We start from the raw sequence: 144,179 nt of genomic DNA, 5'->3' as shown, positions 1-144,179 counted from the left end.
AAGGCGGTTTACAATGGTGGATTTTGCAATCCAACAACATACAATTTACAATAAAAACATTGTCAGAAATTTACAATTACATTATATAAAACATTATATAAAACAACAACAACAATAACAATTCCAAGCTAGCAGCAATTGTAACAACGGTGAGGGGGAGAGGGATCACAACAGGGCTATTGGGGCTATGCCTGTTTGAAAAGATACGTTTTCAGCCCTTTTTTTAAATTTGTGGTGATTCCTCAGATTTCCTTAAGTTGTCTCAGTTGTTTTAAAAATCAGGCAACATTTCCAGTTCAAACTAACTGAAAAATGACAAGAACATCAGCTTACTTTTTGATACCTCTAAACTCTCCAGCACCCCCAAATCCTTCTTTATCCCAATAACTACCTGAAATAAGAAGCGTAAAGTGGAATTCACAGTGGGGTGATGCAGCCTATTGCAATGTGTTTTTTTTTTAATGTTTTCCATTGCTGCAGTTTCCATGGCTGCTGTAAAGCTACGTAGAGTTTTTTCCATTGCTTGTTATGATTCCTCTAATCCACGGTTACTTTGGGGCCATTTATGCTGACACAGGGATTGAGCCTGTTGATCTATGGTGACATGCCTTGGTTACTCTCTTCTGGATTACTGTAATGCACCCTGTCTGAAGCTGCCTTTGAAAGAGGCTCAGAAACATCAATTGGCCCAAAGAGCTGCAGCCAGATTGCTAACCAGGGCTGGCTACAAGGAAGTGCTGGTTATATCCTACAAAGATCAGTGCATCTTGGATCTATGCTATCTCAACGATAGTATCTTCTTATATGATCCTACCTAGGTTCTAAGGCAGTGGTTCCCAACCTTCCTAATGCCGCAACCCTTTAATACAGTTTCTCATATTGTGGTGACCCCCAACCAGACAATTGTTTTTCATCGCTGCATGCAAACATGTGTTTTCCAATGGTCTAAGGAGACCCCTGTGAAAGGGTCATTCGACCCCCAAAGGGGTCCCGACCAACAGGTTGGGAACCACTGTTCTAAGGTCTTTGTGAGAGACCCTTTAAATCCCACCCCCTTGACAGACACATTTGGTGGGGAAGAGGGAGAGGGCCTTCTTGGTGTCTGTTCTCAGACTTTGAGACTTGCTCCCTAGTAGGGAACTATGAAGATTCCTTGCTATCACCAGCAAGTGAAAATATTTTTGTTCCAACCAACTTTTCGAAATTGAATGCAATAGGCTTTTTAATTGCATGGTGTCTTATTTTTTACCCTCTGTCTTTTACTGGATTTTTAAACGGTTGCCTTTTAAAAATAATTCATTTTTTACTGATGTTTTTTATTTATATCAATGTGTACTTTTTAAATTTGTAAGCTGCTTTGAGTCCAACGTTGGAGAAAAGATGGGATATAAATGAACAATGAGATCCATGATGGTGTAGTGGTTTGAGCATTGGATTTTGAATCTAGAGACCAGGATTTGAATCCCTGCTTGGCCATGGAAACCCACTGTTTCTTAGCCTCAGAGGAAGGCTAAGGCAAATTCCCTCTGAAAAGATCTTGCATCATGATTAGTTTGCCTTAAGGTCACCATAAGCCAGAATGACTTGAAGGCACACAACAGCAAATGAATAATAATTGTTCCAGAAGTGTTCTGACACTCTTTTTGTTTTGTTTTTCCCTCTCTCAGAAGTATAGCACAGAACTCCAGCTTGGTACGACTGAATCTCTGTGGATGCTCTGGATTTTCTGTAGAAACCTTGGTGGCAATGTTGAACAGCTGTTCCAGGTAGTTAAAGTGCATTGAATTAAGGGAGAAACAACACAGGACTTAGCATTGCTCCAGTGCGCTTCTATAGATTTGTTGATATAAACTCTCTTATTCAGGAACTTCAGTTAGAAAGATACAGATGCAACTTTGTGTTTATTTCCATTTTCATTTCTATGTCCTCCTGCATTTTAAACAGAAGAAGGCTTTACGGTTAGCTATTTGCTGGCCTTGAAAACAGGTGCCCCTTGAGGTGAAAAAGAAAACAAAAATAGCCCACTATTCAACCCACTATTGTGTGGGAGAAGTGGTGGTTAGATACATATTATTTCTGCAGGCATACATCAGTTTTCACTCAACCTGTTCATTCTTAATATACTTTTAAAGTGGACATTCAGTTCTGATTTAGACCATTTGACCACTTTAAAGGTTAGGAGCACTTCTTGCTAGGTATAAATTAGTTCAGATCTCTTTCCTATTTCCTCATATACAAAGTGTGATTGGAACATTGACATCTGGTACTGCTAAATCAGTAGTGCTTCTAATTTGAATTTATGACTTAAAGAAATGTCCCGCTGAACATACCAGGCCTGTACTGTGTTTTCCTCATTCGGGGTAGACAGTGCCAGAGTTTGATAAGTTATCTTGCTTTCTATTTTTAAAACCATAAATGAACAGATAGAATAAAGGCTATTTGAAGCCTAAAATAGGCTTTACTAGATTAAATTAGCTTTCAAATAGCCAGCCATTTTCCCTAGGTGCTTTTGGGGGTGTGCTTGGCTATTTGTAAAGCAAATAGACATACATAGGGCATAGGAATGTCTGGGGACAAGTGGCCCATAGACAGGGCACAGTAGCAGTATTTTCTTCTCAGCAACTGTATTCCATGACAAACAGCTATCTGGAATCTGTTTGTGAAGAGGGTGTTTGGCTGGTAGCAGTTGATCTTACCCCTTTAAATGCCTTGTACACTAGTAGCCATAAGCACAACTTGTGGCAACAAATCCCATAAATATACTGTGCTCTGGGCAACAATTTGGTTTGATAAATACTCTTATCTACTGCTCCTCATTTTCATCAGATGGATTTGTTTTTTGTTTTGTTTTGTTTTTAAATCCATATGCATCTTATCTTCAGTTTTCACTTGTAAGCCTGTGGACAGAGTTGTCTTTTCTTAGTATTGTGTAGCACATACTGGAGGGGTAAAGAACCTTTGGCCTTCCAGGTGGTTTAGACTGAACTCCTACAGTTCTTTAATGTTAGCCGCAGTTGCTGGGACTTCTAGGGGTTGGAAGTCCAACACATTCACAGGTTCTTCATGCCTGCCTGAACATTTTAGGTGCTTTCTAAATAATTAATTAATACATGGCTTTACATTATTCCCCCCCCTCCCCCGAACTGTGCACAGTCTAGACGAACTGAATTTGTCCTGGTGTGACTTCACAGCAGATCATGTGACAGCAGCAGTTAATCATATTCCTTCAAAAGTAACACAGCTGAATATCAGTGGATACAGACACAATCTGCTGATGTCAGGTAAGTTTCCAACTTGAACATTCAATTGAAGTGGCATATCATTCACCCTGGAAGTCATCTAGAATAATTCAAAACTAATTAAAACTTAGCATTCTAAGTATTATTATTATTATTATTATTATTATTATTATTATTATTATTATTTTTATTAACCTTTATTTATGAAGCACTGTAAATTTACACAGCGCTGTACATGCAATCTTTTTAGTTAGACAGATCCCTGCCCTCGGGCTTACCATCTAAAAAAACATGACACAGAAGCAGAAGGGAGTGGTGGTGGGAAAGGGTAAGAGGTCCAGCAGTTCCTCTATACCTCCGAGGCCTGGACCAAGGCAGATGGACTGGAGGGAGGGCTTGGCTTCAAAATGGAAGGTTAATCATTTTCCAGGGAAAATACATACTCTCAAGTAGGATAATGCATATACAGTACATAGCAATACAGGAAATGGTTTGATAAACAGGCACCAAAAGAACATCAAATAGTAAGTGACAATTATGCAATGCCTTAATCCAACTTCTAGTTCATCTATCTAAAGTAGTGAACACTGTGGGCAGAGGAAATAAGATATGCACATAGATCCTGTCCCTTCCTGTATTGACTTCTCCATTAAGATCAAAAGACTTTCCAAGTACAGTTGGCCCTCCTTATCCACAGATTTTTTATACATGGATTCAAGCATCCACGGTTTGAAAATATCCCCCAAAAGTATAAATTCCAAATATCAAATCTTGATTTTCCCATTTTATATAAGGGACATCATTTTGATATGCCATTGTATTTAATGGGACTTGAGCATCCACGGATTTTGTTATTCACGAGGGGTCCTGGAACCAAATCCCAGTGGATAACAAGGGCCCACTGTATACAAATATACAGTTCACATGTTTATATTTTAGTCCCTTAAAAACATGGGAAAGAAGTCAGCAGAAAATATTCAGTGTTTTTCCCCCCAACAAATAATTTAAATTGATACAAACATTAAAAATAAAACAGTAGTAGAAATCATGGATGGATAACTAACTGCAGGTGTGGTACTTCTAGATGAAAAATGTTCTACTTATTAATATCTGATCAGCTGATTGTATTTGACTTGTCATTTCAGATATTAAAACATTATTAGAGCGGTGTTCCAACTTGGTCCATTTAGACATAAGGTAAGAATTTGAACTTGTTCGTATCTTGGTGAAGTACTGCTCTAAAGAATAAATTAAGGAATTTATTGGTTTGGCAGCAGGTGCCTTTGTTCTAAAACAACTGGTGGGGGCTGCATTTTTGCTTTTTAGAGACAACTGAATATTGGCAGCAGCAGAGATGGGAATATGGATGGAAAGAAGTTTGCATTAGTTTATTTTAATTTATCTTGTGTATGGTCTGCAAGAATACAGCTGAAAGCACACGTGTATCTCACAAGAATGTCAGTGGTATGCTGAGATACATTACAAAAATGGCTAGATTTTCACAGCCCAAGGAGGACGTTTGTTTTCAATTCTGTTTCCCAACCGTGGGCCTGGGTTGGAAGAAAAGTCACTCAAATAAATACCATAATGATCCCTGGTCACTTCTACAGCTTCAGAAATTTATTTATTTATTTTGGTGGGGGAGCATTTTACTCAACATGCTTGCTAGGAGGATAGTTATTTATTTATTTATTTAAAGTATTTATACCGTGCCCTTTGACTTGGTGAAAATATTTGTCAAAGCCTGCTTATACCATTCAGCTAAAGCAGTAGTATTGTTTCAGGCCAGACTATTCAGTTGCCACTTTTGTGACCTGGAAGAATACCTTTAAAGTACAATATTTGCTTTAGTATATCCTATAGAGTAGAGCATATACGGTAAAAGATATAATACAGGAAGTTAGATCTGTGAGAGTCTGTGTAAGTGTCAGTGAAAAACTGACTTCAGCCTAAAGCTGGGGGAAAATGCTGAGATGTAAATAAGAATAGGTGAGAATGCCAGTGCTTCTAGCCTCACTCTGTCCTTAGACATCCAATAGATAAAATAACCCTAAAAAGACTATAAAAGCTGCTAAGAGAGCTCCTTAGGTTAGATTACCTTTGGATAGGTCTCCACTGAGGAAGATTGCTACCTTAGATAGCCATACTGTTCTTCATAGGCTGATAAACTCCCCCAGTATGCTGGTGATAATAAGGTTATGCTATATGTCCCATTAGACTTGTAGTAGGTGCCCATTAATATACTTAAATGCCCAATATTAACATTTGAATGCCTCTTTGTTGTTGTTATGTAGCTAAGTCTTTTCTGACTTATGGTAACCCTATCACTTAGTTTTCTTCGCAAGATTTCTTCAGAGGAGATTTGTCATTGCCTTCCACTGAGGCTGAGAAAATGTGACTTGCCCTAGCGGGTTTCCATGGCTGAACCCTGGTCTCCAGAGTCCTAGTCCAATACCCAAACCACTATGGTACACTGTCTCAACAGATGAAAGAATATTCTTAAATGGATACATGGCTCAGTATAAGGGGCAGAGCCTTTATGAAATGACTGCATAATGTATTAACAGACAGACACTGTGGAAAGTATGAAAGAATCTGATAAGGATGCTGATGGATAGAAGGTTACTGTGTATACTTGATGATAAGTTGACCTCATGTATAAGTCGAGGGCAGATTTGGGGGCCAAAATAATGGATTTTGATATGGCCTGTGGGTAAGTCGAGGGTAAACTTTAGGGTCGGATCTAAAGGATGAAGCAAAGGAAAACAATGTCAAAGAAACTAGAAAATGTCAGCAGTTATAACTATTTATGTTCACACGAAAGTCTGGATGGATGAGTGAGTAGAGGGGGATCAGTGCTTCCAGGACAGATTATACTCTTGCCTTTAACCAGGGGATGGTCCTTTTTTATAAGAGTTAAAGTGCAGAACTTACATTGACCCATGGATAAGTCAGCTCTGTTGTTTGGGAGGTCAGTATTTTGACTAAAATTTCTAGACTCACACATGAATATATACACGTAGTTCTTCAATTATCAAGGTCTGAAGCTGTTTAAGGCTTGAATGTCATCACAAGTATCTTGCATTCATTCCAGAATAAGAATAAAAATATGTCATTGTTGACAGTAAGTGTAGATGACCTTCAGTGCTTTCTTTTGCTTTGTGATTAGGAGTAACAGAACCAGAAGGTGTTATTTTAGCAAATATGCACTAGAGAATGTCTGTTGCAGGAATGTGTGGAGAAGCATTGTAAATTACAGAGACCATTGCTAAGCTTTCAAAACCGCTTGCCTTGGTGATCTCAGTGTTTCAAGGGAGAAGTGAGCTCCCACCTTACCTAATGTTTAGCTTTATTCTTGATTGGAGCCAGCTAACATGGTCCCATAGCAAGGCTGAGGAATCTTTTTGCTCTGCTCCCCAGTTGTTTTACACTCAAGCTCTCATAGTCCCTTACCATCAGCTATGCTGGCTGCATTTTCTTGCAGCTGGAGTCCAAAACATCTATAGGACTAAAGATTCCTTGTCCTTGTACTACAAGATTCAAGGAAATCTTCTGAGAACCAGGATTCCACACCCTCTATCTGTGTGTATGTGACTTCATCACTTGTTGACTTATGGCCACCTCATAAATTTAATTAGGGTTTTCATAGACAATGCATATTCAGAGGTTGTTTGTCATTGCCTTCCTCTGAAATAGAGCATGCAGAACCTGGTATTCCTTGGTGGTCCACCACCCAGGTACTAACTAGGCTGAAGCCTGCATAGCTTCCAAATCAGGATGAGGGCTTATATAGCCTGACACACTTTACATTAATGGAAGAGAGTATTTAGTATTTCAAATAGGATCCCCGCCCCCCAAGAAATGCATTACATGCAGCATACTTGATTTCCAAACTACTTTGAAATAAATAAGAGTGGCCTTTCACGATTTGGGCTCTCTGCATAAACCCAGTCTCTACATTGTTGAGTTTGACAACATAAATATCCTTTGATAATAAAATTAACTTGAATATAGAGGGCCTTGGGATCCGCTGGGGTTTGGTTCCAGGACCCACCATGGATACCAAAATCCATGGATGCTCAAGTCCTATTAAATACAATGGGATAGTAAATTGGTGTTCCTTATACAAAATGACAACATCGAGGTTTGCTTTGGGGAATTTATTATGTTTTTTTAAAATATATTTTCAAGTCATGGATGCTTGAATCTATGGATAAAAAAATTCATGGATAAGGAGTACATTTGTGCTACATGTTTATTTTTATGTTGTTACATTTTAAATGTGTGTAAAATATACTTAAATCAAATACTTTAATTGCAGTGACAGTGTTATGTTGAAGCCTGATTGCTTTCAGTACTTCTACCAGCTCACACATCTTGAGCACTTGGGTCTCAGTCGATGCTATCAGATACCACCAGCAGCCTTACTGTGAGTAATTTCCAATTCTAAACCTATTTTGTTGTAGAACAAATATATAAATCATGTGGCCCTTGAAAAGTTGTTGGACTTCTCCCAGCCCTAGCTAGGGCTGTTGGAATAAGCAGTCCAACAAGATCTGAAGTCCATAATATTCCCTTCCCAGAGTCAATGTATTTAGAATTGGACTGCTGAGTATATTTCAGAGGAAATGCAGCAGTGTGTGGCTCTTGATAATATAGGGTGGTGTTAAAATATAATTTTAATGTGGAAACAGACTCCTTGCCACCCACATCCTCCCTGCCATCGAAGAAGCATATCCACGGAGAAATTCTACTGCAGCCTTCAAGCAAGGGGAGAAAGGATTATTAGTGTATCAGAGATCCTTCTGGATCGTCCTAGAGTTGTCAAGATCAACTGTGCCTCCTATCTTGAATGGTCCAAGTTATTATCCTTTTAAGAGTTGACCCTCAGTTATTTTCTCATACCCACCCACATCGCTTTTGTCATGTTATCCAGGATGCCCCATTTAGAGGGATTTTTCATTACTCCTGCTTGTCAGGATTACAGTGGATCAGATCTTCCTCCAGTGCATCTGCTAACAAACCACAGTGCTAACACTTTCCACAGTGTTAAGAAATATTGCTCCTACTAAATCATTTAAATTCTCTTTATGCAGTCTTAGAGCTACTTGTCTTCGAGTAAGCCTTAACTGGACCAATTACTTACTTACCTTTTAGTAAGAGATACAGTTAAGCAAGGTACCTTATATCAAGTGAATAATAGAGTGCCTTTTTGAATCTTGCCTTATGTAACACTTGTGAGAATAATGAAGGTAAGCATTAGTCCTGGCCTTTCCATTGTGGCAAGACAGTTTTGGCTGACATAGAGTCCCAGCTGTTTTCCCCTCAAGCTCTGCTCACTGCCTTATCAAATCCATGTCATGAATCCTAAGGCAGACTATAAATCAAGTAATCCCTTTCCATGAGAACCATAGGAACCAGTCTGCATGCCTTGTAATGTTGCTTCATCAGTATATGTTTTCCTTGGATTGTTCTGGTCCTCTTCTGCCACCTCAGCCCGTTGCTCTGTTGAATGTGACCATGTTATTGAGCAAATATACTCTTTAACCATTTCCTAAAGATGACTAAATTGTGGAGTCTAGGGGCCAATTTTTCATCCCTAGGAGCCACTGGAGGCTGCACAAGCCACCCCTTCCCATGCAAAAATACCAACAAATCAAATTTTGAAGTCTACTTCTGTTGTGAGTGGGAGGGCAGTGGATCCCATTTTATTCCCAAACTGCTGCTCCGAGGCTTTCAAAAGTAGAAAATGTGTAGAACGTGGAATACTAGCTTCACTGGCTAGAGCATCAGGCCTTTTGCTTGTTAAGCAGAATTATGTTCAGTTGAGCAGTCTTATAAGTCTCCCATGTAATGGACAACTGAGGTTGCATTAAGTTCTTGAGCATGCACAGCAGATGCAGACAAAATGAGCCCACCCAAGACTATTTTTGCAGTGCCATGGTCTTCATCAAACAGCAAAAGGAGCCTTCTAAACAACATGGAACAGATGAGCGAACAGAGCCATAAACATTGGTATATTCAGCTGTACTATTGTGTTAGCTGCCTTGAACAGTGTTCTTAGTTGAAATGAAATGTTAGAAGCAGTATATGAACCTAGTAAGAGCTGTCCTTGAGCACCTTTCACTACTGCATAATTGCATGCCCCACTATCTCCAGACACACTTAAGGTAACTAAAGTCTTTCTGGATACCTTTTTGGATAAGGCCCTTTCTGGATAAGGGAATATTGTATTCATACTGTATTTCAAATATGAAGAATTGTTCTATTCATTTTCTAAAAGTTCTCTTCATTTAAGTATCTTTTTTTATTATTCTAGAGAACTTGGTGAAATAGCTACACTCAAAACGCTCCAGGTTTTTGGAATAGTGACTGCCAGTTCCCTACAACTTCTAAAAGCAACACTTCCTCATTTAAAGATCAACTCTTCCTATTTTACACCAATTGCAAGGCCTACAGTTGGTTGCAAGAAGAACGAGATTTGGGGGATTCCGTGTAGACTGAGCATGAAAAGTCCAGTTGCCTTTTAATGTGACTTCAAAAACATTTTCAGTTAATAGCAACAGCTGTGCTACTAAAACCTGGAGTTCTTCCAAAATGGGGTTTTAACCTCATAATTTGCAGTGCAGTCCACAACTGCTTAAACTGACTTATTTGCAGACAAGTACCAGCAGGTGGATTCTACTATTTCTAATGTATTTTTGGGGGGCTATTTTAACTGAAGTCTATTCAAGACTGACTAATCATGTACAAAGTGTTGACATTTAAGCAACATGTGCATCACCTGCTTCTGGAAATACTATTTTAGAAGATATTCTCAGCAGTTTTTAGGTAAACGTTTCCATGTTTTTATATATTTTATATACCTAGTTGAACAATTCCTCTGGGACTATCATTGGTCACACAAATAAAGCCACCTTATGAGGATTTTATTTTATTTTGGTTGGTGTAGAAAATCATTACTTTTCCTTATGACAGCAGCTTGTTACTATGGAAAGAGCAACCTGTGGTGTCCTTTTTGTATACTTATCTCATGGAATAATTTTCCCTTATTTTTGAAGTGGCAGGGAGATACAGCCTAAAACCCTTGATAGGGGACAAAACTCCTAAGGAGATTATCACATGCAGCAAACTGCCATTTAACTTGGAAGGAAGTGGCTTTGGTGATGATGCTGATTGCATGACACTGCCTCCCACCCATAGCTATCCTGTCCTCCACCTGTCCCTTTTCAATCATTGGGGAAACCCATGAATCAGCTGGCAATCGTGCAATGCCCCACATGTGAAGTCACTCCCATAGTAGTTTCACAATGGTCAGTTGTGTGGTTTCAGGGTCCCCTCCTTCTCCCTTCTTTATTAGTCTTTCATTTTCCAGTTTTTCACACAATTCCAGAGCTCTGTAGCCTCAATTTAAGTTTGAAGTTTAAATCGCAGCTCCAGAGCTCCAGAATTGTAAAAAAAGTTGAATTTTTTAAAAGAAAATCCTAAAGGCATGCTGGCAGGGGCCAGAAAGGGAGTGTGATGGTCAGAGCCCCAGTTGCACAAATGAGAAGAGACATAGTGGTGGCTGTCTGCAAAGCGGTATGTTCCCATTTTAGTGTAATTGTGTGACTGCACTGAGAAAGGGGCTGGTGTGATAAGAGAGGGAAAGAGATGTGTGAAATGGGAACCAATGCTTATTGCTACACCCCAGTGTCTTTTTCCTCAACATAGGAAAATAATTGTCTTGTGAGGGACAGCTGTTTTAGAAGTCCTATAGTCTCAAGGACGAATACAGTAGCAGGCTCAGTGTTGGATTATTAAATGGGTATCTCTAGAAGGTGTTCCTGGGTTATAAAGTTCAGGGGATGAGGAAAATAAAGCCTGACCGATTAAATCATTTGCTCACAGAAATATATAAATTTACCTACCTAGACCCCCAACCTCTGAATTGTAACAGCTGGGCTGAGGTGTCTAGCAAACAATTTTCTCAACTGTTAGTGCTCCCTATGTCATGCTTGAAGGAGGTAACACACTGAAATAAAGCCAATTGAAATTAACATTATCCCAAGATGAGAACTAACATTCCTGTCCCTAATATTATTTTGACCTTCATTCAGTCATCTTGGAAAATGGGTTCAGTTTTGACAATGAGAAATATCCATTTGTAACTTTTAGATATGGTGCAAGATGGCACAGAGGTTGTCTGTTTCCAATCAGTTACCAAACTCCTGGTAATTAGAGCCTAGGCAAGGTTAACTTATTTCACCTTTTTACTTTTACCTAAGAGAGGAAATCTCTCCAGTTACCATAGCTACTATGAAGTTGCATATAAAAGGCTGTCACATTAAACTAGGTGGCTAAGTGGGAAGGAATATAATGGAAGTGAGCAATAGTAACTGGTACACAAAAGAACAAAAGGGTTATTTAAGTTCTTTTGCAAAAAGTATTTTAAGAATCTTATCCTGTATTTTAATTTGTAATAAAACAAGTGATCATATATGTGGCTTTCCCCCTATTTTTGTCATGGCATTGAAGTAAATACATTAAGTAGAAAAAGCAGTTCTTTATGGGGAATACTAACCTAAATTCAAGTGGCATTTCCAACTTGAAGATCCGCTGACTTAATGAGATTTACCTAAGTGTTGACTTAATAAATAATTCAGTGAGTCTACTCTTTTTGAGACTAGCATTTGGTCTTTCATCATTGTTACCTTAAGGGGCTGTGAAGAACTTCATATGGGCAAGTTTGTTTCGATTTAAAACATGAATTTCAAAAGATACAAGATGTGTATTACATTCTAAATAGCATCTGCTGTTTTGGCTAAATACTAGAGGTTTACATATGAAGTACAGTAGTCTTCAGAACAACAAAAAAACAAAAGTAATTCCAAAACTAACTCATGTTTATTACATTTAATTATTGACCACATATTTACATTATTTCTTAGTAAAACCAAATCTCAATGCTGTTTTTCAATAAAATGGATTAAAAATTCATGACACACTGGAATTAGACAATTTTGGGAGGAGGACAGCATCATTACATTTTGGTATTTGCACAAACTCCATATGTTCTAGCCTATCACATATTGCCTTGTTAACTTCACCACCAAACAATTTAGGTAATTCTTCATAAAAATAATGCTCCCCCCCCCCCCCCCCCAGTGATTGTCTGGTTTTAGCAAACAATTTGATTAAGGCCAAAACCAAAGTTGGGCTGGAAAATTTGCAGCTGGTTTCCCAATTTTTTGTTTTGGTGCATGTCCTTTTAAATATACTAAATATACTCCAGTCCAACTGGAGAATATCTAACTCCCCTCGGATACTATTTTCCTAAACTAAAGTCACTGTGCATAAACAGTGCATAAACATAAACATAAATTAGGATTGGGAGGGAACAAATAAGACTGGGAAACAAATAAGACATTAAGCAATTAAATCATACTAGAATGTATCCATCCTCCCATTTTGTTTTAGTATCACCAAACCTAAATTCAAATATGGCCGGTGCCAATTTAAATCTGGCACAGCCCTATTAAACAGAAAGCCATAAAAAGATACGCAGACATAGGAGAGGCATAAATTAAGTAATCGGCTCCTTAACTTCCCAGCAGCAAATGTTCAAAATATTCCAATGAGTGGCCCTGTGTCTATTGGAGCTATCCAGTGTGTACTGCATTCCTCCTCTAATCAAAGGTTTTCACTTTGAAAGGGGTGCATGTGTATGAGAAAGTAATACAAAAATCCACTCATTTTAAAAACTTTTTGATTTGAACACAAGGAGCCCACTGATGCTCACTGGTGCCAAATTGAAACTAGTCATGAGAAATAATACTTATTGTTTTATCTCTGCAAATCTTTATTCCCAATCACTTCAAAGGATATTTATTATTTGGACCTTGTTAAGGCTTGCATTGCTCCAAAGCCATCACTTTCTCCCCAGCGATTTTATGACACTTTTTGTTCATGACTTAAAGTAGGCAACTGTAGATCTTTACATACAATTTTAAATCCATTATTTTGGCACAGTGAAATATAGAGTTATTCTCCCTCCCCCCCCCCCCCCCAATTCCTTTTTTCTTTCAGGCATGATTCTCTTTCATTGTGGGTATAGTCCAATTGGGGTATTTCATCCTTACCCCTGCGTGCACAGGGGCATTACAAAAATAAGACCTCTCTGTACAGGTGATTAATGTATATGCAGGGGAGGAAAGCAGGGTCTAATGAAATTCTCTGAAGTTTCTCAAACATGTGCAAGCTGAACACACTATTTAGCATTCTAAACTTTATATTAAACTCAAAAAACAAGTTGCAATCATATCAGACTGCTTTCACAGCTTTCATCATTAGAAAGTAATGATTACAGGACACTTTCCTGCTCTGCATTTTTGTTTGCTTTTAACATTACTTGCAAGTAAGGCCCGGTACAGTCTGGTGCAAAGCAGAGCGTCCACACATCCCCGAGCTCTACTGCGTATTGCGGGCACCATCATGGCTCACCCCGTCCATACGAGAGGTGCCATGATGACGTCCATGCAGCGCAGCGTCCAAATGGCACCGCACAGACATCACCAGTGCGCAATGGTGCCCTGCACATGCCCTAAAAAGAACATGCTGGGAGCAGGTTCTTTTCAGGGCTCCTGGAGGCCTCGCCGTTTGGTTGCTGTGGCCTCCGCTGGGGGCAGAAAGGGGCAGCATCTTGGCATCCCTTTCTCCCCGTCTGTTGAGCCTCTAAGTCTCACATATGTATACTCATCATATACTGAAATACCTCTAGTTAGGAATACGTGGTAGATGTACCATTTTTCTGCGCACAAAATTTAATGGGTGTATTCCAAGATGAGTCAGATTCTTCACAGTATAGTTTAAGAACTAGAGATCAATGTACATTTCAGTGTTAACTTTTTCACTATTGCTCAGCCCACCAAAAATCTTTTCCTCAAACTTGTTAAGCAGTGTTACACCACCTTTCCATAAATTTCTGTTTAGTCCTCAAGATACATGTCTATTTAATGTTTTCACTGAGTAATTAAGTGAAAAAGCATACATTTTCTTGACTCACACTGATTCGTACCCCAATTTTAAATGCGAACAGTGAATCCATTTGGCAATATTCTCACAACCAGTTTGCACTGTGTCTGTGATTAGTGTCAACTAATGCTTTAGTGAGTACCATTTTTGCTAACAGTCATATAGTTAATTTAAATAAACAACGGAGCATTGTTGCCATGGTTATAGTGCTGTGGTTTGTTGTATTCAATTTTGAATTCTGTCTCCCCCCCCCCCCCGCATTACCAGTCATGTTTGTTCATCCCTACATATTTTTTTAAAAAAAACATTCTAAACAGATTTCATTGACAAATGAGTGCATTTCAAGATAACTGAATATATCTCCCTTTGAAAGTGTAGATTAAACTCCTTTTAGACCTCTTTAATACAGCACACATTGTCCTCCACATTTGAAACTTCAAAAGGAATGGTTTTGCGCACTTTCACTAGTTATGATCTGTCTCAGCTTGGCAGAAACCTTGCTTCTGCCTGTTTAGGCTGGAGATGGAATTTCCACACTTATGTGGCAATGTAATCTGGCCCAACACTCAACTGCATCTTTTCAGCACCAGTTGGTATCCTGATGGCAGGCCTTCAGCAAAGTACTGAGAACGACCTTTTTTTTCTGGGTCAAGACTTAATTAAACAAAAGAAATTCCTGATGTCTAAGTATGCAACATTTTGCCAAAGATAATTGCTGTACACATTTTCTGCAGAAAAAAATAGAGGGAATTTACTAAAAAATATTTTTCAGAAGCCAGTTTAGTCTAATATTTAAAAAAAAAAAACAGCCAAAAGGTAATGAAGAACAAGTGATAATCTTAAGTGAGTTGCCAGAGAAGATAGGCACTGTCTTACTCAAATTGAAGGAGAAAGGGTTTAGAAACTAAATACTCCTGGCAGTCAATGATTATTAGATTAGAAAAACTAGGGTAATGAAGTGCATTTCAAATATGGCAAATCAGAGAGTAAAAATCCTCATGTATACAAAAAAAACCTTCAAATTCTTGGGCTGTAAATTGAACACATACCTAGCTTCTTAAAGTTAATTATCCTTTAACATTTGCTTTTTGGAACTGTTATCATATACTGAAAACAATTATTTTGCTTAACTGGTGTTAGACAGGCGCCATAGAAATGCTCAGTTTAATATCAGTATCAGCTTGTTTGACCCTTTATCTTAGTTTTACTTTACTTAGTTTTACCTGCACTTTAAGATTTTAGATAGTCATGACATTGTTGGCTTGAGATGGAAATGTTCAACCTATCTTTGCTATTATAAAATAAATGACAAACATTGATTTCCCAAAAATTTCTCAGCCAAAAGGAATGAAAAACCATTTCAATCTTGTTTCCCAAACACTTGTCAATACAGAAGAGCGATGTTCATCTGAAATGGTGTAGTATATCCCTTCTTTGTGATTTGAAAATTGAGTGCTTCCAGCTGTTTCTTCATTCTTCTAGCAAAATAGTACGCAGTGCATCTTCTGTATTGATCAATATTGATGCTATTGCTCCATCATTAAATTCAAATGAAGTTCCTCCATCTACCACCATACAGGCATCCCAACAACGAGACCGGATGCAAATTCTGAAAATATATTAAAAGAAAATAACAGCAGAAAAACTAATCAAATAAGCAGATTTATTTCATATATAACAATACTTTATGAAAGTGAAGCTAAATTTTACCATGAAACTGACTATGGAAATCAAGGAGGGATAAAGATACTCATGGTTAATTTTTGTCCTACTTGCAAGCAAGACAACATTCAGCTCAGAGAAGTTTCTTCCTTAGCTGTTCAAGCACATCTTCAAGAGCTGAGACCTTTCCTCAACTACCGTATATACTCGACTATAAGTCAATCTCATGTACAAGTCGAGGGGAAGTTTTGGGGCCCAAATATGGACTTTGCTATGGCCCGTGGATAAGTCGAGGGTAAAACTTAGGGGCATATATAAAGGATCTAAAGCAGGGGTAGGCAACCCTTTTGAGCCGGGGGCCGGGTTGCTGTCCCTCAGACAATTGGGGGGGGGGGGGGCGAAGCAAAATAATAATAATAATAATAATTAAATAATTTTTTAAAAAATTAAATAAATAAATAAATAAACCGGGACAAATGTAGGACAAAAATTTCAAATGGAGGGCACTTTTTACATGAAAAAATGGAAGACATGTGAAAAAAATTGCTGATTTAAAAAAAAATGTTAAGATAAATGCATGTTTCTGAGGCTTCTATAGACAATTGCCCCACCATGCCCCTGGCGCGAGATGCCAAAGGCCCCAGTGGCAATCAGCAGCAGGACCAGGCTGGGGCCGGTCCCAAGGCCTCACCGGGCCGTATCCGGCCCACGGGCCACAGGTTGCCTACCCCTGATCTAAAGGATGAAGCAAAGCGAAACAATGTCAAATAACTTATAAAATGAACTCTATGTGTTTACTCTTAAGCAGGGGTAGGCAACCTTTTTGAGCCGGGGGCCGGGTTGCTGTCCCTCAGACAACTGGGGGGCCGAAGCCAAAAAATAAATAATTAAATAATTTTTAAAAATTAAATAAATAAATAAACGGGGGCAAATGTAGGACAACATTTTCAAATGGTGGACACTTTTTTAAAAAAAGTGAAGGACACGCAAAAAAATTTGCTGATTTTTTAAAAAATGTTAATATAAATGCATGTTTCTGAGGCGTCTATAGACAATTGCCCCCGCGTGCCAGAGGCCAAAGGCCCCGGCGACAATTGGCGGCAGGACTGGGCTGGGGCCGGTCTCAAGGCCTCGCCGGGCCGCATCCGGCCCGCAGGCCGCAGGTTGACTACCCCTGCTCTTAAGACTGGATGGATGAGAGAGTAGAGGTTGTCAGTGCTTCACATATTATACTCTTGCTTTTCATCAGGAGATGGTTCCTTCTTTTAAATAAGAGTTAAGATACAGTATTTACATTGACCCGTGGATAAGTCGAGTCAGTTTGTTTGGGTCAATTTTTGACCTAAATTTCTAGACTTATACGTGAGTATATACAGTAAGGTCTACACTTGGAGATTACAAAAATAGAAGCAGAGTGGCAAAAAAAAGTAATTCACTTGAAAACTTTCCTGCAGGTGCACAGTAACCCAATTTATAAGTCACAGAGACCACAAAGAACAAATGGTGTTCCTTGTCACTTCTGACAGACTCGACTGCAGGGAAAGAAGCCTTTTTTCCAGTGAGGTGAAGCCTAGTGTTTGTTCTTTCACCAATCTCACAGGCCCATTGTTTGTCCTTTGAATAGCTCAGAGAAAGCACTGCCTTCCATAATCATGGCTGGGGTATAACTATAGATTTTGGGAAGTGCATGTTAAACCTACTTTTTTGGTTCACAAGAGCAGAACCTTCTTTGAGCTCAATTATCTCCTTCCTACAAGGGCAAAACAACAGGTACAAAGCATGTCAACAGGGGGCATTAAACTGGATCAGCTTTCAATGTCAGTCTGCATGACTGACATACACAGAGTACCTGAGGAAACAGATACAGAACTGTATTCTCAGTTTTATGACCACCACTACAGTACATACTTATAGAGGTTCTATTTTAATAAATTGCTTGTGCCACATAAACGAGTAAGTTGACTCAAGATAACTTTAGCAGACAAAAAGCTAGCACCCATTGAAATTTGAATAATGAAGTCAGCATTCTCTAATCCAGCGCACTCTAGATTGGACTATTAGTCTCATCAGTCCTAGCCAGCACAAACAGTGGCCAGATGATGAGAGTTACAGTCCAAAACATCAGAACAGCATCAGGTTGGATGCTATGAAAATGTTTCATTTCTCAAGATTTCAAAGATGCATTATCCCTTTTGTCTACTGGATGTTTATTGGATCATATTGGGGTTTTTTAAACTCTGTAATACTATATAATGGAATACAATATTTATTTCAGCCACAAATACAGAATTCCTGCTTCAAAACAAAATTTAGTCAGTGTGTCAACTAAATTAAAAATGAAATAAAGGATTAAATTAGGTGTTGCAGTCTATACTTACTTTGAAGCAAAGCCCCGCTGCCGGCTACTTGAAAAAACACGGTTTGCAATAGGTTCTCGTACACTAAAAAGCATCTTTGGTTCCTCTGGACTATACTGCAGTGATTCATTATATCCATTTGTTACTGAAAATATGGAAGGCAGACTATCAGGTTCTACAAATTAACATCAGACTAACAATATCTTCTCAATTCCATTGTCCTGTTAATTACCAGAGTTGTTATTTTGACTAACAATATTTATGTTCCTATGCTAAAAAAACTTATGAAATAAATTTGCTTGCATCAGTTATTTTCACTCCACTTATGAGAAGTTTTAAAACTGATGTTAGTTAATAATATTCAAAATTCTGGAAACAACATGGCAAATAGTGAATCAAAATTCAAATTAAAATGACCTGTGAATAGTAGTAAATCAAACCTTTAAATGCCATATGTACAAGCTAGGAATAGAAACAACGAAGTACATTATTTCTGTGACTGCCTTCAGATATAACAATAAGCCAAGGAATCACATTTGTTTATGCAAAGAGGCTGCATTCCCTGGGCTTATTGTTAGATCCAGAAGCGGCCTACCACTCTTGAAAACTAAGTAACGAACAAATCTTTTCAAAAGAGCAAGCCTTTCCTGTAAATTCATGAATGTTAAATCAAACATGCTAAAAAGATGTCTTACCTTTTTGTACTAATTCCTTGCTCAATGGAAGATTTAAACTGTCATAACTTTTAGCTATTGAACAAAAAAGATAACAACTTGGTTATATACCATTATGCTCTGCATTTGTTAGTCAACAAATGTCAATGGGAGGAGTGACATTTTGCAACACAAAACTCAAAGGTTTTATTTTTTATTTCAGCTTGAATATTTAAAGATTTTATTCTTCACAGGATGATCGACACACAAAAACATAAGCATCTTTACCCATAAGGAAAGAGGTCAGGGTTGGAGGTGGCTTACTTTATTTCAACTACAATATTTACAGCATTCAGCATTTCCTCAAATATAGTACTGTGTGTGGGATTTAATGCCAAGTATCCAAACAATAGATTTTACACAAAGAAACATCTTAACAACATAAAATAAGAAAACTGAGTTCCTTTAATACAAAGATAGGGATATTAGGGCCACATACAGCCTCAATACTGTTTTTGAGGGCATCCAACAGTCCTTCCCAAATCTAGGGTCATTTTTTAAAAATTGTCTCTCAAAGGGCTAACTGTACTCCCCAAATCCCCTCGGGCGTTACTGTTCATTCCTTGTATTTGGAGGCCTCTGTCCCTTCACCACATGTTTCAGTCCAAATGGGTCTTATTTCCAAACTAGAAGTAATGTCTGCATCTGGAACAAGTGAAAGGGAGGGCGAGCGGGTGGGCAAAGGTACAACGAGTATACCACCTGGGCCACAGCAGCACCTCTCACCTCCTCTTACTGCCCTCAAGAGGGTCCTGCTGAGGAAGGGGATGCCATGGATATTCATGGTTTTTCCACTTTAACAGTGGTCTTGTGCCCCTAACCCCGCACATGTGGAGGGCCAACTGTATAGGCCCTCCATGGTAAGGTTGCCTTAGGGCCACAATAAGTTGGACATAACTTGAAGGCACACAAATCAAAAGTCAACAATTTCAAATAAGTTGCTACAGGATTGCAATGGGTTTGATCCTTTCATATGCTTGTTCTTACAATAGGCCACAGTTTCAAAGATAACAAGCATTTTTTTAAAAAAAAATCTACAGAAATCTCACTGTTCCTTCTGGGAAAGTATCTGGGGAGAGTTGGGAAAGTTATTAAAGTTGACTTTCTCAATCTTCTGCTAGAAGACACCTTTGCTCAGCAGAAGGACTACAACCCACAAAACACAGAGAACAATAAATAGTGGAAGAGAAAGAGAGATTTTCCATTCTCCTACCAGTAACTTCCATCAAGTTTAAATTTGGCTTGGATTACCAATCCATTAAATTCGGAATAAATATTTGCATCCTAGGGTGGACTTCAGTGTTACATATTTGCAAGTTTATCCACATCTTTTGAATAGCAAAAAACAGTGCCCACTGGTATATACTACCACAGCCACACCATACTATCCTGGTTATCCAGGTGAAGCTTTAAAAAAACATGTTTTTTAAATGCTTTACTTAAATGTTTTCAAATGTTAAAAGGTTTTTATTGCAACATCTCCCTTCATACCTTGTGAAACAATTGGTTTTTTTAAATGTATGAGGTTGTCTAATAAGAGATGTATAAATGCACATTAGCCATTTCAAAACCTTATCAATGTGATAAACACTGTTTATATTCTTGTTTGTAGCTCTGAGCCTGACAAAATGAATACATCTTTATTAAAGACATAGGCTAAAATAAAATTAGACACACTTTGAGAATGTGATCCTGTTTTTGTACTAGGATTCTACAGCAACTCACCAATCTTAAGGATTTCTTCCACAGCCTGATTTGCTACTTTGTTGATATTAAAAGACCTAAAATCAGAAACAGTAATAGCTACTTAGACCAACACCAGCTGCAAAACTCTCCTCCCCCTCCACCAGAGTTCTGTGCTACAATATAAATGCTCATACCAAATTATAATTTCTAAGCATCATTTTGTGAATTGTTTTTCTTCTGTGAATCAGTAAAAATATCACCACCTATGAACACTGACTGAATTATAGTTTTACAAGACAGAATATAAGTGAAAATGGCTGTAAATCTACATTCAACCCCTTATTGCAACTGCTTACTTAATTATATCTGAAGAATAAAAGAGATCAATTCTAACTGGAAATTTCCTCTCATTTAGTTATTTCATTAAATATTCTTAAAACTCGAACTGGCCATGTGCCGTAATAAATATTTGTATTTAATATTCTTAAAACTGTATTTATATACTTTCTGAGGCAGGTCTGTTTTCAACAAGGTTATGCAAAATACTAAGAAACACAAAACAGTAAGAACTTTAGGCAGTTTTTCTTTACAAATTAAGCTGTATATGAAGAGATTCTGTGGCGCTTTACAGAGCGCCCAAAAAGGGCACTGTGCTGGTGCCCGTGTTTGCTGTGCGAGGGAGCCGCAGTGGACAAGCTGCACGGCTTCCCCACGCAGCAAAAAGAACCCGCAAAAAGCGCACTTGCAGCGTCACATCCGCGCCGCGACATGCTGACACTAAGTGTCCGTCACGTCAAAATGGCGGCGCCCATGTTTATAGGTGCCACCATTTTGACGTCCCCAGTACGTACTGGGGTGAGGCCTGATTGGACGCTGTGTCCTCGGCCAACCCCTAGTACGTACTGGGGGCAGAGCCAAGGCCCGTCTGGAATGGGCCTGTGTTATATGAGGAGCATTCAAGCATCTCCCATCTGAACTCTGAAGTGACTCATTTCCAGAAAATCTGTATCACTTGCCTGTATTCAGAATTTGAAGTGGATCTTGTTCCACAGGAGTACACAAGTGTCCACTGAAACTAAAAACTAAAACCTAGGTATTAACAACTGTTTCTGTACATTCCCCCTTCCTCAGTTCTCCAACTGTGTATTTCTCCAATACAGCAAGCATCCTGTGCTATATTCCAGCCTGCTTTTTAAAACGGAGACCAGGGTTCAAATCCTGGCTCAGCCATGTACACCCATTAGGTATCTTTGGGCAAATCACACTCTCTCAAGCCTCATAGGATGACAATGACAAACTCCCTCTAAAGAAACTTGTCACTAAACCCCCACGATAGGGTCACCATAAGTTGGAAATAATTTGAAGGCTGACAACAACAAAAACTCAACAATTTCAAAGTAGGTTGCTATAGGATTGCAGCCCCAGAAAACTCAATGGATTTGATCACTTTATGAGCTTGTTCTTATAAAAGGCCACCGGTTCAAAAATAAGAGAAGCATTTTTCCCCCTACAGAAATCTCAACATTCCTTCTGGAAAATCTGACAACTAGCATTTTAGAAGCATAACAAACTTACCATGCCTTTGATCCAGTTCCAGTACATATATTGAGACCTGAGCTCTTTTGTTTCTCCCAAGGACCATCATCAACTGATATTTCATAGTAAGAGGCCCTACGAAGGGAGAATTTAAAACTGGGTTTGCAGGACTTATAGTTCACCCTGAATGAGACAGAACACAGCCCTACATCAGGATATACCAATCTAAAAGGGCCAATTTCAAACATGGCTTAAAATTTCACTGTTGAATTTAATATACCAGTTAAATGGGAAAGGTCAATATCAATTTTAACTGGTTGTTTTTGAAATCAGATTTCAAAAATACAGCAAATTGTTAGTAAGAAGCAAGCCATTTTGAAAGCCTTTTAGAATTTTCTAGTGTAATATTATTGGTGGTTCGTTAACAGCATTTCATAGTGCATCATGAACGCATGCATAATGTTTAATAATTTCTTCCTAAGTGTAAGCCTCATTGTCAATAAAACAAAACAAAACAAAACAAAAAAGGAATTCCCGAGATTAAGCTGCAAACAACAGAAGTTCAATCTGTTATCTGTGCAAGAGTTCAATCTATTGATTCATATTGCTATTCATATTAGATGAGTTTAGTTTCTCCAAACTATTTTCTTTACGTAAACATTAAACTTATAAAGTATAGCTACATTTCTTTATAGTGGACAATTTTAAAAATATTTACTGCTTTTACATAAAAATGCTCCAAGTTTATGTTCTAACATAAATGTCTAGCACATCTAACCATCATAACTTCATCCTTTGAGCCACCATGTGATCTGTAGTTGAATGGACTCCCTGAGATAATCATTTCGATACACTTCCACTTCCTTTGTCACCAGCTCTGGGCTCACTCCTAATTCAAATATCTTCAGCAGTATGCTTATTTGATGTAATTGGTAGCACTGCTTCTGTTAAGATGGGATCCATTCAAAGTCTCACTAGCAAGGGAAACACCCCTCTGCTTATAAGCTGGGGGAAAAATAATTAGCTCAGTTTGTAACCTAAATTTTCCTTTGCTGCACATAAAAGATGCATGGGTCTTATATACTGAATAATATATACACACTGTCCCTCCACATTCGCTGGGGTTAGGGGCACAGGACCCCCATGAATGTGGAAAAAATGCAAATAACAAAAACACTATGTTTTTACCTATGAGAACACCCATCTAGGAATCTCTAGATCCTCCAGTGTAACTCTGTGGACAACATCTGCCAGACATTGACCACAGAACTGCACTAGAGGAACTAAAAATGCCCAGTGGAGTGTTCTCTCTAGGAATCTCTAGTGTGACCTTCAGGGTGACCTTTGGTTAAAGTTGACCACACAGTTGCAGTGGAGGACCTAGAGATTCCTCGAGAGTACATATTAATAAAATCCATGAATAATCAAATCTGCAAAAGTCAAAGCCACAAATGTGGAGGGATAAGTGTGCACCTAATACATCTCCATACTTCACACAACAAAATGCCACACAGATTTGACTAATATGCAAAGGTACTGTCAAACACCGTAAAATGTAGAAATATTGTCCTACTGTCCCACTAGATAATTGTGCCATGAAGTGTGAACAAGGGTGGTTAGAACATCAATAACTGTCCTAGGCATGAAGATGATACATTAGAAGCAAGAAAATAATTAAAAAGAACAGTTAATCTTTTCTTCCTTTCAGTGGAGTCAAAAATAAAAGTTGTGTGCAGAAGTAAGTCCAGCTGAATCGCGAATGTATTAGGAAGGTGGGAAAGACGACATAGCTGCTTCTCACAGATTTGAAGACAGAAAAAAAATGTATGATTTGGATTGAGTAATTAAGTGTGGTAATATTTTTGCACATATTAGTAAGGAAAGATAAGCTTATTATGCCTGATTGTACAGTAGGAGCACATATTACATGAGTTTGTATAATACAGGTTCACTTACATGCATCGGAAAAAATACATTCTCTCTAGCATTTTCTAATGGGATTCTATAGTATGTTTCTGCTGTAAGCTTACCATAAATTCACACTGAAGGACTGACAAATGCCTAGAGAAGTGTTCTCTTTAGAGATCTGTAGGTCCTCCAGTACAATTCTATGGTCAACTTCCAGCAGAAGCATACCATAGAATTGTGATGCAGGGCCTAGAAAATACCTAGAGAACACTTCAGCATTCATTTCAGGAAAGAGAAATAGAGTTCCAGATTGTATGAAAAAACTGTATTACACAGAGTCCTGGAATGGATCCCTTGTGTAATATGCAGGCTGATTGTATATTTGTATACAAATAGATAGTAAAGTTTCATGCTTTGCCAAACAGTAATGCTTCTAAGTCGATATTTAAAGTGGGGTATAGACTAAACAAATAAATAAATATTTAGCATACCTAGATGAGAGAGATTCCCCAATAAAGACTTCGTTTAAAGATCTCACAGGCAAGAGGTGTGGTTCAGAAATGTGAGCCCCTGCAAACATAGGCAAATTACATTGATGAAATATAACCCTAAGAAGACTATCTTGAGAAAAAGAGAAGGCATAATTATTATATAAATGTGTGTCTCCATGCATACACATGCATTTTTATGCAAATTAGGGCTAAAATTAAAGAGGTTCCCTATCTATAGACCAGATGCAAAGATACACTGTGAGAACACATAGCTGGTTATTCTTGTACCTAAGATGTATATCTGGCTTACTTTCTATGACTGCGGTTCTTAATTTTTCCTTTCCACAGATCAGTTTTAAATATCTTAACATGCTGTGGACCACCAAGACTTAACTCAAGATTGAAAACCTTAAGGTGCATCAAAAAGAGCCTTCAAATTTGGAGAGAAGGGAGAAATAGGTAAATGCACACATTCCTAATCTACTTTTACTGGAATGATTCTAAACATAATAAACTTTTCTCCTTGTTTTTTGTGGGGTTTTCGGGCTATGTGGCCATGTTCTAGAAGAGTTTCTTCCTGACGTTTCACCAGCATCTGTGGCTGGCATCTTCCAAGAATGCTTGCCTGGAAAGGAGTTGGGTATATATATTGTGACCTGGGAAGTAAGGAGTGATTTGCATGTGTATTGTTTGGTGCTGATGGCAGGCCTCAGGCTAGGAGGCTAATGCAAAAGAGGATTAGTGTCTGCTAATTGGTGATCGTTATGTGCTGGGGAAGCCCCTGACTCTCAGTGGTTTCCCATTGCATTTGCTGAGTCCTTATTTTGCTATTCCTCAGGACGGGTAGCCAAATTTTGTTTACTTTAAGGGTTTCTTCTTTCCGGTTGAAATTATCCTCATGTCTGTGGATTTCAATGGCTTCCCTGTGCATCCTGTCATGGTAGTGGTTGGCATGGTCCAGAATTTCAGTGTTTTCAAACAGTATTTTATGCCCAGGATGGTTTGTGGCATGTTCTGCTACTGCTGATTTTTCTGGCTGGCCCAGTCTACAGTGTATCTTGTGTTCCTTGATTCTTGTTTGCACACTGCGTTTGGTGGTCCCTATGTAGACTTGTCCGTAGCTGCATGGTATGTGGTAAACTCCTGCGGCTGTGAGAGGATCTCTCTGGTCCTTGGCTGAGCGAAGCATTTGCTGGATTTTCTTCGTCGGTTTGTAAACCATTTGAAGGTTGTGCTTCCTCACCACTTTACCTATTCTGTCTGTGACTCCTTTGATGTATGGTAAAAATACCTTCCCTTTGGGTGGCTGCTTGCCTTCACTTCTCTGGGTTTTCCTGGGCCTGGCAGCCCCTCTGATGTCTGAGCTGGAATAACCATTGGTCTGTAGAGCCCAGTCCAGGTGCTTCAGTTCATCTTCCAAGTGGGGTTCACAGATGCGTTTTCCCTGGTCTACCAGTGATTTGACTGTGCTTCTTTTTTGTCCTGGGTGATGGCTGGAGTTCTTGTGCAGGTATCTGTCTGTATGTGTGGGTTTTCAGTATACTGTGTGACTCAAACGTTGGTTCGGTTTACGGATGACTAGGACATCCAAAAATGGCAGTGTTCCTTCCTTCTCTTCTCTTTTCCCTCACCAAAAAAGGTGCGTGGATATCTTTGGACAGAGTGGGTTTGTGAAATGTATAGTGAAGGACATTAAAAACAAAATCCCGCAAGCTAAGCTAACTAGATTCTGTTTCCTTGCTCACACCCTCGTGCTTTTTGGCCAAAGATCAAAGACACCTCTGCCATATCTCCACTGCTTTGTATGTGTCAATAGTAGCATCAAAAGGCACAAGGAGTTGGGACTTTGCTTGCTGTGTGTGTCTATGTGTGTGCATGAAATGCAGAGTGATCAAGTTTGCTTCTCAATCCTTCACCCCGGGAGCTGCTTTGATCCATGAATTCCTGAACACAGAGCCACACATATGTGAGCCTACACACATATAACAGACATGTAAAACATTCCTTCCCTCACAGGCATCCAGCCAGCTAGATAGTCTCTTTCCAACTCTCTTTGCCTCTGATTCTATGCACAACAGCAGTTCCAAAGCCTGCCATTCTGCACAATATAGGTGATTTGCTCTGGTGAAAGGAGGTAGGGGGAGGAAGCCAGAGAGCCAGTGAGTGAGGAGGGATGCTCAACCAGGGCTGTGGGGACTTCATTGGCCAAGGAAGCTTTACCATGGAAGCATCTTCTTGCCTTTTTTCTTTCAGAGTTCCTGGAGGAACCAGAGAAGAAACAGCTAAGGCAGGGAAGGCTTTTCAATACAGGTGGCCAAAAAGAAAGGAAACGGTCTTCATGATCTCCTGTGAGGACATCACACCCCTACAGGGGTCCGTGTATGACAGGTTAAGAACCGCAGTCCTATGACATCTGATATGGTTACTAAGAATGGAAGACAATGGTGTGAAACTTGTATGGGAGATATGTATGCATAAGCACCATGGATTTGGTGCTACTGAGCGAACCCTGGCCCAACCTACCCAATTCCCACTTACTAGGAAGCAACCACTGCACTAAACAGGGGTCTGTTCCCTTGTTGCTCAGGAAGCAGCTGACTGTAGTTTGCACTCCTTCCCCAAGCGATCTCTGGTTCAACCAGCAGAAGCAGAGCCCCTTGTGCCATAAGATTGCTCATGGGTATGTGTGGGCGGGGTGGGGCGAGAATGTCAGCAGCCCACTTCCTGATCAGGGAAACAGATTCCCATCAATCGCAGGAGCTGTTTCCCAGTAAGTGGGAATTGGGGAATTTCATGGTCCCTATGTAGCCCCTATTGAATAGGTAGCCATCACAAGTGTGTAACTCTATGTTAGTGGTCCCCACTGCTCTTTAAGGGATTTTGGACTTCAGCACTCAGAATCCCAAACTACTGGCCCACATGAATGAGGCTTCTGCAACCTGAAGTCCAAAATCTTTTAAAGGGCACAGTCTAGAGACTACTGCTCTAAGGGTATGCACTTTTAATTGTAAAGGATCAGAGACTCTTATATATCAAAAATTAAGAAATATAAATTATACTTTGTCAGTTGTTACAACTTCATTTATTTGTTTATTTATTTTTATACTGCCTTTCTCCCAGAGAGGTAATCAAAGTGGCTCACAAAATAAAAACATTTTAAAAACTTTAAAATAAAAATTTTAAAAACAATTAAAATAATCTAGTTAAAACCTTCTAAATATTTTTTCAGTAACAGTAAACTATAACAGGTTTCTTATTGCATACAGTTAAGTTTCTGTAACTGTAAGCATATACCTTGGATTTCTCTGCACTTTTAAAGTGCATCTTTTATTTTGTAATGTCAGGGGCCTCTCTAAGACCATAAGAAAGCTATGTATGGATGCATTCTTACTTTGATCCTGAAATCGTTCATTAACATGGGCTCTGCTATGCTGTTCTTGACTGAACTGTTGTTCATGCAAGTCAACAGGGATAGGGTTAATACCAGTTCCTTCAAGGTATAGCCGGATTCGCTGCCGCCACTGCCATCTTTAGAAGAAAATGATTGCACAAAGTTCAGAACTATTACAATAGATGACATTTTTAAAGAATGGAAAATATATACAAGTCAACCTATCAGCTCCATTCAGAGGGTCATTAATAAAATAGATATTGCTTCACTTTAAATCATCTGTAAGTTCAGCTGATGCTATGGGGAACGGTTAATAATCTTAACAAATCTTACCAATTCAAGGAAGTGTCATTTTAGGCATCTAAATAACAGAGTGGGTTATTCCCAGATTCTTTGATGCTGAAATGTTTTCAAATTAGTTGTGTATACTGGTTTACTGCCTTGCTAAGCCAAAGATCCTCCCAGGTCCTCTACTCCTCTTTACAGGCTTCACAACAGTCTTCTTGCAAGAAATTTTATGCTCATACTTTCATCTTTTTGGCTTGTCAACGTCTTCATTACATTCATTACATTTCTCAGCATCATAGGTACTAAAATGGTATCATATCTGCAACTCCTTTATTATTTAGATGATATTCTATAGATTTGTTCCCTTTATACAATACTAGGAATATTCAGCTTTTCATTATTCATATCTGAAAAACTGAATTTGGTCCTCAATCCAGTGTTATGCTATCACTACACTATTTGTGGAACAACATTTCTCCTTGTTCTCCTCCTCCCTGAAACCTCAGATCTGCCTGAAAATTGACTCCAGTAAATTTACCAGCCTTTCAGAGATAGGTTTAGGGGAGCAAGGGGGCAACTAACAGAAAGGGGAGACTACCCCTCTTCCTATGGATTCAACTGTACTACCAATGGAACTCCAACACTTATCATACCCTTAATCAAACATGTCCTGGATACACAATTTGCCCAACTTTGCTGTGATACTATAATAACCATCAGTAACCATCTGTGGTATATTATTCAAGTGATCTCCTATAATATATCTATGCAGCACCTTTCAATTACAGAGATTTAAACTGATTAGAATTAATTTTTATTTTTTACTTCCTGACCTAGCCTGGCCTTTACAGAAACACACCACTCAAATATTAATGTATTTATTTTCTAGTTTTGGAGAAAAAAATAGAATCATAGAGTTGGAAGAGACCGCACGGGCCATCCAGTCCAACCCCACTGCCATGCAGGAAATCCAAATCAAAGCATCCCCAGCAGATGGCAATCTAGCCTCTGCTTAAAGACCCCCAAGGAAGGAGACTCCACTACACTCCGAGGGAGTTTGTTCCACTGTCGAACAGCCCTTACTGTCAGGAAGTTCTTCCTAATGTTGAGGTGGAATCTCTTTTCCTGTAGCTTGCATCCATTGTTCCGGGTCCTGTTCTCTGGAGCAGCAGAAAACAAGCTTGCTCCCTCCTCAATATGCCATCCTTTCAAATATTTAAACAGGGCTATCATATCACCTCTTAACCTTCTCTTCTCCAGGCTAAACATCCCCAGCTCCCTGAGTCGTTCCTCATAGAGCAAGGTTTCCAGACCTTTCACCATTTTAGTCGCCCTCCTCTGGACACGCTCGTTTCTCAATGTCCTTTTTGAACTGTGGTGCCCAGAACTGGACACAATATTCCAGGTGGAATATTGGAATAGTAACAGTAATTTTTATATTTGTCTAACTAACAAGCCACTACATCCTTTGCAAGCAGAACCTGCCATAATACATTGCAACAAGGAATACTTCTCTTCTAGCCAGCCATATTTTCCACCATGATACTCTATTCTATTCTCCCCACTGAGATATTTAGCATTTTGTGCCCACTGTCCAGGTCCTACTGAATTATAGTACGGAGCCGGAAGTTGCCCCTCCCAGATTTATTCCCCCCAGTTTTTAAATTTTCTGTAGATAACAAGATTCCCAATTCTACTGAAATCACCAACTTGTTTCTCACTGGGCCTGTTTTGGCTACATTGCTTTCAGCACTTACCAGATGAGTTCATGATCAGAAGGAGTGTTTTCCACCATTCTGTGCGTGGAACAGCATAAGTAAGCTTGGTTTACATAGGAGATATTAACATTTTCCTATAGCTTCTCTCTTGCAAGCACATTACTATGGTTTCATCACAAATTCATTGTCATTATTTGTAACTCTTGATCATTTACTGACATTAAATTTCCATACATTTTCATTTTAATAAGGTTTCATAAGGGATGAATGTGCACAAGACTGAAGACTAAGCACTGATTGGATATACTGATTCTTAGACTAGTGCAGGGTTGGAACAGATAGTTGTCAGATCAGAATTGTTCCTTGACAGTTATGTGATTTCCCATACAAGAAATTAATTTCTTTAAGGACAGCTGCCTTTAGATATATAAAATCTGACCTACCTGAATTCACCACGACAAAGTTTCTGTAGAGCATCTGGAAATGAGTGTGTATATCGTACAGGTAAACACAAATGGCCTTCAGATCTAGATATAATATAACAATGTGAAAATAAAGCAAGACAGAATACTCTCTTACCTCTTTCATAAAAATATCTGTTCCCTTATTTTCTTTTAAAATAAGGAAGAAGTAGCATTGTACAATATTGGGCTCTAGAAGTGGGGCGGAGGGAGCAGAGATACTTTGTATTATTTCATGCCTGTATAATTTAGTAAACTTTTTTTTAGTTTTCTTTAATTTTTTTTAGTCTCTACATGTAATCTGCAATTTTCTACAGTACACCACAAAACTTGGGGGGGGGGTGTCTCCCTTTAATTGATAGCACATGTGCAAATATTTATAGCAAATTTGCAAATAATCAAATCTGCAAATGTTAAACTTGCAAAAGTAGAGGCTCAACTGTAGAATTAATTTTAAAAACACCTTGGTTTAATGGTGCAGAGGACTAGAAAACAGAAACAGCAGGTGCTTCACACATTTGAATCAACTACTGTAGATTATATTTACTAATGAGCATATATTTAATACATGTGATTGTAAGGTTAGTGAACATATGAACCTATAGTGACATTCAGCATACTGTATATAGACATTAATTCCAGATTTGTAAGAAAGTTGAATTTAAATGTATATTTAAGGCTAAACTGATTTATATTCCTGAATACATTTGTAAAAGTTACAAAAAGACAGTCAGTTTGTAAAAATATACTCACAACAATGTGCATAATAAACTGACCAAGAACCCCATTTTGTGTGTCATCATCAACAGAAAATATTCTGTAAATATTTACAGTACTGAAACAACCCCCAGATTTGTAATACTGCAGCCTAGAACTCCACAAAATATCAACTTTTTTTTTTAACTCACCTATCCGGGTCTGTGTTTATTCCAATAACAGGTTTTAATTGGTCAAAAACTTTACTGGCTGCCAGGAGCATTGTACCATCACCTAGGTAAAATATATGATATGCAATCACAGTCTGCTTTTATATAGGAACATATAAAAATTATGTAGTATCACTTTTATGACCATAAACCCAAAGATATTTCTATATAAATCTCTCCTAGAAATAAATTTCTTGTTGTGTGCCTTCAAGTGATGCAGAAAACAAATTGTCATCAGGAAATGATATTTATATAAAAAAAGAATAATGGATATGCATAGACAAGTTAACAGTTTCTAGTGCAGGCATTTGAATTCACATATCTATACCTTAATGTCTTTCCAATAGTACAACTTTTATGAATTAATGAATAATGAATAAATAATGAATGAGGGAGTGAAGAACTTAAAACACCCCAGCAGAGAGAGAAGGAAGTCCAGGAGGAGGAGGAAGCTGCTGGTTCTACTCGTACTTGGACTTCTGCCTTCGAAATAGATTCTTCTCTCTTCAGGACTGAGGCCCTGACTCAGTAGGCACTGTATCGTCACTTACAGCTGCTTTGCCTGCTAGGGCTGTAAAACCAGGACCTGATAGGGCTCTGCTGCAAAACACCCTAGCTGAGAGAATGGGAGGATCACAGTGACTATCTGGGGTCAGGGGGGAGAAGCAGCTGCTGGTTGTACTTCTACTTGTACCTCTGCCTTCCAAGTGCCTTCTAAGAAGCAGAACCCTCCCTCCGGTCCATCTGGCCATGGAAGGAGAGATGCAGGCCCATCTCCATTGGGCCTGGCCTAGATTAAGAAGCAGAGCCCTCCCTCCAGTCCATCTGCCTTGGTCCAGGCCTCAGAGGGAGAGAAGAACTGCTGGACCTGATCTCCTTCCCTACCACCATTCCCTTCTCCTTTTGTGTCATGTCTTTTTAGACTGCAAGCCTGAGGGCAGGGAATCGTCTATTTAAAAACAATAATAATTGTAAGCCGTTTTGAGAACTTTTAGGGCTGAAGGGTGGGGTATAAATACCGTAAATAATAATAATAATAATAATAATAATGAAATTATAAGTAGCAGAACAAACTTATTCAGATATGAATACAATTCAATGACAATCTTCAAGAAGAACAGGTTGCTTACCTGTAACTGTGATTCTTTGAATGGTCATCTGTGAACTCCTAGAAATGGGTCATTTGTGCCTGTGTGGAGCATCTCTCAGAGCCTTCCAGAGTAAACTAATATGTGTTTTGGCATTAGCCCCTCCCATCTTCTGTGCAAACCCCCAGTTGCCTGAATGCTGAAGAAGGAACAAAGGATCCAACTCTACAATTTTATGATTCAACACAGGCAAGGATTGGGTAATATGAAAGATCCCTATGGTGATGGGTGGGATCTTCAAAAACTCTATCACATATCCCTCCTGATGATGGCAAGGACCCATGAGTACAAGATGAGGGAGGCCCAGGCATTATTGTATCATGGGAGCCTGTCATAGAATGTAGGAATGGTGGTATGAGTGATGCCAGTAACAAGGCAGTCATTCTGGTGACCATAAGCCATATGTCGTTCTGAGGCCATATGCTGCAACCTACTCTCTGCAGCTTGATCAGCTGTCTTAAGAGTGTTCTATCAAAGGAGTTTTTAGACAGGAGGCACGATTATGGTGTGCCTGAAGGGTAAAAGTCTGACAGTGACAGCAAGACCTCACATTATTCCCCTCAAAGAGACAAAGGAGGCACTTAAAATGCCCATCCTTTTCAAGTATTTTTCCTCCACATGAGGTGTATCTTTTGAAGTATCCAAAGGAGGCCATAAGCCCTTGAGAGCATGTGTGGCCTGAGACAAAGGCCGGTTACAAACCAGCACTTGGGACGTCCGCAGGACGTCCCATTTTAAAAAAGGGGCGTCTCTTCTAGATGCCCCTGGGTCTAATACAGACTCTGTCCATACAATATGGCGCCAGCCGTTCCACACGGCCGGCGCCATCTTTACGTATCGGACACTGTGTGTCCGAACGTGTCGCGGTGCCTGTGACGTCACGAATGCGCCCCTGGCGCCTCGCGACGTCACAGAGGCGCCGCAGAAAGAAGCTCCATTTTGGAGCTTCTTTTTTGCTCTGTAAGGGAGCCGCGCGGTGTGGCTGCGACGGCTCCCTTACGGAGCAAACGGCGGCGGCGGCGGCAGATCGCCTCAAAGCGGCAGTCTATAACCCGCCAAAGTAACCAAACCAGAGCCACAAAAAGAAAGAGACAGTGAGAGATAAAATGAGGTAAGTCCAAAGCCAAGTTGTACACAAAAGACAATCCAAGCCACAAATAATCCAAAACAAAAAAAAAGGAGAAAACCAGTCCATAACTATACAAATGCTAAGTCAGTCAGAACAGATACTCATATAGAGCATGGGAGGGGCTACTACTGAAACATTGCTCCAAAAGGTTCCAAGTTGCACTGTACAAGCCCAAAGACTCATTTGTGAGAGTCACTGAAACCACAGAGAAAAATAATGGAATTAAGGACAGTTGCCCCAGGACATGCTGTCCAATTCAGTGCAGGAATCCCTGCCTACAGCATCCTCAACAGATTGATGTTGATCTGCTTTTCCAAGGGAGAGCATGCATCACCACCAATGGTTTCGCTGTTGATTTCTCATAATATTCAACCAAGATATACTCCACCACAGGAATGGTCAAAGCTGAGATACACGCAATACTTTAAACAGCTGATAACACTTGCTGCACCCTGACAAGGACAAGCTGTAGATTGTTGTGACAATCAAATGTGCATGTTTACTCAAGATTACTGTAACTCAAAATGCATTTCCCCACTCACAAGTTAATACCTCCTGCTGCTACAATAGCATCTGCCCATCGAACAGTTTCTTCGTCGTATTCTCTGCGCTTCACAAGTCGAACCTCAATCTTTTCATTCCTGGAGATTTTGAAAAAAATGCAGGTAGTTATTCAGAATTGCAAGGCCTAAAGAATGTAACTTTCTAGTTAAAGAGCTAGTTTACCCAAATTAGCTAGTCCCCCAAGAAAAAAAGAAGCATAAAACATGTTTCAACTAATTCTAGTATTATCTACCAAAAATTATTTTATGGAAGATGTCTATAACTTTTATTTCTTTGAAAGTCCTCCAATTATGCACAAAAGAATTTAGCAAAATGTTTTCCAATCACTTATTCTACTATATCTGAAATAGTAGTGCAGGATCAGGTTTTTAAATTATTATTCAGGAAATAAGCCTAAACCAAGTCATTACAATTTATAAAGATGCACACTAAAACTTGCTGCATGAATTGCTATGTATAACTGGTCCTACATTATTCAACTGAGAGCTGACTCATGCTAAGAGAAAAAGTTAAATACAATTGCTATTAAATTACATTCGGCTATACACTATTTTCGATTAAACACTATGAAGTGTTTACACACTGACCACAATTCAGAGAACTGCATACAGACAATCCTTCGGCTTTCAAACTGTCCAGCTTGAACCGTAAAACAGTTTTGAACTCAAAATTTCAATACTTGTGGTACCATTAATAAACAGAAAATTAAAAGAAGAGGTAGGTTATGTATATGTAATTCCCCTTTGTCTATGTATAATAGGATGACTGAATCACAATCAGTTGATTTATTATTTATTTATTGGATTTATATCCCACCCATCCCCCAAAACAGCATTCAGCTTAGTAATTTTAGGACAGCAGACATAAGAATAATGATGAGTTCTGCAACCCCTTCTCACTGAAATTATTTCAAATTGATTATAATCAAAAATTCTGATACATACCCTTACCTTAAACTATCTACAACATGGTCTACGTTTTTTGTATGAATCCGATGTCGTTCTAGTAGTCCACTGTAATTAGAGCCCTTTAATGCAAGCTGTAAAAGGCAAAACCACAATTCAGCAAAGCTGGCAATTACTGCCAAAACATATTGCAACAACATGTAAACAGCGAAGCTTGGACAAATTTTATTTTTTAAAAAAAATTATTTTTATTTTTACAAGCTAGAATAATTTAATTATCAGGAACATAAGAATGTTTATTCACTAAACCAAGCACAATATTTTCACCTGGTATGTATAAAGTGACTTAAATTAAGAGTCAGTGTAGTGGTTTGACCATTAGTCTATGACTCTGAAGAACAGGGTTTGAATACCCACTTGGCCATGGAAACTCACAGTGCAACCTTGGCCAAGTCATACTCTCTCAGACTCAAAGGAAAACAAAGGGAAACCCCCTCTAAACAAATTTTAACCGAGAAATCTTGCCAAATCTGGCCTTAGGATCAATTGTAAGTCAGAAATAATTTGAAGACACACAAAAACAACATATGAAACATTCCTCTTGTAAGTAAAAATTCCAGTTTACAAATACTCTTGTTCAGTACCAACTAAATGAATTCTGACATGCCAATCAAATAACCAACGCTGGAGTTTATGGTGCACAGACTCTGACCAACTTAACATCAGCAGTGGACATTTTTTACTAAATCTTAGGTCAAAAACTGATATATGAAAAATTTGAGCTACAACACAGCCATTTCAGTCCAGTTGTAATGTGTTATAATTTAACGTGTAACTGGCTACTTGACACAGCCAAATGAAATTGCTTTTTGATTAAATCAACAAAAGACCAAGATGTTCCTTCTCTCCAAAATGGAAATAGAAGTTTCCATATTACTTGCTGTAGGCCACACACTTTTCCTGCTTAAACTGACCTATGCCTCCTTCCTCTTTCTTAAAATTAAATTAAATTAAAAATCTGTTTCGGGGAAAAAGGATATCTTATTTTAAGAAAGAGGAAGGAGGCACAGTACAGTTTTTAGCAGGAGAAGTCTGTGGCCTACGACAAGTAATACAGAAATCCCTATGCCACCTCTGAAAGCTCCCTAGAAAGTGTTTTGGGATCTTAACAACATAATTTCTCAAAGTCAGAGTGAGTTAAATGCAGCCTGTGGGCTGGATCTGTGAGTCCACAAGACTCCCACAAGGCCTTCAAATCCCCCAGATTCCCCCCCCCCCCAAATTTTAAAACAATTTTTCAGGCTGATTCAGGGAAATGTTTGTCCCCCAAACCATTTCAAATATCCTCAAACCACGTAAAATGAGAATCGGGGTTATTCCCCTTACCCCCCAAACTTCTTCCAAACAATTTTTTGTCCCCAAACCACTAGTTTTGGGGTGGAAAATAACCAGCCAAAAAGACAGAAGTGACAACACTTAGGTGTCCTGAAATGTCCTGCTGCACCCCTCCAGACAGGCACAGAAGAGAAAATGCCTCTTGTCTTGTTTGAAGTTGCCCACCCTTGCTCTAAAGTATACAGAGTTACAAGAATCAATCAATATTCTTGATTCCAGAGCTACAGGTCTATGAAAATTACATCCTTAGCAACTGTGAATGGCTTCCTGGCATGCAAAAGTCAATGAACTTAAAGAAGAAAGAAGAAAAACAAAACTGTCTTCACAATTGCTTCATAGGTCTCATCTTTAGTAACCATACTTCAGTGTAATTCTCTGTAGCTTTCAAAACTGACTGGGCAGTTTGTTCATCGACTGTAAGCATTTTGAAGGCTGCAGCAAATTACAAAAACTTGCGAGATTAGCCTGAGTGAATATTGTCAAACTAGTGCCAATTCTGCATGCTTAAGATATGGTACTGTATATTCTTAACACAAACTATGTATGTTATGAACTTACAAAGGCTTCCACATAATCTATGGAAAGCTTAATAAATAGATCCATAGTAGTATGGATACAAATTATTATTATTATTATTATTATTATTATTATTATTATTAGGCAGAAACACAAAGTGCAACCAAGGGAAATGAAGCACAAAACCATCTGCTACGTTTAAAATGGGTCTATGAAAATCCATCAGATTTACCAGATTACATTTAGTAGATAATGCCACACAGCAGTGAATTATATAAAACTGCATAGAATGAAGTGGGCACCATGTGACAAACTATCTCAAAATTAATCCTTCCATTATAATATTCCAACAAAACTATTTTACAGATTATATTATGAACAGTGCTCAGAAGTATTTTACGGAGGTTATGAATTCTGGAATGCTTTTTTAAAAAACTGAACATCAAAATAGATAAAAATTACACTGGTACAGAACACAAATCTTGAATTTTAAAATAAATAAATATACCTTCAAACTTACTAAAAAGAAACATATAATAAACAAATTTGGGTCAAATCTTAGTCAATTCTAGTAACCTCCTTTGTATATAACTTGCTATGACAACTTAAACCTTTATCCAATTTTAATGGTGTTTTCAAATCAATAACCTTCTATACGAACACCACGTTAAATTTAGCCTTCTAAAACAAATGTAAAATTTTCATTTATCGGGAAAACGATTTCTTCCACTGAATTGGTTTCTTCTAATTCATACTTTGCAATTTAAAGTGTTAAATTCCACCTTAATCTGATCTATCAGTTCCCCCAGATTCTTCTTCCTCAAGCTCAGAACCCACTGTAAGACCTCCTCCTTGAAGTATGCAGGAAAACATTGTAACAGCAGAGAAGAAATTCTGAAAGACAGTCAGCTCATTTCCTTGTGTTTGCCACACTATGAAGAACACTAGCACAGTACCGCAAGCTAGCCTTAAGGCTACAGTTTTCCAACTGCATTATCAGGCTGCCTCCCTCCAGACAGACAGGACATCTGAAGGGAGGAGTGGGATCTCAGTATTCCAAAGAGACAGAATCCTCAGGAAAACAACCATGCTCATCATAACCCCAGCATGGTCCCTGCAGCTGAGTTCTGGGTGGGTTCAATGCTTTCACACAGACAGCCTCCATTGATTCATTTTAGAGAACTGTATCTCATCCACATCCTCCTTGTCTGATTTGAAAAGAAGAATGCTGTAGCTTCACTCTTACAAATGTGTCCTCTGTGTGTGATGTTTTTAAAGTCAGATTTCTATTCTGTTCCTTTTCTATGGTGGATTTCTACTTCAGCCTTCAGATCATTCCATGCGGTAGCACGAGACTATGGCAACCGTCTATGAGAACCTCCTTATACATTCTGATGATATAAGATAGCTGGCATTTAGCTAGACAAGTTCTGATGCTGAGCCCAAGTTGAAATACTGCCTTATGTATTTGAGGTAATTTAAATGACAAGTTAGGTGAGCTCAGTATTTGAACTGCTTGCAAATATACTAGCCTACCAGTGACGGGACACTACCAGAAATGACAGAATTATGCCAAGTGAAGTATAAATAACAGCCTGTTGGAATAGTCCCAAGAGCCTCTTGCCTTGTGGGCAATACCCTTGTTTTAAACAAACTGCTACAGAAATAAACCGATGATTATCTGAATTCACCCAAGTCACAAATACTGGGACATAGCCATTTCTAGTATGCAATTTCAGAAATTAGGTCTCCAGCTTGTCAGCAAAACGAAGTGGATTTGGTTTAGTGAAAGATGTTTCTTCACTTGAAAATGATGTGTCCAAAAAGTCTGAACTTTGGATTGTCCTGTCAGGACATATGTAAACACTCACTATCAGTACCCATTTCAGGAACTAAGGTATGTACAAACAAAGGCAATCTCATGAATCTGGCAAAGAAATGTTTCAGAAAAAGGCCCTGAAAAAGAAACTTTATGGGATTCTCAAAATTTCTGTATGCTTCCCTGTTTAAGATGGTTTCAAGATGCTAAAGTGGAGTACTACTGGAAGAATTACAAAAAACTGAATCAGACAGATCATTGTAGGTTTAAAAAAAAGCCTGCATAGATACATTAAGCAACTTAAATGTGGACTTTCTGGACTTCAACAGGAAGCACCCTACCTGATATTTATGCAAGTTCAGAAGAATTTCAAAAGTAATACATTAACAACAACAACAACAACAACCCCCCCCCCACACACACACACATACAAATCAATACAGGTTGAATCTTCCTTACCTGGAATTCCAAAATTGAAAATTATCTATATTGGTGGCTGAGATGGTGATACCTTTGCTTTCTAATGGTTCAATGTACATAACCTTTGTTTCATGTCTGTTTCATAAAATATTGTGTATAAAATGACCTTCAGGATGTATGTGTAAGGTGTATACATGAATGAATTTTATGTTTAGACATGGGTCCCATCTCCAAGAAATCTTATTATGCATATGCAATTATTCCAAAATCCAAAAAACTCAGAAATCCAAAATGCTTCTAGTGACAAGCTTTTGGATAAGGGAGACTCAACCTATACCAGTCATTCAAATAACCTAGTATCAAGCCATTTGAATCTCCTTGGCACCTGATGCTACCTTGGCCTTCAGAAAGAGCACATTAGGACGGGATCTGCATTCAGATTTACAGTCTTCATTGGCCAAAGTTAGTTTTTAAAAAAAATCAACCTGTCCTCATTTTAAATGATTTAATATTGTGGTGAGAGAGGAAGCATATACTTTTTTAAAAACAAAGTAGTAAATGAATGTGTGATAAAAATTAACCACACTCCTTCTTGCATTCCTCTCCTCACCCCTGCAAAAAACATAGTTAACAGCCCACATAAGAACTGGGTAACAGTTTCAAATCTAGAGTTAAAGTTTCTTACAAGCAACTATACAACAAATAGTTAATGGAAGCATTTATAATATAGAAGTCTATGTTCTGCTGATATAATTCAGGTTAAGTCAAAAATGAGGAAGCAGTTCTTGAGGTTGCTGACTGTGACAATTTCAGATTTAAAGACGACATTGTTCAGAAAAGTTACTTTTGTATCTATGTTGCTTGTACTAAACAGAAAGTTTTTCATATCTGCACCAAGAACGTCAAAAGCTGTGGGAAAAGAAAGCCTGAGACATGTTGCCAGCTGGCAAAATCAGAGCAGATTGACTATAACTGATTAAGAACCCCTGCTTTGTCACCAAGGCAGCCTGTGCAAAGAACATCACCAGGAGAGTCAGACCACTTTCAAGAACTCCCACCACAATTTATTTAGCTACAATTTGAAAAAACAGGACAAGACTAAAATATTAAGTAAGAGCTTAACAGCACTCCATTCCCTACACAGAACATTGGCCCTGCTCCACAGAAACCAACTATGGACTACTGCTGAATAGTAAGATAGTTGTAAAGTCGAAGGCTTTCATGGCCAACATCCATAGTTTTTTGTGGGTGTTTCGGGCTCTTCTAGAACATGGCCACATAACCCGAAAAACCCACAAAAAACTATAGTAAGATAGTTATTTGAAACCTGGACAAAAACAGTAGTCTAGCAACTGTAAAGTAATAAACCCATCTGGCTTTTGGGAACAGCAGCTCCTTCCCATAAAATAGAAGGGAATATTTACTCTGTGGGTGTGTGTTGCCTGAAATTCAAGTCGTTTCCAATTTATGGCAATCCTAAGGCAACCCTATCATGTGGTTTTCTTGGCAAGATTTGTTCAGAGGAGGTTTGCCTTTGCCTTCCCTGAGGCTGAGAGCATGTGACTTGCCCAACGTCACCCAGTGGGTTTCATGGCCAAGCTGGGAATTGAACCTTGTTCCTAGAGTTGTAGTCCAACACTCAAACCACTACGCCATGCTGGGTATGGACCAAGGAAAATAAGCAGTGTATGTAAGCCATATGCCCCAACTGGAATTATGACAAGACAAAAGAGGGGCCAGGAGGTTACTTTCATTTTTGCATTATCAATATCCAATCAGGAGCATAAGCATACCTGAAGTAAATCTCAGAGCTAACTAAGTCAGAGGGTGGTGGTGGAGAACTAATTCAAATATAGTTTCCTACTGCCACATAACTATTCTGGCAACAAATGCTTCCAGTAAGCAAAATGGATAACCTAGCTAAAGAAACAGTTATACTCTACTTATTACTTAGATGTGCTAAACTGAATGTCTGTACTATCAAGGACAGCCAGTAGTGATTTAAGCATTGGGCTACAACTCTGGAGATCAGAGTTAGACTCCCCTCTCAGCTATGGAAACCCACCTGGTAACCTTGGGTGAGTCACACAATCTCAGCCCCAGAAGACCTTGTGATAGGGTTTGCCTTATGGTCACCTGTAAGTCAGAAACAACTTGAGAGCACACCATAATAAAGGACAACATAATTCTCTCCAATGGTGATACTTTGTTTCATGTCTATTCCCCTAAACTGCATAGTTCTCTACCAATTCTTCCCTTCCCAACAGAAATATTGTGCATAAGAAGAATACATGCACAAGAAATAATATTTAGCTTTTTCCTTGCCAGCCATTTCTCTGCTCAGAATCTATCTCATTCAGTCATTTACATCCCTGTAGTAAAAAGGACACAGACTATCATATTTGCATAAAATGCAGCTTGGTCTTTGATACATTGGCCCCAGCATAGATAAGGCTCAGTGCTATTTTGGGAAAGGTACATAGGTGGGACCTTAACAACTCAAAGCTAAATAAAACATTTTGGACTGCTGGGGGTTTACAGTGTGTTCCCCTCCAACCTAGAAGTGAGCATTGCTAACTGCTTCTGATATCACAAACAATCTAAAAAGCGCATGTAGATGTTTAAATCTCATTTCAACTCTGTCTTTTGCTGCTAGAAAGCTACATTTTATGACTACCTATGACAACTGCTCTTCAAAATGACGTTGGAGGACTTCAGCAGGACAGCAACTTGAAGTATTACTAGATTACTATCATACTGAGGGTATAGTTTTGTAGGATCATAAGACTGTCTAGCCTATGAAGCAAGCTGTCCAATGTCACTTCTCTGTGCTGCTGGAACATGTCTAAGTATCAGTGCCTAATTTACAGATGCTGCAAAATTAGATGCTGAACTGTGGGCCCAAACAGGCAGGCCAAAATAAAACTGCTTCGGGTCACTTTGGAGGTATGCTGTTTAAATGACGCACGCATCTTAAGACGCCAGAAGCTGCACCAAAGCTGCGCTTTAGTCCTTAGGACTGGAGTGTGGCTTTGGCATGGCTTCCGGCCTCTTAAGTTGCATCAATCATTTAAACAGCATGACTTCAAAGTGACCCGAAGCAGCTTTATTTTGGCCTGTCTGTTTGGGCCCTGTGCTACCATAACTAGGGTAAGTAGCTGTGGTATAAGCTTTTCTGTAGGACCCTAAATACCTCCAAAGGCACCAGATCCCATCTGATTTTGGAAGCTAAGCAAGGCCAGACCCAGTTAGTACTTGGATGAGAGATTACCAGATTTGCAGTCTATATTGTAGGCCAGTGGTTCCCAACCTTTTCTGTTCCCCACACTCCTAGGAAATGTTTGACTAATGTTTGCACCCCCTACAAAAGTAATATCACATCTGAAAATGAAGAAGTCCAATTTCTAACTTTTGAACCACAAATTGAACCACATACAATAAATACTGCAGATGAAGAAACTGAACTTTTTAAAAAAGAGCTTTTTACTCATTGCTTAAAATGCACATTTAAATTGTGCAATTAGATTCCAATTTATTCAGAAAAAAATTGAGAGATGACTCCTACAAGCCACTCTTCATCACACCTCCTGAAACTCCATCTAGAGCCCAGGCTCAGAACTATGGTGCTGTACAGACCGCCATAAAGCGGTGCATTCATGTCGATACTAGGGTTAGGGAGCACGCACCAACTGCATGCTCCCTAACCCTAGTATGTGTGGATGACGTCATGCACAGCCCACATCCAAATGGAGCGGCACATTTGTGACGTCTCCATGCTGCCCCTGGCCGCTTACGGCTGCCTGGCTGCAGCATGGAAAGGAGCTCCGAAACAGAGCTCCTTATCGTTGTGCGCATCGTTCCCACGGCAATCAAACGGCCACGGGAACAATGCCAAGGAGAAAGGGGCCGGGTGGCCCCTTTCTCCCATGGCTGTGGCTCCTGGGTATCTGGGGGCATGAAGCCCCAAGGACACCCCTTTTCCGCCTGCCAGTGAGGCTGCCCTGGCCCCAATCAGGAGCAAAAAGGGGCTGGTGCAGGCTGCCCTTTCGGGGCAGTCTGTACCACGCCTATTCCTTGCCTAAGAAAACCCTATGAAATTCATGGGGTTGCCATAAGTCCACAGGAAACTTGAAGGCACATATGCACAAAAGCTCTTGTATGCTAAACAGTATTTGAGCAGATGCACCTAATGGGCTTAGTCCACAATGCTTAAAAAGTATCTTTAGGTTGCTTTTGACTGCATAACTTAGTATGGCTATACCTATGAATTACAAAATGAATTGGCACATTTACAGTATATCAAACTTTTCCTCTGTTAGGGAATGTACATGAGATTTCCAGGTGCTCTCTCTCGTAAGCATTAAAACCAAGACCCCTTCGGCATCAACAAAATGCCTGCACCAGGTGCCCTCCTCCCAGGTGCCAGTGTGGGATGTCACCTTTTCCAGTGTTATCATTCAACATCATGAGGTTTTCTACAAACAGAAAACTAGCACATCAGTAAGGCAAACCACCAGAAGCAATGTATCATTGCTGTTAAAGCCTCATGACTTTTATTTGGTACAGCATATAAAACAAACTGGAGTAGTCCAAAAGCACAACAGTTTGTTTCTGCAAAGGTGTCCCTGGACTCCCTTTGAAAGGATGCCATACTGAGGAAGCTTATTCTATGGTACTCCAAAGAACAGGACACAGAGTAATGGATGCAAATTAGAGGAAAAGAAATCCCACCTCAATATTAGGAGGAACTTCCAGACAGTAAAAGGTTTCTGTCAACAGAAGAGATTCCCTTGGAGAATAGTGGAGTCTCTGTCTTTGGAGGTCTTTAAGCAGAGGCTGGATGGCCATCTGTTGGGGATGCCTTGGTTGTGACTTCTTGCATGGCAGAAAGGGTTTGGACTGGATGGCCCCTGTGGTTTCTTCCAACCCTAGGATACTATGATTACCATCATTTATTTATTTATTTATTTATATCTGGCTTTCCCCCAAAAACTGGGACTCAGAGCCACTGACAAATTCAAAAGAATGGTACTGTGGTCCAAAACACACTGAAGGACCAATCCAGCCTGATAGTTTGTTTGTTTTTTGTGGGTTTTGGGGCTATGTGGATGTGTTCTAGAAGTGTTCATTTCTGATGTTTCCCCAGCATCTGTGGCTGGCATCATTTCTCTGAGGATGCCACCCACAGATGCTGGGGAAACGTTGGGAATGAACTCTTCCAGAACACGGCCAATAGCCTGGAAAACCCACAAAAAACTATGGATGGCGGCTGTGAGAATTGGAGAGTTGGAAGAGACTGGAAGGGCCTCCAGTCCAAGCCCCTTCTGCCATGCAGGAACTCTCAGTCAAAGCATCCCCATCGACAGAGGGCCATCCATCCAGCCTCTGTTTAAGGACCTCCACTACCCTCCGAGGAAGGAGAGTGTTCCACTGCCGAACAGCCCTTACTCTCAGGAAGTCCTCCTCATGTTGAGACATGACCTCTTTTCCTGGAGCTGGCATCCATTGCTCTGGGTCCTGTTCTCTGCAGCAGCAGAAAACAAGCTTCATGGCCATTTCTTGGGGATGCTTTGCTTGAGAGTCCCTGCCTGGCAGACTGGGGCTGGGCGTCCCTTGAGGCCTCGCTACAATCCACCTGCTCTGTAGCTGCTCATAGACTTCTATGGCAGTTCCGGGGGCAGTTCAGCCCGGAGAGAGCCAGGGCCCCGTCTGGGCGCCCCCTTCTGGGGGCCCTGGGGGCGGTGGCTCCCTTCCCGGCGCCGGAGCCCGCAGCCTTTGACTCACCAGCTGCTTGAGGTCCTCCTCGGAGAGCCCCGCGCACCGGTACCGCTGCTGCTCGAACTCGTAGCGGGTCGTCTTGGCCACCACCACCACCCGCGAGGGGCGGAAGCCCCCGGCCACGCCGCCCTCGCCCCGCGGACACGAGGCGGAGGAGCTCAGAGGCGCCGCGGGAGGGAGAGCGGGCGGCGGCGAAGGCGAAGGAGGAGGAGACCCTCGGCCCGACGCCAAGCGCAACCTGCGGGGGCTCAGGATGAGGGGCCGCGGAGGGCGAGGAGGCGGCGGAGGCGACGGCTGGTGGTGCCGCCGCGAGGATTTGAGCAGGGCGCGGAGGGCGGCGCAGGCGTTCCCGCCGCCCCCGCCGCCGCTCAAGTAGGACGGCAGGCAGGTCATGGCCTCCCGAGGTGAAGGCGACCAAGGGACTGAGGAGCGGACGCCGTCGCACTCAGGTCTGGATCCCTAACGGTCGCGCTCCCCCGCCACGCCCCCTTCTCGCACGCGCACGCGCACTTTGACACACACACAAGCGCGCGCGCATCCACCTCAACCAGGGCTCAAGTACGTCCCCTCAGGCGCGAGGCAGGAGGCATTCTGCGCACGCGCCGAAATCGGAAGGCACTCCCCCTCCCTCACTTAGCCCACCCTTTCTATTCCCTTTCCCACCCGCGCGTCGAGCATTCTGCGCACGCGCCAAAATGAGAAGACACGCCCCTTCCTCCTCCCTGGTGGTCCCTCGCTTAGTTCTCTCAGCCCGGCCTTTCTATTCCCTCCCTCCCACGCATTCGGCTGTTTGACGTCACTAGGTCTTTTCTGCGAGGGGAGGGAAGACACGCCCCCTCCTCCCCTAGCTCAGTTCTCTTAGCCCGCCTTTTCTATTCGCACCCACGCGTTCTAAACCGAATAGGGTTTGAGGGAAAGTCGTGAAAGGCTCTTTGACGTCACTCGAGCATTCTACGCACGCGCCAAAATAAGAAGTCACGCCCCCCTTCCTTCCTCCCTCGCTTAGTTCTCTCACCCCGGCCTTTCTAGTCACACCCACGCATTCCAAACCCAATAGGGTTTGAAGGAAGGCTATTTGACGTCACTCGGTTTTTCAGAACCACAAGAGGGAGGGAGATCGGGAGGCGAAGGAGCAGGAGGAGCCTGGGCTGCGCATGCGTGTTTTAGGCACCAGCTTCGCGTTCTGAGCGATGATGAGAACGTTGAGGCTAATTCGGCTTCGCTGCTGCACATGCGTAGTAGGGGCAATTGGGGCGCTGAGGCTGGCGGAACGTGAGGGAGGCGGTTGGGATTTGAATTTATTTAAACGGGGGCCAAGGAGGGCCAGGCAGCGCAGGATTGTTCAAGAAAATGGGGGACGTTGAATGTTAAAAGTTAAAAACACTGATATTACTACAAGCCCCTCGCCTGAGGCTTGTCTGCATCTGCATTGCTCTGGCCTTCAGGTCGTTTCTGAGCCATGGCCACCTTGTCCTGGGGGTCTCTTGGCAAGATTTGTTCTGAGGAGATTTGCCTTTGCCTTCCCCTGAGGAGGCTGAGAGAGTGTGACTTGCCCAAGGTCGTCCAGAACCCTGGTCTCCAGAGTCATAGGAGTTTATCACATGAAGGAGATTGGGAGCTTATCCCATGAATATCCTGCGGAAATCGTGTAATCACACAAAACCCACAAAAAGACAGTAACACACATCTTGTCACTTTCAGGATTCCAGTGATGATGGATGTCTGATATATCACTTTATTTGAGTAACTGGTAATCATTCATGCAATTACCATTTACACTGTATTGGTGGGATGCTTTAGATGTGCTTTAATCTCTCTTTAATGCCGAAATTGTGATAAACTCCATCGTCCAGCACACAAATGTCGATCCTAAACTGGCTCTAAATGGCTGGTTATTATCTCTAAACCCCAAATGCTTGAATCCAGGAGCCTATATGAGTATCGTTCCCATATCACTCCTTTCCCCCCTTAGGAGATAGTCCTCCTTCCACAACATTATGTCCCAGGTCAACACTCAAACCGTTTTGCCACGCTGGCTCTCTCTTTACTTACAGCTCTATTAAACGTACTGTATTTTGTTATGTTCCTCAGAGGGAGCCATCAGGCAGACCCAGCAACATCAGGGACTGCCTGAAGGAAGAGGCTCCTCCCTCTTTAACTGTCATCTCGGCCTCAGAGGGAGCCATCAGGCAGACCCAGAAACATCTTGGACTGCCTGAAGGAAGAGGCCCCTCCCTCTTCAACTGTCATCTCAGCCTCAGAGGGAGCCATCAGGCAGACCAGCAACATCTTGGACTGCCTGAAGGAAGAGGCCCCTCCCTCCTCAACTGTCATCTCGGCCTCAGAGGGAGCCATCAGGCAGACCCAGCAACATCAGGGACTGCCTGAAGGAAGAGGCCCCTCCCTCCTCAACTGTCATCTCAGCCTCAGAGGGAGCCATCAGGCAGACCAGCAACATCTTGGACTGCCTGAAGGAAGAGGCCCCTCCCTCCTCAACTGTCATCTCGGCCTCAGAGGGAGCCATCAGGCAGACCCAGCAACATCAAGGACTGCCTGAAGGAAGAGGCCCCTCCCTCCTCAACTGTCATCTCGGCCTCAGAGGGAGCCATCAGGCAGACCCAGCAACATCAGAGACTGCCTGAAGGAAGAGGCCCCTCCCTCCTCAACTGTCATCTCGGCCTCAGAGGGAGCCATCAGGCAGACCCAGCAACATCAGGGACAGCCTGAAGGAAGAGGCCCCTCCCTCCCCAACTGTCATCTCGGCCTCAGAGGGAGCCATCAGGCAGACCCAGCAACATCAGGGACTGCCTGAAGGAAGAGGCCCCTCCCTCCTCAACTGTCATCTCGGCCTCAGAGGGAGCCATCAGGCAGACCCAGCAACATCAGGGACAGCCTGAAGGAAGAGGCCCCTCCCTCCCCAACTGTCATCTCGGCCTCAGAGGGAGCCATCAGGCAGACCCAGCAACATCTTGGACTGCCTGAAGGAAGAGGCCCCTCCCTCCTCAACTGTCATCTCGGCCTCAGAGGGAGCCATCAGGCAGACCCAGCAACATCAGGGACTGCCTGAAGGACGAGACTTCTCCCTCCTTTAACTGTATTTTGTATTGTATTACGATTTTACTGTACACCGCTATGATCATCGCGGAATAGCGGTCTATAAATAAAACTTATTATTATTATTATTATTATTATTATGTAGTCAGCCGTACTTTTTCAGATGGACTTATCTTCCTTAAAATGCCTCACAATATACTTCTAGAACTTTGAGCAAAACAAAGGCTTAAACTTGTACTTTGCAAGCAACAAACTGGCCTTGACTGGATCTCTATTTAAATTGTTCCTTTCATTTTGCCCACTGTGCTGAAATTAAGGGGGAAACGCACCTCCAAGACTTGCATTGTGTCCTCAAGCAGCCCATTGCCTGACACTATTTTCTCTGTCCTTTTCCCCTCCGAGAAAGAAACATGAGACAAATCTTAACCTGCTGCTGTTCCTAGGTAAGTATAATTTCAGAAGGATCCATCCTGTTTCTCTATTTGAGCCTGGGCAGCTATACTCTCAAACTGGGTTATTTCTGCAGTGTGTTTTGGACCTAACTGAAAGAAAGAAGCTGGGAGCGTGAGCTTTTGTAGACTTAAGCCTATTTCCTTAGGAGCGTTCCTCAAATGCATCGAGTTTACGAAAGCTCATGCCATCGACTTGCATCTTCCAGTTAGTCTCAGAGGTGCTGCCAGATCCCTTCGCAAACATGGTGTTATTCAGTGAGCTTCTTAATCAGGCTCAAAATGGAGGACATTTTGGAATTCCTCCTGAACAGAAGGTTGAAATGGAGGACATGTCCTGGAAAAGGAGGATGTCGGGTCATCCTGAGTAGGGCAGTTCTCGTCAGATATACGTTACCGTCAATTAAATGTAAATCTCACAAGGCTTCAGGCCACAAGTGCTCCTAGTCTAACAGTGAAAAGTTTAAAAGGTTCCACAGTTCAAAACTCAGCATTGGATCAGATAACATGGTGAATCAAACTATAGTAATGCAGTAGTAAAAACTGCCATAGCTCCCAAAGTTAGGCTGGAAGAACATGGTCTGGGGAGCCATGCCCTACTTAATTAAATGAGAAATGTTTGTCAGGATTCCAGCTTTGACCTTCACTATGAGGGGGAAAGGACACTGTGTTTCATGTGATGCCCCAAATTCTAACCCTGGGTCTGCCAAAACATCTTGCATTCCTCATTCCCCTCATCATGTGTGCGGAAAACTACTTGGTTCTGCTGAAAATTGCTTTGGCAAAATCCTTTGCACTTCTAAGAGTCTTTTGGGGAACAGCGGCAACAAGTGCATGTGATTTTTCTATGCAAGTATGATTTTGTGCAGGAAACAATTTGTTTTGCTCAGAAAACAATGGAACAATTATTTCTAAACAGCATTGTTGTCCAAGAGAGAATAATCCAAGTATGATTCTCAAGAACTACATAAGTCTTCATTTTGTCCTACAGCAGGTGAAAAGGACACATAATGCAAAAGTTTACATCCCTAAGAGGGGATCATGTTTGGACATGCTGTAGTCCTAGATGAAAAATTCCACACCTGTCACTGTGACACAAGTTGCAGATTCGTAGGTGTAGATGACTCCTATAGTTGCAAGAAGTAAGTCTGTTGACATTCTGGGTGTGTGATGTACGTTACTGTATCTCATAATTTATTTAAAAGTTGTTGAGACTAAACAAAAGGCAATCCTGGATTTTAAAAATCTGGGATAACTGATATTTAACCTTCATTTTCCTCCTCTTCCTCTGGTTACACCTTCTTTAGAAGTAATACTTTACTTTCAAATAGTAGTACATATGAAAAAGAGAGGAAATGTGATTTTAGTGGAGAATGAAATAAAGGCACATATTATTTCCATGCATGGCCACATGATTATTCTTCTTTCAGAATGAGTGTAAACTTTACTTCTAGTACAGCGGCGGTTTACACACCTAAGTCAAAGATAGTGACGTTTAATTCTGAGCTCACAAGTGGTGAAATGGCAGACTCTAAAACCTGAGGTAGTCCTTGACCCCTCAAGGTTCTTCATACAAGAAAGAGTGAATTGTTTTGGAACTGTCCAGGACTGACAATTTGCCTTTTTAACGGATTGCAGAACCCTTGCTATTTGATATTGAAAAATACCACCTTTTAAAAATCAGAAGTGGACTTTCAGACACATTTGGTTTTATTTTTAGCTTAGGTAGCATTTGGAGGATGCCAGAGGTAGAAAAATGGCTGCCTTGAATCTGTTCCAGCTTTTCACTCTAAAATTTTAAGGCAAAAAACACATAATGTTGCAAATACAAATTGCTAAAGAAGATGTACCAAAACAGAGCTCATGTGGTTTGAGCATTGAACTACAATTCTGCTGTGTGTGTGTGTGTGCATGTTTCTTCAAGTGACTTGTCAACTTATGGCAACCCCATGAATCTCGTAGGATTTTCTTAAGCAAGGAATACTCAGAGATGGTTTTGCCAGTTCCTTCCTCTGAAATACAGTCCATATCCATGGATTCAACCATCCATGGCTTGGAAATATAGTGGACACTTGTTATACGCTGGGTTTTGGTTCCAAGATCCCCCGTGGATAACAAGATCCATGGAAGTTCAAGTCCCATTAAATATAATGACATAGCAAAATGGTGTCCCTTATAAAAATTGGAAAATTAAGGTTTGATATTTGAAATTTATACTTTTTTGAACATTTTCAAACCATAGATGCTTGAATCCATGTATAAAAAAATCTGTGTATAAGAAAGGTCAACTGTATTCCAAAAAAAGTATACATTCCAAAATTCATATCCTTTTGATGTTGCCATTTTATATAAGGGGCACCACTTCACGTTGTCATTATATTTAATGGAAGTTGAGCTTCCATGGATTTTAGTTTCCATGGAGGCTCCTGCAACCAAAACCTAATGGGAACCAAGGGTCTACTGTACAGCCTGAAGTACCTGGTATTTGTTGGTGGCCTGCTATCCAAGTACTAACCAGGGCTGACCCTGCTTAGCTTCCAAGATCAGGTGGATCTGGACCAGGGTTCAAATCCCCACTCAGTTGTGGGTGGCCTTGGGCAAGTCACACTCTCTCAGCCTCAGAGGAGGGCAAAGACAAACCCCTCTGAACAAATCTTGTCAAGAAAATCATGTTTTGGGGTTGACATAGGGTTGCTATAAGTCAGAAGCGACTTGAAGGCACACAATAACAAAAGCCAAGACTTTATATTAAAATTATAAAATAATGTTATTATTCTGTTTTGTTTATTATAAAATAATATTCAAAATGCAGCATATGGATCCTTTCCTTAACTTGTTACCTAAGATTCATATATGTTAACTTAAAAAAAAAGTACGATAATTGTAAAACAACACATTTTTTTAAAAAGTGTAAAAGAGTTCTTTTAATGGAGTCAATCTGGTATTTTAACTTTTCCTGTAAAATTTAGAAAGCAAGTAATAAAATATTTGTGGCTCCAAGATTCCTTATCCTCCACTGCTCTGCCTAGGACTAGGTCTTAAAGATTCATGCCCATGACCTCCTTACTAGATTCCATCCATCTTTGAACAGTAGCAAAACAGTGTCCTAGATTGTTATGAAAATTTATTTCCTTTTTCAAAATTGTTATGAATATAATAAATAAAATGCACTTATTTGATAGTACATTTTAAAGGAGAGAGAAAGAAACTTGTTAAATATCTAGATTATTATCAAAGCCCCATTTTAAGACTTTGACAGGTAAATTACAGTAACAGACCTTGAGTTGAATTGGAACCTTTTCAGAGATATTTGATGCAGAGAGATATTTAATGCACCAATTTGTATGGCTAGGTATTAGCCTGGGCATATTATGCATCAAGATGAAGCTTATTTTGCAGTTAATCGTTTTGCATTTTGACTGAATTGTTCAAAAATAGATCAGGGTCTCTTTCACACCACACAGTTGTAGCGCTATAGTTCAGCTTTAACTGTCATGGCTACATGATAGCTTAAAGATGGAGACATAATTGTATGATCTGTTGAATTACACTGGTGGGCTGCTGTTTTTGCTGTGTTTGGGCACTATATGTGATGCTTTGAGAGTTAGACCATCTTTACTGTATGATTGCCATTGTTAACAATATTAACAAAAGCAGAAACATTCTCCTGCTTTACAAACAGGATAACTTTAGGTTCCTCCCTGACTAATTTTTTTTTCCTGTTGAAATACACATTTTGGGGTAAGCATGAACAAACATGGGTGAGTCTGAAAACACCTAGAATTCTATTGTCATTATAGTTGTTAGTAGATACCTCAGCTATTTCCTATCGATTGTATAGTATAAGTGTAATTTGGAAGATTACAGTTTGATGAAGCATTGTAAGAGAGTAACTATTTACCTCCCTCCAGAAATATCTAGCACAAATTAAAGATAGGTAAAGATTACTAATAGGTGAGCAAAGTAAACTGAATGCATCTGTGATAGCATTGGTCTCTAGAAACGATGGGTGCTAAACTTGCTATACAGAGTTGAGTAAATCACTCTGTGTTAAATTAATTGTTTTTGGGCAGTGGCTACTACAGCTGGCTGTGCACAAACTAGTTCAGTACTTCTGCCCCTCCATCAGCATTTTGGACATCTGACAGTGAGTAGGACTGAAGTATTTGTTTTACATGCAGCATTCATACAGCAATTGATCTAGGACTGCCTTCACTACATAGGAGCCCTCCAAATGCAGGGCTATGTTGTCTGAGGATGATGGGAACTGTAAATCAGCATATTTAGAGGGCTGCAGATTGGGCAATGTTGATCTAGAGAGCAAGGAGGGTGTGTTAACAATGGTAAGTAAGCAGCACACTTTTTCTTTCTGAAACAAATTTATCTTGGAGAGCTTGGAATGTTTTCCAAATCTTCAAAAATCCTTAATCAGCATTGCCCAATGGCCAAGCTTTGCCCTCTTTTCCAGCTTCAAGCCACAGATCACTTTTTTTAAGAAGAAAAGGCCATAATTTAATAAGAGTTGAAGCACAGATAGCAAGTTCATTATATGAAAACAGGGACAGAACTGGCCTACCTATATGTTCTAAACAAATTTCCTGGGGAGTACAGTTTAATAAGTAGAATTTACTTTCAGATAAACAAATATGAGAGCCAGCATGGTGTAGTGGTTTGTGTATTGTAGTAGAAATCTGGGATATCAAAGTGCAAATCCCCACTCAGCCATGACACCGCACTTGGTGACACTGGGCAAGTCACACTCTCTGAGCCTCAGAGGAAAGCAAAAGCAAATTCCCTTTGAAAAACTCTTGCCAAGATAACTCTATGACAGACTTGCCATATGCTGGAGTCAATTTGAAGGCTCATATGCTCTTCAGAAAGCTAATAGAGAGTTACACTGCAGTGTATTAGTTTTCAATAATAAACCTATTATCTTTGGCATCACATATCAATTTCACACAACAGGCAATGTTTTCAGTACCATTTTTGGTAAATGCATTTGCACACAGAAAGTATATACAGGACTGTAGCTGTTTACATTGCATAGTATATAGAAAAGGTGCAAACAAGTGGATTTACAAATCTTGGGGCCTTGTTATCTGCTGGTTTAACGCTTAAGGTATAATCTTCAAAAATCCTTGTCGAAGTGAAGAGAATAAAAAGGAACACAAAAGAAAAGCAGGCAGAGAATAAAAGAATGGAATGGCATCCACACCGCAGAAATAAAGCAGTTGACACCACTTTAACTGTTATAGCTCCATGCTAGGTAAATCTGGGATTTGTAGTTTTGTGAGATATTTAGGCTTTTCTTGTCAGAGAGCCCTGATTCCACAACAAACTACAAATCCTAGGATTCCATAGGATTCTATCTTCACTACAGAAAATAAGCAACTGATACCCATGTCTGAATTGACTTTTTCTGGAACTGGTTATGAGACTGTGTTCTATACATTACTGACAAAAATCAACAAATCATTGAGTCCAGATGGTGTCCACACTCCCATAATGTGCTGAAAGAATGAAATTGCTAATCTTGTAACACAAATATGTGACTTGTCTCTAAAAATATCTTATGTAACAGCAGGCTGGAAAGAGACTAATGTAATATTTATTTTTTTAAGAAATAAAAGTAGTCATCCAATAGGATTACATGTTCAGGTAAACTGGTAGAAACATTTTATTAAAATGAAGGCACATCCAGACTGATTAAAAAGACCAGAAAGTCCCAGAATATGTTGTCGTTTCCTGGTATGACCAGATTTTGTTTTTATACCAGCTCCTCCCAGGTCAGCTTATTTTAACTCAGTATAAAATCAGAAAGAACAGGAACAAAATTAGGGATTTTTCAATCAGTCAGGATATGCTCTTTATCATAAAAGGGGGGAAATTGCTGAGTTCTGCAAAATGAGCTCTGTCTCACTATTTGGAGATTTTGTGACCATGAAGCATCATTTTCACTGGAAGGATGACATTGTATATTTCAAAACATTTCCAAGCCCTTCAACAAAGATTCAAGAACAAGTTTAGCCCTCATGACATAAATGGAAGGATCCTTTTGTAGACTTGTTAGAGTAAAAAGGTTGAGCACAGGAATAGAAACATAGGTTCTCAACATGGATAGATGTAAGAAATGGAATAATCAAAGGATCTGTGTTCAATTAGCACTTTATAACTTGTTCATTAATGTTCAGGATGAGTCAGTGCAGTGATCATGTTTGCTGATGGCCTCACATTTTTCAGATGGTTAAAATAAAAAGGATTGAATTTTTCCCCCCCACTGGGAAGACTATGTACAGCCTCAGTCAGGGTTGTTACACCCGAGAAAGAATATTTTGGAGTTGGAAAAAGTGGGGAGAGGAATAACCAAAATTATCAGAGGACGCAAGCAACTAAAAATGTTAACAAAGGGGCCATACAGACAGGCCAAAATAAAGCTGCTTCAGGTCACTTTGGAGGTATGCTGTTTAAATTACACACATGTCTTAAGAGGCCAGGAGCTGCATCAAAGCTACGCTCCAGTCCTTAGGGCTGGAGCGCAGGTTCTGGCCTCTTAGGACACATGCATCATTTAAACAGCATACCTCCAAAGTGACCCGAAGCAGATTTATTTTGGCCTATCTGTACAGGCCCAAAATTTGAGCCAGTTTAACTTGGGTAGGGTTGCCATAACCCGGTGGGAGGCGTGACTCCCCCGCTTTCTAGGGGGTGTTCCCGGTCCCGTCACACCCTCGGGTGGCTGCCCGGCTCCTGGCCCTGCTGCATCCCTATATTGTGATAAGCGCAACAGCCAGGGCTGGAGCTGGCAAGGGAGGGCTCTGGTGCTCTGCCTTGCCCCTACTGGCCATCCCTCCCAAGGAGCAGGCTTAGTTAGGCAGGGCAACAATGTGCGAGGAGGAGCAGGGCCAGGCAGGTCGGCAGCAGCAGTGGCCCCTGCCCATCCAGGCAGGCCGCTGGGAGAGGGGAGGAAAGGGCCCTGGCCTCTGGGGCAGCCCGGCCTGGGGAAGGAAAGGGCCCTTTCCTGGAACCCCTGCCCCCCAGCCCTCCTCCTCCTCCTGCTCTTGCAAGGAAGGGGCTCTGAAGCGCCGGGAGAGCTGCCTCACTAAAGGGGAGGGGCGCCTCAGGGACCCAGCCGTCGGAGAGGAAGAGGAAGAAGAAGAAGAGCCTTGGCAAGGCTCAGAAGAGGAGGAAAGGGCTGGCACCTGGGAGAGGCAAGAGGGCACCTTCCAGGCCCTTCCTGGGCCCCAGGCTCCCCCCAGGATTGCCCCCGTCGGACATTGGAAGCCCCCTCCCCAAGGCCCCCCAAACACACACCCCTCTCCTCTCTAACCCTCTCTCTGACTCCATCTCCCCCTGTTACCCCACTTTAACTGAGCCCTCTGTAACCCCCTTCTATCTACCACCTTCTCTCCATCTAAACCCCCCTCCAACCCCTATCTACTCCCCCCTCTCTCTAACCCAGTGATCCCCAAACTGTGCTCTTTAAGTAATTTTGGACTTCAGCTCCCAGAATCTCAAACTATTGAGTAACATGTCTGAGGCTTCTGGGAGTTGAAGTCCAAAATCTCTTAAAGGACGCAGTTCGGGAACCACTGCTCTAACCCCCTTATTTAATAATAATAATAATAATAATAATAATAATATGATTTATTTATATACCGCCCAATTACTGGGAATCCGAGCGGTTTGTGAAATTCACTGATAGCCAAACTACACAGGCAGATCAGCTCCTGGCACTGAACAAGCAGAGCTCTGCTCTGGAGCCACAACCTACATTTCCCAGAATTCCATTGCATTGAGCCAGGGCAGTTAAAGTACTGTCAGACAGGGTTATTTCTGCAGTGTGTGTGTAGTCTGAGAGCCCTGCAGAGAGAACAACTCTGGTGCTTTAGAATTTAAGCCCATCTAACCCCCCTCTATCTAAGCCCTCTGTAACCCCCTCTATCTAACTCCCTTATTTAAGTCTCTTCTAAGCCCCCCTCTAACCCCTCTCTATCTTACTCCTCTTTATCTAACCCTAACCCCCTCTAGGTACCCCATCTAGCCCTCCTGCTATAGCCCCCCTTTCTCAAACCCCCTTATTTAACCCCCTTCTATCTAACCCTATATTTTTTTTTAAAAAACCAGCAATTTTTGTGTCCTCCATTTTTTTGAAAGTGTCCCACATTTGAAAATGTTGTCCTACATTTGTCCCGGTTTGGAGGTCCTGACTTATGGCAACCCTAAACTTGGGTGAAGGGGAAAGGCGAATGAGCATAATAGATAGAGGGGTATAAAAGTTTGCATAGTGTCCAAAAAGTCCACGGGAAAAAAATCCTTACTCTTTCAAGACATTAGAACCTGAAATCATTGAAACTGAATGAAAAAGCATTCAGGATATGTAAAATGAAAGATTGCTTCATATAGCACACAGTCAAACTGTGAGATTCACTCCTTCAAGTAACCAATTTAGATAATTTAAAAGTGGATTGGACAAATTCACTATAGGGTCAGCAGTAGTAGGTCTGTATACTAGCTGGCAGAAAACACAGCTAGTGCATTCATGTCCTACTCAGGATCTTCCCATAGACATTTGACTGGCCACTGTGTGAACATAATATTAGACCAGATAGATCTTAGTCTGACCCAGCAGGGCAGATATTATTTTTTTAATATTCTATTTTTGGTACACCCCTTTGTATGTGCAAAGTATCTCTCTCTGCAGACCAAAGGGCATGCAAGTGCAAATGCTGCTGGTTTGTCACCAGCTAATTTGAAAGTTTAAATTTTAACCCAGTGTTCACATTAGCCTGCAGCAAAACTCTTAATAATATTCATCAGCAGGACTACATCACAGCCATTACCCTTGATGCAGTATTAATAGCTAATATTTCATCTTGTTTTTCAAAGTAATTTTATACATCATGATGTTAAAGAATTTGGTCCAATTCTGTCCCCTTTGGCAAACAGTGTCAGAGCAAAAGCTTTGGGGACAAGTGGAATCCTGCCAATGCGATATGGGGTACATTGCTAGTACATAGCTCCTTCCGACCACCATCTTGAGGGGAAGAGAGGCCTGGCCTGGAAAGACAAAGAACCCTCCTTTCGACCACCATCTTGAGGGGGAGAGAGGCCTGGCCTGGAAAGACAAAGAGCCCTCCTTCCGACCACCATCTTGAGGGGGAGAGAGGCCTTGCAATTTTTTGTATTGTATTACAATTTTTACTGTACACCGCTATGATCATTGCGGAATAGCGGTCTATAAATAAAACGTATTATTATTATTATTATTATTATTATTATTATTATTATTATTATTATTATTATAGCTATGCATGTATTATTGGTTGGATGAATGTACCATACATGAACACACCCTAAAGTTTTATACATACGTGCAGTATACCCACCTGCAACCATCTATTTCTATATCCATAGCATAAGTCCACTGCCATAATTTAGCCTGCTCAAATCAGTTTTGGCAGAAGTATCAAATCCTGTAATACTAGACTTCAAATTGTGACAAAAATGTTTTATATAGATGTTCATGCACTGTATTCTGTAAATAAATCCACTGAAGTAGCTTTTTGATTTCACTCACCAGTTTTATTCTCTAAATGGCAATTTGGCCCTTAAACTCATTTGTTGGCAAAACAACCAAATATAAAGCTGTGTTAGCAAAAGTGAAACCTAAACTTTTAGCATTTTGCAAATATGTAAGCAGCCTGTCACTTGTCTATAGAGAAACAGCACAGTAATTCATAGATAAGTGATTAATGCCATCAATATGATGAAAGAATCAGGATTATCCTTTTCTTTAAATTGTACTTTCAATTGGCTCACTCCAAAATATGTAGTTTCTTTCCCTTTTCAAACATTATTCCTAGAGAAATGGAGCAATGCTCAGATTCCTGCTTGAGTATAAGGATTAATGATCGGTATCTTTAAAGTGCTTCTTCCATGTATCTTCAAGCGTTTGAAGCCAACATTCAGAAATCTTGGCCCTACAGTCATGCGACAAATGCTGCAGAGAAATCCATCATGCGCCGAGTCTTTCAGACCACCAAAGCAAACAGGTTTTCATTCTTATTTCTAGGACTGGAAGCAGTGAGTTGTCACGAACAGACCACAGAGTGCCTTCGGATCCGTGGAGAATGGTCTGCAGAAGAATGTAATGCCATTGGTTATTTGCTGAAACTGATTGTAAAAAATTAACATTACACAGTGTTACCTTAATTCAGACCATTAAGACTATATGCAACATCCAGATTCATGTTCCCACTCAGCCGTGGTACTCACTGAGTGGCTTTAAAATAAGCTATAGTAATATTTGTTTGGAAGTACCCATGCACACAGTAGTGCTCGAAACTTCAACTGGGAACATCATTTTCAAGCTACCTGTCCTTTTTATGTTTGTTTTCATTACAGAGTCAGTTTTTTCTTCCTCTCTTGCTTCACTGCAATGGGTAATTAAATAATGTTGCAACAAAAGTAACTGCTGAAGTACAGGGTGTTAAAAAACTTTTATCTGTAGAAAAATATAACTAATGAATGCCACCAGTGTTAAAGGTCTGCTATTAAAGTTTGATTGTTTAGATTTTGGAAGGAGTGTTTGCAAACAAGTGCTTCCTTGTTCTGTGGGAACTTTTGCCATTTGCAGTGGGAAGGAAATCTACATATTGTCTGGGCAGTATGCAGAAACCATTGTGTTTGGACGTCTTTGAGGTAAATGGAGGATTCTTGCATATCATCAGCATGCTGGCTGTATTTCTGTGGTACACAACTCATATCTACCATTAAGTTCAAATAGATTTACATTCATATCTGAGGTTCCCCTTGTTTTGGTGGGACTAATTCCCAAGAACAAGTGCACAGGACTGAAGATTTAGGTCGATTGCAGCCTGAGAGAAGGTTGCTAAGCAGCTGAATAGTGTCTTTGCTGGGATGTTGCTAGTTACAAAACAACAAACAAGGGAATGAGACCAGAAGCTGTAGAGCTGGGCCCTGCTTATGCCAGAAACAATGGGACTCTATCCCATGGCTTTGCAACGGACCTAGTCATTGAATTCCCTTTTTAGATTCCTGCACATAACAGAATTTTTGTTCTCAAGCACTGCCAAATGTAGCCAGAAAAATCTACTTCTGGTCCATGATAACTTGTCTCATTCTGTGCACAAAGAGACATAGGCTCCAACGGTTCCAATTTGGCAGAGAGAGTCCTGAGTAGTCTTTGTTGTTGTTGGGTGCCTTCAAGTCATTTCCAACTGATGGTGACCCAAAGGCAAACCTATCATGGGATTTTCTTGGCAAGTTTCTTCAGAGGGGATTTTCCATTGCCATTCTTTGAGACTGAGAGAGTGTGACTTGTCCAAGATCACCCAGTGGGTTTTTACATCCCACTTTTCAGCAGCTTTTAAAATGCCCCAGTTTCTCTTTCCTTGGGAGCAAAAGTGGTGTAGTGGTAAGAGCATTAGAATATGACTCTGGAGACCAGGGTTCCAATCACAATGCTGCCATGGAAAACCACTGTATGATCTTAGGTAAGTTGTTCTCTCTCTCTCTCTCTCTCTCTCTCTCTCTCTCGGAAGAAGGAATAGCAAAACCCCTGAACAAATCTTGTGAAGAAAACCCTGTGATAGCTTCACTTTGAGTCACCATAAGTCAAAAACAACTTGAAGGCACACACCAACCACAAAAATTCTCTCCTCCTCCCACTTTCCCCCTTGGCTTACTTCAGTTGCGACAAACTGATAGAGTGCAAAAGTAGGTTGCATTGAGCTAACTCAGCAGGAGAGGAAAGTGCAGAAGCTTGCCGCTCCCAGTAGTCTCAGGGAAAAGAAAACTGCTGCAGCCTATTTTAATTTGTCTGTTCTTCCTCATTAATAATATAAGCCATCTTGACCACACTTTGGTGTTGCTTGACCACATGTGTCCCTGTTTTCATGTGAAATGTTGTAGAGTAGCTTACGATCTTATGGTCTCTTTCTTTTTCATGTCAGCTCATTGCTCTTTCTCATTTACATGGGAAACCAAAGCATATGAAATGATAGACTGTACACGACTGGCCATGGTCTGTATACATCTGCATTTAACATGAGCATGTGCTGCACTAAAATTGACTCTAGCATTGGTTTCTAGAGAAATGCAGGAGGCAACAAAAATCTGAGGAGCTCTGCTGCACAAAGCAACCTGCTAACTGGGTTTAAAATATACCACATGGGTATGAGAGCACATTTCTTGGATTATGATCATGATCTATATTTGTGATGCATTCTAGTTTGCCTTTCTTGGTAGCATAGAGCCTCTTCATGTGTAAAAATGCAATCTAGGTTGAGATATTTTATTCATGACAGTTTCTGGACTTCCCTCAGAATGTCCATCACAAAAAGATGTATATACCATAGGTACATTTATATACAGTATTACAGCTACATACATATGCTGTAATTTAGAGTGTTTTCTCTTATGCTATACAATTCAATATGCAGAGTCACTAAACTCTGTGTTTTATCTCTTGTGACTCAAACAAGTAGCACAGTAATATTTGGCAATTGATCCATCATCCATTTTGCATACTTCCTAAAGAAATTTATGTTTTGCTTTAAAATGCACATATTGATGAAATTTGATATTTACATTTAGATTGATGCCCCAAACATCTTCAAGCACATTTTGGCATGGAATATGTGTGTGTTACTTCCTTTGAGTCCATCAAGCATTGAACTTCATATGAATAAAATTCCAAGGAACTGTAGGTGTTACCACTCTTGGTTTCGTTCAACTCATAAGCAAAGTCAACCCAGTCAATGTTAGTTAAGTTTCTTGATATATATGATAAACGGTATAAGAAAGATTCATGAATAATCATGTAAGGTAACAGTGTACCAGTGTAACAACAGAGCAATGAGCTGACATGAAGCAACTCTTAGCAGAATGCTGGTGATGGTTCAGCAAGCAAACTTTGCAAGCTACAACAACAACAACATACTCTTGAGAATAAAACAAAGGCCAGTGTTAAACACTCAGAGCACGTTGAGCATTCATGCTTGCCATTCAAACGTTAACCTTTTTGTATACTCTTTTAAACCACTAGCAGTTGCTGGTGGCCTGCAATGCATTTTAATAGCGGGAAATGAAGGGTTCCTTTTAAGTTTTCACCAAATGTTTAAGAGGCGACCTACTTTTCGTTTGCTTTTTCTAAAGCACCTCGCCTCTTCGGCAACACAAATATCTACACTAGGAACTTCAAAGAAAATCCTATCTGTTTGTTCATGAACAAATACATCCCCAAGGAAATGGATAGCTTAAGTGGCCAAAGAGACCACATACAACAGTTAAATTTTAATTTGGAAGAATTTCAAGTACCATCTAATGTGGTAGCTCTAACCGGGGGGGGGGGGGGGGGGGAGGGATGTGCTGCTCTTTATTTTCCATTTCCTCCTATATTTTTTCCCCTCTTCCTCTTTTTAAAATCAAGTAACCTGAAAGTCTGGGAATGATTATGGGCAGTGGCCTTGTGTGAGTTCTAGATGTCCTCAACCTTCAATATTTCCCCATATATGTATATTATTGAAGCAAAGAATCAGCATTAAACAAAGAGCTACATCAAATTGAACATACTGTATATATATTCCTCCTTTCTTTCTCCCTTTGAAACCATGTTCAATTTGATACACCTCAGTTTCATGCAGCTCTTTGTTTGATGCCGATTCTTTGCTTCAAGAATCAAGATGATAGTCAGTAACCACAGGCTTCTCACTTCTCCTTGTATTAAGAAATGAGTAACAGGCAGAATTGTCTAGCGATTTTTTTCCTGGCATCAGGATATGTTAATGGGAGAAGTTGGCCCTGCCAATTTTAAGCTGTCACATGGATGCCAAGGGCCCAGAAGCTAAGAAAAGCTGGCAGTTTTCAGGTGGCAGGAACCGTTTAAGAAATGGTGGTATTCAGAGCAAGAGCACAGCAAAGTTTTTCTGCATAGCTTCTTGTGTTTAGAGCAGGATTGGCTAGCACAGAAGATAAGCAGAATGAAGTCGACATAGTTAGAATAAATAAAGCAGGAACTGCCTGAGGTCCTGCCAAGGTTGCCTGATAACAGAAGGGGTCAGGATGTCAATGATCACCTAGAGCTAAAAGGAGGAGGAATTTGGACTGATGGGGGATATGGAATCTTCAGAATTTTTCTCACTCCACTCTTTTATTTTGTGCACTACACACACACACAAACACACACTCAATTGAGAAGCCCATCAAAGTAAGAGGGGCACATGCCAAAGTGCAAGTATCCTCCAAGGACTATGTCCTCAGTTATCATCATCCACTAAGCCTTAATTTTCCCCCCGGATCTGTGTCAGAGGCCTTTACTTGTCAACATATTTGTTTAAACTTGCACATCAGCACTCTGATTGGATAGTTCCTTGAACTCTGCAAATAAATGTTGGCCTTTTATTACCTTCCTCAGAAAACTCTTGCAGTGCTTTCAGGGCTGATGCTCTAGTTAAAAGGGCGGGGGGGGGTGTCTCTTTGAATGTTGGTTTAAGCCATTACTGCTTAAGGGGGAAAGAGTAAGCTCTTTGTATATTACTTATGATGCAAAAATGAGTCTCAAACCTTTACTGACAAAGATCTTTTTAGTGTTCATCTTATATAAATAAGAATAAGATATAATACTAGGCATGTTTACTTGGAAGTAAATCCTTCTATCACTAGAAATTGCTGCCAGGAAATCACCATGGGACATAGATGTATGCCACTCTGTCAGGCTCGCTTAAATTTTGTTTGCTTTTCTTTTTGACAGTAATATTTAATATCTACAGCACTTTCCAATGTCCAGTATTAGATTGTCTAGTTATACTCTTTACAAAAACACAGCTGGGTATGTCAGTATTATTGCCCCGTTATTACAAACAGCAGGTGAAGGACTGAGAAAAAGCAGCCTGCCTAAACTCATTTAATGAAAGGAGGCAATATTTAAAATGGAGTTTCTTTGTTCATTGGTCATTCCCAGCTTCTATGTTAGCCATCTGAATAATGTGCTTGCTTCACAAGCCAGGAATGCATGCCATTTTGTCCACCCAAACCATTTGTTTCCTCTTTGTAGAAGCTATTGTTGTATGCCTTCAAGTTGTTTTTGACTCTTGGCGACCCTAAGGCAAATTTATCATGGGGTTTTCTTGGCAAGTTTCTTCAGAGAGAGTTTGCCATTGCCTTCCCCTGAGGCTGAGAAAGTTTGACTTGCCCAACATCTGGAGGAGGCAGCCTGGCTAGGAAGAGTGAATAGGACATCCTTTACATCTTTGGTTACATGCCCTTTTTTACCCTCGACTTATCCACGGGTCATGTAAAAATCCACAATTTTGGCCCCAAAACCCACCCTCGACTTATATATGAGGTCAGCCTATACACAAGTATATACAGTATGCTTTTACAAGTTGTCTTCCCGAGGAAGAGAAAGGGAGAGCTTCAGAGAGACGAAGAGAAAGCTGCTTCTCTCTTGCTGCATCTTGGTTTTCTTTTGTCATGTGAAGGGAGTGGTTGGGAGTGGAAAGAGACATAATAACGATTGCACTAAGGGCTATATTCTTTTTGTTGTTGTTATTTGCCACCGAGTCTGCTTTGACTTTTGGTGAACGACAATCCTGCAAGAGCCCTGGACATGAACAGACTTGTGCAAGTCATGTAACCTTTACCTCAGGGATGTGCCTTCCTTTTATTGAGTCAATCTATTTGTAATGTGGTGTTTTCTTTTTCCTAGTGCTTAATGAGCATGATCATTGTTTTCAATGAAGCATGTCATCTCATAATATGCCCAAGGTATGACAGACTCAGTTTAGCCACTTTTGCTTCTAGAAAGAGTACAGCCAAAGAATAAAAAGAGAGACCTTGAGGTCTTACCAAGCAAGCTTTTACCAGTGCAAAATGAAAACTGTGGATAATGCCAACTAGACAGAAATGTAATTCTGCTGTTGGTGAAGGCCCACCTGGGCAGTGTGTCATTTTTCCATGAATAGCGCTCACCAGTCCACCTCCACTGGGAGTCACTTCACAAATATTTTCCATGTCTCATACTTTGCAGAAGCAAGCAATTGCTAAAAGTCACTAGCTACTAATTACAGTTTACTTCCTTCTAAGTGTGCACATGACTGAAGCCTAAGACTCTTAATGAAGCATTTGGCATTTTTTAAATGTTAAAAAAATGTCCTTGCATAGATTTTCCAACACACGCACAGGCACAACTCTAAAGTAGAAGAGCAGAAGAGAGAAGAGTACAACTTCACACTTTATTCTTTTAGACAAAGGATGTTTACGAACAGAAGTTAATAAAAAGGCCTCTGTGATCTTAGATAAACAAAATATTATGTTTAGACAAGGAAATAGACTGTTTTTAGACCACAGCTGAAAAAGGAACAAATAGTATAAACTGTGATTTTTTTTAAAAAAATGGATATAAAATGTTATTGCTCTTGTGCAGTTTAGTGCTTTCAATGGCTTTATGCATGGGAAATATTTGCCATATTCCGTCAGCTCAAACCAGCATGGGAAAAACTGCATACCTTTTAGTTTGATGTCAAATTACATAGGAGTAACCCCCACTAAGTTCTTCTTATTTTTATCTGGACATGCAGATGGTTAGACATGTAGAGTTAAGGTGTATGTATTGCTTGCTTTCAATTTGTTTTCAACTTAAAATGAATCTATTGCAGAGTTTTCTTTGCAAGTTTGTTCAGAGGGGTTTGCCATTACTATCCTCTGAGACTAAGGGTCCATACAGACAGGCCAAAATAAAGCTGCTTTGGGTCACTTTGGAGGTATGATGTTTAAATGACACATGCATCTTAAGAGGCCAGAAGCTGCCCCAAAACTGCGCTCCAGTCCTTAGGACTAGAGCATGGCTTTTGCATGGCTTTTGGCCTCTTAGGACACATGTATCATTTAAATGGGACCACCCAACTCACCGGGCTGGTCCAGTTACTGTGGGGGGGGGGAGTAGAGGTCGGGCCGGCCTGCCTGGCGCCCAGAGGTGCGGCGGCCCGCTCGCCTTGTGAGCCCAAGGCCCCTACTGGGCTCCTGCCTGCGACTGGCGGGCACCCCCAGCAGCCAGCCGAGGGACTTCTGGTCCACGTGGGCATGGACTACAGCTCCCAGACTCCCCTGGGAGCAGAAGGGAAGCACCACGCTGCTGGGTCACTTCCAGGCTGAGGGACTTCAACTCCCAGCCTCCCTTTTGAGGGCAGAAGTGGCCCTGATTGGTTGTGTGGCAGAGCTGCAGAGGCCAGGGGTGGGTCCACCCTGACTTCCTGGTCAGCCATTGGCTGGCAGGCCTGTTTAGGCCCTTGCCGCACCAACCCTTGGCACCATTTTCAGCCAGTTCCCCACCATCCACCCCTTGTTTAAGCCTGTGCTCTTCATCACAATTTTCATAGGAGGCGGCTTTCTGGGGCAGCAGCATAGGTCTCAGATCTGATGGACGTGGTTTCCTGTGTTGTGGAGCACTGGATCGGGAGTCCCACTGGGACCTGGGGGTGCTGAGGCTTAGCTATGTCGCCAGTGCGGGGGCGACATCGATTCAGTGTTCCCCGGTGACATGGGGCGAAAATGCGCTTATGCTCATAGCCGGCTCATTAAGTGATGAGCACACTTTAGACTGGTTACCCCTCTGTCATCCTGAAGCCTGGCTATGACCAGGCATTTTGGTTCATCGACCAACTCAGGTCGGTAGATGTCAGATCCAGACCTCATGCTTTCAGGCCAACCCTCTTTTTACTTGTTGCTGTATTCAATAAAACTGTGGCCTTCTTTCTTGCCAATTGGTTGTCCTTTGTGTTATTTACGCCTCTCCCCTTCCTCAGCAAACAGCATACTTCCAAAGTGACCCGAAGCAGCTTTATTTTGACCTGTCTGTATGGGCTCTAAGAGACTGTGACTTTCTGAATGTCACAACCCAAGGACTGTGACTTGCCCAAGGCTTTACAAGCTAAAATTAAGAGGCAGCCAATTAATGAATATAGCCATGCATCCAAAGAGTGTCAGGGTTTTTATACTGCCCTGGCCATTGGTGTTGGCAAGGCAAGACTTTTTGAGAAAATTCCAAACCAATGCTGAGGAGAATTAGTAAAGGGCCCCCTAAACACAGCAGAGCTGGATTACCTCATTTAACAATAAATAGAGTAATGCATATCACCAGCTAAAGCAGGTTCCTGATAAGACTTAAACCCAGAGCATAAAATTGCCTAAACCAGCCACTGCTCTGAACTTTAGTAAATCCATAGCGTCCCATCTTAAGTGTTACTTTGAAAAGCAAGTAGAACATTGGTCAATATGTAAACACCATTACCTTTACGCAGATTGCACAGAAGATCACACAACCCATCTGTACATGAATACAGGTGTGAGTGCTGCAAAACTTGATTAAAGCAAGAATGGAAGACTTAAAAAACATAACGTGGAAAATGTACTTTAATTTTAAGGGTTTTTTAAAATTCTGGAACAAAGGTGACATATAAAATAAATAAGTAAACAAATTCTAGAAGGTAGCTGCCCATTTTTCTGTGCTAGTGGATGATGACTCACAGCAATCTTATGCACCAAGTACTACACCATCAGATTTGAGTGGTGTTTCGCCATTTACACAGAAGGAAAGCTCTGCTTACCTGATCTATTTTTGTTCAGTTCCGTTATTTTTTCACTCTCTTCTTCATCACTCTCGCAGTTTAACTGCTGAATATCTGATTCTGGTTCCATCTGATTTGCATCACATTCCTGCTTTGCAGAATTTTTCAAGGCAACAAGACGGTGGTGGATTGCTGCATATAGCGAAGCAGCATCTTTTGAGCTGGCCTGTGTAACAAACAGAATGCACAGAGCCATTTGGTATTGTTTTGTGGCTTATCAATGAACAAGTGAGCAAACTGGATAGAGAATTTCTAAAATTATTGAACAGTACTAAAATCATTGAGATGCTATGGTTCGTGTGATTTTCCTCTCCTGTTTTTCCTCCTATGGGAAGACAAATATACATAGTACATATGTGATAATAAAAACATATTGTACAATTATACATTGCCTGTGCCTGCACCCCACAAACACTATGTTCAACTGGTGAGTGTCTCAAGCTGCCTAAAGAGCATTTTAAGGATCAGAGTTTATAGTTTCTTCATATATATCTAGAATGTCTACACAGTGAAATTCAGATTCATAAGTAAAATGTCCTGAAAGTAAAATGTAGTAAGTAAAATGCCCTGAAACGTCTTGTAAAATGTTTCGCTAAAATTTCATATGCACTCTTTGAGTGTTGATGTGATAGTAGTTTAACTGTTGGACTAGGCCTGTGGGAGACCATAGTTCAAAATCTTAGTCAACCACAGAGGACAACTGGGTGACTTTGAACATGTCACACACTCTGACCCATAAAGGAAGACAGCAGTAAACGTCTGAATAAATCTTGCCAAGAAATACTGTGATGGCTATGTTCCATAGTCATGTTTTAAAAAAAGGGCATTTTGAAATTCCTCCTGGACAGGAAGTTGAAATGTAAGACAAGTCCTAGAAAAGGAGGACATCTGGTCACCCTGGCCAATGTGGTGTAGAGGTCTGAGTGTTGGAATTCTGTGTTGGAATATTTTGTAACTCTGGAGGATAGGGTTCAAATCCAAGGTCGGCCATAGAAATCCACTGGGTGATTTTGGGCAAGTCACACACTCTCAGCCTCAGAGGAAATCCATGACAAATCCCATCTGACCAAATCTTGCCAAGAAAACCCCATGATAAGTTTCCCTTAGGGTTGCCATAAGATAGAAACAACTTGAATAGGATGCTGGGAGAGGGGAAATGAGCAGAAATCACAAGAGCACCTTGGATCCAAATGATCTAAAATATCAAACTGTATTTAAAAATTAATCATTTGAAACAAAAGTGTAAATCAATTCAAATGTATTATTTTATTATTTTGTAGAATGTACAGTATAGGCAGACTTATTTTTATCTATTTTTACCTATTTTATTGATTGTATGTACGGTGCTGTGTAAATTCACAGCGCTATATAAATAAAGCATAATAATAATAATAATAATAGTAAATGGAAAAGCCAGGCAGAAGAAAGAGAAAGATGTCTTAGCCAAGAGACCAAGTCCTATTGAACTTAGTGGGGCTTATTTCTGAATAGACCTGCCTGGGACCCCACAGTAAAACTTCTTTTTATTTTAAAGTCTTACCTGTATTAGAAATACCTTCACAGAACAGTCCTCCAGGTCTGTTGCTGTGATGCACAGACTTTTCCTGTTTGCTCTTTTTATGACCATCTGAGGCCAGAGTTTGGTGTTAAGAACAAGCCTCATGCTTCCTTGATTTCGCATGACTATAAATAGGAGAAATGAAATACTAAGAAGAAAGGCAGGGAAACTGAAATCCCTTTCCCATAATGTAGGATACTTCCCCGCTTTAAATATCACCACACCATCCTGAACACATCTCATCAAATGTTAAAGCTAAACAGGTATTTCCAAGTAGGGATGGGAAAGAATCCTGTCTGAAACAACATGGAGGGTCACTGACAGTCAGAACTGATAGTAATGGGCTACATTGCTCCTACTATCCTGAATCGTAAAAGAGGTTTGTGTGCTTTTTACTGTTCCACTTACTGTAAAGTAACTACTTACTGTAAAGGCATGTTGAAGTGTTCACAATATTTTGGAACTGTCTTGAAATTTTACATTGTTGTAGTAGAATAAAATGCAGTTTAAAACAGTAGTATCCTCATGGTTTGAAATTCAAATTTGTCAACTAGACGGGGACAATACACCAATTTCTCCAGAATGTTAGTTATCAAGAAATTTTGATTGTGTCTTCAGGCTATTGAACTTTTTGTGCATCTTCAATTATACTTTCTAGAACAGATAACATACTACAGTTTAAGCAAAAACGTACAACTGAAATTCTACTACCACAGTGTAAGTGAGCTTTGAATTACCGCTTAATATCCTGCCTTGTTCCAATACTGTTTGCTGGTTCTGACAAAACAATAAATTATAGCTAATGGAAGACTTTCTTATTTGTTTGCTCATTTGCAACCAGGGAGAAACAGAGGGCCTGTAAACACAGCAGAAATATTCATATCTTGGGTAATGGGCATGTATGTTGTTCTTCAAAACTATATTTATAGATATATGGAAATTTAATAAATGGATTAGTCAATCAAAATTCCTTTAACTGGATAATATTATTCAAATGAAAGCTATTCTATTCTATTCACCTCTATCTCAAATGTGGCATATATTAGCCACTGGGGTTTGGTTCTAGGAACCCCCGTGGATAACAAAATCTGTGGATGCTCAAGTCCCATTAAATACAATAACACAGTAAAATGATGCCCCTTATATAAAATGGAAAATCAAGGTTTGCTATTTGGAATTTATACTTTTTTTGAATATTTTCAAGCCTTGAATCCGTGGATAAAAAAATCTGTGAATAAGGAGGGCCGACTGTGTTAGAGCAATAGTAAGTACAATTTTGTTGCATTTAGATATTTTCTGTATCAAGAAGGAAAGACAGAATGAAAGAGGAACTAAGTCTCACCCAGTCTTGACTGAAGCATTCCACACTGATTGCTGGATGTATCATTAAGTCTCAGAGAGCCACTGCCTCTTTCAATCCAGGACAATGAGGCTTTGTTAAATACAAAAAGTTTGCAGTTGATCTAGGGTAAGAAATTGTAACATAAATTGGAATATGGATTTTTGAACAATAAAAACTCTGCACCATCTACACTGTTAATTTAAAGTGGTTTAGTTTTATTAGTAGTATTGTGGTTATTGTTTATTAATGTAAAAATGAAACACCAGGAGAATGGTCAAAATGAATACTTAGTTATTCACTAACAAAACTGAAGAGAAAAGTAGAACTGAATACTCTTCCCAGAGAACAACACTTCAAAATCTTTCCCTTCCTCTGGAAAGAACACAGGGATCAGTGAATTTGCAACATTGCATAGTTTTATGTGGTGCTGACTGTTAGAAGGCTTGTTGTGTTCTTCAGAGAAGCTTCATGCAATAAGCCTAGTACCTTTTCCAAGTGTGTGCTTACTTCCCAATGTACAAATCATCATTTCATCCAGAATGTGAGGAAGTAAGCTTCACTACTCATATTCCTAGCGCAGTCAGGGGCTATGTCTGGAAATGGCTGGCTGAGATTCTGGGAGTGTTGTCCAGACAAGTAACTGTACTAAGTTCTGGGAGCACTCTACATGTTATTCAAATCTTTAGTTCAAAAGCATGCAAAGAACAGAGCCCAACTAGATTGCAGCCAATTTGGCATATGCAGACATGCATTATATGAATCTAGGGAATACTTTTCTTTAACACTACCTTGCTGAAGTTTTGTGATAATAGCTTCTATCTTAAGTGAGAAGATAAATCTACTTATATTTATCTATTTATTTTCATATTTAAAAAAAAACACCAACCATTTGTGTTAGAAAGTTTTTAACGTGAGCTATTAAGGCTCAGGACAGTGATTTCCACTGACTTATAGCTGTTGCAAATAAAAATCACAGCAGTGGTACATATTAGTCAAACATCAGAAGGTCACTATGTAAAATCAAGACATAGCTTGGTTTCCCTCACTCTCCCCATTAATATAACAGAAACATTCAAACATTCACCTAGAAATATCTAGGAAAAAAACTACCTGCAACACATTGTGTTCTGCTTCTTCTCCTGTTGTGACTTCAACTTTATCTAATAAATATCTTTGTCTTGGCTTGTTAGATATGTAAGCAGCAGCTGATTCAGCCAGTGTTGTGTCCTTGACCAAATCTAGTGTTGCACAAGAAGAAAGAATATTTTTTAAAGCTTTAATCATAAGAGGAGGGAGCTACTATAATAAAATGTATTGGACATTAACCTTTCCCCCCTTTCAACAGCTTGATTCAGATATAACTAGCTTTTTATTAAGATAGCATTTGGAACATCTGTTTGACCTCTCCATGGTATAGCTCAGCAGTGAGCATAAAGTGCGTGAGGTATCAGGTTTGTTTTCTGGCATTTCCAAATTACACTTGGTCTTAGTCAAAGGGACAAAAAGTGATTGCACCTCCAAATACATGGGGGGGGGGGATGTGGGAGAAGTAGCAGGACAGTAAAAGACCTCTGCCTAAAACCTGGACAACTACTACCAGTCATAGAAACATTCCGGACAGAGTAAAAATTCCTGATGGCTTCAGTATTTGTTGCTCTACCAGATGACATTTCTGTTGTCCTAGAGTGTTCAGTGGCAATAACCCACACCAGTAGTACAATTTTATTCTCTCCCAAGCAGGTGCCCCCTGCCAATTCTGAGATCTATTGGAACAAAAAGCCCCATGGGTCATGTGTGATTCAGTACTTACAGTATACACCTGGTTCTTTGGCCACTAACTCCACCTTGTTGTTATCATGGAAGGTGGGAGAGTGGAGAAATGAGCATTCCCTTGTTTACATTTAATAAATCAGACCACTGTTCTTTTTTTTTAAAGGAGGTCTGCCTATATTGGATCTCACAGTATCCAGAACCAATAGTGAGCAAAGTCACTGAATAGATCTAAATGATTGGCCAAGTTCCCTACAGTGTCATGGGATCAGAATGATAACTGGTCAATTTGCCTATTATGTCATACAGCTTACTTCATTCTCTCTTCCTCCCTTCCAGTTTTTGCTGGGACTAAAAAAGCTGGAATCTATTGGGGCATTACATCCTTATCCCTGCAATTGTACTTTTTAGGTGCTGGCATATGGATATTGCATATTGCTTGCAGTACAATGGGGCAGCTTAAAGTCTGGTCAGCATGCAGATACAGTTCATCCCCTGCCCCAGAAATGCCAACTGCCTCACCCAAATGGGCCACATTTATCTAAGTATGCTGGAAGAACTTTACATTCAACTGGTGCTGAATAGTATCTCAGTCAAGAACTTCAGCATCCTCACCAGCTGGCTGTCCAGTTTCTGCTTGAACGTATCCAGCAAGTGAGAGTCTGCCCTTCTCTTTGGTTCCACTGCTAAAATGTTCTTGCTATTAAGATGTTTCTCCTAATGTTCAGCCAAAATAAAGGACTGGGCTAGAGAAGGGCTTGGTCTTGGACAGAATTTGTCCAAACTTCAATCTATAGGGAACAATGGTCTGGCACATTCTTATAGTAAAAGTATTTAACCTGCTGGCTTTTTGACATCTTTGATGCAGAACATCCAGGTTCATTCTGCCATATATATTTTTTTCTAAAAAAGATGAGGACGTAATATAAAAGAAGCTGAAGACTATGCAACTGAAGTAGCCAACACTGGGCTGGAGAGACAAAATAATCTAACCTGGTAGACAGCATCTTCTTGATTGAATTTGGGCTTTTCTTTTAGATCTATCAATACTGACTACAGTAACCATCTATCCAAAGTTGTGAAGAGAATGGGAAGCAGCATGGTAAAGTTAAGGGTATTGTATAGCACCTACTTGTCCATGGAGAACTGGTATGAAAACCTAATGTGGTTTCATTTTCACTGTTGTGTGATTCATCTTCTGACGGCAGCTCTGGGGATATCTCAGGTCTCTAAGGGAAATCAGAGAAAAACATTGCAGAATGGGATGGGATAGAAAATTGGAAATGTTATTGGAAAATGGGGGAAAGGTATTACAATGGAAAAAATAGAACTGGAATTAATTGTATGTCACATACTAATACTATTTGATTTTTACAAAGAATGAATGGCATTACAGTGTACACAGCAGGATAAAGGCTAAATGGTAGCCATACATTAATATTCTGACTTTACTAGACTTTACTGACTTTACTTTACTAGTCCAATTTGCAAACAGTATTCTGGAATACAAGAGCCATCATGGTGTAATGGTTTGAGCCATGGACTAAAACTCTGGAGACCAGGGTTGAAATTCCTGCTCAGTCATGGAAACCCAATGGATGCCGCTTGGTAAGTCACACTCTCTTAGCCTCAGAGGAAGTCAGAGACAACCCCCACCTGAACAAATCTTTCCAAAAAAATCCCATGATAGGTTTGCCTTAGGATCATGATAAATCAGAAATGACTGGAAGACACACAGCAGCAATAATTCTGGAATATAGTATTCCACACAATTCAGGTGGCAATCCAGTAGGAATGGACATAATTGATGAGGAAACTCTCCCAAAAAAGAGATGGTGACCCAAAGGGATGTGTACTATGAGAACTTTGCACTAGATTCTTTCCTATGCAAGCAGAATCTCTTGCCATTTTAGTCTCATTCTAAAGGGTTCTTGTTCATGATATTATAGCTGTGGGATTCTGAATTGTGATCCAAAAAATAATGTTTCTAACCTCATGTTTTAATAAGGACTGCACATTAGAATTACAGGAACCTCTTAAACTGTGATGCAAAGTGATTATTCACTGGTAGGATTAAAAATAGAACCTCTTCTAAACTCTAGACAATCATTCTCAAAAACCATTATTCTGGCTTATTTTTCTGATTTGCTAAGCAACATATGCTAAAATGAATTTAATGGGGAACTGTAGTTTAATACAACTCAAGATTTTTGAACCAAAGCAAGCAAATGCTAAATTCCAGCACTCATTCCCAGAAGCATGATCCCAGGTCCTATGTCTGCCAATCAAAAGGCATTGTACTTCCATGTTTTTGTGGCAAAGAGAAAAGAAAGAGGAGCAATGAGAAAACATGTTGTTGCTGTGTGCCTTCAGATCATTTCCAATTTATGGTGAACCTAAGGCAAACCCATCATAGGGTTTTCTTGGTGCGGTACAGACCACCCAAAAAGGGTGGCCTCCCGGCACCTGTTTTTCTGCCGGAGGGAAGCTGCAGCCACCAAACCACGCGGCTTCCTACCAGTGAAAAAAGAACCCACAAAAAGCGGGTTCTTTTCAAGCTGCTGCGGTGGCATAACAAGTGTATACAGGGTGCCGCCATTGTTACGCCCTTGTCACATGTGAGGGTTGTGGGCGTGTGGGCACTCTGCCCCCAGGCAGCCCTAGCACATGACGAGGGCATCAGAAAGGCCCGTATATACCGGGCCCTTGTCAGGTTTCTTCAGAGGAGGTTTGCCGTTGCCTTCCTTTGAAGATGAGAGAATGTGACTTGCTCAAACTCACCCAATGGGTTTCCATGGTTGAGCTGGGATTAAAACCCTAGTCTCCCAGTGTCTTAGTCCAACGCTCAAACCACTACACCACACTGACCTGCTAGAGAGAAAGCATAGATTATAAATTAATGATGACATCAGGACACCCATAAAATTGTGTGACTGCAGCAAGGCAATTGCATAACAGCTTTCTATAGAATTACACTCATCCCTCCATATTTGTGGCTTTGATATTTGCAATTTGATTACTCACAGATTTAATTAATGTGTTCTCTCTAGGAATATCTAGGTCCTCCTCCAGTGCAACTCTATGGTCAACTTTAACTAAAAGTTGCACTGAAACATCTAGAGATTCCTAGAGAGAGTACTCTACTAGGCATTTCTAGCTCAATTAATGAAGAATCTGTGGATACATACAGTTGACTGTTCTGTTGCATCAACATATCAACTTTGATGAAATTCACTTTCATTCCTATGCTTTTCTACTTTTACATCTACCTCGAGGAACAAAAGCATACTTAGCCACACATTATTAGTAAGTCCCATGTATGTGGTGTGCAAAGCTCCCAGGTAAGTTGCTTAGCAACTGGGGGGTGGGGAGGCCAAGTCTGATCTTCTGCCTTTAAAAGGAACCTGATATGCAGGAAATATCAGATGAAGGACTTAATGGGATGCTAATTGCTACAGATCAAGTAGCTGTTAAAGTAACATAATAAGCCATTTCAATCACTAGAATTCCCTACTCAGATATCTTTGAAAGAAAGTTCACATTACCACCAACTGCATTATTAGACCAAATGTTTAGATGATGTTTCAGAAAAAGTTGAGCTCTTACTGTCTAATACTCAGAAAATTTCATAGCCAGCCAGCGTTCAATTCATCATTGATTTTCCTTTTTGCTAAATTTATTGAACACTTTTGAGAAACATTTAGAAATGGTTAACATTTTTGGATTTTCTCTTCACAAGTAAAGTTGCCTCACATTCTCCAAGAAAGGAAATTGCTTTAACAAGATTTAAATTTAATGGGTTATGAAATAAATGTAAACATCTACAGAATGCAGATGACGTTGTATGACAGAGATGGTGACGAAACAAGCGCAGGTGAGTAATTTTTTCCTGGCTGTCCTTCCACTACCCCACCAAACGAGACAAAAAATCTTTAATACTTACCAAGACTCTTTCTACTATATTTTCTCCAAACACAAAGTCAGGATGTCTACTGTTTGAAAAAGTTCTGCTTTGGGATAACTGGTTGCTAGAAGCAAAAACAAGAAAGCCACATCAGTTTGAGGGGTTGTCAAAAGAAAACAATATATATCAGTAAAACCAGTTAAAATACGTATGTGTTAGGTCCACTCACTCCTCCCTTTCACTGAGATAAAAACACAGGAGACTTGTCATGAAATCCGAGTGCCAGCTCCTTTTTCCATGCGCTCTTAAAATCTTTTGGCTTTCCTAAAACACACAATCAGGGGATTGCTGCTGTTGCCCAGTTGCAATGCTAGGGACCATGAAGCCATGCTCACTAGCTTTGCCCTAACATTTGGTACTCCCACCCTAGAAACAAATTGACTTTTTATTATTCTTTTGAGGATTACAACTGTCTGAGACCCACATACCCAATAAACAAACCCAGTGGTTGGAGAATCCTGGGAACTATAGTACAAAATAGTAACTGCTCTCTTTCTATCATGGGTACAGATGCATAAATGTCAATACAAGGTGAAAGTGTGTGGCTTTAAAATCCCTAGCTTGGCAAGCTGGCAACTGTCAAGATGTTTGTAAGTTTGGCACAACATTGGAAAAGAGGGTTATCATGTGTACTATTGTATGCAGAGGGATGCAGTCGATAAAGCATCACAAGTGTCTTAGTTGTTGAAGCTATTGGGACACATTTGCACAACTCAGATTTCTGATGGTGTGAAGCACTTATATGTGTATAATAGCCAGACAGTATGAGATAGCAATTAGAATATCGATCTAGGACTTGGGAGATTCAGGTTCAACTTTCCACAGAAACATAACACTCACTGGGTCATGTTTTGCCAGTCACTCTCTCGTAACCTGACCCATACAGCAGCAAGGGAAGAGCCATGTACACCACCTTGAGATTACTGGAGGAAAGTAATAATAGAAATCTCCCCCAAGGAAAGTTTTGGTGTCAGAAACTTTTAAATTTACTACCAAATTTTGGATTTTCTGCTCAGGCATTGAATCCAAGAATGAATGATACGAAAAAGGTCTTTAAACAAAGAGAGCCTGAGGGGGATGCACAAACTGATATAAATGCCCTAACAACCATAGGAACAGTGAAATGGTTAGCCAGTGTGAAATGTGAACATAATCGTGAAAAATGTTTGGCAATATCTCTTGATAATGGAATCATGTACAGTTCTTACATGCTTATGTTTTGAACAAATGGATGATAAAATAAATAAATAAATAAATAAATAAATAAATAAATATTTTTAAAATTTTTATCCCGCTTTTTGCAAGGCAATCAAAGCTGGCTACAAGAAGTTAAAATACATCCATATATATATAATGCCCCCCCTTACAACAAGATTAAACAGTATAAAATTAAAAATTACATATTAAAAACCAGCTAATCCAAATAATAATCATCAGAAAATGGGGAAAGATTTTATTGTATCCCATTTAAAGATAGGCTGTGTCTGTGGAGAGCCAGTTTTGGAGGATTTGGCTCATTATATACTTGACTGCCAGATATATACTGGTATTAGAGAAAGTTATTTAGAGCCTTTCCTAAAGAAAATGAAATACTGGAGTGTGAAAAAGAAACTTAGTTTAGTGTTACAATCATAAAATCAATATGTGATCCAAAGGGTTGTTGTGTTTGTGGCGAAGGTTATCAGATGTAGAGAAACGTCCTTGGGAGCCATCTTAACTGTCATAGAAACCTGAGGATATGAGTGTATACAATATTTTTTGTTAGGACACCAATAGTTAATTAGTATTTTTTCTTTGTTGCTACAATGTGATCTGCCTTATAAAACAAGATATGTATCTTAATCTTAGGTATATTTTTTTATTTATTTAATCCTTGGGAGTGGTGGGAAATATAAATAAAAGTTGTTATTATTAATCATATGAAAGCTTTGATGGCCCTTGTGGTCTCTTCCAACTCTATGATTCTATGATTCTATGTTTTGTTTGCAGTGGTCTTAGGACTAAGCAATAAATCTTCTCTCATTAATAATGGAAATGTAACCAATAAATAACTACATCTGAAGGCTACCTTTTAGGATGTTGTGTCAAATCCATGAACATGAGGCACAAAGACCGGGGGGGTGGGGGGGGGTGGGACACATTGTTGTCCTTTGGAAATTTCCTTGGCCCTTCCTCAAACTCCCCATGTCTCTTGGTACTAATCTGTTAACCTAAGACTGTTAGGAGAAATAAGTAAAGAAGGAGACCTATTTTCCAACCAAATAAACCCTCCAGACATATTGGATTATAGCTTCCATCATGACCAGCCAGCAGTAACATATGATCCAACATATCTAGAGGGCACAAGGTTGAGGAATACTAAAAAACTTTTAAAACCAATTAGATAAATGTTTATTTTTTTCAAGACCAAAATATTAAAATAAGAATACATTTCAGTTCACGTACCCTATTACTTGAGGACCTAAAATGTGAAAAGAAACAGGTTGCTTTTCCGGAACATCTTTCCAGGCATCAGTGCCTTCAGATACCTAAAAACAACAGAAGTAGAAAAACCACAAATGGAAAACCGTCCATAAAATATTAATAGTAATGTATGAAACAACAGCATCACACACTTCATACCAAACTATATTTCCTGTTCACACTGTATTTACCTCAGCATTTGTGTCCTGCAGAACAGTTTCAATGCTTATCTTTTCTGCTAATCTGTGCATAGAAGCTTGTGGAGGTTGTAAGATGGCAGGCTTCAAAACATCCCACTGTACATTTGTGGATGGAATACCTTGCAAAACAGAGGCAAGCGGGGTTAACTTTTGTTGCTTCTGCTTGCACATGTTCTTTTAAAAAATGTTTCTTAAATCCCACATAATCCTTTCTCACGTTAATATCGCTTCTTCTCATGCTTGTGACTTTGTGTCACTCATAATATACTGAGTGACTGTAGACTAGATAATAGGTATAGTATTAAAGAAGAAGTAGCCCCTCAGATGATGCAAGACATCTGTCAAAGCAAGGATTGTCAATTTAGGGATCATCCCAGGCCCTGAGGTTTCTGTGCCAAAACCTGATACATAGGGATGGTATTTTGTCATGTCATTAAGAGTTACAGATTAAGTAGCAACCACAGTTGCTCACAACTTGTCATTCAAGAACACAATCACAGAAATATACACACATACTTATATACATACTCCTTTTTGGAAATTTAGACAGAAATCTTATGTTAGGGGTGTGGATCAAAGTGAAATTAATTGGAGATTTGGGACAAGGAAACAAAAGTCTATTTGCTTTTAGAAGGCATGTGCAAAACAGAGCAGTCACCATGACTGAGAGGGAAGGAGGAAGCCAACTAAGTAAATGTATAGACTCTGGAGAGTCTGCAAGTTGCATCAACAATTCAATTAAGCCTTGTAAATTGCAGCAAGGCAGCTGCTCTCCTATCTGAGTCTTTTTGCCTGGATCTGAGCCCACAAAAACAAGAGAATTTGCACACTTATCTATGAACTGGAAAACTGGAGATTCAGGCAAGCCCTGAGATCAGGCAGCCTTAGTCATAGCACAGGATTAGTTTCAATTCTGTATCTTGAATTCAGTATGTTTTGTTTTTTGAGCAACCATTCAAAAGTAAATATGTACTTAAACTGCAAGTGTGATTTCTCTTATCTCTGCAGAAACCTCACTTGGTTGGACTCATGCATGCCAGAACCTCATGCAATATATATATATTGCAGATTATCTAGCTAGATATATCTGTTAAGCCAAGATCTACCTACCTACCTACCTACCTACCTACCTACCTACCTACCTACCTATAGAAGGTGTAGTCCTAATCCCTTGAGAATAAACCTCTGGCCCATGGACCTAATCTTGTCCACAGAAGGTTCAGGTTCCCCATGATCCCTTCCTGTATTTTTCCTGGTCAATGCAAAGAGATAAAGGCAATCCCCACTGTCTTTTGTCTGTGTGCATTTTTTTTGGGAGTGGGGATGGGGGAATGTCATGTCCTACTTTAAGCCCACATATTAATGAACTAGAGGAGTCTCTCCTCTCTCTTCCCTGTCATCCCAGCTAGCATTTGCAAGCAATAAATACATGGGCTAACTCTACTTGATCATTGCGGAATAGCGGTCTATAAATAAAACATATTATTATTACTTACTCTCTTCTGTAGCTTTCACACCAATTTTCTTTTGTAGTAGCATGGAGGTCAAGAATATGTTATTCTTCTTTACTGCAAAACAAATATATGCCCAATAAAGTCAATTTTCTATTCCATTTTTAATATGTCTTCAATATGCTTTGGCAGATTTGTCCTCTCAAGCATTTTATGATTTTTAACAAGAAACTCCTCTTTACAAACCATGTTTATTGAGGCTGAATGCATATGCATAGCATTTGATATCACATCCATGGCTGTTTCCATACCACAATATTAATGCAGTTTGACACCACTTTAACTGAATCCTGGGATCTTTAGTTATTTGTGGACCAGAGCTCTCTGACAGAAATCTCTCACAAAACTACACATTCCAGAACTCCATAACACTGAGCAATGGCAGTTAAAGTGGTGGCAAACTATTGATTCTGCAGTGCAGATGCAGCCCATGTCCATTTTACTGAAATACATGAAAACTGTTATTGGCTGAAAGACCATGTCAGAACATGTCTGGAGTGACTAGCCCTCCAAAGGATCAACCTGGTGCTAGGTACCAGATGAAGAGAGATAATAGCTGACAATGGGTTAGAGCTACATAATAAGTTTTTTTTTAATTAAAAAGTTTCATTTTGAATTTAGTTTAAATTGAGTAGGCTCTTAAAATTTACACCCCACTTTTCTGTTAAACAGAGAAAAAAGCTACAATAAAAAGAGTAAAACAGAGTAGAAGAATAAGTGAAAACAAAACAAAAATTTTAAACAATAAAAACTGTGGTTTTTTTAAAATATCTTTTTGAATTGAACTAAGAGTGGTTTCCAAAAGGCATCACTATCAAACAGTAGCTTCACATAGTTCAAGAGAGACAGCACATGCATTCTTTTATTGTGTGTGTGTCTCACTGGCATTTCTGTTCAAACCGCCTTCAGTTCTCTTAAAGGTTACAGTACAGTTCTTGGGCATTTTCATGTTTAGCTCAGGACACACTATATGCCCTTTCATTTGTAATTTTCAGTTTTTTCATCTGCCTGCAACTGACAGCTTGCTTAGAAGAGCTGGTCTATCTGAGACAACAGAAAGTTCACCTTGGGTCCTTGGTGAACTAGAGGATTGCCCTAGATCTTGTCATTCTGAGATGTGGAGTGCTAATGATGCTTCTGAGAAGAAACAGTGTAAGGTTTATGGAGGCTTCCAGTTCAAAACTGCAATCTTGACTGTCCATTGAAATCTAAAAACTCTGGAAATCATCAAAAAGCATATTCCTCCCTACAATAGCTCCCCATCCCTATATAGTAAACAATTTCCTGCCATTTCCCCTCCTCAAATGTTTAATATGAATGGGGAAAGTCAACTATAGATAGCACACTGATTGGCTAACACTTGCAATGTCTTTCATATATATATATACCCTAATATGAAATAACACACTATATTCATATGGGACAATAATTTTTTTTCCGGTTCAAGGATGTTATCAAATATTAAGGCAGCTCAAACATTAAACTGTATGTTTATTTTCATCAGGGTAAGTCTGACATTATTAAGAATAATGTAATTAAAGTTTAATAAAGAAAATTTAATTTATTCACCGGTCAGTCTTTAGTTTACCTGGCTGAGATGGTGGGAATGTTGGAAGGATGGTAAAGGAAGATGATCGCACACGTTTTGGGGATAGTATCATTTCTGGAATTAAAAGGAGCAACTCATCATTTTCCGTGGAAGAGCACTTAACATTATATAATTTTAAGAAAAGTAATTATGCAAATTATGAGAGCCAGTGGGATATAGTGATTTCAGCGTTGGACAATGATTCTGGAGAACAGGGTTTGAGTCCCTACTCAGCAATGGAAACCCAATGAGAGATCTGGAGTGAGTCACTGCTCAGCCCCAGAAAACCCAACAATAGCTTCGCTTTAGGGCCACTCTAGGTTAAAAATGATTGGAAGGCACAAAATAAGGACAACAACAAATTATGCAAACAGGTATAATTTTATAGTGATACATGTCTTTGCTACCAAAACATGGCAAATGTTAGGCATGATATTTGTTATTTTTACAATTTCCACTTTAGTGTCATTAATTTTAAGCTTTAAAGTCACTTTGGATGGAACAGACGCTAAACCACAGATTACAGAACTTACTTCTAGTTTAGTTCATGAATACATTTGCACATCAGGTTTTGTTAAAATATTATTTTCATTTTAAAAATAACTAACTGGAAATGAGCAAGGGGTAAGCAGTCATACCTCTGTACAACTGAGAGTCAGAGGGCTGGAAAGAAAAAGATGATGATCTTGGACGTTTTCTGGAACAACCAGTGGAAACTGAAGAGAAAAAGAATGACAGGACATCAGCATACACTGCATATCTTATCAAGCACAACAATACATTACATTAAGACGGGTGAGTATCCAATGACCTCCCAAACAATTGCTTTGACCTATAACTCCCATAGTACATTGTTATTGGTCAGGTTGGGTGGGGCTGGTGGGAGTTGCAGGACAGAATACGTAGAAGGCCAGAGGTTCCTCATGTCTGCATTAAAACACTTTTAAAATCCAACAAAAGTTCTGGGTTTTTTTTCTACAGAACAGAACTTTTTCTATTGGGTTTGATGGATGAACAGAAGGAGAAGAAACATGGAAGAATCGTTTTATATATGCTTCAGCTGCTAGAATACTAAATTGTGTGTTAATAAAAATTACTCTTCCCCTCCAAAAAATCCATTACAAAAGTTCATAAAGCAAATATAAAATCTATTAACTTATGGTTGCCTTTCATATGATGGGAGGAAGGGATATGGTTCTCCCAGATCTCACTTCACATGAAGAGTGGACTGTGATATCTGTCTGTACAATTGTGGTGGAACCTATTGTAGTTTGAAATTCCCAGGACTAAATATGGTTAAAGCCTCTGGTTTGTGTCCTTCTGGGCTTTTAACTCATGAATTTGTCATGGCTTCTACTCAGAGAGTTCTGGGCATAGAGGACTTGCTTTATTGGGGAAGGTTTGATGGGAAACAAGGAACAGTTTTAGAAATTGAGCTGCCTGCTTTTTCCCCCTGGCATGTACACCATCATCCACTTGCCAGCTTCTGTCTGCATAATGGTGGAGGACATACCTCCTAGTGAATCACAAATGGAGATACAAATCAAAGAAGGCAGCACACAATGCAAAAATATTGAATTAAAGCTGGCATTTCTCTTCTTCATTATTGTAATAATCAACACATGAAGAGTTGGTTTTTATTATAACTGAACATAACACATTCAGATTTGTACATTTGGTTTTATATAAAATAAATAAAAGTATGTTTTGTGTACATATATTGATGATGATGATGATGATGATGATGATGATGCAAAAGAAAGGAGTCTAGTATGGCAACTTCTGTGCCAGAGGATGTGGAGGGGCTCAGGGCTTATTACAAAGTGAATGTCCAGCCACTAAATAAAATAATATCATATCCTTCACAATATATTTGTGTTTTAAAAAAAGAGTCTAAATTGAATTCATAATTACCATTTTCAGCCTTGCATACAGGATCTTCGATAGGTGTCTGAACAAAAAGAAATCTTAGTTAGACCTAGATTAAGTATTATCAGATGTTAATTATTTAAGAAAAGCCCCTTGTGTGACATGATGTTCTGTGCTAACATCATTCACAGGTCCTGATGATCTTTCCACATCCACTATCTCAACTTTAAAGCAGAACAAAGAACAAAAGTTGGAGCTCTAAAGCATACCTACTCCCTTCCTTTTTTTGCAATTTTATCCATCCTCATTTTTAAAGTCGCAGGTAACAGCAGTTCACACAGTTAACACATACATGTTAAGCAGCTTATTTTTTGTTCAGTTCATAAAGGCTTGTATATCTACATATTTTTTTACCTTTTCTAAACTAAAGAACATTTCCAGTAACTACAGCAGGGATGTTTGTTCTTGTTGCACAATGAGATTCCTAATCGTCCATTCCTAATTTGCAAATAACTTTAACCCTGTGAATGCACAAGCAGGGAGTGACCTTCATTTGCATTTCTGCACGGAGGCAATGCATGTTACGGATTATAAGATTATTCAGTAGCTCTGTTCAGACATTACATGGCATACCCACAGAGCCAGATCAGAGCCCACAGTAATTCATTTTGCTTGCAAAGGGACAAATATGAAAGATATGTGTGACTGTGCATCAAATTTGTGCATCACCAAACAGTGTGGATTAGTTCTGTCTACAAGAGCAAGGGATCCTACCTATCCAGTATCTCTTGCCTATTCAAGTGTTGGGTATGCACAGACATTTTTATTCATGTTTAAACAGGTTATGACCAATGACGAAAAGAAGGGATGTCTTCACTAAGTTGCTTCATACAGGTAGCAATGATTAATTTCAGCAATTTTTTCTCACTGCATGAAAGTCTTTGAAAACTATGTAGTTTTCAAAGCCTATTCGTAATTCAAGACTCGTTCTGAGTAATGATCACAAAGGGGTTTTTTTATTCCCCATAGAAAACAACATTTTCCCTGCAGGAAACAGCATTTTCTGTATGGAAAATAACATTTCAATGCAGAAATATTAATTTCTGCACAGAAAATGCTGTTTTCTATCCAAATCTACTATATGCAAATTTTACGCAAAACAAATCCTAATTATAGCTTTTTTTTCCTGTGCATAGGGATGCCATAACCCGGCGGCCCCCGTGACAATCACACTTTTGGGGGGGCCCTCCCGGTCCCGGTCCGGTTTGGGGGCCCCCCATGCCTTGTTCCCGGTTTGGGGTCCGCTCCTCCTGTGGCCATTGCCGCTGCCGCTAATGCGGCTGGCTGCGGCGCCAACCCACCTCCTCCTCCTCTTCGTGGTGGGCTGGGCAGCAGCAACCCAACTCCTCCTCTGGCTCCGCCTTCCTCCTCCTCTTCGGCGGCAGAAGTGCCGCCGCCACCGCATCAAGGTTTGCCCACCTGCGTGCATGCGCGCGGGGCTCCAAAACAGGAGCTTGTCCCTTGCTTTGGCCAGCCAGCCATTGGCCAGCTGGCCAAAGAGGACGGGCTCCTCGGCGAGCGCCGCCCAGGCCTCAGCAGGGGCCAGCGGCAGCATGCGCGCCTGCCCCGCTTCCCTCTGCGCGTGCGCCTACCCCACTTCCCACTGTGTGCGCGCGCGCCTGCCCCACTTCCCTCCGCGTGCGCGCCAGCCATCCTAAGGAGGAGGAGGAGGAGGAGGAAGGAGCCGGAGGAAGGGTGCCTGAAGGCCAGGGCAGAATTGGGCCGGAGGAGGAGGAGGAGGAGGAGGAAAGCTGAGTCAGTGGCCATTAGGTCTGTCTTGGTTTTTTGGGGTTTTTAAATTATTTTTAAAAATATAAAATACTTATTTTATTTTATTTTATTAATTTTTATTATTGCTTTTTATTTTTTTATTTCTTTAATTTTTATTATTGCTTGTTTTATTTTTTATTTCATTAATTTTTATCATTGCTTGTTTTATTTTATTTCATTAATTTTTATCATTGCTTGTTTTTATTTTATTTCATTAATTTTTATCATTGCTTGTTTTTGTTTTATTTCATTAATTTTTATCATTGCTTGTTTTTATTTTATTACATTAATTTTTATTATTGCTTGTTTTATTTTATTACATTAATTTTTATTATGAAATATATACACCCCTGCCTTGTTTTTTATTTTTTCCCCATTATTTTTTATTATTAAATATATGCAAGTGCATTTTCTGTGTATTTATGGCGCTTTGAATGCTAACAAGTCTGCCTTTCTTGGACAATTATAGTGATAATGATGATGATGATGGTGATATTGATATCAACAAGCCTCTGAGGCATGACCAATGTAACTTGCTGTGATTTTTACAAACTCATGCGCAGTGAAGAAAAACCACAGTCCCTTGACCAAGTACACACTTCTGAGAAGTACAGTTGAACCCGAGGGCAAATACATTTCTGCCATCTGTCTAGGAATAATGCCAAAATGTCCTCCATTTTGATCATGCCTAAAAACATGCATTTATATTAACATTTTTAAAAAATCCTCATTTTTTTGCACGTCCTCCATTTTTAAACAATGTGTCCTACATTTGAAAATGTTGCCCTACATTTGTCCTACATTTGTCCCGGTTTGGAGCTCCTGACTTATGGCAACCCTACCTGTGCAGGAATTAATATTTCTGCACTGAAATCTTATTTTCCATGCAGAAAATGCAGTTTCCTGCACAAAAACAACTTTGTGTGAATTTTGCACAGAATAAGAACCAAACTGCAAAGATTCTTGCCAGTCCAGGATTGTTCTTGTTAGGGTTGAGTGACACTCAAAGAAACATCCCTGGACAAGCCTGTTACTCCTTCCAAAAATATAGGGTTAATGGTCAAACAAAGCTGTTGTGACTAGGAATCCTGTTTCTCCAAGATATCACACAAAAGTACCCTATCTGTTTATGAAGATAAGAAAAGCCATGCTGACTGAGGCCTAGGGCCTCTTTAGTCAAACATTTTGCTCACCCAGAATAAAACCAGGAACCTATTTTGTTCACCTATTGCAAGTCCACAGGCAGGAGAGGAGTGCAACTGTACTCTGTCTTCTGTTCCCCAGCAATACATAGGTAGACTACTTCTGATACTGGAGAGATTTAGAATAACTAGTAGCCAGTGATGGCTCTTATCTGTGTTAATTTATCAAGATGTCTTTTAAAGCTGAGCACATTGGCAGCCACCATCACCATCTAGTGGCAATGAATTCTAGTGCATGTGCGCAAGCTGTATACAGATGCTAAAGTGAATGTGCATAGGGCTGGTATTGTGATCCCACACTTCCACTGTGTGTTATTTGCATACATTGGTTAACTTGTTTGGACGAAGTGCAAGAGAAGAAAGGTTTGGTACTTACCTTGTAAGGTTGCTCTTTCTTGAAAACAAAGATGGGCTGTGCAATCACTGATCTGTCTAAAGAGAAAAGGTGCAATATTAAACTGTGAGTGCAAATAGATCATTTATCAATCTGTCTTGTACTAATAGGGCTGTCGATCCCTTTCAGTGAAACATTTGTCTAATAACAATAATAAACTGAGAGACAGTAGATTTTGGGCTAGACTAGAGAAACCCGATTAAAGTATAAAATGTTTATTTTTGTAAATATATTGTTTAAGACATTTTGTCAATATCATCTCGTAACAACAACCATATATAAACATTATCATACATATTCTCATATATATTTCCATTTATGTCCCCTCTTTCTCCCTCCCCCCCCCCCCCTTGGTCTTCTGCAGTTCATATTGAACCTCTTTTTAGCATTCTTAACAGTTCTTCTCTCCAGACATCACTTTTACCTCGTTACCATCTCATTCTAAGAAAACAAAATTAATTTTGTTTTTACAAAACATAGAAAAAATGAAATTATCGGATGGCCAAAAGGCAATTTAAACCAAGATATTACAAAAATGAAATGTATAAATGTCTTAAAAGACTCCAGGGTTGGCATGATGAAAGCAACTGGCAGTTTCATCATAATTATTTACATATTTTTGTTTCTTTCAGGTTCCTTTATTTTGTTGTTGTTACTCTACACAAATCTTTTTCATTTTTTTTAATTATTAAAGATTTTCAAACAATGCAAACAAGGGAAAAACAAAACAGCAAAAAATGGATGTGGTTTTTGTTATGGATATCAATGAATGAACAACGAGGCATCTAAAGTTATTGCGTTGTTGTCATTACTGGAACATTTGTCAAGATATCTTTCCAAAATCCATTAGCCCCTTTCACATATTCATCTGAACAAGAATATGAGGCGACTGGGACTGAGCAGCAGCTACTGGCCTTGCAGTTGGGTGAAAGTGTGAAACAAACTTAACACAGGTACAAACTGTATCCATGAAACCCTTGTTTGCATGAAGGTTTGAATAAGCAGGGCTCAAAATCACTACCTGTGAACAGTTTATTATGGTTGTTGCTCTTTTCATAACTTTACCACAAAATGGGTAGGGCTCAGGGATTCCTGAGTTTAAATCCTAGATCTTCTTGTCTGGTCTGCACAACAAAGGGGGAAATAATCCCAGGATGAGAGCAACAATTTAAATAGTGTATACATATATGAAGAGAGAGAGAGAGAGAGAACCTATTTTCCCTTTCTAGACTATTTTTTCTCCTATTACACTGAAAATTAATGCTGTTTGACAGTGCTTTAACTATCATGGCACCATCCTATGGAATTCTAGGACTTGTAGTTTGTTATGGCACCAGAGCTCTCTGACGAAGACTACTAAATATCTGACAAAACTACAGTTCCCAGAATTCAATAGAATTGAGCCATGTCAGTTAAAGTGGTGTCAAACTGCATTAATCCAGCAGTTTGGATGCAGCCATACTCTGAGCAACTGTAGCTGATGGGTAATGTATTACATGTAGGGTTGCCATAAGTCAGGACCTCCAAACCAGGACAAATGTAGGACACGGTTTTTAAATGGAGGACATGGGAAAAAATTTGATGGTTTTTAAAAAATGATAATATAAATGCATATTTCTTAGGCATGATCAAAATGGAGGACATTTTGGCATTATTCCTAGACAGATGGCAGAAATGTACTTCTTTTCTGGCCAAACACCCCTTCCTCCATTCCAAAACACGCACAACAGCACATTTGGGAATTTCACATGGCTTTAATGAACATGGCCTCTTGCATATTTCAGATGCTTATTCCTTAACTAAACCCCTTGGGTTTCACACTGAACATGGGTTAACATGGCTATGCATATTGAATATGTCAAGGTGGTTTAACAAGAAGTGATTTGCCCTCGGGTTCAACTGTACTTCTCAGAAGTGTGTACTTGGTCAAGGGACTTTGGTTTTTCTTCACTGCACATGAGTTTGTAAAACTCAGAGCAACTTACATTGGCCATGCCTCTGAGGCTTGCTGATATCAATATCACCATCGTCATCATCATTACTATCATTGTCACAACAAGGCAGACTTGTTAGCATTAAAAGCACAAAAAATACACAAAAAACACACTTTGGAAGGTCACACTGTCTCGGCTTCACAAACAGTGAGCACATGCCTCTGAGGCTTACTGATATCAATATCATCATCATCATCATCATCATCATCATCCCCCCTATCATTGTTAAAACAAGGCAGGCTTGTTAGCATTAAAAGCACCAAAAATACAACAAAAAACACACTTTAGAAAAAAAGACATAGGAAATGGGCACCCTCCTCCTCCTCCTCTTCTTCCTCCTCCTCTTCCTCCTGCTCCTCCCCTTCTTCCTCTTACTTCCTACTCCTCTTCCTCCTCCTCCTCCTTGCGCCATGCGCTAGGAAAGAGCCCTTTCCCCTCCCTGTGGCCAGAGTCCTCCTCCTCCTCCTCCTCCTCCTCTGAGGCTTTGCCTTCTCCTTGTTGCTGGCCAATGGCAGATTGGGGCTGGAAACAGCCCCGCCCCCGCTGTTCTGCCAGCCAGCATCAAGGGGCCAAGCTGCCTTTATAGCCCCACGCGCTGCCGCGCAAGTGGGGAGAGTGCACGCTACTGCCGGTCACGGCCGAAGCAAGTGCCTGGCGCGGAAGCGCACGGAGGAGGCGGCGGAGGTGGGTGGCTTCCTGCTGCCGGAGCGCGCAGAGGGGAGCGCACTAAGGTGTAGGCAGAGGCGGAGGAGGAGGAGACGGGTGGCTGCCTGCCACTAGAGCACACGGAGGGGGAACGTGCCAAAGCGGAGGCAGAGGAGAAGGAGGAGACGCAGCAATGGCCACATGAGAGTGCCCAGCCCAGGGGCCGGGCCCAAAGCCGTGAGTTAGCGGTAACCAGACCGGGACCAGGCCGCTACCGCTAAAAGCGGGACTTTCCCGCCTGCAGGCGGGTTATGGCATCCCTAATTACATGTAAATTATATCACTAGGGCCCACCTCTTGTGACATCACTAGAGGCCACTACTTGTAACATCACCTAGGGCCATTCCTTACTCTGAGGTTTTGGCCCTATACCGTACTAACCATACTAACCTGGAATGCCTATGCAGGAGCAGACTTCCTGAGCAGGCATAAGTCCATTTCCCCCAGATAGTATGATTGTTCAGATAATTGTGTTCAGATATTGTCCAGGTAATAAAATGATATATTTATGCCTACAAACAGTGGGTGTTTTCCGATTGTGCTGTGAGTTTTCCTAGCAGTACTTATTATAAGGCATTATGCAACTTTTCCTCTTTAATGTGTGCAGGGTTCCCCCCCCTCCTAAGACAAAAAAAAAATAAAATAAAATAAAAATGGAAGAAGTAGGGAGAAAGCATGGGAAATTTACAAACAGAAATCAGTAGTGAGAATCCTCTCGTAGTTTTAATTTAACTTAATTTTTCTCCCCTGAAGTTCTACAAGGAGTTATCCAACACCTCCATGTGCCATGGTTTTGCCAGACTGTGCAATAGCTGCCACTTACCTGGGCAGAGTTCTGGCCTCCTGGACCCAAATGCCCGCCTTGAAAACTCTCTAAAGTTCCTGCCCCAGCTGGCTGTTTTCATCTTCCTGGATCTCCTCCTAAGTGCACAGGCAGAATTCTACCAGCTTCAAGGCATACGCTGTTGATTTAGTAATTCCTAATATATTTTCAATATCGGCCAAGGTCCTAATCTTGGCTTGTACAGGTTGAGTCTCCTGTATCCAAAATGCTTGGGATGAGAAGTGTTTTGGATTTTGGAAAATTTACATATACAGAATCAGATATTATCACAACACCTTATACAGATAGTGTGAAACTAATTTAACATAATATTTTTAAAATAATTTTGTGCACAAAGTCATCAGAAAGCAAAGGTATCACTGTCTCAGAAACCCATGTGGACAATGTTAAAATTCAGAGTATTTTGGATTCTGGAATTCTGGGTAAGTAATACTCAGCATGTATTTAAAGTATATTAGGCATTCATAAATTATTATTTTCTTTTGCTTTCCCCCATCTGCAGCCTTCCCCCTACTTCTCTTTTGTTGTTGCTTATCAAAAGCCCTCGGCTGATAGGAAAACATGGTGGTGGTGTTTTCTGTTGCCATAACATGGAGACCACCACTGACCAAGAGGGACATAATAATCCCTGCTTCTTCCCCACAAGCTGCCCTCTTGCAGAATTGGCATTGAATTACCCCCTGAATAAAAGTAATCCCAAAGGTTTAAATCAAGTAATGATGGAATTATAGGCCACACAGATCTCTTTAAGCCAGCTATTTGGTGCAACTATTTAAAGGAAAAGAGGAGAAAATGAACTATTTCTCTTGAGTCATTAACATCAAACGACATGGACAAAGGCTGCATTCTGTTTGTGGAACTAGTTGTTGATAACTTAACCACATGTTTAAAGTTGGAGACAGAACTAACTATGTCCCACAGTGGTATAATTTGTGGGGCCATCTCACAAGACTTCTTTGTATGAGCAGCCCACAAGAGCAACATATTAAAAGATTTATTGATTCACCACATATACAGTTCTGAAACATTTTATAGTTGAGCTAGCATACCCACAACTGTGGGAACATTCTCAAGCAGATGCTAAAGACAAACTGGGCACTTCTTTTTGGAGGGTGTCTTAATGTATTTAGACATATATTTAGGCTGCGGCTCTGTATACATTTATCTTGGAGTAATTCCCATTGAATTTACTAGGACTGAGCAGATATGTAGAGCTTTGTACTGTTAATATGAATAAAAAAAATTTAATTGATGATTTAGTGAGAGTATTTTCATTGCACATTTATGTATATGCATATTTTATCAGAAAACAATGTAGTACAAATCAGAACAATTTTATTTAAGCACATTCAAGATTTAACTCAACACTTATGTACATTTTTCACATAAAAACACATGGAAAGAGGAGGAGGAGGAGGAGGAGGAGGGGGGATCAAGGCCTCCAATTCTTGTCCCTCCTCCCTTGAGCAACTCTTGGATCCTCCTGGGGGTCCCATTTGAGGACCACTAGTGCAATGAGTTCACATTCCCTGGTTACTTTCAGAAGTTACTTCGTACAGGTATTTTAAAGCATTTTTAGGAATATGTGAACAGGAATTCTCCAAGTTAAAATTAAAATTCTTCCATTTTTCCCCCCAGCACTGCTCACAAAAGTAATGAAAAAAGTAACCAACAGCACAACTAGTAATGTAATGAATAATCTTTTTCAACACTGTATTCGGCAAGTTAACAGGAACATAGTTAAAAATAACATTGCAATTTCTAGTCCAATCTGGCCTAAAGTGTGGAGGCAACTAAACAAAGTTTCTCAACATCCATTGAATATCTACCTCTTTCCCCTCCATCCTTGGATATACAGGAAGGGAACATCCGGTCACTGCTACTTATGTGCAGGACAGTTCACTGCTACAGGAAAGAAGGAAATCAGCCACTTATGGATTTTGCCTTCACAGACAGAACTATAGGCACATCAACTGTTCAACCTGTTCTCATATAAATAGATGGGGACAGTGGAAGCAGAGAGCCCATGTGGTGTAGTGATTTGGGCTGTGACTCTGAAGACCAGGGTTCAAATCCTCACTCAAGACATGGAAACCTACTGGGTGATCTTGGGCAACTCACACTCTCTCAGCCTCAGAAGAAAGAAAGTCACCCCCCCCCCCTGAAAAAATCTTGCCAGGAGTCACCTTAGTGTCACCATAAGTCTGAAATGATTTGAAGACACACAACAACAACAGATAGAAGAATAAATATGGTAAATAAACAAACTAAGGAGATGTGCTCTGAGACACCATATGGCAATTCACAGCCCAGTGTGGCTGAGGAACATGGAACTGTAAAAGGCTAATGCCAAAAAAATGAAAATAAAAATAATGTGTTTCTGATCCCACTTGTCAACAGACAAACCTGAACCTTGCCAATTTCTCTGTCATCACTAGTTTTAATGTTCTCCATAGTGACTCATATTCAACTACAACCCATCCTCTCTACCTGAGGTAAAAGAAAATCTTTGTTTAAGAGTAGCCATTGGGAAGGTACTAAATACCCTAAAGGCTCCAGTTCCTGTCTGATTTTAGAAGCTAAACAGGCTCAGCTCTGGTTAGTATTTGGATGGGAAACCAAAAAAAAAAAATACCAGGTGATGTAGGCTATATTTCATTGGAAGGAACTGGCAAAACCACTTCTGAGTACTCCTTGCCTAAGAAAATCCTATGAAATTCATTGGGTTGCCATAAGTCCATGGAGGCCTTGAAGGCACACACATACATACATAGTGTTTGTTGTTGTTGTTGTTGTTGTGTGCCTCTAAGTCATTTTTTACTTACAGCAAACCTATCATAGGGTTTTCTTGACAAATTTCTTCAGCGCAGGTTTGTCATTTCCATCCTCTGAGGCTGAGAGAATGTGACTTGCCTAAGATCACCCAGTAAGCTTTTACACCCAAGCAGGGATTTGAACCCTGATCTCTTTGGTTGCTGTCCAACACTCAACCCACTACACCATACTGTTTAGGGCATATAAATACTTGAGCATTTCACTTCAAATTCAGCAGAGGGCAGTAGGAGCCAGCTCTGTACACCAGCTATATGCCCATTTCTTCTTTCCATGTTCACACTGGCAACTTTAAAAGTTTACCATTTCTTTATGCAGCCTTTCCACTTACTAAGGGCAATTCAGTAATCTTAAATTATGTTTTACCATTAATAAGGGCAAACAGCAGTCTTCCACCAGGATTTTTAACAGAGGAGTTCCCTGGAAATGACATTTCCACATCTCTTCTGTCTTACTGAAAAAAGCTAAAGTTAAAACTTGATACTTACCCATCTTGTCGCAAAAAAGTCCAAAACTGGAAATGGTTTAAACTAGAGTCTTGGGACTTTAAAACATAATGCATGCACCAAGACTGATCTAGAGAAGGGGGGTAAGGGGTATGTGAAAAATAAAATACCAGACTCACTGTGGTCAGTTATCAGAGAATTACTGTTTACTGAAGCTGCAAGGCCAGAGAGAGCTGCCAAATTGCAAATATTCCATGCCAGAATTAGAAGAGCGAATGGGGAATTGTTGCAACAGTTTAAACTCTGAATTGGGAGGAAATGTTTCTGAGATTGGCTGGATTTCTGGCTGGCAAAAACAACAACAACCAGGAACTTGGGCTTTACTGGCATAATATAAATAGTAATAACTTGCTGTATATACTCAACCATAAGTCGTCCTCATGTATAAGTTGGAGGCAGGTTTGGGGGCCAAAATTATGGATTTTGATATGATCCGAGGATAAGTTGAGGGTAAAATTTAGGGGAATGTAATAAAGGATCTAAAGGATGAAGCAAAGGAAAATGATGCCAAAGAACTTGGACAATTCCAGCAGGCATAACTGTTTGTGCTCATACTAAAGGCTGGATGGATGAGAGAATAGATCAGGGTCAGTGATTCCACGGCAGATGACACTCTTGCCTTTCGCCAGGGGATGGTTCCTTTTTAAAATAAGAGTTAAAGTACAGTACTTACATTGACCCATGGATAAGTCAGCCCAGGTTTTTGGGGTCAATTTTTAGACTGAAGTTTCTAGACTTATACATGAGTATATAAGGTACTCTCTTTGGAAAAAAATAATAATGAAAGGTGAGCCAGAAATGAAGCAATAATCTCTAAAATATTTACCGGTGTCACCTGAAGTTCCTACACCAATCAATTTTGAAACTTTGCCCATTCACATTGCACAATTTTATTTATTTATTTATTTATTTATTTACAATTATAGCATTATAATTCCACTTTCACTGCCATAAGAACATGCTATGGAATCCTGCTGGAATTTGCATTTTAAGGACCAGTATTTTGAATTCTCAGCCAGAGAGCTTGAGTGCCTTGTAAAAATACAAATCCCAGGATTCCATAGCATGTTGCCACTATACGTAATAGTATAGTATAGAAAAGCATCTCTGGTGGGTAGCATATGGACAGCATTTTAATACCCTATGTTTATTGTGGTCACATATTACATATTTAGGAAAAAACAAAAAAGTGATCTGTCACAGGTGAAAATAAGGTCATGTTTCACCCCATTAGTGTGAGCAGCCTTCTTAATAATTGGAGAATTCATACAATCCAGGTTGAAATGAATTGCAGAGAGCACTAAAATAACATGCCCTTTTATGATTTAGGGTATCATGACAAGGCAGAAAGTGATCATTTTCACATATAGTTGTTGTTGTTATTCATTGTAAGAGAGAAAAAGAGAGGTGCTTGTGAGACTTGCTGACACAACCTTTCAAATAATTTAGCTGGTTTTGGGTACTCTGCATCTTGACACAAGAAGAGAGTGCCATTTTCAGCTCACAAAAATAGTGAGGCAAGCATGGCATAGTTAATACATATCTATGCACTGCAATGCCAACTGATGCTCCCTTCCAAATATTCTCTATCTGATTTACCTCTGGTTTTGTAGCCTGGGTAGGGGAATGATCTTAGCGCAACTGTTCTTGGGTTAAGAATTTTGCAAGAAGAATCTGCATTTTTTCCCCTCCATTACAAGTATCATCCACCCCTAGTTGCCAAAGCTCCATATTAGCATTACTAGAAAATCACAGCTTTCAGGACTTTGCTTGAAATCACAGGATGAGTATAATGTCCCCCAAATACACCTGTGAGTTCTGATTTAAATGTCTTTACTGTACTCTCCTGCTTTCCTTTCACCCATTTAAATGTTTATTTCTCATGCCCTGCCAGGGCTAACAAATGGAAGGTAAGATGTGTGTTGAGTAATTGACTAACATCCTACTTGTTGTTGCTGTAGCTGTAGCAGCTACTTGGTATGTAGATAGGAGGGTCAGAATGGTGGTTTGGAGGATTGTTGGTGGGACCAGGAAGGGTGAGAAATAATAATAATAATAATAATAATAATAATAATAATAATAAATTTTATTTATATACCGCTTTTCCACAGATCAAAGCGGTGTACAGACAATTAAAACCATACAATTACAGAACTCTAAGCACAATCATTCGCCTTCAAGGGGAAGCAGGGAATTGATGGCAACAGGGTAGATAACTTCATTCTTCAGGGGGGAAGGCTTGACAAAAAAGAAGAGTTTTAAGCCTCTTTTTGAATGTTTCATTTCAGTTGGCTTCAAACTAAACCAAGCTATTTCTCAATTCAAAATGCAGGTGGAGGAGTAGTTCAGTTTATTCTGAGTCAATATCATTCAAGCCAAAGAATCCTCACTGATCATGACAGGAAACATGTCCCTAGAAATTTGGCAATGTTCCTTTTAGGGGAACTAGAACTCCCAGAATTCTTCAGCCAGTATAAGACCTGGGCATGTTGACTGATGCGTTCTGAGAAGTGTCATCCAAAAAGTAACCAAGCGCTACATGATGTTCCTACAACCTAAAATTAATTCTGGAGGGAGATTTTATACCAAAAAGAGAATGCTTGTTGGAAATATGATAAAGAAAATTTATACTCAGGGGTTATTCAGCCAGTGAAAATAGTCCTGGTAAAACGTGGGCTGAATATTTGTTCTACTCATGTATTTTGAATGCACTCGTGTAAGTTTAGGGGGGCTGCCAAAAATCCTACTTAACCTGTGATAATCGATCTCGGGTTTCCCCCCAAAATTTTCCTAAAAGATTTGCACTGTCGATTGTGTGATTAACCAATACGAATAGACACAGGCTAAACCAGGATAAAACACTGCATGTCTTGAATGTGTTTTGAATATATCCACATCATTGATGCCATCTTCGCAGTACTGACATGTGCGAGGAACAGAACACAGAGAAATGCTCAGAGATACAGTTTAAATAAAAAAGTGCACTGTAGTGTAAACAACAAAACCAGAATTCATTAGTGAGATTATTCACATAGTTGCGCTAAAAAACAACATCATCTGAATAATCTCTTGGAGAGGCATGCAGTTCAAAGTACAGACTGGCCTCCAACCAGTGGGAATATGCAGGAAACAACTGAGGACCCTTTAATAGTGCTAGCATCTTTGGGCTTGTTTTGAGGAAAGGGGAAGGAGGAGAAGCATGGCCCTGTTTGGCCTATTCTTTTCCATTAGCGAGAGGAGAAGGTGACATGCACAAATGGGCAAGTTAGTTTATATGGAGTCTCTTCCCAAGAGCACTTAAGCTTATTCCTCCTACAGCTTCTGAAGATGCACAGAGAATCACAGACAGTGAATGAGGCAGAGGAAAAGGGTGGAACAGGATACATCAACCTCCCTCTTTCCTCAGGCTCTGTCAGGCCAGTTTCGCACTAGTAACCAGTTAACACCGGATTGCTCCAGTCTTGGGCAGCTCAGCTACTTTTGGGTGCAAGAGGTTGCTGGAAAAGTCACTGCAGAAGCCTGCCAAATGGTCTGCCTCTGGCTGATGGGACGGGAATAATCCACCTCTATCTGCCAAGAGACGACCAGGCAATGAATCTCTTCTCCAGACTCAAAATAATGACAGCAGGCTAGGGCTCGACCCTGCCTTTCCTTTCCTTTCCTTTCCTTTCCTTTCCTTTCCTTTCCTTTCCTTTCCTTTCCTTTCCTTTCCTTTCCTTTCCAGTAATCAGAAGACACAAAATTAACTACTTTGTATGTTGGATAGTTTAGGAGAGTCTATCTTAATTTCTACCCTTAAGACCCTCCTTTCTTTTTCTACTCCCCCTTTCATTTGCCTTTCCCAAACAAGCAACTGTTGCTGTTTTTACATAACTGGTAAAATGATGTTTCTGTTTGACAAGGTGTTTGGAGGGTGTAGCTGTGCAGGGTTGTTTAAAAACTGTAGTTTTAGGGTGGTCTTTTGAATGCCTTGTTTATGACCTTGTATGCACAAGTGAAAAATTCCATCCTGACCCTGACATCAGTGCTGCCTGACTGTACAATACACAGCAACTTCTGGTGAAATACCACAAGTCTTCCTTGTTAACCCAACTTTGCCCTGGAGTCGGCAAAGTTCCAGAAACCTCGGGGTTAGGGCAAGATTTTCTGGCATGCAAACAGCTGGATCAGACCAACCTGCATCAGGACAGGCCACTGTATGCACACCAGGCACCACACCATCTGCCTTCTCTGCATTGAACAGTATGGAGGAAATGGATGGCCTGTCTCTGGAGCGACAGCAGCTGCAGTCATACCTGTAGAAGCACCATGGATCAGCTGCCTGGTGCATCACACGTCTCCAGAGGGTGGGCTTCCCCTTACAACTGGTAAGGAGAGAGGGCAGAGGATGACCTGATTACATGGTGGGGGCGAGCATGCCCCCACCAAGTAATTGGGGGCTCCATCTGACCTATCTTGTCATTAGTCGCATATGTGAGCCCACTCTCTGAAGAAGAGACAATGTGCAAAGTGGCCTGTCCAGAGAGCTCCTACAGGTATAACAGTAGTGGCCACAGCTCCAAGGATAGTGGGTGGGTCAGCTGTGCTGATGTGGTGTCAGCCTGGCTGGCCTGTGAGCAACACTGTGCCATTACACCGGGTGTGGTCTGGTGCATGTGGCTGCCATTGTGGCTTATCCAGGGCATTACGCTGTCATACGGTAAGCCACAGAGCAACCCTCTACTCTCCGGTTGTTTATTTTCTCATGAGATAAGGTTCTCTGTCTTTCTAACAGGCTTTTGTTTAAAAATGTAGAGCTTATGTTTTTAAGCCTTAATGCTAGTGAGAAAGGTAATCAGACTGATTAAATATAATTGGTATGCTTCAAAATTGGCCCAAGTGCCATAAAAGTCTCATTTTAATCTTAAATACCCTTACTTTAAAGTATATTACATTCTTATCAATATACCTCACTTCTGAGTACATTTATTTTGTTTTAAATTTTTCAGTTCTCTCATTGGGCAGTTATAATTGTCCAATAAGTAGATACAAAACTGTAATGTCACACAAATTGTTAAAGATCTGGGGTTGGGTTTAGCATTTGTGTGTGCTTTGTATCCCAGCACTTCTACATTGGCCATGCATAGCTTTATAGTTCTAGACAGCTAAAAGGAACATGAGTGTGACTTTAGGGAACACTGGAGATGCAGTGGTTAAATGACAGTACTGCAGCCATTCACAGCCACAAGGTTGTGAGTTTGATCCCAGGGACTCCAAGATCCGCTCAGCCTTGCATCCTTCCATAGGTCACTAAAATGAGTATCCAGCTTGTTGGGGGCTCTGCTTAGCGAGTGGTTAAGTGCACTGATGTGGTATAAAAATGTACCTGCTATTTCTATTGCTATGTGTGCAGGCTTTGAGAGAAGTGTTTTACTTTGTTTTTCCCTTATACAGAAATATAGTGGTCCCTCCACATTCACTGGGATTAGAGATGAAGGACCCCCTGTGCATGTGGGAAAACTGCAAATAAAAAAAACACTATTCTTTTTAGCTAAGAGAACACCTCTCTAGGAATCTCCAGGTCCTCCAGTGCAACTCTGAGGTCAAGATCTGCCAGAAATTTCTCATAGAATCATTCTGGAGGACCTACAAATGCCTAAAGAAGTGTTTATTCTAGGACCTTCTGGGTTTTCGAGCACAACTCTATGGTCAACTCTGGTAGAGTTACACTGGAGGACCTGGAGATTCCTAGACAGAATATATTAATCAAAACTGCAAATAATCAGATACACAAAAATGGAAGCCACAAATGTGGAGGGCCAACTATATATGTCACTCTGCAAACACAAAAGTATAGGCTAGCATATCATCAGATCTTTAGCATTTTTTCCACTTATGAATGCATTTCTCTTTTAAAAATCAAAGGGAGTAAGAAGCAGCAGGAAACATTTCAGCATTTGTGTTATGAAAATGAACTATTCACTGAGGTTACTGATGAAGGCCTTACTTCATGGATTTAAACTCCATAGGTGAGAAGTGCTGAAGGAGACAAGGGCTGCATCTGTAATGCAAAAATAAAGCAGTTTAACACCACTTTAACTGCCATGGCTTAATGCTATGTAAATTCTGGGATTTGTAGTTTTGTGAGATATTTAGTCTTCTCTATCAGAGAGCTCTGGTGCGACAACAAACTACAATCCCAGGATTCCATAGGACAGAGCCATGACAGTTAAAGTGATGTTAAACTACATTAATTCAGCAGTGCAGATGCAGTCAAGGCCTGCTAATTTCTGGCAGCTGCCTTTGGTATAAGAAAACCCTTTCTAGCAAAATACAGTTAGCATCATTTTTGCTCTAATTACAATGTAAATAAAATGTCTTGTTTTCTCTCATACTGACAATTGCTGTATAGCCATTAGCTACTTTTGATGTGTTTTGGAATTAGAGTTTTGGCCTTTACTGTAATTTTTACTGTTATTTAATGGATATAAAATGTATGATTTTGTGTAAACTGCCTTTGACATCAAATGACAGAAAGGCAGTGTATACATGTTTTAAATGAACAAAGGTCCATTTATTAATATGCAGCCCAAGCCTGAAATATTTTCATATCATATTTGGTGTTCTTTTGACTGCACTTCCATGCAATTTGCAGATAAGCCCTTTAAAGAGATCTCTCTGATTTAGCATATAACTGCTATGAGATGCCATCACTGCTGGTAGTGTGTGAAACAGGATTATGTTTAGCTTGTTCTACTGACACCTTTCTTGTTGCCAAAGAATTACTACAGCCTTCAAGGTAAACTCAGGACTTGTCCAAACCTGTACGAGCTTAATGGATTTTACTTTAGAAATCATATTCACGGTATCACACAGTAAAGCCAGTATTACTTCTCATCCAATGATGACTACACTGTTGATTGCAACACATACTGTAAGTTAAGAAACATTTAAAACTGCTAGATCAAAATTTCAAGGCTGATCATCCAATTTGGCAGGAATAGTCCTGACTAATTCTCCATCCTTCCACTTTTTTGGCTGCTTTTAAAGTGTCCCAATTTTCTCTCCTCCTCCCACTTTCCCCCTTTGTCCTCAGTTTTCTTCAGTTGCTGCAACTTGACTTCAAAGTGCAAAAGTAGCTTGCATTCAGTTAACATAGCAGGAGGGAGAGGAGGAGGGATATTGTTGTTCCCTGTAAACTCAAGCAAAAGCAAAGAGCTGTCTGTTTTTTCCTTATTTATAACTTTTGCCATTTTATCACACTTTGATGTTGCTTAGTCACACATGTGCCAGTGTTCATCTATGAAATGTTAGAATGTACGTATTACAATGCTTGAAACAATATTCTGAAAAGCATACACTTAAGCTTTAACTTCTGAGGGTAGACATATTGATCCTCAAGTCCACAAATCAGGAGTGAGCAAACTGCAGTGTTTCCAATGTTGTCATCATTCCCCAAAAGGGCTATTCTAGCTAGACCTGATAGGAATTGCAAACCATTAATATCTAGAAGACCAATCCTTTACCACCATCACACCTAAATCCTTATTAACACAGCAGTGGTTGTAATCGGTGATGTAATTTATAGTGTATTTATAGTTTTTGTGGGTTTTTCGAGTTGTGAGGCCATGTTATAGAAAAGTTTATTGCTGACATTTCACCAGCAACTGTGACTGGCATCTTCAGAGAATGCTGGCATGGAAGAGAGTGGGGTATATATACTGTAGGCTGAGAGGAAGTCATTTGCATGTTAATCTGTATATTGTTCTGTTGTTGAATAGCAAGGCCTCAAGGTGTCTATTATTATTATTATTATTATTATTACATTTTATTTATAAAGCACTGTAAATTTAATTAATAATCTGTTGTCTGCTGGGAAACACCCCCGGAAAGCTCAAAAAACCTACCAAAAATATGGATGCTGGCTGTGAAAGCCTTCTACTTCACATATCATGTATTTACCCTTTTCTGACTTTTACCACTGCCTTCCCATTGTGATGCTTAATTAAGAGTCTTTCACGTAGTCCTATGTGCTACATGGAGATATCAAGATTTCTACTTGAGCCTGCATACTAAGCATGTAACTATCACTGAACTTAAGCCCCTTTCCTTTAGGTCTTAAGCCTTAAGGTCATGCTTATCAAATTTGCAGATGACACTAAATTAGCAGGAGCAGCTAATATCTCAGAGGACAGGATCAAAATTCAAAATGACCTTAATAAATTAGAAAGCTGGGGCAAAACTAACGACATGAATTTCAGCAGTAAGAAATATTAGGTTTAAAAAATGTAGAATGTAGGAGATATTTGTTTATGGAAAAATTATAAATAAAATGAAATAAAAAAATGAAATGCATAGATATAGGATGGGGTACACACCTGGCTTAACAAGACTACATGTGAAAGGGATCTAGGAGTCCTAGTAGACCACAAATTGAACAGGAGTCAACAGTGTAAGGTGGTAGCTAAAAAGGCTAATGTGATTTTAGGCTGCATCAATAGAGGTATAGTGTCTAGATCAAGGGAAGTAATAGTGCCACTCTACTCTGCTTTGGGCAGGCCTAATCTGAAATACCATGCCCAGTTCTGGGCACCACAATTCAAAAAGGATGTTTACAAGTTGGAGCATGTCCAGAATCAAAATGGGTCTGGAAACCATGCCTTATGAAGAAGGCTTAGGGAGCTGGATATGTTTAGCCTGGAGAAGAGATGGTTATGATAGCCCTGTTTAAGTATTTGAAGGGGTGTCACACTGAGGATAGAGCAAGCTTGTTTTCTGCTGCTCCAGAGACTAGAACACGGAACAATGTATGCAAGCTACAGGAAAAGAGATTCCACCTCAACATTAGGAGGAACTTCCTGACAGTAAGAGGTATTCAACAGTGGAGCATACTTCCTCAGAGTGTGGTAGAGTCTCCTTCTTTGGAGGTTTTTAAACAGAGGCTGGGTGGCCATCTCTCAGGAGTGCTTTGATTCCTGAATGGCAGGGGGTTGGACTGGATACCCATTGTGGTCTCTTCCAACTCTATGGTTCTGTGAATTAGCTAATAGCTATATGATTTGCTAAAATCAACCTGCTCTGTAGGTTGCTCTTCCTTTAAGTCAAGGTGAAAAGTATTTTTGAAGTGGCTTCAGAATGCAATCATTTTAAAACAAGGCACCCTGTCAGCAAAAACTGGGTTACTGTACCACAGTGATCTCTTGAAACAAGAAACATGGGCTATATCTGACACCTAGGAGGACACTAGGAATTATATTTGACTTTGCAGTTTATTAGTAGGCTGAGAGAATGCAACTATTTGGCATGATGAATCCACAACACACACACACAACCTGTGGTTACTGATTTCAGTGAGTATCACTGCTTCTCCATCAATGCTGGGAACATCTCTATGAACATATTTACATAGACCTCTACATTTTATAACATGAGAGAATCTGGATCCTGGCCAGAACAGATACACTGAACCTTCAAATAGTAGGTTTAGATTCTCATTAATTTCCTTGTTTTGCAACAAGATTTAATATCACTCCTGCAGCAAAGTTTCATGTTACAAATATGAAACGTTTGCTATAAGTAGATAATTACTTGTTTCCCTTAGCTGAGTTTGATATAACTGAGATATGGGACTCCGGTCCAACCCTTCCATAATCTGAAATATGTTTTTTGTTTCCTGTTCTACTGTACCTGAAAATCAGGGCTTTAGTCCTATTGTTGAACTCAACCAGAGTAAAGTGACTGAATCAGTTGGATTTATCTATGTGTTGCTTCACCATTCAAAATTGCTTATATCCGTCTGTTCTAGCTGGAACTAACCAACAGGATTCCAACCATTATACACACACACACACAAAATCCAAATTATCCCCCCTTCTTTTTTTGGCTGGTCAGATATTCAGAATTATTATTTGTGATTTGTCTGAAAATGCCCATTTCCCCAATATATATGGTGGCTGTGTGTGGTACTTCACACATGGCAGCCCTCTTTTTGAAGTGCTATCAGGGAACAGTACCTTCATTTGAAAGTGTCCTTTGTTTAATAAATAATAATAAATAATAAATAAAAATTTTATTTATATGCCGCCCTTCCTACGATCAGGGCGGCTTACAACAAAATAAAATGTACAAAAATACATAGTTACATGGTTAAAAACAAACAACAAACAAAAACCCCATAGCCCAACCTCTTGGCCACGGAAGAGGAGGGAGGCCCACAGGATATTTATTCGGGGAATGCCTGTTGGAATAGGAAGGTTTTAAGATCCTTCCTAAATTGGGCCAGGGTAGTAGACGAGCGGAGCTCTGTGGGCAGCGCATTCCAAAGGGCTGGGGCAGCTATGGAGAACGTCCTCCGAGTAGTGGAGGCCAACCTAGCCCCAGGCACCTTCAGCAGCTGCTGCCCAGACGTTCTGAGGGTGCGAGGCGGAATGTACGGGGAGAGGCGGTCCTTTAGGTATCCTGGGCCCAAGCCATGATACCTAAAGGACCGCCTCTCCTGGCTGTGCAGGCTAAACCTAGTTTTAGGATAACCCTATACTCAAAACTTGAGCTGCGGACTCAGCAGACACAGGTCACAAGATCTCAGTCTTCCTCACAAATGCACAATATTGAGAGCACTCAGAGATGTCAAAGAAAATCCAATGGTTTCATAAACAAACTGGTCAAAAATGTATTTCTCTTTAAAATTATTTAGAAACGTGGAAGTATATACACAAATATGTATATGGCCCTGTACATACGGGCCCTTTACCACGTCCTTTGCAGACGTCACCAGGACATCACAGCTGTGTGGCGCCGTATACACGACACACATAGCTGTGATGTCACTGCCATGCACCTTTCAGATGGATGTGTGCAGTAGTGATGTGCTCACGCTGCCGCAGGCAGTTTGTAGTGGCACTAAAAGGAGCTGCTTTTTAGCTGTCCTTTTGTTTCCACGTAGCCACGCCACGGAATTTGGTTGCTGCGGCGCAGTTACGCGGAAAAGAGAGGCGGCCACCGGTTGCCTCTTTCTGGCGGTCTGTACACCACCTATGCAAATATTGTGCAAATCGGTATCTTCTGTGATTATAGACATGATCATATAATAATAATCTGACACAGTTACAGAAATTGAGCAAAACTAACAGAGGGGTTTGGGGAAATGTCCATAAGGCTTTTAAATGGAGAGGGGCCCTCAAGAAGTAAAACAGTGTTTGATTGACATTTAACCTAGGTCTTTTAAAAATTTTCAGTGTTTTGCACTTTCTAATTAGATAAATACTGTTAATAGGCAGAAATAGAGCTAGCAGCTTTTCCAAACCCAGTACTCCCAGATGTGTTAGACTTCAAATTGCTTCATCTTTAGACAGCATTCTGGTTGAGCATGATAGAAGTTACATTCCAACATATCTGGGGTGCTCCAGGCTGAGATACCCTGCTGTACAATAATATAGAATTAGAATAACTGCAGGTTTCAAATTGTCCCTGTTTTTTTAAAAATTAATTAATGTCTCAAAATGATATTCCTAATGATAATTTCAAATGGTTCAAAGACAGCTTCAGTCTTTCCCCTTTTCCTCTACCACTCCTCACTTTCTGGAAAAGAAAACTGAAACTGATCACCTGCCAGCAAAATGACCAGAATCAGCATAAATTAAGTAAAGAAACACATGCATAATTTGTTGTGCAAGAACCAAAGAAATGCAGCTAACAGAGGAATGGATATGTATGTGAGAAGCCCAGCTTCAAAACCTGACCCATCTGTGAAATTTTCTTGGTGGGTTTGAACAAACTGCAATTCTGGACTGTGTTCTTTGTGAAGATCTCATTGTAACATGTGCCACTAGCTGAGATGTCAAAGGTTTGTGGCAATTACCTGGGAAAGGTATAAGAGGTTAGAAGATGGACAAAAAACAACAACAACATTTTAAATAAACCAGGCATATATAAATTGATAGAGTGGCATTTTAATGATGCCTTTGTATTATTGCTCTTTTAGAGTTTTAAAAGTGCTTTGATCTCTTTATATAGGATTTGGGGGAGAAGATTGCCTCAGCTTCAGGGGAAGGCAATGGCAACCCCCCCCCCCCAACAAATCTTGCCAAGAAAACTCCATAATTATTTAATTAGGTTTGCCTTAGGGTCACCATATATTGGAAATGACTTGAAGGCGAACAACAACAACAACAACTGGTAATCATTAGGAAACCACCATAAGCCAAAGAGAACTGTAGATCCAGTTTCAATCAAAGATTGGAATAAGGTGCAAGTTTTATTCTTGCAAAATGTACTTATGAGGATTACTATCAGTCAAGATAATTATCCTATAAGGGACTGCAAAGATGGATCTGCCAACAAAATTCCTGGTCAAAGGTAAGGCAAAATCCCACCTGGATACTGACACGCAAACCCAAGGGTCTCAGACAGGAATTTCTACCAGAAACTGGAAAAAAGAATTGGATTTTATTCCTGCAAATTCTACTTACGACGATTACTGTCACTCCAACATGATTGTCCTCTGTGGGACTGTAAGGTTTGGTCTGCTGGCAAAATTCCTCACTGGAGGTAAGGCAAAATGCCACCTAGATACCTTTTGCCTTTGCAGGATTTAGACAAGAGCAGAGCTAAGCATACTTCTATGTCTCAACAGCTCCAACCAACCCAGTCAGGGACTGGAGACTATATGATCAGTGCAGACCAACAACTTCTGTAGAGTTCCTCACTCCTGTCTCCAGGAATCATCACCAATAGAGTAATAATGAATACCCCAAACTTCAGCCTCTTACCACCTGCAATTTTCCTTTTATATAGAGAAAGTGGGGCTATCATGGTGTAGTGGTTTAAGTGTTGTACTATGAGTCTTAATACCAGGGTTTTAATCCCCATTCAGCCATCAAAACCCACACTCTCTCAGCCTTAGAGGAAGGCAAACCCTCTCAAACAAATCTTCCCAAGAAAACCTCATGATAAGTCTGCTCTAAGGTTGCCATAAGTTGGAAATGACTTGATGGCATGCAACAGCAACAACTAGAAACAGAGAAACTATATGGAATCAAAAACATACCGCCTCCTCAAACCCCTTCCTGTTTGAAATGCTTTTTTTTGTCTCAGCCAATGTTACATGTCAAGAGTTTCCAAATTCTGACAAAAAACCGATCCAGAAAGCATATATAAATGCACAGTTTCTGAAAAGCAAAGAGCAAAAAAGGGTAAGGGATCAACCTCCAAATATCCTGAAATATCTATATTTTGGTCATTGGAATGTTGTTGTTTTCTTGTTACAGCTAAAAAAAATTAAAAGGGTATTTTTTAAACAATAACTGAGCCAAGATACCTCTCACAGACTGACTTGTTTGGGGGCAATTTAATTCCCTGTACTGGAATTTGGCTTGGAGAGTTAAATGAGCTCTCCTCCTGGCCCAATTAATTGCATTACAATTTTAAAGTTTCAGAATCTGAAGCTTACATCAGCAATTAAAGTCCTTACCTTCATAATATTCATTGTGTTCATTGCTGTCTAAGTTGTGGACCATGTACATGTTTGTTTTGCTATTGGTTCCTTGGTTCATTGTCCACATGTCATTGGAATCTCTTCTTTGGATGAAATGAAGTTTGCCCTTCATTTGATTGCAGAGATAAATGTGGGAGCTGCTACCTGCCGATGAACTTCCTATCCTTGAACATAAAGTACTTTATCTACTGGTAGTAGTTTACTGGTTTCTCATAGCCAAGGTGCAATAGCATTCTCCAGAAGCAGAGGATCATGTTTCCTACTTATTTGAAAAGTGCTGCAGTAACACTTACAGGTTCTCAAAGAGGTGTCAAATCTTTCTTTATTCCTCCTTGCAATGTCTTTTCAGAAGTCCGACACAACTGCTTGTGGTTGAAGCTATGATACAACATCTGAGTTCAAAAGCAAAATATTTTCAAAGACCAGTGAGGGATCTAGGATGTCTTGCCGCTTGTGGCAGAGCAAGCATTTCTTACAGCTAAGTCTGAGCTTTCTGTTTCTGACAGCTCTGGCTGGGATACTTAAGAGAGGCAGGGCTTTGGGAGGGGATATGTAAAGTCACAAAGATTAACATGAACAGGGGTGGGCCAGTGGGAGACACTGGGTTTTCTTTGCATAGTACTAGGAGCCAAGGAAGAGATCACCTTCCTTTCCAATTTTCTCAGTTTGCAGATTGGGTGGAAGAAAAGCCTTTGTGAGGCTTTCCCCAGTACCTGTCTTGGAATGTGAGCTGAAAAGGGTGGATTTGACCAAAGTTGATTTTAAGGCTCATCTGACAGCAATATTCGTATTCTCTAAATGTCACAGAAACACCCCCTTGTAATTGCTCCTATCTTTACAACAAGGGTTCTGATTACCACTGACACTTAAGTTTATCGCATGGGGGTTAAACCGCTCCCCAGCGCGTTCTAACGGGGGCGAGCGGGGGCGCGCACGGAACGCGATGGGCACCGGATGGGGCCCAAAATGCGACTTTATCGCACAGGGGCCGCCGCCGCCATGCGTTCCCATCTGTTTCAAAGCGTCCCCAGAAATGGCGCCCTCTGGTACCGAATTGGGACGCGATGGGAACGCGCGGCGGCGGCGGTGTCCCCCCGTGCGATAAAGTCGCGTTTTGGGCCCCATCCGGTGCCCATCGCGTTCCGTGCGCGCCCCCGCTCGCCCCCGTTAGAACGCGCTGGGGAGCGGTTTAACCCCCATGCGATAAACTTAATAGTTGGATGCTTCTGACGGGAGTTGTGGGCCACATAGCAATAGCATTTACATTTCTATACTGCTTAATAGTGAACTCAGTAGACTCTGAAAGGTTTACAGTTTATAAGCCAATTGCCCACAACAAGCAGGGTACTCATTTTACCAACTTATGAAAGGATGGAAGGCTGAGGCAACCTGGAGCCCTGGGAATGAACTCACAAAACTTTATCACACTGGGGTAAAACCATCCCCCAGTGCATTCTAACAGGGGCGAGCAGGGGCACACACGGAACGTGATGAGCACTGGATGGGGCCCAGAATGCGACTTTGCCACACGGGGAATGCCGCCGCTGCCGCCGCGCATTCCCATCGCATTCCAATCCGGTTCCAGAGGGCACCATTTCTGGGAACGCTTTGAAACAGTTCCCAGAAATGGCGCCCTCTGGAACCGGATTGGAATGCGATGGGGATGAGCGGCGGCAGCGGCGGCGTTCCCCGTGCGGTAAAGTCACGTTCTGGGCCCCATCCAGTGCTCATCACGTTCCGTGCGCACCCCCGCTCGCCCCCGTTAGAACACACTGGGGAACGGTTTTACCCCAGTGCGATAAAATTCATAATGTTGTGGCTGCAGTACTGGTATTTAACCACTGCATCACCAGGGCTCTTGGTGAGCCAAAATATCTGGAGGGCAATAAATTCCCAACTTCTGGATTTATGTATCTTTGGCGCTGGCTAGACAGGCCCTATGGGGCGCCGTCGTGACATGTGAGGGGTGTCGCTTTCAGACGCCCCTTGCACGTGACGAGGGCGTCAAAATGGCGGCATCCTGTACATGGGTGCCTTGCAGCATCACAACCGCACTACAGAAAGAACCCGCTTTCTGCAGGTTCTTTTTGCTGAGTGAGGGAACCGTGTGGTTTGTCTGCTGCAGCTCCCTTGTGCAGCAAAGCAGGGCGGTGGGAGATCGCCCTTTTTGGGCAGTCTTTATCCCGCCAATGAGACCCTAGCGTGGAGCCAGCATGTTATAGTGGCTTAAGCATTGGATTAGGACTCTGGAGAGCAGGGTTTGAATCCCTTGGGCAAGTCACACTCTCTCAGCCTCAGAGGATGGCCATGGCAAAAAAAAAAAAAAAAAACCTCCGAAGAAACATGCCAAGAAAGCCTCACTATAGATTCACCTTAGGGTCACAATAAGTCAGAAAAGACTTGAAAGCAAACAACAACAACAACATGATGAACCTCAAAACAAATGGAGCAAGGGGGAAGCTGAGCCCGCACAAAGGTTGGGGCAAAATTGGAACACTAAAACAGCTGTGTAGTTGAGCTCCCCACAGGAATCATCAGTCAGAACAGTATTAAATGATCAAGCACATTTTGAAAAATTAAGACAACTTCCCAGGAATAACAAAGGTTACATGCATTCTGTCCTGTGCACACCTATTTGTGGATCAGCTATGCTGAACACATAGAGAAGATGTCTAAGTGCATATGGAGTTTGTAAGAGTCTTCATATTTAAGGATAATAGAATGATAATGGATGGGAGGGGTAATTACTTTACCATTACTTTGCCCCGAGACAGCTGTTGCAATGGATTGGCTGCAGATTCCAAATCACAGCTGGAGGTACACTGTCTTTCTCTCTCTTTAGTTGTTTCATTGATCTACTATGGGTGTGTTTTCCTCCTGGAGTTTGCAAACAAGCCAGGGAACCTTGAAGCAGCCATTGTTACTTTGTGGGATAGACAAATAAATTCCCCCCACCCCGGTAATTTTTGTTTGTACATATATCTGGAACTACATTCTCATTAGGATATGGAGATATTGTCAGCTCAGACCTGAGTCATCGAATTCATAGGGTTAAAAGGGATTCCATGGGTCATTTAGTCCACCCCTTGCCAGTTCAGGAATCCACAGCTAAAGTATTCCCAAGGTGTCTACTTAGCAATCACCCATGAAGGTCAGGCCATCCTCCAAGGCAGTCTGCCAAATGAATTTTTTGGGCACAATATAGGCAGAAGACTACACTGTACATTAATTAACATGTCATACAGAAATCCTTAGTCTCTCTAAAATTAAAAATTCACTTTCAGTTCTCTAGGTATAAATGAAAGCCTAATCAATCAATAGTGTAATAAATCAATAGTGTTTTTAACTGGGATGAATTTCAAACATCACCAGGGAGACTGAACCAACCTAAATGTAGGGATAGCTGGTTTCCTTCCATATTGTTTTTTTTTTTTTGGGGGGGGGGGGGGCGGGGAGCGCTGGTTATACATTTTCTTTCTTCTTCTTTTTTTTTTAGTTTGGACATGTGGGACTTCCTCCAGAAAGCAGGCAGTCCAACATTTGCTATTCATTTCCTAGACCAAGAAGGGCGCCTCATTCTTCCCAAAGTGTTTCTTCTTCATAAACTATATTTTACTGTAATATTGATTCTCTTATTTGGTTTTAAGCACTCTTTTAGAGACTCACAGAAATTTTCTTGATGTAAGAAAATAAGGAAAGTCATACTGGACTTAATCTGGTCCAACACTCTCTTCACAGACTAGCCAGACAGTTATTTATGGCCAGTCCACTCTCCAAACATGAGTGCAACTGCACTCTCCATCCTCCTTTCTCCAGTAATGGATACACAGAGGCATACTGGCTGTGATGCTATGATATGTAACTATCCTGATTAGTAGTCATTGATCGGTCCATCCGCCATGAATTATGCACTCCCATTTTAAAGCCATCTAAGTTGTCATACATCAACTACATCTTGTGGCAGTAAATTCCACACTTTTAACTATGCTCTGCATATTTACTTTTCTCTTCCTTGAATCTTCTACAATTTTAAGTGGATGACCTTGTGTTCTAGGATTATGAGACATGCATAATTTTGTGTCTCTCCTTTTTTGTAAGCTAAATAGCTTCAAACATTACACTTTGTTCTCAGAGGAGAATTACTCCAGCCCCATGCATCTGAGAAAGTAGACTCATGTCTACGAAAGCTCACGATACCAACTTCTCTATTTCAGTTAATCTCAAAGGTACTACAACTTTGCTTTGCATCCAGTCCTTTGGTCATTGTTGGTTGTCCTATCCTGCACCTTTCCCTGCAATACCCATTATTAGTACAGACTACTCCAGGTGTGATCGCACCATATACTGTATTTGTAAGAACAGTAGCATGATGTTAGCACATTTATCTCTGATATTGAGTGCCAATGTGGTGTATTGGTTTTAGTAGTGGACTATGATTCTGGGGACCAGGGTTCAATTCCCATCTTGGCCATGAAACCAATGGGTAACTTTGGGCAAGTCATATGCTCTCAGCCTCAGGGGAAGGTAATGGCAAACCTTCTCTGAACAAATTTTGCCAGGAAAACCCTATGATAGGTATGCCTTAGGGCAGGGGTAGGCAACCTATTTGAGCCGGGGGCCGGGTTGCTGTCCCTCAGACAACTGGGGGCCGAAGCCAAAAAATAAATAATTAAATATTTTTTTAAAAATTAAATAAATAAATAAACCGGGACAAATCTAGGACAAAATTTTCAAATGGAGGACACTTTTTTAAAAAAAAAATGGAGGGCACGCTAAAAATTTGCTGCTTTTTTAAAAAATGTTAATATAAATGCATGTTTCGGAGGCTTCTATAGACAATTGCCCCCCTTGCCCGTCCCTTGCCCGCCTCCTCCTGATAGGCCAAAGGCCCCACGCCCTCACGCGAGAGGCCAAAGGCTCCGGCGGCAATCGGAGGCAGGACTGGGCTGGGGCCAGTCCCAAGGCCTTGCCGGGCCGCATCCGGCCTGCAGGCCGCAGGTTGCCTACCCCGCCTTAGGGTCTCCATAAATTGGAAATAATTTGAAGGCACATAACAATACCAGTTTAAATTATGCACATTGGAATTTACTTTTTTTTTAACCAAAGCCATACACTGGGTTCACATAGTCAAAGAGATATCAGCTAGGAACCTCTATATTCCTTGCTTATTTGCTTCCTGCTGATATTCTACAGGGAATATATATATATGGGGGAAATTTGCCACAACATGCATTACTTCTTGTGCACGTGTGGTATAACAGTTTGAATGTTGGAATAGGACTCTGGGAGACCAGGGTAAACATTTCCACTCAGCCATAGATTCCCAATGAGTGATCTTAAGCAATTCATATTGTTTTAGCTGAAAGAGAAGGCAAATCTCCTCTGAGTAAATCTTTTTAAGAAACTCCATGAGAGGGTCCCCATAAGTTAAAGTCAATTTGAAGGCACATAACAATACATAACAGCCCTGGTTGAATGTTGGTACTGCCGCCACAAAGTTGTGAATTCAATCCCAGGGGCTCCAAGGCTGACTCAGCCTTCCATCCTTTCATAGGTTGGTAAAATGAGTACTGAGGCCCGTTACAAACAGGCCTAAAAGTGCGCGCTCCGTGCGTGCTAGGATTAGAACCCTAGCACGTGCGGAGCGCGCACAAAATGGTGGCAGCCGTTCCACACAGCCGCCACCATTACGACGTCACGACCGCGCCGCCTCTTTACGGGGCGACGCGGATGTGAAGTCATCACGCCGCACCAGGGTGCATAGTGCGCCCCTTCCCCGGCCGCAAAAGGAGCTCCGAAATGGAGCTCCTTTTACTGTTTGTGTTGCTAGGCGCATCCTTCAGACAGCTGCACCCAGCGATGCAGAGAAGAAAGGGGCCAAGTGGCCCCTTTCTCCTCCTCCCCGCCGCCACGGGGTGTCCTTGGGGCTTAAAGCCCCAAGGACACCCCTTTCCAGGCTGCGGGGAAGGGGCCTTTTGCCGCTTTCCCGCAGCCTGGAAAGCAGCAGATCGGGGCCTCAGTGGCTGCCGCTCTAGCCACTGAGGCCCCGATCCAGTTGGGAATTTATTGGAGGCAATTGGCTTACAGACTGTAAACTGCTTAGAGAGTGCTGAATTCACTGGTAAGTGGTGTAGAAATGTAACTGCTATTGCTAACATAACATTCACTTTATACTAGATTTCACTGAATGTTCATGTATCATTTTAAAATCTCTTCTCCAAGTGTATGGAGATCATTTTGCAACTCTGTACAATATTTTTTGTTCTCATCACCCTAAACAATTACCATTGACAAATGAGACTATCCACACTATGCACTCCTATCCCACAAGTTTGTGTCTGTATCTCAAGCTTAGTAGATACACCTGTTTTGTATTTTCCTTTGAGAATACTATGTGTGCAGTCCTGTAAAGTCATATGTTTCCACTGTTCTGCTTTTAAAATAGTGCAGAGGAGGGGCAGAGAGTGCGACTTCCCCAAGGCGACCCAGTGGTTTCTCTGGCCAAGTGAGGATAAACCATGGTCTCCAGAGCTGCCATCCAGCACTCAAATCTACACCACACTGGCTCTGTAGGACTGACTTATATGGGTGTGTTGTGTGCCTTCAAGATTTTTACACTTTATTAATGGAAGTATGAAATTCTAAGAGAGGACAGTCAAGCATGTGATTTCAACATCCTATTCATTGCTTCTAAATCTGTCCTAGTGATATTTGCTAGTGTATGAATGAGGAGTACTCTTGTTACAGATGTTTTCAAGTTCATCTCAAATGTGTTTGCAAAATAACAGGCTCTAAGGAGGTTGAGACCAGGCCTTCACAGTAGTAGTCACATAGCAGCAGCAAGAGAAGGCGGAGGAGAAGAACCACGGCTACTACCACCCAGTCTAGCCTTTGACTGGCTTTGTTTGAACCTAGAGCAGATGTAGGCAACTGTGGGAGGCTAGGGAACTGCATTAGCCTTCTAGGAAATCTTGGAAGGTCGCACCACCATCATACAAATCATTTTTTGCCCCCAAATGTCCCCCAATCACTCAGTATGGGGGGCATTCTCACCATGTTTTTAGGCCCCTGTTGCCCACTTTTTACCCTTGAAAGGCTCTTTTTACAATGGCAAGTGGCAGGAAGTCACATCCTGTTTACTTACTGTATAATCTCATACGTAAGTCTAGAAATTTAGGTCAAAAATAGACTCAAAAAGACTGAGTCGACTTATCCATGGATCAGTGTAAGTACTGTACTTTAACTCTTTTTTTTTTTTTAAAAAAGGAACTATCCCCTGGTGAAAGGCAAGAGCGTAATCTGTCCTGAAAGCACTGCCCCCACTCTACTCTTTCATCCATCCAGCCTTTACTATGAACACAAACAGTTATGCCTGCTGGAATTTTTTAAGTTCTTTGGCTATGTTTTCCCTTGATTCATCCTTTACATCATTTGTTAGATGCCCCTAAATTTTAACCTCAACTTATCCATGGGTCAAATCCATAATTTGGGTCTCAAAACCTGCCCATGTCAATATACATGAGGTCAACCTATAGTCGGGTATATACGGTACTCTTTTAAGAAAAGTGATCTTCTGGGCCAAAATGTGGTGGAAATGCCCCTCCATGCCCTCTGTTGGAGCATCTGGGAGAAAAAATATTTTTGGGAAAAAAGCAAATATTTTTGACCCCTGGTGGAACACAGGGCCCCCAAAGTTGCCTTGGGGTCACACGCAGTCTGTGGGTCACAATTTTCCAGCCCTGACACAAACTTTCATCCTTCTTTTTCCTGTTATTGGCAGAATCTTGTTGGACAGTTGTGAATCTGTAACCTATATATTATAAGCCAGTGTGGTGTTGTAGTTTTGACTATGTAGTTGGACTATGACTCTGGAGATCAGGGTTCGAATCCCGGCTTGGCTATGAAAACCAACTGGATGATCTTGGGCAGGTCACATTCTCAGCCACAGAGGAAAGGACCATTTTACTATCCCATTGTATATAATGGGAAGTCAGGATCCACCGATTTTGGTATGCACAGGGCGTCCTAGAACCAAACCCCAGCAAATACCATGGACCCTACTGCATTTTTAAAAAATCAATTAAACGAATTAATAAATGGTTGTGATAGTTGACATGTATGCTGTGGAACTGGAGGCCATCCAATTACACAATCAACCCAAGGTGTTTCCTAGATTGGAACCAGGAAAGCAGCATGCAGTCTGACAGGTGACTCCCAGGAGTCTGCCCCCTCGCTGATGCTGCAGAGCATGCCAGAGCAAAACTTGTTAGGAAGAGATTACCCTGTGGGTCACCCTTTCATTCCCGCATAAGTACTTGTCAATAAAATCAGACATCCAGCTGCAATCCTGGTGGCACACTGCCAGCTCTTACTCAAGACTGGCCCTATCAATTTAGGCAGAGTGAGTTGACTGACTGAGGCAGCTGATCTGGGGGGTAGAGGCCACAGCAACAACTGCCCCGCTTTTCCTCCCAAGTCTCAGTTGGGCAGCCTTTCTGATATATATATATATATATATATATATATATATATATATATATCTCACTAATTACAATACATATTCCACATATAGATTCTTCTTAAACAAATTAAAAATCAAACCCATATTTAATGCAGTTCACATGTTCAATACCTATACATAGACAAGCATTAACTAAAAAATGCTGAGATGACAGCTAAAAAAAGGATTCTATTTTTTTGTAAATCTTTCTTTTAAAAAACCTAAAAAGAGAAGTTGTAAATCATTTATCCTATTTTTTTACTTCTCAATCTTTCTAGAAATGCTTCTAGTACCTATCCTTTTCTCCCATGAACAACATAAATCAATTCTTTATTCAATGAATCCAGATATAGTCAGATCATTGGATCTTTGTTTCAAAAGCTGGGCAGCTGTTCCTGAGCCCCCTAAACTAGGCTGATATCTCAGGTCTGTGAGGGGAATGCCATTGCTTCCCTTTGTGTTGATGTAAGCTACAACTGCCAATCCAATCACCTTCAGTATAGGGAATGAGAAGATGACACCATATTGTCCTTTGCCTTAGTCAACAATATTTTACACCAGCCCTGTTCTCAGAGGTCAGCAAAAAGATGATTATTCCATCCAAGGGTCTCCTCTTCCTAGCTACAGATGCGTCCCAGCAGAATATCTTCTCATTCTGTATGAGAAGAATGTGAAGAAGGTAACATTAATAGCTGGGACGGGGCAGGTATTCTGGGGGAGAAGGCCAGCTCAGCAGGTTCAGAAAAATCATAATTCATAGTTATACATAGCTATATTTATATTAAATTCTGGAGATCTGCCTAGCAATTTCTGGAATTGATTGTAGAGATTGTAGAGATGATATTTTATTCCTGTTTAACACTTGTTGTCACTGGACTCTCCAGATCTCAAGCCAGAGTAAATGTTGCTGTTAGTTGCTGTGTTGGTTGCTGTAGCTCTTGAGGGTTTTTAAAAAAAAAAAAAAAATAACCAAGTGATGTTTCGATTGTCCTGGAGCATTTGGTTGCAATTTCCATTACCAGCAGCAACATTTTATTCCCAGAGGATGTTGTGTTCGTGTGTGTGTGTGTGTGTGTGTCCAGAATACATGGCAGCAAAAACCACAAAAGATCCAAAAGACTTGTAGGGTTTAATACTTGTCATTCATACCGGATTTCTTGGCTATACTTTCTCTTCGCTGGATGAGAGGGGAAAGGAGAGACCTCTCCAACATAACATTAAGATTTTTAGACTTCTGCTTCTTTTTAAGAAAAGGAGAAGACATGTTCACACAGGACTCACAATATTCTGAGGCAATAGTGAGCAAAGTCAAGGAAGAGATCTAAATGTTAATTGAGCAAATAGCCTACAATGTTCTGAAATCTGAATGAGTATTGACCAATTGCCTATATATTTCCTTCCTCATACCACTTCTGAATGAGACGGTCTTGTGGATATAGAATCAGCATCAGTAGGCACAAACCACTAAAATTGAGGCACTCTATTGTGACAGCATTCACTTCCCAGAAGAAACTGTACTTTCCATAGTGAAGTCGAAGGCTTTCATGGCCGGCATCCATGGTTTTTTGTGGGTTTTTCGGGCTATGTGGCCATGTTCTAGAAGAGTTTCTTCCTGACATTTCACCAGCATCTGTGGCTGCCATCTTCAGAGAATGCTTTGCCTGGAAAAGGTTGGGTGTATATATACTGTGTGAGCCTGGGAATGCAGGAGTGATTTGCATGTGCCTCACAAAACAAGACACATGCAAGAGAGGACAGCAATACTTTAAAGGTGTTCTATATATCACCTGGAGGAAGAAATTCTTGTACTATATATGTTGTGTGCATTTGTATGTAGCTAGTTTGGGGGGGGGGATTTCTAAGACGGGGTGCTGTCTCCCATTCCCCCCCCCCCCAAATAATCTACTACAGGCTGTAGCCTGCTATTTTACCACCAAATAACTTCTTAAAACAGACAGTTCTTTTCAGAAAATCATCCTGTTTAGGACGCAGGATAGATTTTATTGCACAAGGTTTTAATATTATCTACTCAACACAATAGAAAAAGGCCATGGCAAGTCAGGACAAAGAAAGCATTTGTTCCTCAGCAAATATTTTGTATGTCATATGATAACATGAAGCCTTATGGACTAAAGAATTTATGGCAGTCACTTGTGGTCACTGTGGATTTCATCAGCAGAAGGAGAAATCTACAGTATTTATCTAGATTTCAGTAAAACCCTTTATTATATAGCTGTATTGCCCCTGCCACAAATAAAGTACCAGAATATATGTGTTTGTGTGTATGCAACCTGGATTTCTGAATCATATCTGCCTGTGCACTTTTTCTCACTCCTGTAAACATTTACTTTTTATGCAATACAATTCTAAGCATATTTATTCAGAAGCAACGTCCCATTGGATTCAGTAGGTCTTGCTACAGAATAAACATACTTACGACTATAGCTTTAATTATTTTTTCTGCAACATGGATTAGTTTTTCCACTTATTTTTTAATGTAGTTCAACCAAGGAGTCAGAGGGAGATTTATAAAAGAAGGTGCCAAGGTTTTACATTTAAGAAGAAAAATTATTGATTATCAGCATATGTTAACCTACTTAACTATATAAATGTCTGGTACTGTACTTTCACTCTAGATATTGCCATTCTCTATATAGAAATAGAAAAATAGGCATTTATCATAATATTTTTACACAGTGCACAAACCAAGTGGTCAGAATGGACATGGGATGGTAAGGCTGTATTTTCCTACATTTTGTCATGCTTAGAAAAATACAGGATTTAACACAGTATGACCAAGCCCTAAGATGCTGCATCACAGATGCAGAGTGTCCATCTTGTACCCACAACTCTACATTTCTCTATGCCTGGGAGCTACTAAGTCCCTGTTGTCATGTGCTTTCCAGTTGTTTCCACTTTTGGCAACCCCCAGGTGACCTATGGTTAGGTTTTCTTTCATTTTTTTAGAGAAGGCTTGAAACTGTCTTCCTCTGAGGCTGAGAGTGTCTGACTTCTCCAAGGATGTCCCATAGATTTCCATGGGTCTTTAAACCTTGGAGTACCAGAGTCCTAGACCAACACTCAAACCACTATACCACATTAGCTCAAGCCAATTCTACAGCCATTAAGAGGGAGGGGGGGATAAGAGATGCTGGTGACCATGTACTGGGGTCTGCCACCTTCCCTTTTATAGCTCTCTAGGGAGAGCAAAGAGGGACATCACTGATCCTTTTCTCCTATAGTCAGTTTCATACTACACTGTTTTAGCACTATTATTCCACTTTAACTGCTTTGGCTGCATTCTGTGGAATTCTGGAATTTGTAGTTTAATGAGGCCTAAGACCTTAAAGCCAAGAATTCAAAATGCCCCTCCCTGCAAATCCCAGGATTCCACAGCAGGCACCCGTAGCAATTAGCTGAATAATAGCCAGTGATGTATTCAAGTCTTTTACTTCAGGTCTCAAGTCAAGTCTCAAGTCTGTACCTTCAAGTCTCAAGTCAAGTCTCAAGTCATTGCAAGATACTATCCAGTCAAATCTCAAGTCTTGGAAATAACTTTAACAGAGAAAAGGACGTGGTGGTGCATGTGTTTGTGGGGAGGGGGGTGGATTTCAATAACCAGAGAATCAAAAAGACATACTCAAAGTTGGGGGGGGGATTCTCTGAGGAGTACAGCAAATGTGTTAGGCAATGGGATTGAGATGGAAGGATCCTTTTAACACTTTTCAAAAACTTTAGAAGTCTCCTCCAATGTGCAATGAAGACAATCTGCTTAGCAGACCTCAATCCTTGCCTCAAGTCCATTGCCAAACATGTTTGCTGTTTCTGGATGAAATTTGACTGGCAAGTTGGTCGCTAAAAATATACATGTGTCAAGTTAAGTCTGTGCATCGTTTAATGCCAAGTTGAGTCCAAGGCAAGTCATTTGACTCAAGTCTACATCACTGATAATAGCATGGTGTGATAGTCAGCTGTATCTGGTAAATTTCATAGGGATGGGAGACAGTCCTCACCATTTAGGTGCCTTTCTCCGTCCCTCTCCACATCCATCTAATGGCCATAGCAGTATCCTATATGCTTGGCAGTTGCCTGGAGGGCAGAGGTTTTGGACAGAGTCCAAGGGGCTAGTCAATAGTCCATTGTATCCATCCAAAACATGACATACGCACACATGGTTTCACTTATCAATCACCTTACATATGCACTCATCCAAAACACGATGTATGCACACATGGCAAGGCCACACCCTTGAGATTGAAATATTTGACCTGGGGTGTTACCATCAGGGTCTCTTAGAATTCTCTCATTCAAAGAGTCACCATGAATCAAAACTGACAGGACAGTAAATAACACAAAACTTAATTTAACTATTATGAATATGTCAGAATTTTAAAGAGATGGAGAGATTTTGAAAGTTCAGTACAGGTCCTAACAGGGCTAGTTAATTGCTCTCTTTTCTCTATAGGACTGTGAAATGCAAATGAGGCTATGGAAGATTTTGAGGTCATGAGTCCAAACCGTTCAAGGTAATCTTTTATACTGTGGAACAGGCTGTCCCCTGCACCAGTAGCTGTTCATTTCTTCTGCTGAACATTGCTGTCATCATATAAACAGCTCTCCTCAGTGAGTTCTGCCACTCAGATGTTCCAAGTAACTCCTTATAATGAATTGAGTGTTATGTCGTGATCTAAGTGTTGGAATAGGGCTGTGGGAGACCAGAGTTCAAATCCTCACTTACACATTGAGTGTCTTTGAGCACATCACACTTTCTCAGCCTTACAGAAAGGCAATGGCACATCTGTGAATAAATCTTGCCAAGAAAACCTTATGATATGGTGCCCATAATTTGTAATCAACATGAAGGCATATAACAACAACTGCGAATCACATGCATGTGTTGGTCGATTCAGATCTGCCGTCTGCTCATCCTTGGTTTGTAATATCTTTTTATTAACAAGAAGTGAGTATTGTTATCATTACTAGAACCTGCTATAAATCTGTCAGAATATCAGCAGCACAGATTTGAAAAGTGAGTTTTTATTAAGAATTCATTATGAGAGTTTGCAAAAAGTTATGTAAACGTAGGCTTAGATATTACATACATGAGAAATGTGCAGCCTCCAGATGCTGAACTGCAAGTTCCAGCAGCCCTTGCTAGCAGAGCCAATTGTGAGGAATGCTTGGAGTTATAGTTCAACAACATCTGAAAGACCATATGATTCCCACCCTTGGCATACAGGAATGAAGACACTAATGACATTCTTATGTACCTGATTAGGAAAAAGCCCTTTAATGTGGCTGGCTTTGGAGAAAATATGCTTTGGATCATGCTGCAGTGCATCTCTTGAGGTGCATAGAGGCCTTTTTGTTATTTTTGAAACTTGTCAAACTTGTAAGTAGGACCTGTAACATAATGCTCCATTACAAGATTCTAGCCAAGCTGTCATGCCCTCTGCCAGGATATTATGCTCTATTCACTCTCCGGCTATTCAGTCTTCCTGTCCTGGATGTTGTTCCCCCTCCACCACCATGTAAGAGACAGTAAGAATTCTGTGGCTACTGAACATTTGGGCTGTTTGGGGACAACTCCACTCTTTTGGTCCCCTCCCCAAGTATTTTGTTAATTCTGTAAAGTTAGAGCTAAAGGTACACAAGTGAAGTCAAGCACAGTATAAGTGGAGCTACAGCGAAGTGCAAGGAGTGAGATGTAATATCTATCAATGTTGTCATTTTGTCACCAAATATTCAAAGCACACAGTTCAATCCTCTGCATGTCTTCTCAGGAGTAAGCCAAAATGCAATTGTGTTAAGCCTTATTCTGGCTTTGATAATATGCAATGTTTGAGGGAAGTGTCTTATAAAGTAGGCAGATTCTGGATTCTGATGCCGGCTGCTTTTTCTGTAAATGCAAAATCCCAAAAGTCCATTACAATTTCAAATTCTTTCCCATGTGAGTTCTCTCATGGATGATAAAACTCTCTCTCCAAAGAAAAGAAGTAAAGTTTGGGTATGCCTCCACACTGTAGAAATAATGCAGTTTTAATGGGCATGGTTTCAACCTACAGAATCCTGAGATTTGTAGTTTTTGAAACACCAGCACACTTTGGCTGAGACAGCTACAGACCCTGTAAAACTACAAATCCCAGGATTCTATAGGATGCAGCTACAATACTTGAAGTGGTATCAAACTGCATTATTTCTATTTCTATTACTATTATTAACATTTATTTATAGAGTGCTGTAAAGTTTGCACAGCATTTTACACAGTAAGGTTCAAAAAAGGGGGGGAAGTGGCATACAATCTAAAACAACAACATTACATGATTAAAATATATCTTAAATAATACTAAGTACAGTGTACATTCTACAGTGTAAATGCACCCTAAATAATCTGGAAGGAAAACTGGTAGAAAATAAGCAACATAACAAAACAGAGTGAATCAGTCATATTATTTTTGTATGTAATTGTCACAGATTTCAGGGAATGTTCAAGTATTTACTTCAAGCATAATCAAAGTGTATATATTTATTATGATCATGATCTTTAAATTCCAGTAATGCCACAAAATTATTCCATAACATGGAATGATCCCCCCTTTTAAAATCAAGAATGGTCTCAGTTTTTTATTCTAAGTTGCTAATTTCCTCTTTTGTCACTACTATACTTTATTTTGGAGAAAATGTGTTGTTGTAAGTTGCTAGAATGCTGTATGTCACATTCTAGCCATCTCCTCTGAATCTCTAGAATTTATATCTTTTGGTGGAGGGGATGAATGTTGTGTATCCATTTGTAGTGCATACTATGGTTGCCAGGTAAAATATAGAACAGGGCTCCTATACTTTCAACAGCTATGCATGACAGGCAACACCTGCTGAAATTTCCTTTTCTACACAACTGAGCCTCGTCCTGTGCAGACATACCTTGGGTATCAAAGCATGTGACAGCTGGTGATGGATTGCAGCTGTATGTCTTCAGCTAATAATACAATAGACAAAGGGGGAAATGGGATTCCATTCTAGCTTATCCTGCTATAACTGTAGCTGCCTAACTACATCAGGCAAAGTAAAGAGCAGTGGCTTCCTTAATCCCTCACGGAATGCATAAACAGCAAAACAGAAAAGGGGAGAGCAGATATGTCTGCTTCACCAGCTTCTCCCAACATGTCAAAAAAGTATCAAAATGGAAATATGAATAGTATTGGGTGGTGAAAAGGGGGGGGGGAATCAACCCTGTATGCATTTTGGAAGAAGCCTTCATGTGATCTAGAGAAGGTTCAAAATGATTTTGTTTTCTTCTGCAAGGCTTGCCTGACCTGGTTGTTTAATTTGAAATGTGTGTATTGTTAATTTTGAATAAAAACCTTACCCTCATAAACACTCATCCCCGCATCTGAATAGAATCTGTTGAAGCTGTACATGGTCAGGCACAGGAAATGGTTTTGGATGGGCATCACACAGAACACATTCTGTCATTTCTCACACTGTAGCTGTAGCTGGTGAGGTTATTTCTGGAAGGCTGATATATTGGAGAACAATGTTTGTGGTGTCTTTTCAACTAAATGGGGGGAAACACTCACCCATTTTATTTTAGATTTGTGGAAGACAGGCTGTTGCAGAAAACACAAATCCAGTCGATAGCAGGGTGGAGGAGTTCCTTTGTATGAAAAATGGAATCATTACTGTATTTTCATCTGCCAGATACTAGAATAGATGGTGTTCTTTTATATCAGTGCAAATTTTAAACTATCATTCCTAATGCTAACTAAAATGATGTGCATAGACCATGAATATAATCTACGAATTCCAGTTTTATCTATGTAGATCAAGGATATAGAATGGTATTGCTGTGTTCAGTAATACTGTTTGTTTTTCATGCCCTTTTCAGAATATTCCATTCCCCTTCCCTCACCCTTTCCATATTCCCACCTTCTTATTCAGTTACATGCCCAAACCCCTGCACTCATTTAAGCAATTCTTGGATGTCCCTTCCTTCCATCACTTTGAGTATTTTTTCTAAATATTTTTTGCACTTCTGCAAAGCTTTGAGCTCCATCAACCCTACTGACACCTGCCCTTATGTATGGGTTGTATATTTCATTGGCTGCTCTCATGCATTGGCTGCAAAAGGTTTCATACTTTGAGAATGAATTCAAAGACATAGCCATGTTAGTCTGGGAAATCAGTACTGACTTTGATAATGCGTTTTATGCACACATTTCAAAGATACATGTTACTAGCACATTTTTCTTTTTGTATGTGAATTGGATCACAAGTTTACGTATGAATTCATGATTATGAATTGTGATTCCTCATTGTCACCACTTGCCATTTAAAATTTCTATCTCTTGGCTGAGTTCGGGGTGGCAAACTCTCTAACTGTACCGGATACAGCTGTGGAAATTAGGACACATGTGGCCAGGCAACATCAGAGTGTGGTCAAAATGGCAAAAGTTATTAATGAAGAACACACAAGTTAGAAGAGTCTGCCAGTTTGCTTTTGTTCACCATACTCAGAAGGGCAAAATTCCACCCCATCCTCTTGCCCCACCCCCCAGTTAATTTTGTGCAAACTAATTTTGAATTTTGAACTCAGTTTGCAGTAACTGAAGTCGATGGAGGAAGAAGAAACTGGAACATGTTAAAAGAAGCTAAAAATGGGATGACACACGTTTAATTAGGACTGTCCCACCAAATCAGGACAGCTGGCAGCCATGTTATAATGCTCAAGTGATGCGACTATAACCATTAAAAAAAATCAAATGTGAGATAAAGAGAATATGGATGCTTGGGATACTGCCATAAAGGTCTCTTAATTTTTCTTTAATGACTGTAGACAGAGAGGCAGACAAGACTCCACAAGATGGCTATGAACTTTCCACGATCCAGAAGCAGGATGGAATAAACCTGAAACAGATCATAACAAAGAGGCCACATGTCTTGCAAGGAATCTAGCCACTAGTTCAGTAGCCCAGAGCAATGAAGTGGACCTAAGAAGCAAACAGTTGCCCAGGTCTTGCTTCTCCAGTTACAGCACTACTTTCCAGCAGCCTTTTCAGGATTTGTAAACAAGACCCAGCACCTTACGGGGATAAAGTCACGTAGAATAGGATACTTTTCTGAACCTTGGGGTCATGCCTGCAGCTCTCCAAAAGCTTGAGGAAGCCTGTTGAAACCAGTGGGAACGGTGCAGGGCTTTTTACAGAGGAAAGCTGAGCTGGCAGTGGTTGGGAAATAGTTGCTTTAGCCTGTTCAGGACAAATACAAACAAGGCGTGTGAAATTAGACCTCGTGCTTATAAGAGATTTAGCATATCATTGACACATGTGATAAAGAGATGGTTAGCATCTGAACTCGTAGACCCCTTTCGGTGCTAGAGAAGTTCGGGGGAGACTTTTCAAAGCTCATTTTCTTTAAACATTCCAGAGTTTGACACTGTTTACTTGAGAATGTTTCACTCAGGGTCAATGTAGGATTTTTGGAAATGGTGAAGTTATGGGGGAAATGAGAGCCATTGTGGAGTGGTTGTTTGAATGTTTGGATTAGGATGTGGGAGACCAGGCTTCAAATCCATGCTTGACCATGGAAAACACTCTGGGTGACCTAAGAAAAGTCACACTCTTTCAGCTCCAGAGGTAAGTAATGCCAAATTCCCTCTGAATAAACCTGGCCATGATAAGTGTGCCTTAGGAACTCATAAATTGGAAATTACTTGTAGGCATAAATAACAATGCAAAAACCTATTTTTCCTTAATAAATAAATTCATGAGAAAATGTTGGTTTTTCTCCTATTTTTCCCCTTGAATAAACATTGGAGAAAAACTATGTATGCAATATTTTAGATTCTTATCAAACCTAAATTTACTTTACTTTATAAACTTTTTAAAACTTTGCTGGTTCTCTTGGTAGTAAACAATCTGTTTAGAAATGTAAACTATTTAGAGTTCAACAATTATACAATAAATTAATGATGGACTGAAGAAGCAAGTACAAAAACAAAATAGATCTGGCAGCATAGAATCAAACATGTCGCTGTTTAAAACTAAATTTAAACCCACTAGCAGAACAACAGCAAAAACTATAAAAGCACTAAAATATTTATTAACATGCCAACAATTTTACTGTTTTAAAATAAAAATAACAGTAGCATATCAAAGGATATTATTTGGTATATTCATGAAATGTAGACTAATCTGCATGTTTGTGCAGAAGTAAAACAAGCTATTTAGTGGAGCTGAAAGACATGTCTAATTGCACACTTGGCTAGAGTCTCAGAAGTATTGGTGGGTTAATTTTGTAAAAGGAAAACTGGAAATATACAGAAATGCAGACAGGTATACTATGCTACCTAAACACACATATCTTAGTTTTGTCATCTGAGTAGTAAGAAATGGGAGAAGCCAAAAACAGAATTCATAAATTTTGTAGTAAACAAAATAAAGATTATTATGTGGACTGAAACAATCTCATAATATCACAGTATTAAGGACTAACAATATATTTGATTATCCAGTTTAATACTGAAAAACACTGAACTCCTAAATAGTGTATTTCTGTTTTCCCAAAAGATGGGGAACATTGGGGGTTCCCACCAGCAATGCCAGTGTCTCATTGATATATGGGGAAATTTTAGCTCAAAGGTAGCTTGCAAGAGAAGGGTAAATGTAAGAATCTTTTCACCTGTGTTTACTAGTGCTAACTGCAGATAGTACTCCAGTTTCTGTAAATTAAGTATTTTGTGCAAGAATGCACACAAAAATCCAAGAACTGAAACAATCTTAAGAATCATACAAGGCTACTAGAAGGAAAGGTGTGAAGGTCTGGATAGAGAGACGTTGCTGGTTAAAAAGGGAGAAGTTGGTGGTTAAAATTAGCTGCAGTTTTGATCAGGTATTAGAAAATCAGTGTGTTACATGGTTTCTTCATAATAAACCTCAAGGAGTGTACAGTCTACATGTATCATGCAACGTATCTTCCCTCTCAAAATATATTAAAATATATATTACATCTTAAATTTTGAATACACACACACACACACACACACACACACACACACACACACACACTAAAAAATGTGAACCTTGGTTTGTTATTTTATGTAAAGGATACCATTTTACTATGTCATTGTATTTAATTTGACTTGGGCATCCATGGATTTTGGTATCCATGGGGGTACTGGCCCCAAACCCCACTGGATGCCAAAAGCCCACTTTAGTTTCTTTCTCCTTTCATTTTCTACCACTGCATTTTGCTTCAGAATCAGTTTCTGAGTAATAAGGAGTATCTAGAGCCTCTCTTCCTCCTTTTATCTGTAGGGCTTTAAAATGGTATAACTGCTATAGTTTAAACACCATTCACTACCCTACTCTCTCAACCCTGCCCCACTTGTCCTTTTTAACATCTCACCTAATAAAGACTTTTGAAGAACTCAGAAGCTGGCTTAGTCCTTTGTGACTTTCCAGTTGGCCAAACGTTTTTTTAAAAGTACTAATATTTATTTTGTTTTTCCTTTTTCCTTTGAATACAGCTTTTTAAAAAATGATAGTAAAAATCCCCACTATTTATGAAGAGGGTGAACATATCTAGTTTTCTGAAAAGTTAAAGTCCAACATTTTTACATTGAGAAGAAGCTGTAATAGCAGACATTAATGTTGCTGGACTAGGAAACACATGTTTGCTTCTTTTTTGTCTGCTAAAGCATCAGCATTTTTTTTATTCCCATCATCTCCCATCACTTTCTTCCCTTGCATAATTGTGACTGTTTACTTACATCAGTAAAGTCAACTCTATCCCTGTTATATTATATGTTCCTCCTGTCAGTGAAGTTACTCTCCATCCCTGTTACTTTTTATGCTCCCCGCTGAATGGAAACACACTTGTTTACCAAGGCCTGTTACAGACTGCCAAAATAAAGCTGCTTTGGGTCTCTTTGGAGGTATGCTCTTTAAATGACGCATGGGTCCTAAGAGTCCGGAGGTCGTGCCAAAGCCACACTCCATTCCTAAGCACTGGAGTGCAGCTTTGGTGCAGCTTCCGGATTCTTCGGATGCATGCATCATTTAAACAGCATACCTCCAAAGATACCCGAAGCAGCTTTATTTTGGCGGTCTGTAACAGGCCCAAGTCTTCTTCTTGTGTTTTACATTGCTTTTCTTTCTTAAAAGTGCCTTTCAGAGAAGCCTGAAACTCAGAATGAAGTTCCCAGGGTGTGGACAAACATGTGATATATTCCAAATTCCTTTCCCATCTTGGATAACATTTCAAGAATCTCTGGGCAAAGAGAGAAGCCGCTTCCTTCAGATTAAATGCTGCCCTCTTTTAATAAGGGTCACTTAAACTATTACACATTTCCCGCACAGAAGACATCTTCACAATGTATAGTGGATAAAGTTTTGGTCTGTGGCAAGGGAGTCTTATGCTAAGCCTAACTCTTCTGAATTTTGGTGTGTGTGTGTATTCCCAGTGGGCCCAAATGGGAGCATGTCCACACAATGCCATATGCACATCAAACAGAATAGTTTGGGAGTTGCAAATGAGAAACGTTGGGCCTGAACAGACAGGCCAAAATAAAGCTGCTTTGGGTCACTTTGGAGGTTTGCTATTTAAATGATGCATGCATACCAAGAGGCCAGAAGCCGCGCCAAAGCCATGCTGCAGTCCTAAGAACTGGAGCGCAGCTTTGGTGCAGCTTCTGGCCTCTTAAGATGTGTGTGTCATTTAAACAGCATATCTCCAAAGTGACTCAAAGCAGCTTTATTTTGGCCTGTCTGTTCGGGCCCTTTAACACCTCCAAAGTCAAGAAGACAGGCAATTGAGGCAGGATGTTTTGCTGGACAAGCCCAATAAGGTTGATTTACAATTTAATTCTCAACCTGGACATGGCCAGACCAAGCAATCCTTTACAATGTAGATTTTCTTTCCCTTTGATGTAGGATAAACACCTTTGCCTTCAAGCTAGTTTTTGGCTATAAAAGATCCCAAAATTCTTCATTAGTGGACATGGGGAACTCTGCCTGGTCCCAGTACATCCGTTCTTCCCTCCACTCACTCGAATGGCTGTATACCACGCTATCCCCCTCACAATTGGATCCGGGGTCAAGCCTCATCTTCTGGAAGTATCACCATTAGTTCAGCCTCCAACTATCCCAAGCTAACTCCTGATTTCCTTAGTCCTGGCATGTACGTGTGAATGAATGTGGATTTCCCCCCTTAATTAATTTTCCCCCTTAATAAAAGACATACTTCATTCAGCAAATTCTGCCTCTGCAATATTCCTTTGAACCCATTTCTCTTGCTATACATAAGGGAAATGGTCTCGAGAGACCTTGCAGCCGACCCAATAAATTGAGCTATGCAAAATTCCCCTAGAGTGACCCTTGGATACAGGAGATGAGTTCAAATCCTCAATTAGTCAACTCATTTAACTCACCAGGTATCTAGGTGGGCCAATTACTATCTGTCAGTCTGATCTACTTTATAGGGTTTTTGTAAGGATAAATCAGTGGGGGAAAGGAAGAGAATCATATATGCTGCCTTGAGTATCTCCAAGAGTGGAATAAAAATGCCAAGAATGAAATAAAATGTTGCAGAAAACATGGTAACTATGTGCATGTTGCTAATGCAATAACTACACCATAGAATTCATAACATTGTGTGACCAAGGGGGACCAGCATCCCCGGTGACGCAATGAGAAGAAGTGATGGTTGCCTTGAGAACGGCCTGTTGTATATTAGTAGCAGAACAGGGCGCATGTGGAAGACTCTTAATATAGGAAGACATAGGCAGCATCTATGGGGAGAACGATATTGAAACAACCACCACCAGGAGAAACAGTGGGTTTGAATAGGGCAGAATAAATGATAAAATCTGACATGGGGGCTGCATCATGTAAATCTCCACCGGCTGAACAACCAGATTCTATGATTTGGATGTTAATTGTGCTACTCAGCCATTGTGTTAAAAGGCAATGCTGTGCAACTGAACCAAGACCTCAAACATGTCGCCAAATGAACAATGTGTGTCCATGCACAACAACTCTGCTTCTGAATGGTCATAAATAAATAAATGGAGGCGTTCCAAAATGGATAAAAATGTCCAACTGCTTCTTTAGGGGAATTTACACGTGCACAAAGCATCAACAGGACTCCAGCCATAATGCTCTCAGGATGACAAATTCTACTTCAGCATAGTCACTATTTTAAACCAAAAACAACAAATCAACTGGAGAATATTTGGTGTGCCCCTATTATTCCCTCCATAGAAGCACTTTCCAAGAACAACAGGTTGGTAAACGTGAACAAATCTTCCCTTACTTTCTGCCTTGTTGGCACCTACTTGTCCTGCTCATTCAGAAGCAGCAAATGAAATGAATGCCATCAAACTTTTGACGTTAATCTATTTACAGCTTCTTTAAACACATTAATTTGACTGGCTCCACCTAATAAGAGGCCAGAATTTACAACCATGCTGTAAAGCCCCCTTGTGTCATGTCATAAATCTCTCCACAAATGTTGATCTGTTGCCTTGCCTCTGCAGTGGCTGTTTCATAACAGAGTAACACAGAACACACTGTGACAGCACTTGTGACTGGTTCTCAGTCATAGGTCTATCTCCTGCTGTTAGTCTTAAAGAAGACCTACTAAATCACTAAAGTGTTTGTATCTTGTGAGCCACCTTGGGTCCCTTTTTGGGGAGAAAGTCAGCATAGAAATGAAATAAATAGTTGGGACTTGCCAACAGGATTTTGACCATAGTGCGCCACAGCATGCTTGCACATAATAGGGGAAGTTGTGTGAAGACATGGAAGTGGGTCTTCAGTGCTTTGTTGTTGTTGTTGTTGTTGTGTCACTTTTGACTTATTGTGATTCTAAGGCAAACCTATCATGGGTTTTTCTTGGCAAGTTTTTTTCAGAGTTGATTTGCCATTGCGTTCCTCAGAGGCTGAGACAGTGTGACTTGCCCAAGGTCACCCCATGAGTTTACATGGCAGAATGAAGATTCAAACCCTGGTGTCCAGAGTAGTAGTCTAGGAGAGATTATATCCATTTTGTTTCATCCTGAACTTGGATAGTCACACATCCTTTTTTTCCCCATACAATTTTGCCAATTATGTTTTGCAAGTTGTTTTCTTGATAAAATGCATTTTGGATTACATTTTCATGAATGCATGCATGTTTGTATGTACTTTCCCCCAATAAAATATTTTGATGGAAGAATTAAATTGCAGCACCCAGGGAGAGCACATTTCAAAAGAAAACTGAGTGGGATAGTTTGCATCTTGTTTTGAAGGTATCATGTTTTGTGACCTCACATAAAAATGCAAACCAAATTAATTCTTTGACCACCTCTGTCTCATACCCTTCCTTTCCATAGAAGAGGTTCAAGGAAATTCTCTAGAAAAAGTATTAGATGGACAAGAGCCACCAGTAGCCAGGTGGATTTGTCCCTTCAGAGGAAAGGGAAGAATGATGTAAACGGAACACATGTAGTTAATGATAAGCATCCTAAAGGATCTTCTGGCCCCATAGAAGGTTAAAACAGGAATCTTTAATTGATTAACTGGTTAGATTATTAAATGATTGATCAATTGGTTGATTAATTAGTCAATGATTTAAGGTAAGGATGGAGATAGAATTCACTTGAATTTTCAAAAGGTCTTTAGTAGGTTAAATTTTATAAAAGCGTTCTCAATTAAGAGGCAGAAGGTTATTTTTGACAAGTCTTGTGTAAATGTGGTAATAGGTACAGTCTTAGAAACAACATTCCCTTTCTTCAAAAAATATTCTTGTGACAACATAAATGTGCATCACTGAATAATAAACATACTTTTTCCTTCAGCAGATTTGTGTGTGTGTGTGTATGTGTATATATATATATATATATATATATATATACTTATTATTACATCTATAAATGATGCAATTCCTTGTCTAGTTTTAAAAAAATGTGTGAGAACCCTAGAGAAAAAAAAATCTCCTTTAATTGTTATTGATGAGATATAAAGATAGCTATGGGGAAATATGGGAAACAAGAATTCTCACCTGCACACACATGGCATTTTTCTTTGCTCCCAAAATTTCTAGCATTGCTAGATCTTAAAATGTCACTTGAGAATTTAGAGATATCGGTTAGGCATTCAAACAAAAGAAGCAGGCAAAGTGACTAAGGGAATATGAACCCTGCAAATGCAGATTTCCAGGTGTGAATGATTTTCAGTGTTTCACTCTCGACAGTGCTAGAAATCTCAGGAAAGGAAAGGAAGCAAACTTTCATTGGTGGGGAAGAAGTCTCATTTGGAGGGGCAAAGTTGACATTTTGCTCCCCTTTCCTGTAGCTATATCACTGTGATCATAAACAAAGTTTTCATGCATATTGCACGTCTGCTTTTTAAAAGCTTTTTGGGGTGCTTTTCCTAACTTTGTTCCACATTCCAACAAGCAAAGCTTCTATACCTAGAAAGCCACCGTTGAAAGGCAAGTCCCAGATGCACACACTGCAACAGGTAAATTATTACTTCCCCTCCCAAGCCACGTAAGAGTCTGGGGATTTTCCACTACAGTGTCATAGCTCAGGGAATTATTTTTTTAAAGAGGGCAGCAGAATCTCAAGCTGATTCTAGGGCTGATAATAGTGGCACTTGATTTGCTTGACTAAGGAAGCTGCTGGCAAAAAATGCTACAACTGGCCATTTGCTTCTCTCTTTATGCATATTTTGGCTCCGTTTCAGCAGATGGAAGCTTTTTCCAGACGTGTTCAGAATAATCTGACAAGCGAGTGTGCAGCCAAATACAGAAGCAATGAGAACAGTTTTCTTTTTTAACATCCAGAGCAGTATGCCAAACTGAAGCCCGATAGACTGTCTAAATAAAGTGCCAGTGCCTTGTTTTACTTTTGAAAGCTGTAAAAAAAATTCTTAGAAGGTGAATTTCCTCCATCCTAAAGTGTGCTCTCTGAAATAATTTATTATTATGTTACATCCGTTAGAGATGAATTTCAATGAATTTTAGCCGCATCTAATTCTGTGCTGAATTGCGACCAAATTATTTTCAGGGGCTGGCCCTTATTTGTCATCAGATGCATTTTTAAAATATATATATATATATATATTTGAATGCTAAGATTACAGCCTGGCACAGAATGAAATTCTTGTGTAGTTGTGTCCTTATAGCAACTCTTGTAAAACTAGGTCATTGAAATTGTTTCTTGGATGAACTTGCTAATGTCTGTTCCTGAAAAATTATATTTTTAAAGAATTGTTTTTATAAGCCTTGACTTTTCTCACTTTATTTCTAGAAGGTTGTTCCAGCAGTAGAAAAAGATCAAGAGGGAGAAGAAGGATAACAAATGGGTGGGTGGGATACAGGAGAGAGAGATTTAATTTGTTTATATTTATTTGATTTATGTCCCACTTTTTGTCATATGAGACCCAATAGTGATTTACATTGCACCTGTATGTTAAACCATTATGTAGAAGTGAACTTTTCAACATGTTCAACTTTTCATGCAGGACTTGAGAATCATCATCAACATCACCACCACTATCTCCATCTTGGTTTTGCAATCTACCATGTGTTACTTTATTGGAGTTTTAGACTATCTGTGATTCAAATTCTATCCAAGAATCTATGAATAGGATAATGTGTCATGACAATAGCAAATCCTCTATGAAGAAACTGGCCAAGAAAACCCCATGATAGGGTCACCTTAGGGTCACCATAAATCTGAAACAACTTGAAGAAACACAACAAAGGGCAGATTCAGTGTGGAACATGCCTTACATCATGAAGACAGTCCACACTTGAACTGAGGATTTGGCCCTGTGTTGTGAAGATAGGTTGCCATGAGGACAGGGAGGAAACCACTACATTTGGCCCAAGTAGATGAGCCTTCTGACTTATGGGAATCCTATCATAAGTTCTTTTCTTGGCAATATTTATTTATCTATCTATCTATCTATCTATCTATCTATCTATCTATCTATCTTTGACAGTTTTATTCAGATGCTTTATCACTTTATTTGGAATTGCTCCCAGAGGCACCTCTATGCCTCTCTCCTCCATTTCCTCCTCCTCTTCTTCTCCCTCTACTGCTCTGCATCTGCTACTTCTTTTTCCTCTTCCTCCTCCTCCTTCTCTTCCATCTCCATCGTCTTGATTTATGTCCCATATTTTCTTCCAAAACTGAAACTCAAGGTGGTTATGTTTTAGTGTGCAATCTTATACACACTAAACCCTGTTGGAGTCAATGGGGCTTATAGGCAAATATAAGACTGTATTATCAATAGGTGTACTTTTCTCTTCTGGACCACAAAAGAGACCTTTTCTCCTCTCCATCTTAGAATCATATAGAATCACAGAATTGGAAGAGACCACAAGGGCCATCCAGAGTTACCCATTTGCTATCACAGATGCCAATGAAGCTGAAGGTAAAATGGGCACAGCCTCTCTTATCTATTTCATTCCTTGCCCTTTATGTGAGGAAGGAGCAGAGCTGAAGTGCTGAGAAAATTCTTTCCATTTAGAAAACCCTGGATTTGTCCTCTAGCATCTTCAATGAAAAGACAAAACAACAAATCAGGAATGATTCCAAGGGATCAGTGACTGCCCCCAACACAACTTTTCCCATTACCTGACTACTACTAGTCTAGACAGTACAAGATTTTTGTGATTTGCTGTCAAGTCAACTTTGACTTATGGCAATCCTATGAATGAAAAACCTGTTCAGGTCTTGCAGACTCAGGCTCATGGCTTCCTTAATTCAATCTAGTACTAACCTGAAAAACGGTCTTCCTCTTTTCCTAGTGTCTTCCATGTTTCCTGGTATCGTCATCTTTTCGAATGAGCCATGTCATTGCATGATATGTCTAAACTACAATAAGCACAGTCTTATTATGCTACACTGTTATAATGCTATATTCCACTTTAACTGCCATGGCAACATCCTGTAGTATCTTGGGCTTTGCAGTTTAATGGGGCCCAAGAGCTCTCTGGTTGAGAATTCTGCAAGAATTGTATGTAACTACACCTCCCTAAAGTGCAAATCCCAGGATTCCATAGAATATTGCCATGGCAGTTAAAGTGGAATATAGCACCATAACAGTGTAGTGTGATAACAGACTCAGTTTGGTCATTTGGGTATCTAGTAAGAGTTGGGGCCTGATTTGCTCTAGGATCCATTTATTTTTATTTTTTGACCATCCATAGTATCTGCAGAACTCTCCTTCAGCCCCCAATTTTAAATGAGTTGATTCTCTTCTTGTCAGTTTTCTTCACTGTACAGCTTTTACAGCCACACATAGAAACTGGAAATACTATGGCAAGGGTGATTCTGATTTGGGTATTTAATGATATATTGTTGTACTTGGGGAATGTTTACATGAGGATCTTACCCACTTTCTTCATAGCTACCTTCATAGCCTTCTTCTGGTTTCTTGACTGCTGTCTCTATTTTGATTAATGACTGGGCTGAGGTATAGAAAATCTTTAAATACAGTGTGCCTGTGCCATACATGGGCTTGCTGTATGCAGATTTGAGCTTACACATATGGCAAGCTGCAGGGAACAAAATGGCTTGGGTGCCACAGGCACCCACACAGTGCCGCACACAGGGACATGCCACCATAGAATATAAAGGGATTTAACATTACATGGTTTTTCCATAAGCAGAGGGGTCCGGAATGGATCCTCCGCATATAGGAAGGGGCCACTATATTTCAATGTCTTCATCACACACTTTGAAGCTTATATCTAAAGATCATCTGTTGTCATTATTTTTGTTATTTTAATATTCAACTGCCTGGCCAAAAATGGAGCTGCTAATTTGTCCTAATTTGGCCTTGAAGACAAAGACATTTTTTCTTGAATAGTAAGAGCCCTATTGCATTACAAAATAAGCAATAGGGAAGCAGCTTTGTGCTTACCCCTCCGCATGCCCTTAAAGCATTTCCGTTCTATTACTGAGGGCGTAAACATGCTTTTAATCATGCTGGAAAAATCTATTTGGCAAAAGGTAAACTTTTACGACTGTCTTCCTCTGGAGGGAGAACAGAAGTGCTACGACATCATGTGGGGAGGTAAGCAGAAAGCTGCTTTTATCTTGCTGCCTCTCATCCTACTTTTGTATTGTAATAAGTCTGTAAATAGTAGTAAGCCATGTCGAAATGAGAACCAATGTAATGCTGTGGTGTAAGCATTGCACTATGATTCTGGAGAGCAGGGTTTGAATTCCCGCTCAGTCAAGGAAACCGGCGGGGTGTACTTGGGCAGGTGACATTCTCTCAGTGTCATAGGAACAACAATGGTACTCCTCATCAGTGCGCTCAGTGGATCTAAGCCGACAAGTAACAGCAATGGAAAAAACTTGAGAATAAGATAATGGCAGCAATTCCTTTTAATGAATACCTTTTCCAAACAGTGCCCTTTTCCCTAAGCTAAAAAGCTCAAAATGTCATAATCTTTCTCCCTATGGTTCCCTGACAGAGCACTAGTGGCTTTATTTGGAGTTAAAAAAATTATCCAGGCTTTGTGCTAAACAACTGCCCATCTGGACTTGCCTTCAAGTTCTTTGGCATTTCTGAGACTCCACCTGTGCTCTGTTTATACAAATAAGCATTATGTTTCTTTGTTTTTGTACAGGACAAAATTAATAGATGTCATTCCATTTCCTCCCTACTTCTCCCACATTCCAGATTTTCCTTTTTAGCATCACAGCAAGAGAGTTTTAGAAACAGCAGGTGAGCCAAGGCGGGTGTAGAGCAGCAATGAGTGTGGTCTGAGGAAAGCCTGAAGCATGGGAGAGATACAGTGGGAGAGTACAGTGGAGGAAAAGTGCGGAGTATGCCAAATGGGGCCCAAGCTGGGAAGAAGCTGCTTAAGGTAAGAAAAAGGTGATGGATGAGTTAAAGTGAGTTGAAGACAGAGGAGCACTGCATTTTTCCTGACAAACAGAACGACCACAGCAATTTCGCCATACATTCTCTTGCATCACAGATATTTTTCTTTGTATTAAAATGCCACACAAACACGCAATCACAAAACTTCTCCCTCTTCTAATATTAGGAAGGCACTTATTATTGAGGGGAAATTCATGGCAAACTCAACTGCCTTCTTCCTTGTGACCAAACCAATGTTCAGAAATGAATTAAAATGCAAAACTCTAAAAGGTTATAGTGCCATGCAGCCTATCAAGGGAGGAGAGTTTCATATCTTGCCAATTTTTATGCATATTTGAAAGTAACTTTGAGGGTTTTTTTAATAGGTCAGGGAGTAGAACTTTCACATTTGGGGGCTTATTTTACTGAGTATCCATAATGTCAGCATTCAGATGTGGTTGTAACAATAACATTTAGACACAATAGGATATGAAGAAATATACACTGCATCCAAATTGTAGGCTCCTCTAGTTATTGAACAGGAAGAAAGGGGAGGAGCAATTTGTAGGAAGAGCTAACAGTTTATATTACTGTTGTGATATGGATGTCTGTGCGTGTATTTGAATTCTGCTGCTTGAGTGTTTCTGTTTCTAAAGATGAAAAGATAAGATGCAAGAACACTTATGGAGATATTGCTGTGGTTGTTCTGTCTGTCAGAGTGCCATAAACGACATTAAATATTCACATTATATAACCACACTATGTAATTTTTATAATGTACTTCTTCACATCCATTTTTTGCTCATCACACTTTTGTCACTTTAAGAGGTGAAGTTCAATGGCTTTCACATCGTGGAGTGGTAAATCCACTCTGATTTATCCAAGACATTTAGCCTATTTTGAAGATAAGTGTCAGCACGTTGGGCAGCACCATTAAAGTTTGGACTAAAACACAGAGTGCATTCACTGTTCTGCTGACATGGAAGCCACTTACTACTGCTGCTTTTAAGCCATTTGGGGTACATTATAACAATGATGCAACCTATTAAGGGTGGGAAACAGGCCCTATCTATTTAGGAGACAATGCCATCCCTCTACAAATTGTGGGTCAGATCAACATTCAGGTTCATCAGAATTAATCCATTATATATAATGATCAGAATCTTGTTAATGAAATACGTGAAGAATAAATCACCAAGAATAGATGATATTCCAACTACACTGCTACAATCCACACGGACAGCTCTAGTGTTAACTAAAATATGCCAACAAATATGGAAAACAAAACAGTGGCCACCAGATTGGAAATATACATTCACCATCCACAAAAAAGGAGACACACAAGACTACAGAAACTACAGGACCATAGCATTAATTCCCACGCCAGCAAAATTATGCTGAAACCTCTGCAACATAAGCCTGGTACAGATCAGAAGAAAGGGGCAGGCGGAGGCCGCCCCTTTCTCTTCCAGATTGCTGCTGACACAACCACACAGGCGCAGCAATGATCCACCCCCAAAAGGAGCTCCAAAATGGAGCTCCTTCCTGTGATGCCACCAAGGTGCCATTTTTGCCCTGGGGCATCACGGTGACATGCCTTGTGCGTTGCGCTGGTAGGATGCATCACACAAGACACATCATTGGTACGTGCGCTGTTTAAATGCATGCACACAAAAATGGCGGCACCCATACGTACTAGGGTTCAGGAGCTTGCAGTTGCTGCATGTTCCCTAACCCTAGAAACAGTGCCACCACATCACTTTTGGCCCATTTGTACCAAGCCATAGACACCAATCATATATGGAGAGAGAAATCCCAGAGATGCAAATGGGGTTCAGGAAAGGAAGAAGCACTAGGGATCACATTATGAATGTTCAGTGAGACCTTTGTATCCATGGGGGATTGTTCTATTCCACCCCACATAGATACCAAAAATCGCAGGACCACATCCCAATGGCATCACATGCACACATTTGCATCGTCATTAGAAACAGCCCCCATTGTCCTGAATGGTACATGTGCATGTGGCCATGTTCCCATTAGGGACAATGGGAGTTCAGATAAGACCATGTTGTCACCAAACAATGGGGGCTTACCTGAAGTCCTGGTGTTCCGTAATGCTGGTGTGGCTGCATGAACATGCTGCCATTGGGCACAACAGGGGCTTGCTGTCCGCGGATGTGTAAATCTGCAAATGGCAGACCCATGGATAATGAGGTCCTACTGTATGATAGTTAATAGAGTGCACCAAGGAATAGGTTGATTAATGGAGAGCAAACCCTGTGCTCTTTGCATCTCCCAATCCCTATCTCCTCTGAAGATGCCACCACAGATGCTGGCGAAATGTCAGGAAGAAACTTTTCTGGAACATGGCCACATAGCCTGAAAAACCCACAAAAAACTATCCTTTTCTTTCTTTTCACCTGTATGCTCATACACACACACACACACACACACACACAGAGAGAGAGAGAGAGAGAGAGAGAGAGAGAGAGAGAGAGAGAGAGAAGTAATAAACTAATAAACTAATAAATAAAGTAACAAAAATAAACAGCAGGCATGCAAACTGTACAACCACAGCAATGGAAACACATATTAGCACATGACTGTCATGATTTCAATCCATATATATATATATATATATATATATATATATATATACTTACAGACACACATATATCTGCATATATACATATATGCCTATATACATGTATGTATTTATATATACATATATGTGTGAGTGTATATGCAGACATATATATATATATATACACAAATATACACATGCATATATATACACATATATATGTGTGTGTGTGTATTCATCTACAAACATATATAGATATATACACACACACGTATGCGCACGTGTACATATATATGTGCATATGTGTGTGTGTGTATATATACGTATGCGTATGTGTACATATATATGTGCATATGTATATACATATATGTGCATATATAAATGTATATACAAACTCCCAGATACAAAAAGTAATAACAATAAACTACAGGCTTGCAAGCAGAGCAACCACAGCAATTGAATTAAATATTTACACATGACTGGGACAAGAGGTTGTCTGGGGAGATCAAGAGGGGGAACCCCCCCCCCCCCATGCCCAGTTAGAGGTGGACAGCGGAGGCAAGAGGCATGAGCAGGTCCATCCTTGCCCTTCATCCCTTGCTGTTTCCCTCTTTGAAACAGCTCCTATTACTCACTGGAGCCGAAGTCCCTTGGTGACCTGGAAGCCAACCTGCTGAAGAGGGTCATGGGAATTGAAGTTTTAAATGACGGGGGTTATCCCAAGGCAGAAGTGAAAATGTATTCCATACCAAAGCTAATTCGAACTGACTTTGAATTCGCATGCAAAAAAGGACTTGTAATTTCAATGTTTTCTGAATTTACGTGATTCTGGAATGATCCTTGGACGCGTCCGTATCGGCCCCACATTGCCTGCGATCTCGTGTGAACGTCTTTCACGAAATTATGCAAATCTGATGGATAACACCAAATTGGCGCTACTTCAACCTTCCAATTTAACCCCATGTGAAAGAGTCCTAGGCCAGCCATGTATTTTTGTTTCTTTATAAGAAACTGGCCGTTTTGAAAAAGACTCTGTTGACTTGTTTATCCCCTCTGCTGTAATACCTCTTTTCTCCTTCCCTAGATCAGTTGTGGATCAAGCTTATCTCTTTCCACTGTAATCTGTCATTCAACCCAATAGGTTGGTTTTAAGAAGAATGAAGATATTCTCGTACTACACAGCGAAGAGAATAATTATTACACCTTCGTCTTGTATCCTACCTCCACCCTGAATGAAGATCTTCTATTTTATTTGATAGGCAGCATAGTTTAAATTGCTGTCATTATCATTCACAACATTCCTATTTCTGTTGGCTCAGCTTCATGCTGCTTCTGCAATGAGGATTGTTCTTGTTGTTAACCAGTGGCACTTCTGGTCTGGTTTTAAAAATCATGAGTTCTTACAATATAATGCCTTTTATTTTGCTGGATTTAGTTGGTTGTTTTTCCCTCCATGGTCAATTGTTCTGTTTCAGTGTTCCCTTTTCCATCCTTTTTGGGGCTATTTGTCATTGGAGGTAGCAATTTCTAGCACTAGGACTCTTCTGGAAGACTTTTCTTTTTGAAACTGCGGCCCCATTCCCACTGGCTCAGTTAATGTGGGTGGAACTGGGTAGATCCGGATGCCCCTTCCCCGAATCTCTCCGTTAGCGAGTGCCCACTACGATTGAGGGGCATTTTAACCCGAATGCCTTATCGGGTTTAACTTGAGGGCGCCTGCTGTCAATCAAGCAATCGTCATAGGTGACGTTTGCAGGGGCATCAGAAGTGTACTCCCCCCTCCTTTTTTTTAAAGAGCCATGCACAATGCCCCAAAGTGCGCATCTTTTGTCAATTTAAAATCTCTTTTGTGTGTGGGGGGGGGCATTTGGGTGAGTGCAGGGTATGATCTGCCCTTGGCCCCATTTTCAACCTCAAAATGCAAGTTAATGCATTCTGTATCCCCCACTCCTTGCCACCCCAGATTGCCTCTTACACATGTAATAATAATAATAATAATAATAATAATAATAATAATAATAAATTCCTCACCTCAGAAATGCCAGAAAAGGATGCAATTGCCTTGCATTCTTTTTTGCTTTTAAAAGCAATTCAGAGCTGCCCCTGAATTCCTTGCAAAAGCATGTATCGTTTTGCCAGTTGCCTAATTGACAAGAGCAACAAATGTAACATTCGCATTTTTGGATTGATTTGCAAAGGAAAAAAAAGGCTAGCCCATTTGCAACATTTCCCCTTTGCTGGAAGCCAGCAAATGAAACAGAAAGGGAACAAGCTGCCAGCCACGTTCTATATCTGCCACAAGAAAAAACAAAACAAAACATGTGCATATTTTGTCAAAATTAATTTTAAAAAAATAAAAAAGGGAGGAAAGTGCCTGTAGCATCCGCATATAACACTAATAATAATAATAATAATAATAATAATAATAATAATAATAATGGCTCTTAAGTTCCATGAATAAGAGGAAAGCAAACACCCAAAAAATCATGCGCATAAATTGTCAAAAGAGGCTGTTTCTGCTGCATCCATTTCCCTACATCCCCCAGCCTGGGCAATCCTCCTCTTCCTCTTCCTCTTCCTCCTTCTCCATCACTTTATCCATGTCCCCCCCACCCCCAGCCCTTTGCAGCCCAGTCCCCTTTTGCCTCCTGTCACCCTTTGCATCCACCCTTTTTCCTTGGGCTCTTTCCTCCTCTCCCTCCCCTCCGATGAGGGGAGGGAATGCTCTAACCCATGGAATCAATTGGGAATAAAGGGGAAATGCAGCACAGGCATTCTGACTGTAGCATCTGCATATAACACTAATAATAACAATAATAATAATCCAGGAGCAAGAGGAAATAAAGCACAAGCAAGCACACAGACATGTCACCCCAAAAAATCATGTGCATAAATTGTCAAAAGAGGCTGCTTCTGCCTGCATCCATTTCCCTACATCCCTCAGCTTAGCCCCACAGCCTTATTTCCCTGGGCAATCCTCCTCCTCCTCTTTTCTTCCGACCTTCCCCTCCCAAGCTGCCCTGGCTCCTTCATCCTCCTCCTCCTCCTGCTTCATTATAGGATGCCCTTCATGGCTCCCTTATTCCCAGGGCTCCTTCCTCCTCCTCCTCCTCCTCCTCCACTTTTTCCACTCCTCTCTCCCTCTTACAGCCCTTTACAACCCCCGTCAGTCACCCTGATTTCCACTTTTGCCTCCTCTCAGCCTCCAGTCCTTCGGCTCTTTCCTCCTCCTCCTTCTCTTCCTCCCCCTGCCCTCGGATGAGGGGAGGGAATGCTCTGCCCTCAGCCCGCCCTCTGACCCTAATCCCTTCCTGAATTTGCCCCGAACATGATCGAGGGCAAGTTCATATTTTGCAGAACCCGGGTCTTTTGGGAAAAGACGGATTTTAGCCCGAATCTGGATACCCCAGGGTAAGGGGCATTTCCTTGTGCAAGCCTCGACATGGATTGTGATGGAATCGGGCCCAATATGAACTTCACGTGCAAAATTCGAATCTGGAACCAGGTTAAATTGTAGTCTGAATGGCCCCTGCATTTTGCTGAGATTTGGGTGTGGATTTGAGGTGTGGATTCTTCTGAAGATAAATTCTGTATTAGATAGTATTGTAGTGCAAAAGTGCTACTTTGATAATGCACTGATATGCTATGGTGCTACAAATGGTGTGTGTGTGTGTGTGTGTAGAAGGAGGAGAAGGAAAGGTAAGGATTCTCTTTACCTTTACTTCCTAGTCTGCATCACCATGCAAATCATTAAGGGGAGTACCCTCAAAAAACCTGATATGAACCACAACTATTGGTGTGCATGTATCTGTTGGGACTCTTGTCCCAATATATGTCTGAACAACAACAATAAGAACATTTGAGGATGGGAATACTACCAGCAGCTGGTACCAGGAGCAATCAGAAGATAGTCTGGGACAACAGAAGCATTGCTTGGATATTTTATAAAGGCCTGAGAACTAGCGACAAGTACTACAACCTCCAGCAACAACCTGAACTATTTGGCCTATTGGAAGAAGTGCTGTGACATAAGCAACACAAAATTGCTTTCAAGGCAACTTTCTTTACCAGGTGGATTGCTAGGGGGTGTGAGAAGTGTTGCCCACACTGGGTGACACCTTAGAGGGGGTGACGCTGGTGGGCCTGTTCCTCACATTCCGTTCCAACTCCTCCTGCCACTCAGTGCCATCAGCCAACGTGCCTCTGGAAAAAAGGGAGGAAAGGGTGCAGAAGAGGAGAAGAATGCCACTGCCACTGCAGAACAGAAGCAGATGGGGCCATGAAAGGAGAAGCAGCAGTAGGCAGGGAACCATGCTTCATGTCTGCCCTCCCACTCCTGACTGCCTCCCTACCCTCTCCATCCCAGCCAAGATATCTGGCAGTAGCATACTCCCCAGCCATTGCTCCCCTCCCAAAAGCTCCCCAGACCTTACTAAGCTGCTGGCTGGGTAGGAAAGGGAGATGCTGGCAATGGCCTTCACACTCCCTCCTTCCCTTCCATGCCTGAATGTCCCCTGCATGAGAAGAAGGATCACATTCCCTTCCTCATCATCATCTTTCTCCAGCTCTCCATCAGTGGCAGTAGCCTGGTGACTTGGCTGGGCAGTGCAGAGGCAGGCAGGCAGGGAAGGAGGGGAGACTCCCTATCTGTCTGCTTCTGCATTGCCCAGTTGAGCCACAGGCCATTCTTCAGCAGCGGCAGTAGTATGGCAGCTTGGCAGTAACCTGCCTCCACATTGTTTGGTTGATCTGCCACAGCTGGAACAGCAGAGGGTGCCACCATCACAGGAGGGAACAGGGTGGGCATGCAGAGACAGTCACTCCTGCTGCCCCCAAGCTCTGGAATCAAAATGGAGGACATGCTGAAGCTTCCAGGCCACCACTGCCACAGTCCCCTGCGGTATTTACTTTGAAGTCACCCAAAACACCCATTCTTTCATGGGAGGGGGCTTACCTTTGCCCCTCCAAC

At 40.4% G+C, this 144,179-nt stretch overlaps 3 protein-coding genes across 8 annotated transcripts in view; 1 reads left to right on the top strand and 2 right to left on the bottom strand.

The window, feature by feature from the left end:
- Positions 1-11,704, top strand: part of LOC149324109 (S-phase kinase-associated protein 2-like) — a 20,934-nt gene extending 9,230 nt beyond the window's left edge. Inside the window, exons 7-11 of the mRNA XM_089496591.1 lie at positions 1,668-1,766; positions 3,154-3,281; positions 4,385-4,436; positions 7,561-7,668; positions 9,559-11,704. Coding sequence (XP_089352717.1) covers positions 1,668-1,766; positions 3,154-3,281; positions 4,385-4,436; positions 7,561-7,668; positions 9,559-9,769 — 598 coding nt within the window. The 3' untranslated portion in view covers positions 9,770-11,704. The remainder of the gene's footprint in view (positions 1-1,667; positions 1,767-3,153; positions 3,282-4,384; positions 4,437-7,560; positions 7,669-9,558) is intronic.
- Positions 11,705-13,292: 1,588 nt separating this feature from the next.
- On the bottom strand, positions 13,293-45,569 carry LOC149324108 (NAD kinase 2, mitochondrial-like). 3 transcript variants are annotated; one of them, XM_089496543.1, is made up of 12 exons: positions 45,070-45,569; positions 35,181-35,269; positions 34,219-34,307; positions 31,372-31,453; positions 30,446-30,529; positions 27,997-28,133; positions 24,606-24,684; positions 22,246-22,389; positions 20,710-20,765; positions 18,967-19,020; positions 18,293-18,416; positions 13,293-15,861 (listed from the first exon to the last, which is right to left on the bottom strand). In XM_089496543.1, exons 1-12 carry the CDS (start codon positions 45,454-45,456, stop codon positions 15,723-15,725), a joined length of 1,464 nt encoding a protein of 487 aa, XP_089352669.1. In that variant the 5' UTR covers positions 45,457-45,569; the 3' UTR covers positions 13,293-15,722. The 3 variants fall into 3 exon arrangements, with proteins under 3 accessions (XP_089352669.1, XP_089352678.1, XP_089352685.1); XM_089496552.1 differs by having other exon boundaries at positions 22,246-22,341; XM_089496559.1 differs by lacking the exons at positions 35,181-35,269; positions 45,070-45,569 and having other exon boundaries at positions 34,209-34,285.
- A 12,682-nt stretch (positions 45,570-58,251) lies between these two features.
- On the bottom strand, positions 58,252-107,739 carry RANBP3L (RAN binding protein 3 like). Of its 4 annotated transcripts, XM_089513296.1 has the most exons (16): positions 107,233-107,255; positions 92,277-92,352; positions 86,887-86,942; positions 83,524-83,560; positions 82,248-82,325; positions 81,610-81,684; positions 80,007-80,078; positions 78,502-78,629; positions 78,293-78,375; positions 75,827-75,911; positions 73,016-73,112; positions 71,224-71,351; positions 70,114-70,234; positions 68,754-68,896; positions 67,193-67,379; positions 58,252-58,701 (listed from the first exon to the last, which is right to left on the bottom strand). In XM_089513296.1, exons 2-16 carry the CDS (start codon positions 92,314-92,316, stop codon positions 58,658-58,660), a joined length of 1,374 nt encoding a protein of 457 aa, XP_089369422.1. In that variant the 5' UTR covers positions 92,317-92,352; positions 107,233-107,255; the 3' UTR covers positions 58,252-58,657. The 4 variants fall into 4 exon arrangements, with proteins under 4 accessions (XP_089369422.1, XP_089369415.1, XP_089369436.1 ...); XM_089513289.1 differs by lacking the exon at positions 92,277-92,352 and having other exon boundaries at positions 107,233-107,739; XM_089513310.1 differs by lacking the exons at positions 92,277-92,352; positions 107,233-107,255 and adding an exon at positions 107,550-107,553.
- Between the last annotated feature and the right edge of the window lie 36,440 nt (positions 107,740-144,179).

This window comes from Sceloporus occidentalis, unplaced genomic scaffold (genome assembly GCF_023333645.1).
Source record: "Sceloporus occidentalis isolate IW3139 unplaced genomic scaffold, rSceOcc1.0.p SCAF_1, whole genome shotgun sequence".
Lineage (NCBI taxonomy): Eukaryota > Metazoa > Chordata > Lepidosauria > Squamata > Phrynosomatidae > Sceloporus > Sceloporus occidentalis.
Note: the sequence above shows the minus strand (reverse complement) of the source record. Positions and strands in the feature narration are given on the sequence as shown.

What these genes read in the sequence shown, in the direction of transcription:
- RANBP3L (XM_089513289.1), bottom strand. Translation starts at nt 107,368, where the DNA reads ATGAAGGGCAAACTTCATTTCATCCAAAGAAGAGATTCCAATGACATG. An exon ending in ATATAGTAGAAAGAGTCTTG is followed by an intron (nt 73,113 to 75,826) that starts GTAAGTATTAAA and finishes GATTTCCCTTAG; the next exon opens with AGACCTGAGATATCCCCAGA. An exon ending in AATGCTTCAGTCAAGACTGG is followed by an intron (nt 68,897 to 70,113) that starts GTGAGACTTAGT and finishes TCCTATTTATAG; the next exon opens with TCATGCGAAATCAAGGAAGC.
- LOC149324108 (XM_089496543.1), bottom strand. Translation starts at nt 45,456, where the DNA reads ATGACCTGCCTGCCGTCCTACTTGAGCGGCGGCGGGGGCGGCGGGAAC. An exon ending in CATGTTGTAGATAGTTTAAG is followed by an intron (nt 34,308 to 35,180) that starts GTAAGGGTATGT and finishes CAAAATCTCCAG; the next exon opens with GAATGAAAAGATTGAGGTTC. An exon ending in GGGGAATCTCTCTCATCTAG is followed by an intron (nt 22,390 to 24,605) that starts GTATGCTAAATA and finishes TGTCTCATTCAG; the next exon opens with GGTGAACTATAAGTCCTGCA.